We start from the raw sequence: 144179 nt of genomic DNA, 5'->3' as shown, positions 1-144179 counted from the left end.
CTCAGTAGACAAGAGTTTGAGCAAGATCTGGAAGTTGGTGATGGACAGGGAAGCCTAGCATGCTGCAGTCCATGGGGTCACAAAGAGTCAGACACAACTAAGCTACTGAACTGAACTGACCCCCCAACTTATAAAAATACTCCTAGACCACAAAGCAATGTATAATCTTATTAACCAGTAATTACAGTATAGCCTGTACTCAGAGAGGAGTATAAAAAAATGCTAATGAAGCATAGAAAAAAGACATCTAGTCCAGCCAGGTATTGAGAAGGGAGAATATCAAAGAAAATTCATAAGAAAGTGATGCCTGAGGTAAGACCTGAAACATGTAGAACTGTCTCTGATACAAGTGTCCAGGAAGTAGAGAGGTGAGTCAATGGTGGCAAGAGATAAATAGATGCATTCAATTAATAAGTTAAATGTGTATGTCACTTATGCTAACAGCTCATTGACCAGAGGCATATTAATACATCTTTTGTCACATGAATGTTATTGACTGGAGATGTTTCAACTTTCACTTACATAATAACTCGCCAGCCATAGGTATTTGTGTCTGCAAAAAAAAAAAAAAAAAAAAAAAACCCAGTCAATAAGGTATTAAGGCGGTAGGGGGAAGAAGGAGAGAGTGAGATGTATCCAGAGAGTAATATGGAAACTTACATTACCATATGTAAAATAGATAGCCAATGGAAATTTGTTGTATGACTCAGGGAACTCAAACAGGGACTCTGCCACAACCTAGAGGGGTGGGATGGGGAAGGAGATGGGAAGGAGTTTCAAGAGGGAGGGGACATATGTATATCTATGGCTGATTCGTGTTGATGTTTGGCAGAAACCAACAAAATTTTGTAAAGCAATTATCCTTCAACTAAAAAGTAAATACATTTTTAAAAATAATAATGTATTAAAACTTCTACACAAGTCAGGTACAGCTAGTATAGATCATTATCATATAAAAATGGTAGTGTATTCCATATATCTGGGAGGAGAAATACTTGCTGTCTCTTCTCTGTTGATGGTAGAAGGCACCCAATCATCACACAGATGGAAACCTCTTTAAGGGGGCTCTGTCCAAACTTTCTCAAATGGCTTAAACCTTTGTTATTCAGGATGCCTTTTCTCATACCAAAGCTTATAAACAAAGGAAAATATGAATGACTTTAGCAACAGCAACAAAATGCCTAAGACCTTTATGATATTTTGAGAGTTAGTTTTAACCTATTCAGATACACTTTGGAGAATTATGAACTACGTGGGTATAGGTCATGTAATGTGAAAAATATCTATAGTTTTGGTCATATGAAGATTAGAATTTCAGGTAGAATTAGGAACATTTGTTGCATTTGTTGGTTTTCTCTTTGCAATGACTCTCTAATAAATACAAATGTGCAGTCATATTGAAAGTGAAAAGTGAAAATGAAGTCTCTAAGTCATGTCCATCTCTTTGCGACCCCATGGACTGTAACCTGCAAGTCTCCTCTGTCCATGGGATTCTCCAGGCAAGAATACTGGAGTGGGTTGCCATTTCCTTCTCCAGGGGCTCTTCTGACCCAGAGACTAAACCACGTCTCCCGCATTGCAGGCAGACTCTTTACCGTCTGAGCCACCAGGGAATATCCAAGTCATATTGGTAGCTATAAATAAAGTAAGGAAACAAAGATGATTTTGTATTTCAGTTGATGATATTAATTCTGTTTTGAGTAAATCTGAAAATTTGAAATACACACTGTTCATCACTTCCTTCCTATTTTTCCCCCATTTCAGTAGATGGTCCTCTTTCCACCTACTTGTTCAATCTAAAAACCTGGAAGTGATACCTGTTTCTTTCCTTTTCTTCCCCTCCTTTCCCTATGCCCTCATTCCCCATCTCACCCCCACAAATGGCAGTGCACATATTTACACATACAGCTATAGTTACTTCTTTATCTGCACTGTCACCTCTCCCGTGGACTGTTATAATAACTGCCTCTCTGCTTTACTCTTTGACTTTCCTTTCCTTCCAATTCAGTTTCCGTACTGTAGGTTGTATCTTTTAAATACATGCATTATCTCACATCACTTCTTGGCTGAACTCTTTCTGAGGCTTTCTATTGCATGGATAATAAAATCCAGTCATTTTACCATCGTCAAAAAGTCCCAAATAATCTGGTTCAGTTCAGTACAGTTGCTCAGTCGTGTCCGACTCTTTGCGACCCCATGAATCGGAGCATGCCAGGCCTCCCTGTCCATCACCAACTCCCGGAGTTCACTCAGATTCATGTCCATTGAGTCAGTGATGCCATCCAGCCATCTCATCCTCTGTCGTCCCCTTCTCCTCCTGCCCCCAATCCCTCCCAGCATCAAAGTCTTTTCCAATGAGTCAACTCTTCACATGAGGTGGCCAAAGTACTGGAGTTTCAGCTTTAGCATCATTCCATGCATACTTTTACAATTACTTTCTCACTTGCCCACTGTAGTCAGTTCATGTGCCTGCTTTCAGCAACTTGAAACTGCAAATTTTTCTAGTCTTAATATATGTAGTTTCCTTTGCCTGGGAAGTTCGTCCATCTCTGCATGGCTGACTTCTTATTCTTTATGTCTAAGCTTCCATGTCACCTCTTGAGTCCTTGCTGACAACTCTATCTCCTGGCTCCTGTTCATCTCTATCACAAAGGCTTTTGTTTCTTTCGTAACTTGTCACATTTTGTAACTACTCATTTCATGTTGATGTGTTATCTATTTAGCTCTGACTTAGTACTGTAAGATCTATGAGGGCAGAGGCTATATTTGTTTAATTCATCATTGCATACTGTGATAACGGATTTGGTACAATCTTGCTGAGTGTGTAAGTGGATGAAGCAGTTGATGAATGGACCTGTATCCTTTGCTTGGCCTGTACTGATAATAGAAACGATGGAATAAAATATCTATTAAGTTAATCTATCATCCATGCCTGTATGGATAAGAGTTTGAATAGCAACAAATATCTTGAATAAAGGGAAGTAGCATAACACTTTTAGTGCTAATCTCTAGGAGGTTTGGATATTATTTTTAGCGCGGGGATTTTAAGTGAAAAAATAAAAGAATAAAGGATAGAAAAGAAGAGAAATAAAATGTCATGCTCTTCTTTCAATTATGTAAACCAAATACTTTAATTTGGAACAAACTAACAACAAAGATAGAGTTGGCAGAGATGTTCCAGATAGTTTAGGTATCAAATGAATTGTTCAGAAATGGTGACATAGATGTTTTAATTTTAGCTCTCATGTTTACTGCCTTACAGCCTGAAAAATAAGTACTTCAACATGCCTATCCTTTAGGGGGACAGAGAAGAATTGTAACACAAGGGAAACTAAAGAAAATATCATGTATTTAGAGCTTCTGAAATGAAAAAATCTATGTAGCTAAATAAAAATAGTGGACCAAGCTACAAATTTTCAGAGGTTGGCATGACTAAGAATAAAACATCTATGCAGAACAATTACCCCTCTTGGACAATTGAACTCCTTAAAGAAATGAAAGTGATGCCCTCAGAAAAAAATTGTCACAATGCTAAAGCTTATAAATCTAGAAACTCATTTAGGTTGCTGAAGAATATACAGACAAGATAAAAAATATGTGCTCAGCACCAAACAGCTTTTAGTGCATCATGTTTGAACTAAAACTAGTCTAGTTTTGAAGAATTTATGTCTAGTTATTTTAAATAATTGATCTCACCTTGAGTCTTTTCAAGTTTTCCCTTCTTTGCTGAATTTCTCTTTAACACTATACCATATTTAAGATTTTTCCAAAATGTGGGTTCTAATCAACGGTCTAGAAGGCCATGGAGAATCCCGACTAACACAGACATGCAGGACCTTAAGGTCCACCACAGGCTTAAGGCAAAGAGATTATTTCTAGATCCGCCTACCGTTAGGAATGAAACTGGTAGAAAGAAGCCAGAAAAGGCTGATGGTAGGTGAAGAGGGGCTCTTCCATTCAAGTAGATCTCATTCTACCTGAATGAGATCAAACAGGGGCTGACACCTGAAGTTATGCAAACTCTGCTGTGTCATTGAGGACAATTTGAAAAACACAGAGGGGCAACAGCATCTGGAATACTTGGAGGTTTTTCTGGTGACACGTGCAGGTAGCATCATTCTGAAGTCAGCAAGAGCTAGTCTGTCCAGTTTTTCTCAGCTGAAAGAAAGAAAAAGAACATATATTGGCCTTACTATAGGCCATCTGGGCTTCCCTAGTGGGACAGTGATAAAGAATCCACCTACAACACAGGAGACATGGGTTCGATCCCAAGTCATGTTCAACTCATAACACATTGAGTCAGACATGACTGAAGCGACCGAGCACAGCACAGCATAACACATAGGCCATCTATAGGCACTTTGATTCTATTTCATCTTATCCCTGCTTATTGTTCATGTTTTCATAACAAGAAATCATGAAACGGAAGCTCAGAAAAATTGACACTTACAGCTCACAGACTTAGTCATCAGAGTTAAGAATTAAACTTGGGTCTTTTTCCAACAATGGTGTTCTTTCTACAATTCTGTAAGGCTAGGGGCAGTTTTTCTGAGTATATAAAAAATTGATTAAAGCTTTGAGGACAGATTCATACTAATAAAATTCATGGGGGACTGATTTACTTTAAGAGTTCTAATTGATAAATACACAATGAGATATAAAACGGATAAGAAAGACTAGAGTGCTTGAATCAAAAATTCAGTGCATTCTCTCACGGAATTGGAAGCAAGTATATATTTGCTGGAAAGCAAAATTAAACTCAAAATATTGCTGGGACAGTATAAGTAAGAAATAAAGGACTGGAATGTTCGTCTTTAGTATGAAATGCCTCTTTTAAGAGAGATGGAGACAGTCCTCCTCCCTAGTTTAGAACTGGGATTGCTATCAGTGATGTCCCTTGGCCATTATTCACTATCCAACGGGCAGTGCTGAGAACGGACTACCACTGCCATATTACATACTATACACATCCACATGAAAATGTTTGTTTCAAAATCTTTTACATTCATTCATTCAAGATATATTGTGCATCTCTAACGGTCGGACTGTTTTAGGCACTCCAAATTTAATAATATAGAAATAAAAAGAGTTACAATCCTTGCCTTTGATGGAAGGAGTATTAAAGTAGTTCTCAGGCAGTTTTTATCTTGTAACATTCACGAGTGTTTCTATAGCTCTTCTTTACTCACTGGCCACTGAACTTTTGAAGAGTTACTGCATCTCTGAAGAAGCCTTGTAAGCCAGAGGCACAGTCGCGTTTATTCTACTCATATACCAAATGTCATCCATTTTGTGTGCTATCTACTCCTGGGAGATCGCTAGCTTGGTTCTCAACTACCTTTAATGCTTAGACCTTTCAGAGACTCTGTCTCTACAGTGATTAATATCAATGAAAATGCTTCTATAAATTCACACCAGGTCATCTGGGGATTTCATATGGCATTATTATCCTCATCTCTAAGAGGACTCCATGCCCTTGATTCTGTCTTATTTACTTTTTATTCTAGGACGGAGTTACATAAAATACCAGGAGAAATAAGTGGGCTGGTGGTTAAAAATGGAAACTCTTATGATTATACAAGAATTTTGGTTCAAATGCTACTTGTAAAAGAATTTATTCTAAGTATGAAAACAGCCTTTTTTCTCTGCTCCCTAACCCCTGCCAAAGTAAAATCTACAAAACCAATCTGTAATATAATAGAAAGATTTTGCTTCTACTAGTGATTAGGTAGATTTCATACATAGGTTTAAATCGAACAGCTTTCACCTTGAAGCAGTTTTCACTCAAGGCTGAATGGTGGGCAGCAATGCCTCCGTCTTGTCCTGGGGAATGGGTTACATGCTGCCTCTCATTAACTTCCTATGTGAAAGCTCTGTTATTACAGGGGAGCACAGGGGTCGAGTGTGTGGCATCCTCAGGCAGCCTGCAGGTTTTACGCCCCAGCTTGGCAGGTATGGCGCTTCCCAAGTGGCTCAGACCGTAAAGAATCCATCTGCAATACAGAAGACCTGTGTTTGATCCCAGGGTCAGGAAGATCCCCTGGAGAAGGGAATGGCTACCCACACCCATATACTTGCCTGGAGCATTCCATGGATAGAGGAGCCTGGCAGGCTAGTCCATGGGGGTCACAAAAAGTCAAACATGACTGAGCGACTAACATGGCAGTTACTAGCTGGAAGATCACCAGTAAGTTATTTAACCCCTCTATGCGTCAGTTGCTTTGTTGATATAAAATAAGGGGTCGTCATCCATTCAGGCTGCTGTGAAAGGAAACTACAGATTGGATAACTTCTGTAACAAAGACTTTTATTTCTCACAGTTCTGGAAGCTAGAAAGTCTAAGATCAAGGTGCCAACAGATTTTATACTTGGTGAGAGCCTATTTCCTGTCTCATAGAGAGCTGTTTTCTTGTCGTGTCCTTATTTGGAGGAAGCTCTCTTGGAGGAGCTCTCTTGCCGTCTGATTTAGGGTGCTTATCACACTCATGACCTAATCACCTTCCAGTCCTCACCTCCAAATACCATCCCACTGGGGATTAGGTTTCAGCATACGAGTTGGGGGGCATTGTGTATTGTGCGTTAGTATGTATTGTGCATTAGTGTATTGCATGAGAATAATAACACATATCTCATGGGATTTTTACAAAGGTGAAGGGAGTTATTACTCCTAAAATCCTTAGTGCCTGGCAAAGAAGATGCTCTCAATAAATGTCAGGTTGCTACACAGCAGTGGCTGACGCAGTAACATATTCAGTAGTTCTCGTCTCTCTTCTTTCTAACTTTCCTTTCCCTCCCTCTTGCTTCCCTGTGATGAAACCTTACACATGCACCATTGCCTGAGGTTTGCCTTCTGGATGCTGTGCAGGATGACCTCTAAAATTCCTTAACAATATGAAGATCACATGCAGTGATGCGAAGAGTGGACTCGCAATCAGAGGACCTAGTTTTCTGTCCTGGTTTTAACCATGATATCTGTGTGACCTTGGGTTAGCCATTTAACCTCCTCAAATGATGGCTTTCTTTTTAATAAATGGGGATTAAATGTACTTGATTCTGTGAAAAAGAGCTTCCTTCACCAAGTGATTGCAAGGGTTGACTGGAATGTTTATTTGAAAACAGTTTGAAACTGTGGTGCTATATAAATCTACTGTTGGGGTCAGTTCTTATCCATCTGTCTTACATTTGCCTAAGCAAGGACTTCTGTCCCAACCTACAAGGGGTGAGTATTGGGGGGACCTCTTTGAGCCCCTATTCTTCCACCCTGTAGGAAGCAGAATGACCCAGGTTTTCAGTGAGTAGAAGATACAGTTCCTGACTTCTAGGCATTTCCAGGGAATTAGAGAAGGTTCATGCTCATTTATTCTAGCCCTCCTCTTAATTTCCTATTACCATGTTACCATAAGCGTATCTATCCCTCCACATGTATAGGCTTATTATTTGTTATTCTATCCCTGTTCTACCAGTGACCAGGTACGATGGAGCCACCCTGCTAATTTTTTTGCAGCAGGTAAGAATACACAAGTGTACTTGATATCTTCCCTACAAGTTCAGCTGTCCTCACAGCCAGTCTAAATATGGGGAGTCAGGTCTTATTAGTCTAAGCTACATATACCACCACAGTCTACAGAAGCCATAAAGTCTAGTGCTACAGTCCATGGGGTAGCAAAGAGTCAGATACGACTGAATGACTAAGCACAGCACCCAACCACTAATGGAGCTGACAGTTTGTGAACTTATTCTCTGATTGCAATTTGGAAAGGAAGAGGGGTGTTTCTTCATGGCTCAACTATTCATTCAACTTCTAGCATATCTCTAACATGGGATCAACCCTGTCTTCAAATATTCACTACTCGTATCTTTTTACTGATGCTAAATCTTCACAAAGGAAGAGTAAATTGAGGAAAGTAAGTTTGCAATCACTTTCCTTTTGAAAATAAAACAAGAGAGAAAAAAAGTCTGTTTAGAGAGCTAGATGTAAAAACCTTTACCAAGAAACAGATCCTATCAGCATAGGACTATATTTAGATGGAAAGCCAGCTGGCCACAGTCCGACTGCATTTCCATGTTCTGTACAAAACTCAGCATACTCTGTTCCACAAAATATAGCACAAGCCATAGACACTGGTTATTTAATATATTTTGACTGCTCATTACAACAGTTTTAAAAATAATCAGGATGATCAGTGTACTTCAATGACTATTTGTAGGATAGAAGAAGCGCTAAATAGGACAGAAAAGAGTGAAACTGACATACCCCTGCTATCATCCCAAAGTTCAGAAAGACTGCTGTATTGTTTCCAGGCGTCAGTTGCAGTTCACAGTGTTACCTAGAATGATTACATATTCTGATGAATTTGTATTATTCCAAAAACGGAGCTGTAGCTCCCAAAGCTCCTGCCTTGAATAGTTCCATGTTAGCATAGGCCATAAGAAATATTTTGATTGATATTTGGGAGGTGGCTATGGAGCAGCAGCCATATTCTTTTATGCTGGGAGATTTGTGGGACCAAGCTCTTGCATATAATAACTTACCTATTGGCTCCCCTTGCAGGTTTGGGGCATGTAGCTAATCCAACTCCTGTAAGATCTTTACCATCTCTGACTTCTGAGCCAAGTGTATGTTTAGCTCCCATGGTACATCCAAGTCACTTAAGTTGGAGGCTTACAGTCAGTCAAAGGCCATGACAGTTTCTAATCTAACCTTGTGGGGTCTGTGTTTTCTTCTCTCTCTCCCTCGTCACAGTCATTTTCCCTTCTCACTGGCCTCAAACTCTAGTTTAGTTCAGTTCAGTCACTCAGTCATGTCCGACTCTTTGTTACACCATAAACTGCAGCACGCCAGGCCTCCCTGTCCATCACCAACTCCTGGAGTCTACCCAAACCCATGTCCATCGAGTCAGTGATGCCATCCAACCATCTTATCCTCTGTCATCCCCTTCTCCTGCCCTCAATCTTTCCCAGCATCAGGTCTTTTAAAATGAGTCAGCTTTTCCCATCAGGAGGCCAAAGTATCGGAGTTTCAGTTTCAGCATGAGTCCTTCCAATGAACACCCAAAACTGATCTCCTTTACAATGGACTGGCTGGATCTCCTTGCAGTCCAAGGGACTCTCAAGAGTCTTCAACAACACCACAATTCAAAATCATCAATTCTTTGGCACTCAGCTTTCTTTATAGTCCAACTCTCACATCCATACATGACCACTGGAAACACCATAGTCTTGACTAGATGGACCTTTGTTGGCAAAGTAATGTCTCTACTTTTCAATATGCCATCTAGGTAGGTCATAATTACATGGCTGCAATCACCATCTGCAGTGATTTTGGAGCCCCAAAAAATAAAGTCTGACACTGTTTCCACTGTTTCCCCTTCTATTTCCCATGAAGTGAAGGGACCGGATGCCATGATCTTCATTTTCTGAATGTTGAGTTCTGAATGCAGAATGCATTTCTGAATGCAGAGTTCCAAAGAATAGCAAGGAGAGATAAGAAAGCCTTCTTTAGCGATCAATGCAAAGAAATAGAGGAAAACAACAGAATGGGAAAGACTAGAGATCTCTTCAAAAAATTAGAGATACCAAGGGAACATTTCATGCTAAGATGGCCTCGATAAAGGACAGAAATGGTATGGACCTAACAGAAGCAGAAGATATTAAGAAGAAGTGGCAAGAATACACGGAAGAACTGTACAAAAAAGATCTTCACGACCCAGATAATCATGATGATGCGATCACTAATCTAGAGCCAGACATCTTGGAAAGTGAAGTAAAGGGGGCCTTAGAAATCATCACTACAAACAAAGCTAGTGGAGGTGATGGAATTCCAGTGGAGCTGTTTCAAATCCTGAAAGATGATGCTGTGAAAGTGCTGCATTCAATATGCCAGCAAATTTGGAAAACTCAGCAGTGGCCACAAGACTGGAAAAGGTCAGTTTTCATTCCAATCCCAAAGAAAGCCAATGCCAAAGAATGCTCAAACTACTGCACAATTGCACTCATCTCACATGCTAGTAAAGTAATGCTCAAAATTCTGCAAGCCAGGCTTCAGCAATACGTGAACCGTGAACTTCCTGATGTTCAAGCTGGTTTTAGAAAAGGCAGAGGAACCAGAGATCAAATTGCCAACATCTGCTGGATCATTGAAAAAGCAAGAGAGTTCCAGAAAAACATCTATTTCTGCTTTATTGACTATGCCAAAGCCTTTGACTGTGTGGATCACAATCAACTGTGGAAAATTCTGAAAGAGATGGGAATACCAGACCACCTGACCTGCCTGTTGAGAAATCTGTATGCAGGTCAGGAAGCAACAGTTAGAACTGGACATGGAACAACAGATTGGTTCCAAATAGGAAAAGGAGTACGTCAAGGCTGCATATTGTCACCCTGCTTATTTAACTTCTATGCAGAGTACATCATGAGAAACGCTGGACTGGAAGAAACACAAGCTGGAATCAAGATTGCCGGGAGAAATATCAGTAACCTCAGATATGCAGATGACACCACCCTTATGGCAGAAAGTGAAGAGGAACTAAAGAGTATCTTGATGAAAGTGAAAGAGGAGAGCGAAAAAGTTGGCTTAAAGCTCAACATTCAGAAAACAAAGATCATGGCATCCGGTCCCATCACTTCATGGGAAATAGATGGGGAAACAGTGGAAACAGTGTCAGACTTTATTTTTCTGGGCTCCAAAATCACAGCAGATGGTGACTGCAGCCATGCAATTAAAAGATGCTTACTCCTTGGAAGGAAAGTTATGACCAACCTGGATAGTATATTCAAAAGCAGAGACATTACTTTGCCAACTAAGGTCCATCTAGTCAAGGCTATGGTTTTTCCTGTGGCCATGTATGGATGTGAGAGTTGGACTGTGAAGAAGGCTGAGTGCCGAAGAATTGATGCTTTTGAACTGTGGTGTTGGAGAAGACTCTTGAGAGTCTCTTGGACTGCAAGGAGATCCAACAAGTCCATTCTGAAGGAGATCAACCCTGGGATTTCTTTGGAAAGAATGATGCTAAAGCTGAAACTCCAGTACTTTGGCCACCTCATGAGAAGAGTTGACTCATTGGAAAGGACTCTGATGCTGGGAGGGATTGGGGGCAGGAGGAGAAGGGGACGACAGAGGATGAGATGGCTAGATGGCATCACTGACTCGATGGACTTGAGTCTGAGTGAACTCCGGGAGTTGGTGATGGACAGGGAGGCCTGGCGTGCTGCGATTCATGGGCTTGCAAAGAATTGGACATGACTGAGCGACTGAGCTGAACTGAACTGAGTTGAACTGATGGGACCGGATGCCATGATCTTCGTTTTCTGAATGTTGAGATTTAAGCCAACTTTTTCACTCTCCTCTTTCACTTTCATCAAGAGGCTTTTTAGTTCCTTTTCATTTTCTGCCATAAGAGTGGTGTCATCTGCATATCTGAGGTTATTGATGTTTCTCCTGGCAATCTTGATTCCAGCTTGTGCTTCATCCAGCCCAGCGTTTCTCATGATGTACTCTGCATATAAGTTAACTAAGCAGGGTGACAATATACAGCCTTGACATACTCCTTTTCCTATTTGGAACCAGTCTGTTGTTATGTGTCCAGTTCTAACTGTTGCTTCCTGACCTGCATACAGGTTTCTCAAGAGGCAGGTCAGGTGATCTGGTATTTCCATCAGTTTCAGAGTTTTCCACGGTTTATTGTGATCCACACAGTCAAAGGCTTGAGCAGAAATAGATGTTTTTCTGGAACTCTCTTGCTTTTTTGATGATTCAGGAGATGTTGGCAATTTGGTCTCTGGTTCCTCTGCCTTTTCTAAAACCAGCTTGAACATCAGGAAGTTCACGGTTCACGTATTGCTGAAGCCTGGCTTGGAGAATTTTGAGCATTACTTTACTAGCATGTGAGATGAGTGCAATTGTGTGGTAGTTTGAGCTTTCTTTGGCATTGCCTTTTTTTGGAATTGGAATGAAAAATGAAAACTGACCTTTTCCAGTCTTGTGGCCACTGCTGAGTTTTCCAAATTTGCTGGCATATTGAGTGCAGCACTTTCACAGCATCATCTTTCAGGATTTGAAATAGCTCAACTAGAATTTGACCTTACATAACTATTTAACAAGGTTCCAGAAATATGTAAGGTTAAATGGTTTTAATAAATTCCAAGCTGTTTTCTCTGATTGAACCTTGACTGATACAGATGTTGGTACTAGAATTGCTTCCATAGGAACAGAACCTTACAGGTAGTTTCTCTGGATTGGTTTTGCATTATCTGGGATTGATTTGATTTGATTTGAAGTCATTGGGGTTTCCCTGATAGTTCATTTGGTAAAGAATCCTCCTGCAATGCAGGAGACCCTGGTTCAATTCCTGGGTCAGGAAGATCCACTGAAGAAGGGATAGGCTATCCACTCCAGTATTCTTGGGCTTCCCTTGTGGCTCAGGTAGTAAAGAATCTGTCTGCAATGCGGGAGACCTAGGTTCAATCCCTGGGTTGGGAAGATCCCCTGGATTAGGAAATGGCAACCCACTCCAGTATTCTTGCCTGGAGAATCCCAAGGACTGAGGAGTCTGGTGAGCTAAAGTCCATGGGGTTGCAAAGAGTCAGACATGACTGAGCAATAAAGAAATAGGGCCACTTACTCTCACCTCAGTTTCCAGACTTTTTTTTTTTTTCCTTTACTGACATCCAGTCTGTTACATATAAAGAAAAACAGAAACTTTGCGGGAGATTTAAAAACAAACTGCACAGCATGAGCCACTGGTGGGAGAATTAAAAAATTGAAAAGCACCTGTAAAATCCTGCTGCCATTACCCATCAGAGGTCTCCTCCAAACTCAGAATTTGATAGCAATGGTCAAATTCAACCTTTTCCAAACCAGAGGCTATCAATGTTGATAATTGTGTCTATAAAGCGAGATGTGTTTAATACATTTTTAGGAATTAAAATAGAAACAGTAAGTTAATTAAAAACATAATTGCAATATGAATTAACTGTATTGGACGTACTAGACTTTTCTGCCATTGCAGACATGCACAGAAGCTTCAATTTTCTTGCTTTGTGCATTTCAATAACTCAAATCAAATGTGCTGTTTCAGCAAAGGGCCACTAGTAACAATTGTCTCCTCCTAACTATATATTTTGGAAGTTAAATATAGCACAATTCTCTCTGATCTACAGCCCACACAATCACACACATGGACCATATAAAAGGCTTTTGTGCCCTGGGCATCACTTACACTTGGACTTGTCACATGACCCATTCTCTTAATCGTCAGAGAAATCAACTGAAAATGTCTTTGTATTTTTTGCTAATAAATCTTATTGTTTTATGACTCAGAAAAATTTCAATGGCTTCTATTAAAAATAAGAAACCAGGAAGAGCTTCACCCAGGACTGAAAACAGGAAGGGATCGGATGCATTAAACATAAAATCATGAGGTGTTTTCACAGCTTGTGCGAACATTCCATGTCATTTACCCATTAATGGAAGGACTGATGATGGGCAGGGAGCAGGGTCTTCAGCCACAGGCGGGCTCATTCTTCCCCAGCTCCTCATTATTGCTGCCACCACTCTGGCCCAGGTCCTCATTACCTCTCACCTAGACTGCAGGAAGAGCCCTTTAACTGGTTTCCTCCAGTTTTCTCCTTCTGGACCTGTGCCTTCAAAGATTTATTTTCCTTAAGCACTTAGCTGAACATGTCACCACTGTGCTGACCATGTCACCTCTCTGCTCAGTAGCCCCACTACTTATCAGATTAAACCCCAGCTCCCCCATCTAAGTACCTTCCTCTTCTAGAATCCTCTCTCACTCCTCACTTAACTCTCCCCCAAATATCCACCAGACTCAATCTTCTTCCCATTCATTGAACAGAAAAATCCCCATCGCTTTCTTGCCTCTGTAACTCTATTTCTTCCATATGTATCATTTTCCTTTTTTGATTTGTGCCAATTTTACGCCATTTTTGTGAAAGAAAAAAAAAATGCCACCAGCCATGCAAAATCTCTCTCAACAGAAACCTTTTTCATTAAGATTTTTTTTTCTGACCACTACCTTCCCCTTCTTGAGCTGGAAGAGATCTTCTGTTTGTGCATTCTTCATGATATTTATTTTATTCTGTTTTGTATTATAGGCATTTGTTCCTTTAGAACAATCTGTCCCAGATTCTTTATTCCATGCTCCCCCAGGGAAAAAGATCCCCCCAAATTAATGTTTTGGGGATTTCACAAGATATGAGTTACCATGACTGAAGTACACATTTACAAAACAAATAAGTGAGGGAGTGTCCTGTAATCCAAGCTTGAGATATTGTGTGAACTTACAAACAGCAGAAATTTACAAAGATGCCTTTTTCCTAAAGCTGGGAAATAATGATATCAATAAACCTTATTTTTAAACAAAAAGAAAATAAATTATCATGATTAATAAAGAAGTAAAAGTAATTATAGTACTGATTATGCTTAATAAAATTCTAATAGCCCTGACAGACTCTCTCCACTAGTTGATAATCATAGCCCTAGCAGATTATGCTGGAAATACATGCAAAAGCTAAGCATAGTACTTGTCATATGATAGGTGTACAATAAAGATTAGCTGTTTTATAATTATTGAGTAGCTCCTTGTGAGCAGGACTGTCAACTCTTGCAATATTCATAACCAGTTGGTTCTTTAAATAATACAATTTTTACTTCACAGCAAATTTAATATTGTATTTTCTCAATAATGGTTATGGTAACAATCACTTCACATTTTCTATGACACAACTTATGCACCTGAACAAAAAATGAAATAATGGCCCAGAGAAGACAATGTATGTTACTGAGTAAGTGGTAAGTTGACTGCACCTTTCAGGGCATCACTGTGTGTTCAGGATTGGATTGTTTTCACATTGAAAGAGATACACGAGATACTTTGATCAATAGTTCAGCAAATCAGGTGAATAACCACTTCAGAACTTTAAATTGTTCAACTGTAAACCCCAATGTGTCATCTTTTTTTTTAATGTAAAATTATTTATTTTAATTGGATGTCAATTACTTTACAATATTGTATTGGTTTTGCCATACATCAACATGAATTCGCCACAGGTATACACGTGTTCGCCATCCTGAACCCCTCTCCCTCCTCCCTCCCCATCCCATCCCTCTGGGTCTTCCCAGTGCACCAGCTCCAAGCATCCAGTATCATGCATCGAACCTGGACTGGCAATTCATTTCATTTATGATATTATACATGTTTCAATGCCATTCTCCCAAATCATCCCACCCTCTCCCTCTCCCTCTGAGTCCAAAAGACTGTTCTATACATCTGTGTCTCTTTTGCTGTCTTGCATATAGGGTTATCATTACCATCTTTCTAAATTCCATATATATGCATTAGTATACTGTATTGGTGTTTTTCTTTCTGGCTTACTTCACTCTGTATAATCGGCTCCAGTTTCATCCACCTCATCAGAACTGATTCAAATGTATTCTTTTTAATGGCTGAGTAATACTCCATTGTGTATACGTACCACAGCTTTCTTATCCATTCATCTGCTGATGGACATCTAGGTTGTTTCCATGTCCTGGCTATTATAAACAGTGCTGCGATGAACATTGGGGTACACGTGTCTCTTTCAATTCTGGTTTCCTCAGTGTGTATGCCCAGCAGTAGGATTGCTGGGTCATAAGGCAGTTCTATTTCCAGTTTTTTAAGGAATCTCCACACTGTTCTCCATAGTGGCTGTACTAGTTTGCATTCCCACCAACAGTGTAGAGGGTTCCCTTTTCTCTACACCCTCTCCAGCATTTATTGCTTGTATAGGAAACGTCGTATGATTCAAATGACTTGTTGAGTTCACGCAAGAGAAAAGACTTCAATGTTTCTAACTCAGTGACATTAAATGGGGGTTATGTAACAAAATTACTAATTAATGATGTCAAACACCCACTTTAAATTAGTGAAAAATCATCTATGGTAAAATATTTATGAACCTTGAATCACCAAAAATGAGACTTTTCTGAAGTTTTTCAGTTATAATTATTAGGAAATGAGGCTCATAAATTGAGTCAGCATCTAAAGATAAAGTTGAAGACTCAATTCAAACACCCATGTTTAGAAAACATTACAAGCACTTCCTTGTCAGACGCCTTAGAAGGATACAACCAAGAAAAGCACTGTCACATCATATAATGTCATTAAAGACTGATGAAATTATCATCAAGCAGTGCAGAAAACATTGCACTGTTCCTTAACATTAATCTTATTGTCTGTTATTAACAAAAACAAACTGCATTCTACAAAAAATGAGGCAGCCCATCCATGAATATTTTTTAAGTTAATGCAGGTATTGATATGGCTATAGCACTGGATAAAGAACTAAGGAGTTCATTGTAACACATTAACTTGGTTTTGAATCTTACAAAAAAAAAAGAATGAGGCCTTGATATAATTTTTCACTCTTTTATCTTTAAATTGTAACATATTTTTCATTAACTTAAGACTTTTAAGCTAATTCCCAAGAAGTTTCCCAGGCATTTACCAGTGTCATCTGTATTTATGCTTGGCCCACATAACTACAGATGGTGGGTGATGTTTTTCTGACAACAGGCTGAGGTCGAAATAAAGAGTCCCCATCTTATCTGCTAATGGAGGAGACAGTCCAAAGGTACCCACCTGATCTTTAGTTAGAAAGACCTAGCCTGAGGTCTGCATGATGAAGGGTTGCTTCCAAGGGGAGCAGACCCATGAGCTGATGCCTCAGTTATGCGGAGGTGCTGGGGGAGCAGAAGCAGTGACGAATACCTTTAGACTGTCTCCTGGAGCTAAAAGATGTCAGCCATGATTTGCCATGACCAGCTACAGAATTCTCCCTTGCATTGTAGGAATATTTGCAGTCACTCCAGCAGCCTCACCTGAGATTGGTGCAGAGCTCCCTGAGGAGAGGAGGCAGGACAGTTCTTGCTCACAGGACAATTGATATTCCCAGGTTCTATTTTAAGATATGATAACATCAGCATATTAGTTTGAGAAAGCTCCTTTCTAACTGCAAGGCTAGTACCTGGTGGTTGCAGAGGGTAGGAGACAACACGGTGTGACCACATAGTAAAACTGCAGAGGACCGCGAACACTTTAAGCAGAATAGGTTCACTGAGGTTAGAAGAATAAGAACATTTGTCAAGAAAAAAAAAGATGAACAAAAGAGATAAGTTTTGGGTAAAGAAAGGTACAAGATGTTCCATAGTGTGAAACCATAAATAGATAGGAAATGAGAGCCTGCAGGTACGTGAAGTGAGAGTTGGGTCCCCTGACAATGGACTCCAGAGAGGAGAGGAAACTAGAGTCTGCAAGAACCAGGTAAAAAGTGGGGCATGCATCTGTTAACCAAATCACAGGATGGCATGCCCCAGTGCGATTGATTGCAGTGTCTTAGAGAAGCCTCAGAATTATCTCACTCCCTTCTAGCACATGACTTTATCTTTGTTTGCAGGACAAATAAACCCACTTATATGGCTTCCCTTCTGCTTTTCAGAAGAACACTTACCAGTAAATTTTCTTTGATGTTTGCAATTTGCCTCCGAAACATAAGTACGCCTTCTCACTACTAGACTTATCTCACCAATAACTTTTTTTCTGATTTAAAAAAGCCAGTGGTTCCTTACATTATACTCTGTAAGATTTTCCCAGTCTCTGTTGAGTTGTGAGATATTGCTTTGCCATTATGCATCAGCTAATTGGCAGAGCAGGTACGATTTCTAGCATGAAACTTAGGTAAGCCTCTGGAGGGAAGCGTTTTGCTTCATGATTTGGCTGCCAGCTCCCTTGAGATCTTTTTTCTGATTTTGGTTATGCTATGTTATCTTGCTCCATAAGTGTTTGAAAACAGGATTGAAATCTGACAGGTGGGAAGATAAATCGTGTCTGACATGTCTTTCCAATGAGCACTGGAGGCATTTTAAGAAAATTGAGCTGGATGCTCTTACGTATTCTCTCTCTATGACTAACCATGATAATGACAACAAACAAAAGGACTCGCTGTCCTGTAGGTACAAGCCAATATATTATAACAGCTAAAAAGTACAGTTCCTTCTGTTATATAAAAACAAGGTATAATCAAGGCCTCCTGGTGTAGTCATCGCAGACACAGGTATTTTTAAAAGCTGGAAAACTAGGCAGGATAACCAACATCACATGGATTTTTTTCCCTCCCACTACTTTTTCTGTGGGTGGCAATCAGCAGTGGATATTATGTGGCAATTGACCTTTATATAAATGAATGAGCATTAGGCTAAAGCATCGATTGGTAAGAATTTTGCTTTCATTAAGCAGTAGGAATCATCCCTTTGCTATTTGGGTTAGAAGAGCTTGACGCAATTAGAGTTTTAATTAGAAACATGCTAGACTTAATTACCTGTTTGTCATCCTTATTTGATGTCAGTGGGAATGGTCTTACTTTTGATTCATAGTCTCTCATTCCATCTCCAACCTACCCCCTATGACCAGTTAAATTGGCTGGACTAAAACCTAGAAAATGTGAAAAATCACCCTAACAGTGGAGAAAGGCCATTGGAGGCTAAGAACAAAGGTAATTATGCTGTGGACTTCTCAACACCATCTCCTTTTGTGGGAGCATCTGTGGTGTCCTTTGTGGTCCCATGGTGAAGTGAAGTGAAGTCACTCAGTCGTGTCTGACTCTTTGAAATCCCATGAACTGCAGCCTTCCAGGCTCCTCCATCCATGGGATTTTCTAGGCAAAAGCACTGGAGTGGATTGCCATTTCCTTCTCCAGGGGATCTTCCCAACCCAGGAATCGAACCCAGGTCTCCCACATTGCAGGCAGATACTTTACCATCGGAAGCCCCAGGTCCCATGGTAGGTAGGTGATAAAACTGATTTGCACAAAGCAGACCCAGTTCTGTTCCTGCCATCGAGTTCCCAGTTGTAGTATGTTGCTTCCCAGCTGGCTCACTGCAGTCTGAATGATCATCTTCCCTCTCTTCCCTACCCAGGGCAGTGGATGATATAGCAGACAGGACAACCCTGGTGGAAGAAGCCTGGATGGCCTGTGACACAGTAAACTCCCAGAGATGTTCTTATTCATCTGTGCTTCCTCACCACACACACACACACACACACACACACAAACACAGACACACACACAAACACTTACAGGGCTTACTACATCAGTAAGCACATTGAAGATGCCTAATGCACAACCTAGATAGCATTTTCAAAAGCAGAGACATTACTTTGCCAACTAAGGTCCGTCTAGTCGAGGCTATGGTTTTTCCAGTGGTCATGTATGGATGTGAAAGTTGGACTGTGAAGAAAGCTGAGCGCTGAAGAATTGATGCTTTTGAACTGTGGTGTTGGAGAAGACTCTTGAGAGTCCCTTGGACTGCAAGGAGATCCAACCAGTCCATTCTGAAGGAGATCAACCCTGGGATTTCTTTGGAAGGAATGATGCTAAAGCTGAAGCTCCAGTACTTTGGCCACCTGATGCAAAGAGTTGACTCATTGGAAAAGACTGATGCTGGGAGGGATTGGGGGCAGGAGGAGCAGGGGACGACAGAGGACGAGATGGCTGGATGGCATCACCGACTCGATGGACTTGAGTTTCGGTGAATTCCAGGAGTTGGTGATGGACAGGGAGGCCTGGCCGTGCTGCGGTTCATGGGGTCGAAAAGAGTCAGACACGACTGAGCGACTGAACTGAACTGCACTGAACTGAAATCATAGTTATAGATTGTCCAGTTGATGAGATGGGCCACAGAACGTCTTCCTGGGCCCCAACATCACCCAAACTAATGTGTTGTAACAAGGGAAACTTTGTAATAAAAAATGAAATGATTCGTGTTAAGGTGTTATTCTTGAAAAAGCCCTTTTTAAACTCCAAATGACTTTGAATGAAATAACCCCAAGTCATCAACATTCATTGCTAATGTTTACTGGGAGTTACTATGTGCCCCAAACACTTCACCAATATTCAAACCTCCACCCTATCCCTGTAAGATATTTGTTCTTATAACTGTTTCATAAATGAAGAAAACTACTACGTTGCACAAGCCCCCATGCTAGTAAATCTTAGCAGTCAAATTTCCAAGCTGGGATTCGTCACCTTACTTTATATTAGAGAATTCATTTATGACCTTGGTGTACAAGAGAAGGCTAAATTTTCTGAGGAAATGGGGCAGAGAACACATGTTAAGAGGGAAGAAGGAGAAACCCAAGACACGGAGAGCAGGCGAGAAAGGCCAGGGACATCTGGGGTACCTGCGGGAAGAAAGGGTAGGATGCAGGTAAAGGAAGACTTCTGAAACCAGCCCACATGCCTTGCACTTTAAAACTGCCTGATTATTCACAACAACCCCGATGTGGAAACAACCTAAGTCCATCATCTTCTTTATCCATCCATTTTCATACAGTGGAATATTATTCCACCAAGAAGAAGGAAACCCTGTCTTTTGTGACAACATGGATGAGCCTTGAGGCTTTATGCTAACGAAATATGTCAGACATAGAAAGACAAATATCATATTTTCTCACATCTCTCTAGAATCTGATAAAAGTTGAATAGATAGAGAAGATGGTTGCAGGGGCTGGTGGGGTGGGAGAAATGGGATGATGTTTGTCAAACAGTTCAAACTCCCAGCTATAAGATAAATAGAATCTGAGGATCCAGTGCATAGTCTAATGATTCTAATCAATAATACTGTATTATATTCTTGACGGTTGTTAAGAGAATAGATCTTTAGTGTTATCACCCAAATTATAATTATGTGAGGAGATCGTGGTGTTAACCAACTTTACTGTGATAATCATTCTGTAATATATGCATATATCTAATAACCACAATATACATCTTAAACTTATGTATGTCATATGTTAATAATATCTCAAAATTGAGAAAACAAAACAAAAATGCAAATTTTATCTCAAGTATTTCTCAATCCCCCCCAAACAACATCTGTCTGAGCTTCACCATGGACATCGCTTATTGCCAGCTTACTATGGTCAAGCAGACTCTTCTGAGGTGCAAAAGTCCTGTGTATTCATTTCCTACTACTACTACCGTAACAAATGCCTACAAATTTAATGGCTTGAAACAATACAGATTTACCATCTTATAGTTCTAGAGGTCGCAAGTACTAAAATCAAGGTGTTGGCAGGCTTGATTCTTCTTGTTTCTTCTTCCTTTAGCTGGCCTGTTCTAGCTTGGTAAGGATGCCTGCATTCCTTGGCTTATGGCCCCATCCTTCATCTTCAAAACCTACAACATAGCATCACCCGCTCTCCGCTTATGTCATAACACGGACTTTTTATGACTCTGAACCTTTTGTCTCCCTCTTATGAGGGCCCTTGTCATTACATTGAGCTTATGCAGATAACCTAGGTAGGAAGTAACCCATCTTAAGTTCCTTCTTCCAAGATCCTGAACTTGTTCATATCTGTAAAGTTCATTTTACTAGGGAACATTTACTAGGTTCTAAGGGTTAGAATGTGAACATCTTTGAGGCCTATCATAGTGAATAAAAATCTAAGGTGCTAGTTGGAAAAAAAACACAATGATTGGAAATCATCTGTGTTGTTGAGAATGTGGAGATATGAGAATTATCCTACACAACCCATAAGTAGTGATGGATAGAGAGGAAATATTATAATCAAAGTTTTAAAAACTTGTATTCCCTTTCAACCAACAATTTAAAAACACATTCCTCTGACTGTTCTGCCATTTTAGGTGCAGTCCCCATGGAAGGGAAGGAAGAGCAAGACCATTTTCCTCAATTTTCGCAGGAGGCACCCCATCATTGTTTTCCTTCACTTCTCTTGTGGCTTTTTGGCTTTGCTCCTCATCTTCTCTAAAAGGCAGTGGCATTCTCTGAAGTTCTGTTTGTGACTGTTCTTGCTCTCACCATGTATACCTAAAAATCTGTGGTTTGGGATAATGGCACTGGTGTGTAGTGGTCCAAATTTATTTGTCCCTTTTCTTCACTTTAAGCCATACAAGTTAGAGCCCCGTTATAACACTGTCCACAGAGTCCATGTGTACTAGTTAGACTATGTTTGGCTACAAGCAATAGGACACTGAAAGCTTCAACCAATCAGGATTTTATTACCCAAAGCAAGGAATCTGGGGTAGATTAATTTGGATAATAGCTCAGAGATACCATCTAGCCCAGATTCCTGTTGGCTGCTCCTCCTTCCTCAGCAAGTGGCCTTAGCCTTATGGTGGCTGGAGGACTACTGCACTTCTCAGCTTCCGAGTCCAGGTCTCAGGTGGGAGGGACATGAGCCAAAGGACAGAAGAGAGAAGCAGCTGGCCTGTCTCTTCTGTAATGTGTTCCCAAAGCTCTTCTCAGTGATTTCTGCCTTATTTTCACTGGCCAGAACTGGATCATATTGTCAGTTCAGATAGAAGAAAGCCTGGGTAGGTGGGTGTTTGGCTCTCTGGATTCTCATGTGGTAGTTAGTCAGTGAATCTCTTTCTATCTTTAAAATAAGTTTATTTGTATTATTTTTAAAGATTCAACATACAAGTGATATCATATGATGTTTGTCTTTCTCTCTGTCTTATTTCACTTAGTATGATAATCTTCAGGTCCATCCATATTACTGCAAATGGCATTATTTATTTTATTTTATATTATTATTAGGGCTATTGTACTGGTATAGATATACTCCTCTAATTTATGTAATTATAATTCTGACAAATTTCTAGATACTTTGGCAATCATCATGAAAAACTGATTTTTTTCTAGGCATCTTTGATGGAGGCAGGATGACCATCAGAGCAGCCTTTGGTCTAAGATAAATTTAGCTCCATTTCAGAAAAAGTTCTGGAGCACGCTGATGCAGATGCTGTGATTTGGATACCCACAGCCATTCACAGCCCACTCATCTTTCCTTTTTACCCTCTGTCATGAGAATCCAGGAGACCTGGGTTCAATTCCTGGGTCAACAGGATCCCCTGGAGCAGGAAATGGCAACCCACTCCAGTATTCTTGCCTGGAAAATCCCATGGACAGAGGAGCCTGGCATGCTACAGTCCATGGGGTTGCAAAAGAATTGGGCATGACTTAGTGGCTGAACAACAACAAGATAAGAAAAAAGAATTTGATGTATATATGTACATATATATACATGTATATGTGTATATATACATGTATATGTACACATATACATCTAATTCTTTTTTCTTATCTTATCATATATATATGTATGTACATATATATACACATATATATATGACATATATATATGGGGGAGAGAGAGAGAGAGGACTGAACCACAGTGCTGTACACCTGAAACTAACACAGCATTGTAAACTATAAGTTTTAAAAATTCATTTATACCATTATGCTATGTCTTGACACAACACAAAAATGAAATTTAAGGAGAGAAAGGTGTTTCAGAGATTATCCTGATGTACTCTCTTGCAGATGAGGAAACAGATTAGAATTTGGAGGGGGACATGATTTTCCCAGGGTCACCTCAGGGTGGGTAGCCAGAGCCCCTTCTCCTAGTCATGAGTCACCTGAGAATAAGCCCCACACACCAGTGTGGAGGACCCTGGGCTCCACATCTTATCCGGGAGTTGTACTAACTATGTGTTGCATGAACTCTGTCTTTCTTTTCTTTCATACCCAGAAAATAATTTCATGCAACTCCCACCATTTCAATCAAGACATATCCTATTTATATTTTCATCAATGCAAATTTTGTTTTAAGGGGGAAATTTCAAAGCTAGAAGTGAGGAAATTCCACTGTTAGTGACTCTCTTAATGATAGCTAAAATATACTCCATAGACTACATATCTACTTGCTAAAAATATAAATAGGAACATCTTGAGACTGTTTATTTTTAAATATTGAAGATGCTAATGTCTTCAGTGAACCACAAAATTAATACATCTAATTTTTCTAAGCAATGTTTCCATAGTTACTTTAGATTCAGGATCAATTTTGATGTTCTCATATGCTTAATTTTTTTTCACTCTAATAACTTTTATTATTGTTTTTTTAAATTAGATTCAGTACCTGTGTGATATGCCATCTAGCTTCCTGTCATTTATTAAACAGAATAATCATTGCAGTTCTCTGTTTTCTAAAAGAATGATCCAAGCCGTGTCAAAGTACTAATTTCTGCTTTGACGCATCCTTTTTTCTTTTTTTTTTAAGCAAACTGATTCAATAGTCATTCATTTAAAATATGGCTATAGTCACTGTCAAGAAAAAGAATTGAGACTGTATAAATCAGTAATCTGGGTTCCATTCCCACGTCTGCCAGTGTAGCTGTGACCTCAGTGGATGATGGTGGTAACTTCATATCATTGGTATTTCATCAGTAAATGAGATTAGCGGATAGATTGACTCAATTGTGCCCACAATCAGTGTTTCAAAGAGAATGATATGTGTCATCTTTTGATCTGGAACACGGTTCTCACGGTGTCCATCCCAGAAGCTGAACCTCTGAAGAATTAAGGGACAGTAGATTTATTACCGGAATTAGACCTTTCACGGGGATCCCCAGGTGGCGCTAGTGGTAAAGAACCTGCCTGCTAATGCAGGTGACGTGAGAGATGCAGGTTGGATCCCTGGGTCAGGAAGATTCCCTTGGAGAAGAGAATGACAACCCATTCTGGTATTCTTGCCTATAAAATCCCACGGACAGAGAAGTCTGGCGGCATACAGTCCGTGGGGTTGCAAAGAATCAGACATGACCGAGTGACTGAGTACACAGACCTTTCACAATTGTGGAGGGGGAGAGGGCACTGGGTAAGTAATGGTCTCAAAGGGAGGCAAAAGACGACAGAGTGCCTGACCTGTTTATTTGAAAGCCAAACACAGGCAGGCCCAGAAGAAGCCAGCAGAGGGGGAGCTGTTGGAGGAGTCGATGGGAGAAGTCGATGGGGCCGCAGCAAGAGTCTGGAGATAGACTTGGGCTGCAGGGTGAAAAGTTGGTCAACAGGGTGAAAAGTCAGGAAGGACAGTTGAAGAAGAAGCAGAAAAGAGTGAGTTGAAACTGGAACTGGCTGCCACCTCTGATCACAAAACATCCAGAGAGGGAGGCTGCTGCTAAAGCCTACCCCTCATATTTTATACCCAGTTCTCCTATGGCCAATTCTAACCTGGAACCATCAAACAATGGGAGTTCTAGGAAATACAGCTGCAGTTTAATTAAGCTGATAACAGAATGATTTAATACAAACCCAGCCCAATAAAGTGATGGGATTTTTGTTCTGATTCTCTCAACTATTTATTCAATCTTGCTATAGTCTACATGTTTTTATAATTAAGCTCAAATCCTTGGTGCAGAAAGTTAGGTAATGAACACTTTAAAGGAGTTTGGCTATGGAAACATCTGAGGATTTGGGGACCATGTGGACAATCTCAAAGTGAAGCTTTTGGTCTAGAATTAACCTGACTGCCTGCTCACACCAGCCCCTCCCTCCTCACAGATGCCCAGGCTGTGGGAGGAAAGAGTAGGAGGTTCTGCAGAAAAATGGGACACAGAGCCAGACGGGGAGAGGAGGCAGTGGAGGAAGTGGCAGGTGGGGATACAGGATTGAGAACGACGGAGAGGGAGTTCAGGAGCAGGGAATAGGAGGCAGAGGAATAGGAAGAGGCAGAGAAGAATGATGAACGCTGGAGAAACGACACTGAGTGTGCATCTGGCTGATTGTAAGATTTACCTTGGGAACTTCTGTTTTTCATTACAATGAAATAGTTTATATATCCCAAGGAATATGAGTCACAAATATTTTTTAAAAAATGATGCACGATACTACACTAAATGTCCACCACCCAGCTTAAAAAAAAGAATATTGTTCACAGTTGAAACTCCATGGGTACCCTCCTCAGGCTGCCTTTCTTGTCCTGGAAAAGAAGGTTCTATCCTCAACCTAGAGCCCAGAAATATGGACCTTTCAAAAACTGCAAAGGAGAGTAAATGATGTGACTGAAAGGGGAATGGGTGGGGTTTCATCGAACGCTTCTTTCTCAAAAATTGTCATGGGGTTTTTGTATAGTCTCACCAGAGTCCCCTGGGTGGGCTGGCAGGGGTCACTCTTCTCACTCTGACTCCAGTGTGTTACACTTCAATGCCTTTTGCGTTTTTCCCTCAGCAAAACTCAAGTCCTAGGGTTATTTATTCCACCTAAGCAAGCAGGGTAACCTTATTTGCAGATAGAAACTGTCTAGAAATTAGAGGCATTTGCTGAGATAGTTCTTGTATATAGAAACTCAGTATTTAATAGCCCCATTGAAGGCTGTTTCTTTGTTAATGATAAATTACCAGAACCTTCCTATAAAGAGGGATATTGTTCTGTTGCCCTTTCTGGGACTTCTAGATTAGTCTCTTTGGGTCTTTTTTAGCTTCTTAGGTCTTAAGCAGCCAATAAATAGAAGTCAGTCATAAGGAAGGGCTTTTCAGGTGTTTGAGGGGGAAGGTAAACCGCAGAGAGAAGAAAGGCAGAGGGAGCTGAGGCTGTGACTCCTTGAGGAAGGAACAGTATTATGCAATTTTCAATCCTTCCCTGTGTCTTACACTTTGTCTGGCACAGAACCCTTTGTTGAATTGTTGAGCTGAAATGAAACAGACTTAATTGGTCAGCAAAGCCTCCACAGCTTTCTTGTTTAACCATGCTTTTCGATCATCTACTTTGATTCCACACTATTTCTGAACTGCAAGTGGAGTTGAAATCCACAGAGAAATCTTCCCAGCATCACTGTGTCTGCCAACAGCAGTGATGACTCAGGAGTGGCTGCAGAGAGGGCCCATCATCCTTCAAGCCTCTGAAGATAATTGCCTCCAAAGGGTCAGAGTTGAGCCAGCATTTTCCACCCTATATCTTTATTCTGACAACCTGGGTACCTATATCTTTGTACCTAGGTTGTTAGAGTGCTCTGTAGTAAACTCCTAAGACTCAGTGGACACCGAGGAGAGTGGACCAACACCAGCTTGACTTGTAGGGAAACCACAAACTAAAAGCAGAATATTCTGAATTTGGGCCCCAAGTCTGCCGAGGTCAGTATGGTTATAGAGCCGCACCAGAATCACTGTGAATCGTAACTCTTCGTTGCAGGGAACAGGGCTGTGCCTTGTAGCATGTACAGCAGCATTTTTGACTTGCACCCAGTAGATGCCAGTAGTGCTGCTCCCACCCCCACCTCACCAAGTTGTGACAATCAAAAACACCTCTGCATGTATGCATGCTAAGTTGCTTCAGTCGTGTCCGACTCTCTGCATCCCTATGGACTGTATGTAGCCTGCCAGGCTCCTCTGTCCATGGCATTCTCCAGGCAAGAATACTGGACTGGGTTCCCATGCCCTCTTCCAGGGGATCTTCCCGACCCAGGGGTAGAACCCAGGTCTCTTATGTCTCCTGCATTGGCAGGCAGGCTCTTTACCACTAGCCCCACCTGGGAAGCCCAAAATAGCTCTAGACATTGTCAAATGTTCCCTGAGGGAAAATTCACCTCCAATTGAGAATGGCTGAGTATAGAATGTGTCTACAGCAGTTTTTCGCAAAACATTTTTCTAACCTATTTGTCTCAGAAACACCTGGTATGCTCATTAGAATACAGAGTCCCACAGACCATTCCAGAATCACTGGGACGGTAGCATTTGTATGTTTGATGAGTGTTCTAAGAAATTCTTATACAGATGAAATTTGTACTGTATGGTTTTCACTAGTATTTGAAATAGGGATTTGTTTTGATAATTCAATAATATGTGGCCTGTAAGTAAAACTGTCTTAATGAATTTCCTTTAAATACAGGATTTTGGTTAAGAAGACATTTCCACATCTCAAGGTCAGGGCTTGTTGAGATCCTAACTAATCCTTGCACAGTCCCTTAACATATTTTCTAAAATAAAATGCAGTGGTCTATCTGGCTCTAACATTCCATACTGCCACCAGGGAAGCCCCTTACTGCACTAGTCAACATCTATCCTGTTCTAGTTGGCCATCATAGCCTGCACATCCCCTACCACTAGATGCATGTATGTAAATTTGGGCAAGGAAATTCCCTGTTATTATGAAAGAAACTCTGTAAAACTTAGTCCCACTTAGTTTTAATGTTAGTGTTAGCCTAGTGCATGGAAGGATATAAAAACAGATCTTTAAATCTAGATGAGATGTTTTCTGAGCTTTGAACAAAACTTAAACTTTGGAGACTACACAGTCCCTGGAGATACTTCTGTGGAGACCACTTCAGTCCTGAACATTCTTTGATTCATGGAGGCTGGGTGCCGTGTGCCTGATTAACCTGGGGAAGGAGCTTATGTTATGAGGCTTGGATGTGGTGGTTACTGGGAATGTAGTATACAGACATTCTTCTGAGCACTGGAGGTTGAAAGCTGCCCACTAAGGTGTGGGAGACCTGAAAGCAGAACAAAAAGGCTCTAAAAGTTAACAGAGCCTGCCTTCCTTTTTTGCTTAAGGCTGACTCTGCCAATAACAACAGGTAACATTTGTGATGCGTTTACTGCATGTTTAATGGGTATCATCTCATTTAATCTCAACAGCCCTAGGAGGCAGGCACTCTTCTTATTTCCTAAGGCAGATGAGAAAACTCCAATTTAGAGGTGGAACCATGATCTGGATGCAGACCTCTCTTATCAAGTCAGCCCTCTCACTAGACACCAAAGAATTAGACTTGAAAAACACCCTGGAGGGAAGAGAGGTTCACAGGCTTCTGTGGACCCAGCAGCCACTCCAGTATATGAGCATGGCTTTAGATTTGGTTCACAACTGGGCTTCTATTGTATCTGCATCATATCTGCCTTCCAAGATTGCCGTGGGTGGTGGGATGAAGGGGCAGAGCAGTCCCAGGGCTGAGGTGGGGACTGGAGGAAGGCAGATGGGGTCAGCTGACCATCCCCCAGGGATGATCAGCAAGTCAGGCACCCCAGGGCCTATGGAACAGAAGGCAGTTCTCCCAGAGGCTGCAAACATGGGTTGGAGCTCTTCACACAATTCAGAGTCCTCCAATTGCTTTTCTTGTGCTCTTTCTGCTGGAGCCTTCATTTTGTGCGTTCTTTTCCCCTCTAAGACACCCTCTTTCATTTGAATTCACTCACTTGAAAAGGAAATGAGGATGATTCCAACTGATTTTTCTAGCTCTGCATCCCCACAGGGAAAGCTGTGTCTCTGGTTCTATGGAGACCCCAGAGGAGTCTGTGAGCCGCCAGTCACCCCTGGGGAGAGATAGGTGAGGGCTGAAAGGGAGTCAGCTGTCAGAGCGGAGTGTCTGAATAGAAGTGACTGCAGGCTTGGCTGTATTTAAAACGGGAGCCAGAGAGAACACGTGATGTTCTTATGAGACCACAGAATCTTAAACTCCATCAAGTGGATTAACATTAGAATTTATTTTTATTGGTATACTCTGTGCCTCCGTGATTCGGTTATCTTTTCTGTCCTTTGTGTTCATTTTCCCTTCTCACCTGATCTGAGAAACTGGTCTGGAAAACTGGTACCTCCAGAGGCAGGAATGTAAGACCTTGACAATGGGACTTTTCCAGTTACCAGCACAGCGTTACCTGGTTATCCTGCTGGGAGTCCCCCAAGTCCCATCTCCTCAAGTCGTGTAGGGAATGTCAGTTAGAACATAAAACTGAGATATATCTGTCTTCAGAACCTATTGTGCCCCTAAAGTAGGACATAGGGCTTTCTGGGTGGCTCAGTGGTAAAGAATCTGCCTGCCAGTGCAAGTGACACAGATGTGGATTTGATTCTTGGGTTAGGAAGATCCCCATGCAGAGACAGTGACAACCCACTCCAATATTCTTGCCTAGGAAATCCCATGGACAAGGCTAGAGTCCACGGGGTCGCTAAGGAGTCAGACGGGACTTAGTTACTAAACAACAAGACAAAAGTAGGACACACCCCAGGGAGGACCAGCACTGGCCAGAGGTCACAGACAGACCTGCCAGGAAGAGGGCCACCCAAAGTCTCCTTTTCTCTCTTCATCCTGTAAGCCACCTGCAAAATCCAAAATGCTGCGATTGAAGGCTTTTCTAGCACTTCCTTCAGGGTCTCTTGACACTTCAGGCTGGTGCACTTATGTTTATTATTGGGGAGGATTTAGCTCAAAATAAACCACTAATACCTGTTTTCCTTTGCAAAGTGCCAATTGATGGGAAGAGTAAGCTTTCATTCCAAGGTTCTTGTGTCCTGTGCTGTGTGAGCTCTTCACTTGAGCATCAGTCAAGTATATTCGTGCTTCCATGTTTGGGATGCAGACATGCCCATTACACAAGGAGAAAAATGCTTGAAGTCAGAGAGAAATATAGGAGGCAAAACCTGGCTTCCACATAGGAAGTGACTTGTTTTCTGCGCACACACACACACACACACACACACACACACACACACGCAAGTGAAAGTGGAAACCTTAGTTTCCATTCATCCAGGAAAGAGCAGCCACTACCAGGAACCCAGACACTGGAGCTTGTGTTCATAAAACAACATGCTTTTAAAGAATCATATCAATCTTGTTTATTGCAAAGGCTTTGCTCAGGGAGTGTCCACTCTGAATAGGCACTTCAAAGATAAAGTGCTCCCTCTAAGAGAACTGAGCTAATTACATGCATATCTAATTCAAGTGATTTCTTTTATCGTGATGACAGAAGACTTTGAAATCAGTTTGAGATTCTATGGGGATTTTCCATAATGTGAGCACAAAAACATCACAGAGAAGCAGGCCTAGTCACTGTTTCCCAACACTGGCAGTGTTTCATTGTCCTCCCCATGCTCCTTATATTGGAAGCATTGAAAGACAAAAGAGAGTCTCTTAATCGTTGGGTTTCCAATTTTGGAGGAAGGAGCAGGGACTCAGTATGGAATTCATTTTGTATGGCCCTATTTTCATATTTGGAGATATCCACTGTATCTGAATTATGGAATACAGTAGAAAAATTTAAAAGTTTCAATATATGCCACCTAGGAGATCGCTTTTTGTTTTGGTTTTTGTTTCCAGTTTTGTTTTTTTTTTATTGTTGCTGTTGCTGCTATGTTTTAGCTAGTTCTTTGGTATCACATTACTTTTTAAAAATTTTTTATTGTAGTTGATTTACAGTGTTGTTAGTTTCAGGTATACAGCAAAGATAATCAGTTATATGTACACATATATCCTCTCTTTTTTAGATTCTTTCTCCATGTAGTCCATTACAGGGTATTGGGCAGAGTTCCCTGTGCTATACAGTAGCTTCTTATTAGTTATCTATTGTATATATAGTAGTGTGTATATGCCAATCCCAATCTTCCAATTTAAGAGCTCTCTGTTTAAAACTGTGCCGTTCTGCTGGACTAAAGTTTTCCTTCGATTTTATTGCAGAGTGGCCTCTGAGCATCTGGTGTGTAAAGACTCTCTTCCTATTTTTTTTTTAAATTTTTATTTTTACTTTATTTTACTTTATAATACTGTATTGGTTTTGCCATACATTGACATGAGTGCTCGGCGTCACTAGACTTTGTCTCCTCAGCCACCAGGCATGAGGTATGGAAACTTCTGAGCTTAGTGGAGGTACCGCTCGTTAGAGGACAGTCTAGGAGTCCCGGTGCACACAGCAGTGAGACCCACAAAGTGACTCAGTGTTAATGGTTCCCTCTCTGTCCTCATCCTTTCTCCCCTCTGCCCCCCACCCCCTGCAGCTTTCCCTGACTCCTATCTCAGAGATGATGCAAACAGGTTTCTAGGAGGGCAGTGCATCATTCTGTGGTATCATTGACATCCTTTGGCCAAAGAAAAAGATGGGGCCAATTTTGTGCATGATCAGGATGGAAGATGCTTCCATGGCATGATTTTTTTTTTTTAAAGCCTAAGAGAACTATCATTTTAAAATTTATCAGTCTAATGGGTTAATCGTATATTTTAGAAGACATGCAGGATGCAAAGAACTTGAAGAAAGGCGGCAGGGATACTGACACCATTAATTCAAGGGACCAAGAATCTATAATTTTGCTCCAGTCCATCTTTCAGAAAAGACTTTCTTCCACCTTTGAATCCCCCTAGGTGTAAGAGAGTCTGCTTGATTTCATTGTTCTGGAAACTCTTTCTAGGAAAATCTTGATAACTGATATAATATTTATGACTTCTGATGAAGGCAGGAAAGATCAGAGACTTTTTCTCATGGACAATTCACTCTTGATTCTTTTTAATTTTAACAAAATTCAGAAACTTTAATTCACTGTCTGTTGGGCTTAATTGATATCTCTGTTTTAAAGAATATATAAAGTTATACTTAATATTTATTTTCTTTTCCTTTTAGGGAGTTATACTAGACCTACTCAATCTATTTCCATGTATTATATATGTATACATTCCAAATATTATATATTTCCATAATGATATATTATGTATGTTTAAAGTTATCATGAAAATATGGATGCAAATACCAGGAACTTATTTAGTCAGCAAAAACTCGTTGGATCGAAAAGCCTGGTAACATGGAAAAAAAGGACTGAGTAGTTTCAGAACACTTTTGTTTGTAATTCACTTATCTGAATACAGATCAGTAATAATACTTGGAAGTGGTGAACTGGTTTTCTAATAACAGCAATGAGAAATTTATGACTGAGACTTAATATTTCAGGATTACCCTGCCCTTCCAACTATTGGAGACCAGCCAGTGCTACAGTGAAAACATAAATATTACAGTTGCCATGGAAACCAAGATCACCTAGGAGATGATTAATACCCATAGGGCTAACAGTGGAGGCTGCAATCACATCATTTCTGGCCAAATTAATCATGATCAAACAAAGAGCAACAAACACTTTCATAAAGGCACATAAGCCCAAATCCACTTTTCCAGACCACTTAAGTATTATTGAAATGGAGCAAGACCCTATGGTCCTTGTCCCCTGTGTCCTCTACTTGCCTTTTGTCTGTGGAAAAACTTTAGTCAAAGAATAAGTTTAATCAGAGAAGTGAGAAAATGCAGAAACAAAGAAAAACAGTCCAACAGACTAAATAATAATCATTTAATCATTAAGCATAGTCAAGGACCTTTAGTTCCTTCTCAAGGGCTTTAGACAATATTCTGAGCTAATCCTGCCAGCCGTGTTATACATACTGAAACCTCTATCCGGTAGAAGTTAACCGCATGATGCCCAGACTGTAGCTATGACATAAGCTGCCACAATTCTGAGATTTGACCTCAAGAATATGGGAACAAACTGATCCTAGAACTGAAAAGTAACCATACCTAAAACAGTCAGGATGATGCTGATCAGACCACTGAAGAACAACTTCAAGATGACTGTCAGAGTTAACTGTTCTGTTTCTAGACATAATCCCTCCACCCCCACAACCAACTGCCTAGAAAAGCTCTTGCCCCCTGATTTCTAGGGTGGCATAGAGGGTTGATCTTTTGACAGGCGTCTGTCCTTTCTCCCCCACCCTCAGTTGCCAGCATCCAAAATAAAGCAAACTTCCCTTTCCACTAACCTAAAGTGACAAGCAGCTGGACCCCACTTTTGATTACATTATCAAATTTTATTCTCTATAAATAAAGAAGTCTCCTGGTAAACAATTATATTTCCATCGACTGAACAACTATTTTCTAGTTCAAATGTAGGAGGTATTAAATGGTGCAGAAAAGGAAGTCCACCTCATAAAGGAAATCTCTCAAATTTATTTTTCCTATTATTGTTTTCCTTTTACTATGAAACCTCATCTTTTGAGAATCAGGTGAATTTAAATTATTATGATCCTTGAGGTTTTAAAATTTTCTGACTTTTCCAGAGGTTGCCCTGCTTGAGAGAACTTTACCAGAACCATCAAATACATGATGATGTTATCGAGAAAGTTTATTATTGAAATTATGTTCTTGCCTAGAGAATCCCAGGGATGGGGGAGCCTGGTGGGCTGCAGTCTATGGGGTTGCACAGAGTCGGACACGACTGAAGCGACTTAGTACTAGTAGTAGTAGTAACAGTAATGCTCAAAATTCGCCAAGCCTGGCTTCAGCAATACGTGAACTGTGAACTTCCACACGTTCAAGCTGCTTTTAGAAAAGGCAGAGGAACCAGAGATCAAATTGCCAACATCCGCTGGATCATGGAAAAAGCAAGAGATTTCCAGAAAAACATCTATTTCTGCTTTATTGACTGGCAAAGACTTTCACTGTGTGGATCACAAGAAACTGTGGAAAATTCTGAAAGAGATGGGAATACTAGACCACCTGACCTGCCTCTTGAGAAATCTATATGCAAGTCAGGAAGCAACAGTTAGAGCTAGACATGGAACAACAGACTGGTTCCAAATAGGAAAAGGAGTGCATAAAGGCTGTATATTGTCACCCTGCATATTTAACTTCTATGCAGAGTACTTCATGAGAAATGCTGGGCTGGATGAAGCACAAGCTGGAATCAAGATTGCCTGGAGAAATATCAATCACCTCAGATATGCAGATGACACCACACTTATGGCAGAAAGCAAAGAAGAACTAAAGAGCCTCTTGATGAAAGTGAAAGAGGAAAGTGAAAAAGTTGACTTAAAGCTGAACATTCAGAAAACTAAGATCATGGCATCCGGTCCCATCACTTCATGGCAGATAGATGGGGAAACAGTTGAAACAGTAGCTGACTTTACTTTGGGGGGGCTCCAAAATCACTGCAGATGGGGACTGCAGCCATGAAATTAAAAGACGCTTAATCTTTGGAAGGAAAGTTATGACCAACCTAGATAGCATATTAAAAAGCAGAGACATTACTTTGCCAACAAAAGCCCATCTAGTCAAAGCTATGGCTTTTCCAGTGGTCATGTATGGATGTGAAAGTTGGACTATAAAGAAAGCTGAGTGCCTAACAATTGATGCTTTTGAACTATGGTGTTGGAGAAGACTCTTGAGAGTCCCCTGGACTGCAAGGAGATCCAATCCTAAAGGAAAATCAGTCCTGGGTGTTCATTGGAAGAACCAACGCTTAAGCTGAAACTCCAATACTTTGGCCACCTGATGGGAAGTGACTCATTGGAAAAGACCCTGATGCTGGGAAAGATTGAAGGCAGGAGGAGAAGGGGGTGACAGACGACGAGATGGTTGGATGGCATCACTGACTCAATGGAAGTGAGTTTGAGTGAACTCCGGGAGTTGGTGATGGACAGGGAGGCCTGACGTGCTGCAGTCCATGGGATCACGTCAAACACAACTGAGCGACTGAACGGAACTAAACGGAAATAAACAAATTCTTAACAGAATGTTGAGACAACAAAAAAAATCTTTGTCATTTGGCATCACTGGTTGAAGATTAGAATGTCCTAACTTTAGAAGACAATCAGATCATTATCAGTACTGTTTCAGTCACATATTCCTCTCAGAAATTTAAATATCAGAAGGAGAAATAATAACAGAAATAGTTGTGCTTTTCAGGTAAAGAAGGCTACATTAGCAAAATAGTATTAAAATTGATAATGTCAAAGATGACTATTGAGATGCCTGTAATTTACTTTATAGTACTTTCTCCTGGACAAAGTGATATTATTATAGGTATACTAATAGTGGTAAGTAACATGGCTTCTGTAGAAGATATTCTGATCAATCACAGGGTTTAATTCAGTGAAGATTTTTTCTTAATCCCTACACAATCCAATTTTAACAGTTTACTTCATCTTAATATCACTATTCTGGGTAAAACTCAGTTTTTTCCCTGTCTATGTAAGGAAAAACTGAATTCTTCCCTACAGTGTTTCTCTCCCCTGTGGATTGACCTTTATGACTTAACAGAACACTTTGCTCCTGATCACCAAATATGTGGAGGTTTTCCCCACACCAATAATTCTCTGCAACAACAGCCAAGTGTACTTACAGTTTAACGTAATTCTGAGCCTATCTACCTGGATATGATGTCAGACACCACAGATAATGTCTCAGTCTTACAAGACCTCCCTCACCTTCCCCATACACACTTTGGATGCCTGTGTTTCTAACCAACCAGCTGTAGGTCAGAAGTTCCAAAGACTCCCCTGGGGCTCGACTAATTTGCTAAAAAAAGCCCGCAGAACTCAGGGAAACACTCAAGCTTACTAGTTTTTGTAAAGAAATGATAAAAGACACAGATGAACGGCCAGATGAAGTGATACATAGGAAGAGGTCTGGGAAGGTCTTGAGTGCAGGAGTTTCTGTCTTCCTGGAGTCAGGGTGTGTCCCTTGGTGCAGATGTGTTCAACCAACCTGGAAGCTCTGAATGCCCCACTATGGGAATTTTATAGAGGTTTCTTCATGCAGCCCTGATCAGTTATTACCTCCATTTTCACCTCCTTCTTTCCTCTCTGGAAAATGAGGATTGGGGTTGAAAATTCCAAGCTTCTGATCATGACTTGATCTTTCTGGTGACCAGTCCCCACCCAGGAGTCACCCAGGAATCCACCCAGAGTTGCATCATTAGAACAAAAGATGCTCCTAGTGTTCTTATCACTTAGGAAATCATAACACTTGAAGGAGCCCTGTGTCAGGAATGAGGTCAAGTCAAAGAGAAATATTAGACTAAGAGATGTTCTTAGTGCTCTTATCACTTAGGAAATGATAAGGGTTTCAGGAGCTTGCTGCCAGGAACTGGGAGTAGAGATCATTACCTATATTTCTTGTTATTGCAATTCACAAAAAAGCATCCATGCATTTCATGTGCCTCCTTAAGGGGATCCAAAAAAAACCCCTCACTCCTGACAACCCATGCGCAGGACATATGGGGCAGAGAAACTTGTCAAATAACGCCAGAGGGATGTAGTCAGCTAAATCTAGAATGTGGAAAACAATATGGGACAAATAGTTTATTTCCTTCAATAAAGAAATTGCAAGAGGGGAAAAAAAGGAGAAATCTAAAGATTAAAGGAAACTTAAAAGACACCATTCACTTGTAAGGTGTGGATCTTGTTTGGATCTTGATATGAGGAAATTGACAGAAAAAAAAACTATGAAACAACTGGCAAAATTTTAAAATCAAGTGAGCATTTGATAATATTAAGACATTCCTGTTACACTTTTGGGTATGATAATGATGTTATCAGATTAAAAAGAAAGAAGATTCCTTTAGGGATAAATGCTGAAACATTTACAGAAGAATTGGTGTATCTAGGTTCTGCTCCAAGGTAGTGTAGAGGTAGGGGTAGTTACGGTAAGACCTTTGCCTTTTTGATTTTTCAATCTCTAGCAACAACAGCGACTTTGTTAACTAGTATTATGATATCAGAAAGGAGCTTCCATTGTTAAAATCAGTGACTTTCTAAAAGCAAAATGGCTGTGAAAGATGAGCTCTTATTTACGAAATCTGTGATATTCAAGACAAGGAGATTGGCTGAAACATTTTGGAGTTTCTCCTACACTTTTATGAACAGGTTCTAAAGACTTGAGATATCTTTTATCTCATTCTTCATCTTTTACTCATAGGGATGGTGCCTGAGAATTTTATTTTTAAACATCCAAGATATTGATTCAGAAGATTCTAGCAGCATCTGTTCTTTTACTGAATTGTAACTGCAGATGAATGATTCTGAAAGCATAGTTCATGGGCTTCCCAGGTGTTCCAGGAGTTAAGAGTTCACCCTGCAATGCAGGGGACACACGTGTTCAACCCCTGGTCTAGAAAGATCCTACATGCCATGTAGCAAATAAGCCTGTGAGCCACAACTTCTGAGGCCTTGCAACTGCAATGCAAGGAGCAGTGTAGAATCTGTGCTCTGCAGTAAGAGACGTCATTGTAATGAGAAGCCTGTGCACAAGACAATGAAGAGTAGCCTCTTCTCACTGCAACTGTGAAGACTCACCACAGCCAAACAACAAAAATACATAAATAATAAATACACAAACCTTTTTTTAGGAAAAAAAAAAAAAGTACCGTTTGGGGACTTCTGGGGGCTCTACAGACTGGAAAGAGGACCATGAGGTCAAAATTATTTCCCTGATAATAAGGTTCTGTTTGCTTTTCTCATTCTCATTCTTTGATGAGTATGCAGTAGAGTTTTCCAGAAACTCCACATATGAAAGCATCATTGCTCTGACAACTAGAGATGTCTTTATATTTATTTAAGTTTTCAGTTTTATCTTCCAATGCAACAAATAACCACAGATATAAGACACATAAACAAAATCTCTCTGGAGTCCAATAAATTTAGAGAATGTAAAGAATTCTTGAACCCCAAAAGTTTGGGAACCCCTTCTTTAGATAACCATGTCTGCCTTGAGTGAAATTGTCATGGAGGATATTGAGGGGGTTCAGAACATGCTACCCCAAAATATGGCACCTTAGTGTTAAAAATATCTTAAGATGGAGAAATTTGAGAAAATGGCAGAAACAGGTAGGTCACTGTGATATTCCCCACTCATATTATTTTCCCTGAAAGCAAGAGATAAATGTCCCATGTGAAATACATCCTCCTTGTTTCTGGAGGAAGGGGGAAAGATAGGGAATACAGAGCTGAGAAAGCTGAATAAGCAAGCTTGTTACTTTATCATTTTCTGGTGATGGTGGTGAAGTCGCTCAGTCGTGTCCAACTCTTTGCGACCCCGTGGACTGTAACCTACTAGGCTTCTCTGTCCATGGGATTCTCCAGGCAAGAATACTGGAGTGGATTGCCATTTCCTTCTCCAGGGGATCTTCCCGACCCAGGGATCAAACCCAGGATCGAATCCGGGTCTCCCGCATTGGAGGCAGACGCTTTAACCTCTAAGCCACCAGGGAAGTCCAGTCCAAACCCTTTTGTCGTGTCAGTTTTTCACACAATCACTGTTTCTTTGTCTAATAGGCTATGAAAGCTTCCTGCTCTGATCAGTTCTTCGGGTGTCTTCATTTTCTGGTGAAGGTTCCCATGCATATATAAAAATATATTAAAATGTCTGTGCTTTTCTCCTGCTTGTCTGCCTTTGTCAGTTTAATTGCAGACCCAACCAAGGACTCTCAGAAGGTGGAGGGACACTTTTTCTCTGCTATGGTGTAACAGGAGCATATACATTTTGGAAAAAATTTGAACTTTATCTAACTTACAGAACAGTTTTTCCTCTTATTTGCTAATTAATATCTATCTTATCACACAACTCAGTAAGAGACTTACCTTCATTATAACCTGGTAGTAAGAAAGAGACTAGTTATTCTGACCTGTAGCTGTTGGTGAGAACTTCATGGTTATTTGTGTCCATACTGGCTTAGATCTGCTATGTAGCAATAATGAAAACCATAAAGCTAATGCTCAGGAGACTTGGAATAGAGACTTAGGAAGTTGGAAGAGAAAATAAGGTGAAAGGATGAGAAGACAGAATGGAGTCCAACCTCAAGAAGAGAGGAGGGGGAGTTGGGGGAGGGGCAGTTCTAGGTCCTAGAGGAAATGCAGAGGCTGTTCTAGGTCCTAGAAGTAGCACGTATTCTGGGACTTCAGCTCTTTCATTCCCAGGAATTCCTGGAAAAGTTCTCTGGTAGCTAGCCGGCCTGGCTTTTCTTTCTTGAGAAAGAAGTTTCCAGAAGAAGAATAGAGCCTGCAGAAGTATTATTTTCCCCCGCCCCAACTTCTTGCAAAGACTGGGATAATTCAACTGTAGAACCAAGACATTTATCCTACAGTTAGAGATTAAAAGGTTAAAAATCAAAGTGTCCTCAATTATTAATAGTTAAATAGCATGAATTGTCATTTCAGATCTTCTCCTCTTAGAAGCTGAGTCTGGAGGAAGTTGTTCCAAAGAGCCATGTGTGGAGATAGGAAGAGGAAAGTCACAAAGGCTGAACTGCAAACAGGCATATACTACAAATTTCCCAGGATCCTCTTGGGTTGGGTCAAGTATCCCTCCTTGCCTGGCTTCTTTTTCAAGTGTAGTTAAGACGATGCATTCCTCTGCTTCTCAAGTTTTGAGAATATTTTGCTTTAGAGTAAGGGACTTAAAAAAAAATAATCTTAAAAGTTCTGAGAAGATCTGTCACTGAGAAAGAAAGAAACAGAGTATACTCAGATCCATTTAAGCATAGGTGACATGACAATAATTTTTCAGTTTCTGGATCATCTCAGAAACAGTCTTTTCAAAACTGTTTGCATTTGGTCTTCCTGGTCTCATCCAGCCTTCACTCTGGGTCCATTGTTTCCACCTCCTCAGCCTTCATGCATCCACAGGGGGTTCTGTGCATCTGCAGGGCCAGAGCAGGCATCCAGAGTGGATGGTTAGTGTCCAGAGCAAGGTATGAGCTAAAGGTCACAGTGCAGTGGCTATTCCTGTGCAGCAAAGAGGTACTTGGTTATTTGAGCTTGTAAAGTCCTTGAAGGTCAGGCCATGTTTTGTTTTGCTTTGTTTCCATAGTACTTATCACAATGCCTGGTGCCCAGTGGGCTCTCTAAAAGTGATTTTTGCTGTGGCTATCTGAGGATAGGATCATGGGAGATATTTCACTTTCTAAGTTATACAGTTTCTTCTTTGGGGGATATTTGTGTTTTTTTACAGTAATGACTGCAGATTATTTCCAAACCAGTAATGTCATGCAAATAATTTTAGATGTATGAATAATAATTGAAGAAAGTCTTGAAAGCAAAGGTGAAGCAGTAGCTTGTGGTGCTTAAAGCTAAGGGAAAAACCCTAGACACTGTTGAGAGATTAAATAGACAGAAACTGAAAGTGGCAGGAAGAGTAAGAGAGGGAGATATGGAAGACAGAGCTCTGGTCGGAATCAGCATCCATTGTAAAATGAGAGATAAATTCAAGTTATGCCTTGTGGGGCAGGAAAGGAAGAGAGCATGCCACAAGAGTAAACCATAAACACGTAACTCAGGCTCTGAAATGAAGAAGTGGCTCAACGGTTCCCCAGGCATGCCATCTGATGTTGGGCAGGGACAGATATCTGAAGGAATAGCATTCTAGAAAAAAAGGCACACACTGTGGAAAACCTTGAAACAGGCAAATGCCTGTTGTGTTCAATGATCAGGAAGGAAAATGAATGGGTGTAGCTGAGCAAGGCAGGTAGTAATAGATGAAGATTGGAGGCATTTAACAAAGGGCAGGCTATGTAGGTCCTGCCAGGGTTGAAAAGCCACTGCAGGGCATGAGGAGACAGGTGACAGTTCATTCAGCTGCCACAGTGAGAGTAGACTACACTGAAGGATGGAAGTAGGAAGACTAGTTACGTGAGTATTTCAGATTTCCAGGTGAAATATTATGATGAATTGAAACAGTGGAGGTGGGTATGAAATGTCAGGATTATAGATATATTTTGAAAGCAGAGCCAATAGCGTTTGCTGAAACATTGGATGTGGGGAAACCAGAGTCAGTGAAGGTGGTAAGGTTGTGAGTCCAGGCAATTGGAATGATGGAGTCACCAACAACTGAGAAGGAGAAGACTACAGATAGATCAGGTTTAGAGAGAAAAACAGGAGTTCGGTTCTGATATGTTAAATTTAAAAGTTGGCTTAAAGCTCAACATTCAGAAAACGAAGATCATGGCATCTGGTCCCATCACTTCATGGGAAATAGATGGGGAAACAGTGGAAACAGTGTCAGACTTTATTTTTTTGGGCTCCAAAATCACTGCAGATGGTGACTGCAGCCATGAAATTAAAAGATGCTTACTCCTTGGAAGAAAAGTTGTGACCAACCTAGATAGTATATTCAAAAGCAGAGACATTACTTTGCTGACTAAGGTCCGTCTAGTCAAGGCTATGGTTTTTCCTGTGGTCATGTATGGATGTGAGAGTTGGACTGTGAAGAAGCCTGAGAGCCGAAGAATTGCTGCTTTTGAACTGTGGTGTTGGAGAAGACTCTTGAGAGTCCCTTGGACTGCAAGGGGATCCAACCAGTCCATTCTGAAGGAGATCAGCCCTGGGATTTCTTTGGAAGGAATGATGTAAAGCTGAAACTCCAGTACTTTGGCCACCTCATGCAAAGAGTTGACTCATTGGAAAAGATTCTGATGCTGGGAGGGATTGGGGGCAGGAGGAGAAGGGGACGACCCAGGATGAGATGGCTGGATGGCATCATGGACTCGATGGACGTGAGTCTGAGTGAACTCCAGGAGATGGTGATGGACAGGGAGGCCTGGCGTGCTGTGATTCATGGGGTCGCAAAGAGTCGGACACGACTGAGCGACTGAACTGAACTGAGTAGGTATCCAAGTGGAAAAGGGAGACTTTAGGAGTCATGGACATGAGATATTGTAAAGTAAAATAAATTAAAAATAAAAATTAAAAAAAAAAAAGCTGTCTGATCACTAAGTAAGTGAGCATAGATCCAGAAGAGAGAAGAACCAGAGACAGCCCTAGGGCAGTCCAGTGTTAGTGAAGAAAGGGAAAGACCAGCTATGGAGATTGAGAAGAAGGAGCTAATGAAGCAGGAAAAAAAAATCAAGATATGGTGTCCAAGGACCCAAAGATGAGGGAGAGAAAAACAAACAAGTAAAGCTAGCAAGTTAATAATATGATGACTGAGAATAGATACTTCCCCATTTTCCTTGCTATTACCTTGATCTAGGTCCCAAGGTCTTTCTCTCCTTGCTTCCAATATTTCCCAAACCTCTCTGCATATCACCACTAAGCATATATTCCTAGGAAACCTTCCTCAGTGTATTTCTCTTATTCTTAGGAGGTCTTATCATGAGTCTAGAAACCAGTTCCTTGGCCTGGCTTTTGAAGTTACTGTGAATGTGAACTCTGTTCCTTTGCAATTTACCTTCTGTTCTCTTCAGTTCAAACTCAGTATTTCAGACAGGCCATGTGTCTTGCAGGCTTTACTTCTTCCTGGTTCTAAGTCTTAACTGTGGCTGCTATTTTCCTCTAAATGATTTTTCTTGAGATAGTTCCTTGTTTTATACAAATCCTTCAAAGTCTACCTCAAGCTGTTTCTTCCAGAGAGCATTACCTTCTCTTTGATATTCTTTCAAGGTGTTAAGGATAATGCAGTTCTCATAATTGGTTCCCAAGGCCATCAACAGTATCCCAATAATGCAATATAAAATACTTGCATGCATGCATGCTAAGTCACTTTAGTAGTGTCCAACTGTTTGCAAAACTATGGACTATAGCCCACCCGGCTCCAGGGAATTTTCCAGGAAAGAAAACTGGAGTGGTTTTTCATGCCCTCCTCCAGAGGATCTTCCCAACCCAGGGATCAAACCCATGTCTCTTTACGTTACCTGTGTTGGCAGGTGGGTTCTTTACCACTAGCACCACCAGGGAAGCCCATGAAATACTTGAGATTTTTTAAAAGTCAGTTTCCTTAACTTTTTAATAAAATGAGTAACATCTGGATTTTTTCTCACATAACTTGGAAGAGGGATATTTTCATCTTAAATTTCAATTTTCCCACGCTTCTGGTATTTGCTGTTAGCTCACAGGTATAAAATCTCATTAAGAGCAAGTTTCTATTTCAGGTTTATATCTATGAAATGAAGATAATTTGCATGTTGAGGTAATGCTGGAATTTCTGGGAGACTCGAGAATGAGGAAGATGTACCATACCAATCACAAGACCTTGGTAAAGGGATTATAACCTGTGGCTCTCTAGAAACACTAACTGCAAATGATCATTTTGACATATAAACTCATGAAACTGAATTATTATGTATACCAGGGAACTGCTCCATTTGATCAAATGGAAATAACTGCTTTATTTCAAATAGAGGTTGGGCATTAAAATTAAAAAGCAAGTATATGGCAGACAGATAATAAAAAGTTAATTTTCAAAAAGGCCATTGACCAGCTCTGCAGGTACTGAATTGCTTTTGCATTTCTAAAATAGCTTTTCTATGTTCTTTGTTTTTGGAAAGATAACCTAGCTTTTGAAATTACTTTCCTTATTCATCCTAGGATTAAAGGACCAAGAGTTCCACTGGATTAATTCCTTCTTCACTTCTAGCAACTGGTTTACAGGCCAGTTCATGCTTTATTTTCCAGTAAATATTGAAACTTAAAATTTAATTTAAAGTTAAATTAAAAGTTAACATTTTATAATCACTCAGGTATGTTCTCCCTTTCTTATCATAGGGTCTTTTGGGAACTGACCCTTAAGTGTAGGACATTGAAATATAACCTTTATTTTTCACCCATGAAAAAAAATTTAAATTAATTCTATCAGTGTCCGCTGGGAGTCTAATAAGTACCAACACTGTGCAAGACTCTGAGGCATCTTGATGAATAAAGTCTGAAGTCTAGAAAATTAGAAATATTGAGAAAAGAGTCTACAAAGAATATGTTAAAATCAGTTCCAGAATTTCCCAAACTTTCGCATATATGAATAATTCAATGACATACCTGAATTGGCAATAACTTTTATTCTGATCAAGAGTCAACTCTTGGTAGACTGTGGCAACAAGAGTGAAAGAACAAAAATAACAAATATAAAATACATATTTTGAGATAATCCCATTTTTTCAGATATTCTCTCTTTGCTTCTACTGTGAACCCATGGCAGTGTTACTATTCTGTTGCAGAATGGTCAGTATTCAATGTTACCTCTCCTTTAAGCTGTAGTCCAGAGAGAACATAGCCATAACACTATGGTAACAAAAGTAAATAATAAAATATGCAGATGTATTTTAAAAGTTGAAAGAGAGGAATGTGAATAATCCACAGATTAAACACTAAATAAATACTTGAGAGTAGGCTATGCTTGTTGATGGCATCACTGACTCGATGGACATGAGTTTGAGCAAGCTCTGGGAGTTGGTGACAGACAGGGAAGCTGGCATGTTGCAGTCCATGGGGTTGCAAAGAGTCAGACACGACTGAGCAACTGAATGACTGACTCAGGCTATACTTGTAGGACTAGGCCCTTTTGGTATAATTTTATAAACACATAATTATTTTGTGTCAGAATTTCTTAGCGCATGTCATTGCCAGACCTCTAGAGTAAGAAAAGAATGGTTTATATGAAATTTATTTTGGAAGCTGCTGCATATTTTGTTAGCCAATATAAAATACAAGGTAGTATTCACATGCCAAAGTGAATATATTTCACTTAGATTAGTTCATAATTTTTTTCCTATCTGTCAAATGATAATGAGCATGCTACACTGTAAGGACAATTATTTATAGCCTATATTGAATATGATCTAGGTTCTAAATGTTCTCCATATTTTTTGCTCATATATATTTTATTTGACCCTCTTAATGCCCTGAAACAGTAAGAAACTATAATAGTGAACTCATAAAATGTAAGAGCCTTTGAAAGATATTTCCCTAACTCTTCAACTAACTGGCTGTAAAGTCAATATGACGTCTCAAGATATTAACATTATAACTGATAACAGAAGGTAACACATTGGGAGTTCAGAAATGCTTTAAGGAAAAATATATACTTAATGAACACAGAAAATATCTGAGTGCAGAAAGAAGTGATTTGGTTTTTAGAATAATAATCTCTGAACATCTTCTAGTTATTGATGACTGATTAGTTGACAACTTCAAATTAATGATTAATTCACAAGCCCTGAGGGTGACTGATTCAAATGAGCTCTATAAAAAACATTATTAATGTGTACTAAAATGTATTTAAAATCAACTAAGAATATTTTCTCACTGCTTCAGTGATTAAAAATTATAAGCTTTCTTTTATTCCAAAATAAAGTATAAATGGAATGCCTTTTGCTGGGCATGGGTTTCTAATAAGCAGAAAAAACATATGGCATTTTCTCCTCTCCCCCAAGTCCCATACTTCTTCCTGCCCTCCTCCTTATCTTCCTGTCTTTCCTCTAGTACATGTGGTTTATTGAATATGGATGCAAATGACTCATTTTAGTTCCATAGATCTTGTTCAAAGATAATATAATGTCTCAGAAGGGCTTAATGGCATAATTTTCATGGCAGAGTTACAAAGTTAATAAATCAAACACAGGAAGTCAAACTATAAAATAGGTATTGAAAATTCTCATTCCAAACACTGTGCTTTCTCTAATGTTAGTCTCTAGTATATCAACACACTCCCAACCACCCCACACACACTTCTAAGATGTAATGGAAAGTTCAAACTATAGATTCTGGCTGAAATTTTAACCAGTCCTAATAAACCCAAAATCTATTCATCAGATTTTGAATGTATGTTTTAAAAAAAAATCTTTATTTTTAATTGGAGGATAATCACTTTACAGTTTTGTGTTGGTTTCTGTCACACAAAAATGTGAATCAGCCTTAAGTATATATATATATATATATCCCCTCCCTCTTGAGCCTCTTTTCCACCCCACCATCCGACCCCTCTAGGTCATCACAAAGCACCAAGCTGAGCTCCCTGTGTTATACAGCAACTTCCACTAGCTGTCTATTTTATACCTGGTAATGTGTATATTTCAAAACTACTCTCAATTCATCTCTCTCTCTCCTTCTCCAGCTGTGTCTACAAGTCCATTCTCTACATCTGCATCTCTATTCGTGCCCTGCACACAGGTTCATCAGTACCATTTTTCTAGATTCCCTATATGCGCATTAATATATGATATTTGTTTTTTCTCTTTCTGACTTACTTTATTCTGTATGACAGGCTCTAGGTTTGCCTCTGTGTGTGTGTGTGTGTGTGTGTGTGTGTGTGTGTGTGGGTTAGTTGCTCAGTTGTGTCTGGCTCTTTGTAACCCCATGGACTGTAGCTCCCCAGGCTCCTCTGTCCATGGAATTCTCTAGGCGAGACTACTAGAATGGGTTGCCATTCTATTCTCCAGGGGACCTTCCCACCCCAGGGATTGCACCTGGGTCTCCTGGATTACAGGCAGATTCTTTACCAACTGAACCACCAGGGAAGCTCTATATATGTTCACTAATATGCTCATCAATATGTGATACTTGGTTTTCTCTTTTTCTGACTTACGTCATCCCATGTAACAAGCTCTAGGTTTGCCTACCTCAGTTCAACTAATCTTTTTTAAAAGCTGGATTTGATTTTAATTGACATTGATACTGGGAATCAGTAGTCCTGGATTCAAGTCTTGATGCTGCCGTGAACTTGAGTATTCCACTGTGCATTAACTCTTATGTTCTTATTGTTTCTTGATTTTAGATTTGTATGTTTCTATTAGCAAGTATTTTATCTTTTGTACCACAAATACTGTGACCTTGCCTAGATTATAAACCATTACACTGCTAACAAAATCTCTACATTTAATTTGTAGAGAATACATGCTCCTGGAGAGTCTATAGTGAAGTGAAAGCCACTCAGTCGTGTCTGACTCTTTGAGACCCCAAGGACTATAGAGTCCATGAAATTCTCTAAGCCAGAATACTGGAGTGGGTAGCCTTTCCCTTCTCCAGGGGATCTTGCCAACCCAGGGATCAAATCAAGGTCTCCTGAATTGCAGGCAGATTCTTTACCAGCTGAACCACAAGGGAAGCCCAAGAGTACTGGAGTGGGTAGCCTATCCCTTCCCCAGTGGATCTTCCTGACCCAGGAATTGAACTGGAGTCTCCTGCATTGCAGGCAGATTCTTCACCAACTGAGCTATCAGGGGAGCCCTTGGAGAATCTATATTACTTGGTAATGAGAAAGAAATAGAAAATTAATAAAATCTCAAACTACTAAAGAGTGAATTAATAGGGGAAGAGACAAAAATAAAAGTAATTTTCTCAAGCATTTGTGGTATAAAACAATTACTGAGTCAACCAGTAGTAGAGAGAACCAAAAAAAGAGAATCAATGAATTTTAAGATTATGGAAAAAGCCAATCTGAGGTGAGAATGACAAGATACTATGTACAGAGGTTTCCTATATCTTCTTTATGGCTTATTTTCTCTTTTCTTATACTATCTTTTATATATATATATATATATATATATATATATATATATATGCATATATATATATTTTACATACAGGTTTACTAAATTTGTGTTTCAAGAATATGAATTGACCTATTAACACATGAAGGTTGAGTGACCAGATTCTGTCATGTTAATGAGCCCTATTCTTGGGCAGGTTTGACTTTTATTGCTAAAAAAAAAAAAAAAAAGTTTTAATTGAAATACAATTCATTGAAAAACCTGGCTTAAGACTCAACATTCAGAAAACTAAGATCATGGCATCTGGCCCCATCACTTCAGGGCAAATAGATGGGGAAACAATGGAAACAATGAAAGACTTTATTTTGGGGGCTCCAAAATCACTGCAGATGGTGATTGCAGCCATGAAATTAAAAGACACTTGCTCCTTGGAAGAAAAGCTTTGACCAACCTAGACAGCATATTAAAAAGCAGAGACATTACTTTCCCAGCAAAGGTCCATCTAGTGAAAGGTATGGTTTTTCCCATAGTCATGTGTGTATGTGCAAGTTGGACTATAAAGAAAGCTGAGTGCTGAAGAATTGATGCTTTTGAACTGTGTTGTTGGAGAAGACTCTTGAGAGTCTCTTGGACTGCAAGGAGATCCAACCTGTCCATCCTAAAGGAGATCAGTCCTGAGTTTTCATTGGAAGGACTGAAACTCCAATACTTTGGCCACTTGATGTGAAGAACTGACTCACTGGAAAAGACCCTGATGCTGGGAAAGATTGAAGGCAGGAGGGGATGACAGAGGATGAGATGGTTGGACGGCATCACTGACTCAATGGACACAAGTTTGAACAAGCTCCGGGAGTTGGTGATGGACAGGGAAGCCCGGCATGCTGCAGTCCATGCGGTCTCAAAGAGTCGGACATGACTGAGTGACTGGACTGAACTGAACTGAACTGAACATTTCATTTACAATATTGTGTTAGTTTCAGGTATACAGCAAAGTGACTCAAATATATGTATGTATATATTTCAGATTCTTTTCCATTATAGGTTATTATAATATTCTGAAGATAGTTCCCAGTGTTATACAGTAGGTTCTTGTTGTTTATTTTATATATAGTAGTGTGTATCTTTTAGTCCTAAACTCCTAGTCTATCCCCTCTTCACCTTTGGTAACCATAAGTTTGCTTTCTATGTCTGTGAGTCTGTTTCTCTTTTGTAAATAAATTCATTAAATAGATTTCACAAATAAGTGATATCACATAACATTTGTCTTTCTCTGTCTGACTTACTTCATTTAGTACAATATTCTCCAGATTTATCCATGTTGCCATAAATGGCAATATTTCATTCTTTGATTTTTAAATTATTATATCAAGATGACATTAAGATTTGATAAAAGACGCTTCAAATAAGTGAGCCTTTAAGCCTGTGCCATGATCCTGGGATAAAGAGTACATAGAGAGAAACCAACTGAATTATTTCAGTTTGAATTCAGATCACAAAGGACTAAAATCATCAAGTGGGGATCTAATATCAAGTTTATGTGCCTTATAATTGACACAATGTCTTAAACAGAATTGCATATAAGGTGGGTGAAGGGGAACAGGGCAATTCATTGAAAGTATGAGACAGAGTAATCTATGTATGGTTTTTATGGTTCCTACTTAGGGAACTAGTGATTAAGACCTCTGAACAAGCTAAATACCATAGAAGTTGAATATATTCCACTGGACAGGTCAATGTTTTAATATTTAAAACACTATAAAATTTTGGCAAACTGGTGGATCTTTTTAAGAATCTATTTTACTTTTTTTTAGTTTTTCATGGTGTGTTCCCATAAGGATTAAAAAGGATTACATTTGCACTGCTAAAACAAGTAGCTAAAAACTCATCTTCATCTAGCAAATTGTTAAATTCTGGCATAATATCCATCCTGAAACAAAGTTTCAGTAAAATGTTTTTCTTTTTACTGATTTCTACTGACTACCGCTGTTTCCTCTAAAATTATGTAGATGGAAACACTAATTTGAGCCTGAAAGCTTTTATAATTGATGGTTGCTCCTAAGCAACTATTCTATTTTTTGTTATGTATCAAAATCAGTCATTCCTGCTTCAAGAAAACTCTACCAGTTTTGTTTAAATGATTACACTTACATTATCAGTATTGACTTAAACCTAAAATTGATCATACATTGATCACATATGCTTTGGGCCACCTGCCATCACCTGGTATGAGTCTGCTTATGACCCTGCTTATGAGTCTGCTAGAAGAAGGAAATTGCAGTGCACTCCAGTATCCTTGCCTGGGAAATCCTATGGACAGAGGACACTGGAAGGCTACAGTCTATAAGGTTGCAAAGAATCGGACAGAACTTAGGGATCGAGCACACACACATCTGCTAACTAGCTAGTGCACACACAATCAGTGGGTTAAAAGAACAGATATGTATTCTCTTACTATGCCTGAGGCCAGAAGTCCAAAGTCATTTTTACTGGGCTAAAGTCAAGGCCAACCAGGAGGGCTGGTTCCTAGAGAGGCACTGAGGGCTGAATCCATCTCCTTGCATTTAGCAGCTCCTAGAGTTTCTTTCCTTGCATTTTTTGGCTCGTGGCTCCTCCCTCCACCTTTAAAGCCCAGTCTTAGCATCTTCTGTTCTCTGGCTGCTTTGGTCACCTCAGCTTCTCCTCTGCCTCCTCCTTACAAAGACCTTTTCATTACACTGGTCGCACCTGAATAATCCAGGATAACTTCCCCTGCTTTAAGATCCTTAATTTAGAGTTGTAAGTCCATTTTGCTATATGGGACATGGACATGTTTCAAGGCCTTTTATTCACCCTACCACTGGGGCATAGGGTGGGGGCAGCATGAAGGTTGAAAAGCTCTTAGGTGATACTTTCAGGCAGTAATAGTTTATATTTGTTGAATGTTCACTATGGGTCCATTCAAGCACCATCCTGGATTCTCTCTGAGCATTGAACCATTTAATATATGACAATGGATCTTTATCCCATGGCGCCAAAAACCCTGGATGTTTAAAGTTAGAAAGTACTTTATAGTTTATGTTCTTACTCATCTCCACTACCATTTGAGGAACAAAGTCTTGAAATTAATTAGTTGAAATTGTATTTATCAAGATGGAGAGATTAAGTGACTTATTCAAAGGTACACAGCAGGGGTGACAAAGCCATTGGGGGCATACTGTGTTCTTGTCACCTACTCCAGGCTAAGAACACTCAGCTTTCCTGCTTCTTAAGGGCACATCTCAGTTGATGGGCACACCCCCCAAATTCATATGTTTAGTCCTAATCCCCTGTACATCAGAATGTAACCGTATTTGGAGACAGAGCCTTTTAAAATGTAATTAAGGTGAAATAAGGTCTTGAGGGTAGGGCCTGAATCCAACATGACTGGTATGGTCGTAAGAAGGCAGAGACACACTAGAGACGCACAGTGAAAGGGTGGCCTTCTGTAAGCCAAGGAGACAGGCCAAACACCTTGATCTTAGACCTCAGGTTTGTGAGAAAATAAAGCTCTATTTTTTAAGCCACTCAATCTGTGCTTTTTTGTATGGCGGCCTGAGCAAACTAATATAACCCAGATAGGCCACAGGCCTTAGAACCTTTGTAAGCTGGAGGCAGATAGTTCATGGCCCAGATTTGCTAGAAGAAGACATGGGTTTACTAGAAGAAGACATGGAGTTTATGAGTAATCTGCAGTATTTGTAAAAGACTAAGGGAAATGTTCAAAATATAATCTGACTAAAATTCCAGTTTCATTGATTCGGGGTGGAATGACATCAAGTCAATATGGCAACATCAGCTACTTCACATTTATCAAAAGCTTTACTTGGCAATATGCATTTTTGATTTAATTTAAAATAAGAAAATTATTCATTGTTTAATAAATTGATTTGTTTGGAAGTAAAAACTCAGGCTTTTTGATGGAGAGGAGGTTGAACGGAAATCACTGCTTGAGCTCCCAATTCCTTTTTTTAAGTCTTCCAAGACCCACGCTGCTTAATCCTCTTCAAATTGCTAGAGCTCTTTCAGGGGTGAGCTGAGCAAATTATATTGCTTTAGTCATTTGTCCCATCAGGGGTGTTGTGAGCCATTGTTTTCAAATCTAGGAGTATCACTGATATTCGCTGGATGCTATGTATCTGGTTATTTTCCTGAAAGTCAGAGAAATTTTAAGTGAAAATGATCCTCAGTGTTTCAGTCAGAGTTCTCTAGAGAAACCAAACCAATAAGAGATTAGATAGATATTAACAGATATATATTTTTAGATATATATACATATATTTATTATGAAGGATTACCTCTGGAGCCAAGAATTCCCACTATCTGCCAGCTGCCTGTAAGCTAGAGAGGCCTAGGAAAGCAGGTGGTAGTTCTAGCCCAACCCAAAGCCCTAAAAACCAAGGAGCCTTTGGTTTAAGCCAATGGTATAAGTCCCAGTCTGAGTTCCCAGGAGCACTGATTTCTTAGGGCAGCAGAAAATGGTGCCCCAGCTCAAGTACAGACAGGGAATTCATCCTTCCTCTGCCTTTTTGTCCTATTCAGGCCTTCAGTGGATTAGATTATATCCATCTGCATTGGTAAGGGCAATTTACTTGGTCTACCAATTGAAACGGTAGTCTATTTGGGAGACACCTTAATAGACACACTTAGAAATCTGAACATCCTTTAGTCTAGCTAACTTGACACATAAAATTAAGCATCACATCCAAATAACAAAATATCAAAATACCTTAATTCAATAGGTGGATGGGCCTAGCTCATTAATCTAAATAAAATAAAAATTTTGTTAATGAAAATAAAGAAGCCACAGTACCCAGTGCAGATGTTAGGGTATCAAGCGCCTTCAGGAGAAGGTATCTGAAAGTTTGAAAAACAGTACTTTAAGCAGAAATGTATTTCATTCAAAAATAATAGCATATGTATGAAGAGCACACACTTAATATTAAGACTGGAGGTTTATTAAATGCTTTATCATAAAATATTAAGCCCACACTATTACAATACACAGGCTTGATGTTCTAACAATTAACACTGTGCTTCAATCCAGGGAAGTTCATGATGCCAATACAAGATGGGATTGTGGGGAATTACAAATACAGAGATATCTTCCTTTTCCTCTTCTACAGCTGCAATACTGATGTTCAGAAATGTTTACACATTGAGAAAAGCTTGTAAAATTTCCTGAGTGTTCCATTAAACAATTCTTTAAAATTCGGTTACCCTAATGGAAACCATGAAAATTTCCTGGTGGAAAATCTATTGTAATATTTATTATCTTCAATAACTGAGAACCATAATCCTAAATATTTATTATACCATAAGAAAGTCTTTGGAATTATCATAAGGCTTTCTAGAACAAGATAAATTTCAAGGCAATGTACCAAGGACTAAATTTTATTCAACCACCAACTTAGTGATATGCAAAGATAAAAGAAATGTCAAGGTTAGCTGATTTTCTTCCAAATAACAGGAACTAAGAAATATTAGGGGAAAACAAGGATGTAGGAATGAGTGGATATTAGATGAGGAGAGAGATGGCTAGGGAAAGGTACTGAGACTAGTTAGCATTTACTAGCATATATTTTCATTCATTTAGTCAACATTTTCTTCATATATATAATTATTTCAAGAGAGCACTTCTAAACACTAAATTGGTTCATTCATTTTTCAAGTCAGTTGCAAAGAAATTTCATTCCAGAATATCTAAAGTTAAAGCTAAGAGCATTTTGATACTTACCCCTAAGAATATCTGGCATTCTCAGCCATAGCTCTTGAATACATGGTTTCTTAATAAAATATCACTAAAATAGAACTGATGTTGAAAAAATACAGCCTACCTAAAGCTCAGGGCACTAGTCACAACCAACTTTACCAATTCATATCAGTTACTCACACAGAACTAAACAAGTTCAACCAATTCAATTATTTAGCTTGAACAGAAGCCAGATATTTTGCCTTTTAAAAATTTAACCAATCCTAAAGCAATTTTTCAGAAAATGACACCTAAGATTTGCATTGAATTTATACTTCCAGTTCACACTTTGGTACCCTGGCTTTTCTAAATTGGACACTTTGCTCTATGCGTGATCATCGAGATGGAAGAATATGATCATCGATGAAAGAACTTTAAAGTAAAAAAAAAAGGAACTTTAATTTGGATGGAAGTATTTTGTATTCATATTAATAAAAGAGACCATGCTTTTGGAAAAAATAAAAATCACACGTAGTATACAGAGTATTGCAATCATAAGTAATCCAAACATATAACCATCTCCATTACACAGTTAAGCAGCCAGGTCTAATATACTACAAACCATTTGATTAAAAAGGTTGGTAACCAAAATTTTAACAAGGAAATACCAGTGAAAATAGGTTTAAAATATATATATCCTTGTAAAATAAGATATGTTTTCCACATTAAAACCTTGTTTCAGAAGTTCCCCGCTTCAAGTTGTTACTCAAAAACTCATCATGTTCAAAACTCAAATTATTGTGAGATCTTGAGATCATAAGAAGCTTCTCCTTATTAGTAAAGTCCTTCTTGATTGCAGCTTGGGGCACAAGCAACCTCTCCATTGGGTCCTCTTTGTTCTCTAGTTTCATATATCCTTTGCTGTTGCTTCGATCCAACCGAGGCCAGCTTGGATGTTTTCGTTGTTCTGCCTGAACGGTTAATGTGGAGTGACCCCGCTCTAAGTCTAAGGATTTGGAGTGTGATGAGAGCAAATGCAAGGATGTGTTGGAACCAAACTGTCTTCTAGCAGCCCCAGGAGACAAGAGCTGTCCAGCTCCAGGTCCAAGGGCCACAGAGGACTTGTACTGACTTGACAATGACTCCCCAACGGAATTATTCCTTGGGAGCATCAGACTGACTGGCTGGAAGGGCTGACTGGGATTGGGCAAAGGGACCATAAGGGAGTCCATTGACAAATTCCTTGACCTACTTTTGAGGTTATCAGCATCCTCAGTGATGTTATCTATACTGGGCTCATCAATCACACAATTATTAAGTTTGATCACCGGTAATGTAAAAGCGCTGATGGACGATGACACAATTGACTTGGTTTCACATTTCTTAGGGCCACTGGTTTTATCATCAGTTGTCTTGGAAGGAGGCGGATAGAGGCCACAAACAGAGGCAGGGCTGTCAGAGAGCAAAGGCGGCACAAGATGCCCAAAACTCTTGCTTTCATTCACCACAAGCTCATCCTCCTCAACAGAGCTGTCCATCCGAAAACTGCTCCTGAAACCTGAAAAAGAAGCAATGGTATTTGCTGCCAGTCTCGAAGCACAGGAGCTCCCATTCTGCTTCACTTCCGTTTCTCCCATTAAACCAGTGTAGATGCCATTCATGTGTTTTTGCTCCTTGATTCTCAGAGTGTGGATGTCGATGACTGTGGAATAGATGTCCCTCATGTGTATGATTTTGGTTTCTTTGTCACGGTTCTCGTGAAGAATGGCATTAGCACAAATGAAAATGAAAATGCCAATCCCCATTGTGAAAGGGCCAAGCATTTTCATTTTATCAGAATGCAAATGTTGCTCAAAGAAGCGAACCACTACACCGCCTTGGTTCCGGATGACCTGAGTTTCGTTTGTTGACAAAGTCGTCTCAGTATCGATAAAATGTTCTTTTTGAGGCCAATATCCAAGGACTGCCATTGCAATTCCTACAATAGAGATAAGGACTCCTAAAATGAGGAAAAAACCAGATGGGGAATAAAGCCGGATTTTGCCTCGAACGACCACAACATCGGCCCGAGGTCGAGGCCTGACTGGTTTCTTCTCCTGGGCAGCAGGCGACGGGCTAAGGTTGACATGATGCTGTGATCTGGCAGAGTCTTGCCTTTTCAAGGCGGCCAGGCCAGTTATCACTCCACCAGTTGCTATCATAGCTCAGTCTTTTATTCTGGAAAGAAGAGAAAAAGATGATAAATCTATGTTCTGAGGTACGCTCATCATTTCAGCAAGTGTTTCTATATTTTTGTTGTTGCTGTCTCATGTAACGCAATGGGGCAGAAGAATGTCTTTTTAATCAACATAATTTGGGTAGAAGTTTTGTTTATCAGCTAATATAAAATTCTAGAGATTTCCTTTTTTGGCTGAATTAGTGTTTCTATTATTAAGGAAATGTGAGCTCAAGGTCCATTTTCCTTAAGTAACTTTATCAGTTAAAATTATATTTCATTGCTTAAAATTATAAAACGGTTTCCTGGTCACAAGATATACATATTCTCTCTTTTTTTCTCTCTTACACACACACACACACACACACACCATCCTTCATTATCTATTATTTTAAAGAAATGGAAACATCCAGAACACCTAATAGGCCCCAAACAAACCTTAGGTTTACAAATAGAATACATTCCATCAGCTCACAGTTCTAAGACTACTCTTGCAAAAGTCACCCATGAACTCTCAACTATCAAATTTAATTTCTCCTGCTCAATCCTCATCTTCCTGACTTCTCTGTTTCCATGATATTACCCGAGCCCTCCTTTCTTGAAACTCGCTCTTGTCCAGCTTTTTTTATGATACTATGTCTTCATGGCTCTTTCCTGACCTCACTGACTATTTCGATTTGGGCTTATTTTTCCTCACCTAAAAATAGACAAGCTTCCCCCAAGTGTCCTGTCCATGACCATCTTCTCTTTATGCTCTCCCTTGGCATTCATATTCTCTCCTACATCGTTCACTATTTCCTTAATGCTAATGAGTCCCAAGTCTGTATTTTGAACTGTAGCCTGAGTTTTAGTTTCACATTTCCAACTCCTCATTGGGGAACATATTTATGCACAATCATGCTTCTCCAGCAAAGTTGAGCTCCCCCTCCATCCCATACCACACAGGGGTGGACTCACCTTCTACCCTACCAATTGAAGTCTGACTTTTTCAATGGCCTCAGTTCTTGTGCTTGACTCTTCATAGTTATCTTTAAGTCCTCCTTTTCTTATGCCTCTTGTCTTCTAATCAGGTTCTAAGTCCTAAAAATTTTCACTATAGAATGTCTCTGAATTCTGCTCCTTCATTCCAATCCCGTTCTTCCCTGCTTAGTGCTATTCTTATTAACACTTACTAATTAAAAGATGCTTACTCCTTGGAAGAAAAGTTATGACCAACCTAGATAGCATATTCAAAAGCAGAGACATTACTTTGCCGACTAAGGTCCGTCTAGTCAAGGCTATGGTTTTCCCAGTGGTCATGTATGGATGTGAGAGTTGCACTGTGAAGAAGGCTGAGTGTCAAAGAATTAATGCTTTTGAACTGTGGTGTTGGAGAAGACTCTTGAGAGTCCCTTGGACTGCAAGGAGATCCAACCAGTCCATTCTGAAGGAGATCAGCCCTGGGATTTCTTTGGAAGGAATGATGTAAAGCTGAAACTCCAGTACTTTGGCCATCTCATGCGAAGAGTTGACTCATTGGAAAAGACTTTGATGCTGGGAGGGATTGGGGGCAGGAGGAAAAGGGGACGACAGAGGATGAGATGGCTAGATGGCATCACTGACTCGATGGATGTGAGTCTGAGTGCTCCGGGAGTTGGTGATGTACAGGGAGGCCTGGCGTGCTGTGATTCATGGGGTCGCAAAGAGTTGGACACGACTGAGCGACTGAACTGAACTGAACTGAACTGAGCGACTGAACTGAACTGAAATGAACTGAGACTATTATAATAACCTCCCAACTGGTCTTCCAAACTCCATTTCTCTTCCTCCACAATCAAGCTTAGATTAATTATCTAAAAATATGGTTCTGACGTTGTTTAAAGAGTGGAAGAATAAGTAAAATATTTCTCACTACTCACCAAAGTTTTAATCTGGGTTTTCAAACCCATGGAATTTAGCTTCATCTCCAATTACTCTCTTTCAGTTATGTAAAACTAAAACCAAACCATACTGCCTATACTCCATACAATGCTTCTGAGACTTCATTAATAATGTTTCATCTGTCTGTCTAGATCCTTCTTTACCTCTTTCACATATTTCACATATTATCCTCTGGCTAATCTATAAAGCTAATATTCCATTTCTTTATAAAGCCTCCTCTGGCTAAGCAAATCCCACATGAGTTCATGCCTCAGAGCATTTTAGCAAATTTTCTATGGCACTCGCCATATTACAGTGTCTTAGTTCTTCCACTACTTGTGGTCAAATATCAAGTTTAACTCTCATTTTTGTTACCAGGAATATTTGATATAATACCTTACACATAGTTAGTGTCAAGAAATATTTGCTAAAATGCTCAGTATGGGAATAATACTTCTCCTGAGATTTCTGTATGACCACAGGATTACTGTACTAACTTTTCTAGTTTAAAATTTGAACAAATGCAATGCCAAAACAAAAAGCAACATTTTGTGAGTTGGTAAAATATTTGTTATTACGTATAATGAATAGTTCTCAAGCTGCCAAATCTGGCTAGTAGAAAGCAGAGAATATTTTAAGACCCGCAAGGTCTCTGGCAAATTTCTACAAGAGTTTCTTCACGGTATCAAATTCTGTCTTGTGAAATCAAGCTCTCCTTTTGGATTTCTATTTATGATTTCTGAATTGTGTTTAAATAACGTGGTGGTGGATGGTACCCACAGTTTTAGTTAGCTGAACAAGCTGGTGAATAAATCCAGCCTTCATTGGAATTATAGCTTGGATTAAAATAGTTGAATGTTGGAAGAACAAACCATGATCTAACCCACAGCTCTAGCCTACGAAGTTTATCAAAGTATGCACACTACAGTTGAGGACATGCACAAAACCTTGGGTAAAACAAAGCTGTGTCCATCTATGTTTTCTTGAACCAAATACCAGTTCGAGTGTTTGAAAAAAAATGCTTAGATTAGATAGCAGCCATCTAACTCAGTTATTTCCATTTAGGAGGATAAGGATTTAGTCTGAAATCTTTCTGAATAGAATGAAAACAAGGGCAAAAGGCTTGCATCTGGTATAAAAACAACCATGGTGAATTCCCACTCCATATACATTCTGAGTCCTCCCCAAATTGTTAAAACATTTTCTCCTTATGATGCAATTTTCTATTCCTAAAGTTGACAAAGAAAAAGGGGATGGAAGAGAAAAAAAATATTTTGAGAAATACAGATGAGGAGAGGAAGCTGGAAAAGAGCAGTGAGGGACTGGGTTCTTTTAGGAAGAAGCAAAACTGGTTAGACAGGACAGGGAGAGAAAGCACAGGCTGAATAACAGTGTGACTGAGAGGAGGAAAGACACCTGGAGGGGTACAGAAATTAAGTCTAGAGTGAGGGGAAAATAAAAGCTCACACAGTTTCTTCAGCCAGACCACCCTGACCAGCCAGCCAGAGGCACCAAGACATCCAAGGGTTAGCAAGTTCAGGTTGGATGTCAATGTACTCCCTCAATTCCATTCAAAACGATTCAACACTAAATGAGCTTCTTTCAGGATTCAGAGCCCCAAACTGATCCTAAAGGAAAAGCAAAAATGCACACACTCAGTCACTGCTTCAAAGAGCTTGAAAGCTAATGAAGGGGCTGGTATATCTACATACAACAGAATGTGGTAATCCCTAGAATAAAAATTTCAATCAGGTAGGACTTTTACAGCAGGCTTCATACAGATGACAGCATTCTAACATTCATCAGAGTGATAACAGCAAGTGAAAGGCATTTCAGAGAAGGTCAAGAAAGAAAGAAAGACTGGGGAACATAGCTCTGGCTGGCCTTAGCACGCAGCACCAAGGGAGGGAATGAAAACAAGGGCAAAAGGCTTGCATCTGGTTTAAAAGCAACCACGGTGAATTCCCACTCCATATACATTTCAAGTCGTCCCCAACTTGTTAAAACATTTTCTCCTTATGATGCCATTTTCTATTCCTAAAGTTGATAGAGGAAAAGGGGGGTGGGGCGGGGCTGGCCTAGAGAGATGGAGGGCCAGGTCTTGAAAGGCAGCAATAGTCATTCCCAAATGCTTGAATGCTAGACTCATGCTTGTGGAGTTAGAGGAAGATGCAAAACACATTTGTGGTCATCTAGGGAAAATTAATCTCAACTTGTACACGAGGAGTTGATATTGGAAAAATCACAGTTCAGTTCAGTTCAGTTCAGTTCATTTCCGTCGTTCAGTCGTGTCCGACTCTGCGACCCCATGGACTGCAACATGACAGGCCTCCCTGTCCATCACCAACTCCCGGAGTTTACTCAAACTCATGTCCATCAAGTCAGTGATGCCATCCAACCATCTCATCCTCTGTCGTCCCCTTCTCCTCCTGCCTTTCATCTTTCCCAGCACCAGGGTCTTTTCAAATGAGTCAACTCTTCACATCAGGTGGCCAAAGTATTGGAGTTTCAGCTTTAGCATCAGTCCTAACAATGAACACCCAGGACTGATTTCCTTTAGGATGAACTGGTTTGATTTCCTTGCAGTCCAAGGGACTCTCAAGAATCTTCTCCAGCACCACAGTTCAAAAGCACCAATTCTTCGGCGTTTAGCTTTCCTTATAGTCTAGCTCTCACATCCATACGTGACTACTGGAAAAACCATAGAAACCTAGGGAAACTATAAAATCTAGAAGCAGTGAATACACAGGCCTCAGCAGTGTCAAACGGCACTGTCAACTTGATCCAAAGTATTCAGTATACACAAAATAGCCTAAGTCTACTTGTTTATTTATTCTGCAAAGCCACATCTCCTCCATTCTACATTTTACCACTTTTTTTTTTTTTTTTGGCTGGAGGTGAAGGGATGAGAGAATAGGGATCCTGTAAACTACAGTCTTCTTACCATAACAAATCATAGCATCCTTCTAGGTTTTAATAATAATAATAGTAATAATAGCTAACACACTGGTCACAGTCAGGCGCCATTCTAAGTGTTTTGGTATAAGAACATATTTATTATCACAGCACTTCTGGAAGTAGACACAATCATTATGATATCTATTTTACAGATGAGAAAACTAAGGCTCAGGGAGTCTAGGTAAGTGGCCTAAGGTTGCACAGCTCAGAGGTGGCTACAAAGCCTGTGCTCTTATAGAATTTGAGATAACATGGGCCTCCACATTTGCTTTCACTTGAGGTCTTCTTTACCTGCCCATTTTTCTTACTTTGGTTCCTGTTTCTATCAGAACACCAGACCCTAAAGAATGTTTTGTACCTTTAGAACAGTGATTGCATGCTCAGTTGCTCAGTTGTGTCCTCTTTGCAGTCCCATGGACAGCCCACCAGGCTCCTCTGTCCATGGAATTTTCCAGGCAAGAATACTGGAATGGGTTGCCATAGCCTTCTCCAGGGGATCTTCCCAATCCAGGGATGGAACTGCATCTCCTGCATTGGCAGGAGTCTTTACCACTATGCCACCTAGGAAGCCTCCTTTAGAACGGTGACTATGAACCAGCTGACTTCCATTTCCATTTTTATTGGGAATAGATGAGAGTGAAGGTGTGTCCTTGGGTGAGCATTGACCTCTCACATCTGTCTAGATCCCTTTCAGCCTATGATGGAGTAAACTCAGAACAAACCAATCACCACCCCAACTCTCCTCCTTTCTCTACCATCCTAGAGAGAATAGGGCTGGGACTTTTCTCAAAGATCCAAGTGAAGAAGCTTTCTACACTGAATTTCACTTTGTTAACCTGGGCACAGAGGTTTTTTTTTTTATCCATCTCTCTGGATCCAAGGCTTCACCCAAACCTCTGAAACTTGAATTACACCCTGTGATATTCCACTAGAGACTTCCTCCTAGGTGGGCATTTTTAATTTATATAAATATTCATTCAAGTAACAAGTAAAAACTGGTATCTGGTACTATAGTAGATATAGGTCTCAAAATATGCATCCTGGCCTGAAGGATATAGCAGCTATTTTTTTTAGTCGGTCATACAACTAGTTATAAATAAGTCTAGGAAGAGAGTCAGCTACACTCGGTGCTTCCATATTCTCCCAAGAGATATGATTTTGTGAAATGACAAGCTGACAGATATTCTTCTGTAAATAACCCAAAACAACAACAACAAAATTAGTTTGGGTTAACTTTTAACTTTTAGAAAGGCAATGCCAAAGAATGCTCAAACTACCGCACAATTGCACTCATCTCACACGCTAGTAAAGTAATGCTCAAAATTCTCCAAGCCAGGCTCCAGCAATACATGAACTGTGAACTTCCTGATGTTCAAGCTGGTTTTAGAAAAGGCAGAGGAACCAGAGATCAAATTGCCGACATCCGCTGGATCATGGAAAAAGCAAGAGAGTTCCAGAAAAACATCTATTTCTGCTTTATTGACTGTGCCAAAGCCTTTGACTGTGTGGATCACAATAAACTGTGGAAAATTCTGAGAGAGATGGGAATACCAGACCACCTGACCTGTCTCTTGAGCAATCTGTATGCAGGTCAGGAAGCAACAGTTAGAACTGGATATGGAACAGACTGGTTCCAAATAGGAAAAGGAGTACGTCAAGGCTGCATATTGTCACCCTGCTTATTTAATTTATATGCAGAGTACATCATGAGAAATGTTGGGCGGGAAGAAGCACAAGCTGGAATCAAGATTGCCAGAAGAAATATCAATAACCTCAGATATGCAGATGACACCACCCTTATGGCAGAAAGTGAAGAGGAACTAAAAAGCCTCTTGATGAAAGTGAAGAAGGACAATTAAAATAAATAAATTTATATTTTAAAAAAAGCAAAGGAGGAGAATGAAAAAGTTAGCTTAAAGCTCAACATTCAGAAAACTAAGATCATTGACCCATTACTTTATGGCAAATAGATGGGGAAACAGTGGAAACAGTGTTAGACTTTATTTTGGGGGGCTCCTAAATCACTGCAGATGGTGATTGCAGCCATGAAATTAAAAGACGCTTACTCCTTGAAGGGAAAGTTATGACCAACCTAGATGGCATATTAAAAAGCAGAGACATTACTTTGCCAACAAAGGTCTGTCTAGTCAAGGCTATGGTTTTTCCAGTAGTCATGCATGGACATTAGAACTGGACGATGAAGAAAGCTGAGCACCGAAGAATTGATGCTTTTGAACTGTGGTGCTGGAGAAGACTCTTGAGACTCCCTTGGACTACAAGAAGATCCAACCAGTCCATCCTAAAGGAGATCAGTCCTGGGTGTTCATTGGAAGGACTGATGTTGAAGCTGAAACTCCAATACTTTGGCCACCCGATGCTCAGGGTTGACTCACTGGAAAAGACCCTAATGCTGGGGAGGATTGTGGGTAGGAGAAGAAGGGGACGACAGAGGATGAGATGACCGGATGGGATCACTGACTCGATGGACATGGGTTTGGATAGACTCCGGGAGTTGGTGATGGACAGGGAGGCCTGGCGTGCTGTGATTCATGGGGTCTCAAAGAGTCGGACATGACTGAGCGACTGAACTGAACTCAACTGTTAGCTATATATCAATTATCCTATTTTTCATTTTCAGTGTTCATAAATCAGTTACAGTTTTGCTAGCAAAACTGCTAGCTATTAGATCAGCAGCTTTAACTTCACACAACATGCTTGCTTCTTCACTGTGCAAAGCAGGATGCTATTGGGGCATCTCCAGGCCTTTGTGATCAAACCCATTCATTGAAGATCTCAGAAATCATCAGTAGGAATTCAACTTATTGGCTACCTTTCTTGCTAGAGATGTAGACTCTTGCATTGTTTCAGGGACTCCATTACCATCTACTCATCACCTTGAGCTCATATCCCCTCTGTACCATTTTTATTCTACACATCTCAGTCAAAAGCTCTTTCTCCTTGACAAAGAAGATTTCTGCCTGTGTGTTACATATCAACACTATACCATCTCATCTAACCATCAGGTTTATCCTCTCCTATTCTTGCTCTGATTGTAATTCTAAAAACCTTATTTCTGTTGTCCTTTACTCTTTTTTTTAACAAGTTTAAGCACATCCCAGATTTGCTTTTCATAGCCCTAAATCTGGTTTTTAATATTTACACCCTCATGGAAGTTTATTCCTGTATACTTAAGTCTTCTGTTGACCATACTGACCTACTATTTTGACCACACATGAGTCTACTATCCACCAGATGTGATTCTAGATGCATTCATATCCTTATATCTGAGGTAATGGTAAGTAACTACATTTGGAGAGTTAAAAGCTTTAGAAGACTCTGAATCTGGACATTCCTTCTAGCCAACTAAGAACCAAGAATGTTGTTTAAGATCCAACAATGAAGTAGCAGAAAATAAGACTGGAATTCAAGTTTTCCGACTCCAAGTCCAATGTTCATTCTTGGTTAGACACCCTTTTTTTCTATTATTTTTCATGCTATCTTCCAAGGCCTCACACAGTGCCTAGAATGTAATTAGTGCTCAGCAAGTTTATCTGTTGACTGTGAACTGCCTTGATGAAAGCTTAAATACAACTGAAATATGCTAGGTACTAGGGATTCAAAGATAATAACACTCAGTCCCTGATTTCAAAGAGTATGGAGTCCAGTGGGAACTCAAAGTATACATTTAAACTTGAATGAATGAAAAGCTCTGATGGAGTTATAACAGAATGCTCTTCCATACTATGTGGAGGAATCAGGGAGGCTTCCAAGAAGCAGCAGCAGGTCATGGACACCTGGTGCATCAGTAGGAGTTTGCCACACAGATTCGAAGTCATCATTATTTCTCACTGTTTCACAAGGGTTCTTGCTCCATGGTTTTTCTTCATCTTCTCAGCTGAAGTCTGCCTATTATTTTAAATATACTTGATATCGCCTTACTTTTTTGTTTGAATTTTTATTCTTATCTCAAGGTTTAACAAGTTGCCAGACGGTGAGGCTATCTGCCAAAGGGAAGTAAAAATTAATCTATGCCTTCAGGACCAAACAAAAGCATTATATAAAAACCCCATGTGGTATCCACAAATGTGACAGATGGAAATATTTTCTGTTCAAGCTAGAACAGTTTTAGGACTTTCTTCCCTGTAGAGACATTTGAAACTTTTTCAGAAGAGTATTTCTAATCTACATACTTCCCAGAGTTGAAAGAGAAAATGCCTATGGGTGACTGATAGCTCAATCATATTAAAATTTTAAAAATAAGGATAGAATAGAAATCATTTTTTAATGTGTAGCATAATGGTTTTGCACATGGGCCTTGAAATCAGAAAGACAAGACTTCACATCCTTGCTTCATCACTTGATAGCCATGAAACTTTGGACGTGTTGTTTTAAACTTTGGTTATGTTGGCTCCTCCATGTGTAAAATGACAAAACCTGTCCTGAATAGAGAGGATCCAGTAGCGATCCCATGGACTGTAGCCCACCAGGCTCCTCTGTCCATGGGTTTCTCTTGCCTGGAGAACCCCATGGACAGAGAAGCCTGGTGGGCTACAGTCCATGGGGTTGCTAAGAGTCGGACACAACTGAGCAACTTCACTTTCATGCATTGGAGAAGGAAATGGCAACCCACTCCAGTATTCTTGCCTGGAGGGTCCCAGGGACGGGGGAGCCTGTTGGGCTGCCATCTACGCGGTCGCACAGAGTCAGACACGACTGATGCGACTTAGCAGCAGCAGCAGCAGTACACTAGTGGCAGAAGACTGAGGGAACTTGAATCCCTGCATATCGCTTAACAACTATCCTTGAAAAACTGGTTCATCGTCTTGGAGCCTCAGTTTCCTTGCCTGTAAAATGAGGATAATACCAATAGGGTTACATCAGTGACAGCATCTGTGTCTGACTTTAATATCTTCTTAGGGATAAAGCTGTTTTATACACACACACACACACACACACACACACACACACTTATACATGCATAGGCTTCCCTGGTGGCTCAGATGGTAAAAAATCTGTCTGCAATGCAGGAGACCTGGCTTTGATCCCTGGGTTGGGAAGATCCCCTGGAGGAGAGCATGGCAACCTACTCCAGTATTCTTGCCTGGAGAATTCCCATGGACAGAGGAGCCTGGCAGGCTACAGTTCATTGGGTTACAAAGAGTTGGACATGGCTGAGTGACTAAGCACAGCATATATATATATATTTATATATTTATACATATTTATATATATATATATAAACTGTCCACTATAGTGTTGGTTAAAATAACTTCTCAATAAACAGTAGCTATTATTATTAATTCATTGTTCAATATTATTAACCCTTTCATTGCTCAGATAGGCAAACTAAAAACATATTTTAATATATTGAGTTAAATAATTAGTGATGGGTCACTGTACATGGGAAGGAAATTATGACTGCAAGTTTGTTCTGGGATTTACAGTCAAAAACTATCTGAGCGGAGTCTGTGTATTTTAGTGGCAGAAGCATTAATAATTTGGTAGTTTCAAGAAGAGTTGAGTGTATATAAGAGAGAGACAGGTGGGAAATGTACTACCAAAAGAATAAAGCATGATTTCCTTTTTCAGTCCATTCTATTTGTTGAGATTTAGATACGTCTGTGTCAAAAAATATTAGCAATAATAAAAACAAAGTAGACAAACCCAAACCAGTTCATCTGATATTTTTACTTATTTTAATGATGTAATTAAATCAAATGCCTGAGTAATCTGATTAAGTCTGCAAGCACCATTCTGTTCCCACTGGGACACCTGAACATAAACAGATTGAAAATGAAGAATATGGGTTGGGAATATGAGAACTAGGGAAGATATTGATAGAAAGTGAAAATTTAAGAAATGTGAATTTTGTGACAAGTTTAAGCTATGATTTTATGTACATTCTGAAGACCTTTGCTGGTCTTCCCTGGAGAGAATGGTTTCTTTATACTTAGTATAGTTCAACTTCCACATGAATGCTGGAACTAAGGGGATATACAGAATTTTTTATAACTATCAACAGAATACCCACATAAAATGTCACTTTATGTTCAAGTACCTTCTAAATATACAGAAAATGCTAAGAATGTAGAATGCACTTGAAAATCTATATATATTCTTTGCTACTCATGCATCCAAAACCTGTCGGCCTGACGAACTATAAAATATGGGCTTAAACCAATTATGAGCTGTATAACAATGACATGGAACAATTTTCTCCAAGAGCTACAAGCCAGGAAGCCCACAGAACACAACAATCTTCAGGGGGCCAAATAGCCCCATAATGAGCTGTTAGGTAAAACCCTGCAGAGAGCCAGTGAGAGACATTTTCTGCAGGAATTGAAGATATCAGAACTTATTTTCCCCAAAGTAGAAATATACTTCTCACCTTGGACCCCAGTTCTTCAAATCTGAATATGTTTTTGTAAGGATTGTAATGACCCATGTTCACTGCATTTCCTGGCAGGATGTGGACTTGGAATTGGTGTAAAGAAGCTAAAGAAATCACAGACTTACTAAGGTGCAGGAAATTAGCTGAGATACTCCTGGAAAAAGAGCTGAAGTATCTAAATCACGAACTGGACCTTTTATATGGATTCCTCCTCTGCAGGAGAACATATCTGGTAACTTCACTTACAGGGAGCATGACCATGTTTTTGAAGACAGTTTTGGAAAATGAGACTCTAAGTAGTAGAAATGTCCTTTCCAGTGATTTTAAATGCCGGGAAAATCCAAACACAGGCTGATATTCCTATAAGATGAGGGGGAAAGCTAGAGTGCACTGCTGCTGCTGCTGCTGCTGCTGCTAAGTCGCTTCAGTTGTGTCCGACTCTGTGTGACCCCAGAGAAGGCAGCCCACCACGCTCCCCTGTCCCTGGGATTCTCTAGGCAAGAGCACTGGAGTGGGTTGCCATTTCCTTCTCCAATGCATGAAAGCAAAAAGTGAAAGTGAAGTCGCTCAGTCATGTCTGACTCCTAGGGACCAGCCTCCTCCACCCATGGGATTTTCCAGGCAAAAGCGCACTAAGAAGCTTCAATTCCAGCTGCTCCACCTTGAAGCCAGTGTCTTGTATACATCTATCAGCTTTGCATGTGACACAGCTGTGCCAATACCATTAATAAGGCAAAAGGTCTTACCTTCTTCTCTACTGTAAAGAAGGAACATCTTTCACTAGAGCAAAAACACCATTTAAACTAGAGGTGAGCCATGTCATCCTTCAGGCTTCCCAGGTGGCGCTAGTGGTAAAGAATGCACCTGCCAAGACAGGAGACAAAAGAGACGCGGGTTTGATCCCTGGGTTGGGAAGATCCCCTGGAGGAGGGCACGGCAACCCACTTCAGTATTCTTGCCTGGAGAATCCCACAGACAGAGGAGCCTGGAAGGCTGCAGTGTATGGGGTCACAGAGTCAGACACACACATGTCATCTTTTTAATCCTCAGTAACAAGATAGTACATCAAATTTCAGTAGCTCTAAGCTATGTAGCATTTCTAAAATCCTAGAAAAACACTAGGAAATAGTTCAAAGTCCATCATTCCCTCTAGAGAACTTACTTATTTTTCCCATAAGTAAAATCTGAGCAGGAATGCTTTTCAGGCAAGATGGAAAGTGGTATGAAGAGAGGCCTTGTGAGGGATGGCAAGATCAAACTCCTCTTGACACACACACACAAAGCAATCTATAAAGCCTGGAAATACAAAAGTCCTTCAGCATTTAGAGGATATGTCATCAGGAAGGGTTAATTTTGAATTCTTACTGAATTTGCTTCTGTGACTTGATCCCTAATCTAGCCACTTTTGTTATTGTAGGCATACATCATGGCCTGCCTCAGGGAGATAGCCTGACCCTGCCCACCAGTGAAGGATTGTCTGGAAGTGAAACTAACACATCCCCCTGCCTGAGGTTTGCTGCTCTACGAGCTATCTGCAAGAAGTAAATGTTTTTTTTTGTTTGTTTGTTTCATCACCTCCTGCCCCGTCTCTGATCCCTAAAAGAACCATCCAAGCCTCAACAAGTGGTTCTTTTGAGGCTCTAGGCTGCCATCTTCTCTGACAGCCGGCTCCCAAATAAAGTCCCTTTGTCTCAATACCTTGTCTCAGATGTATTGGCCTATCCTGCGGTGAGCAGAGCAAGACATTTCCCAGAGGTCCTTTAGACAAAAGCTGCTAATGGTTATGTGTGTGTCAGTTGCTGAGTTGTGTCTGACTCTTTGCGGCCCCATGAACTGTGTAGCCAGCCAGGCTCTTCTGTGCATGGGATTCTCCAGGCAAGAATACTGGAGTGGATTGCTGTTCCCTTCTCCAGGGGATCTTTCCAATCCATGGATCAAACCCACGTCTCCCACATTGTGGACAGATTCTTTACCATCTGAGCTTACCAGGGAAGCCTCTGCTAATGGTAAATGTATTTAAAGAAAAAAAAAAAAAAACAGAAGGCAGTGGGGATGCATGTAACTATTTCTATTTTCGTTTTCTTCCCTCTCTTCTCCTACTTGTACAGGTTGGTGGCAGGCAGCAAGGGGAATTGGGGAAAACAGATTTTGAAGCTTCCAGCTTCAAAAAGTACTCGGTGCCCAATCTGTCTTTCTCTCATCTTCTTTATTTGGTAACTACTTGTGCTCAAGGTATTATAAAAACCCCACAGTACAAAGTAAAGAGGAAATCTCTCCCACTCCTGGTTTCTCTAGTTCCCCTTCCCAGAGGTAAGCCCAGTGTTGGATTTCTCATACCACTTTCCATAGAAGGGGGAGAATTTTTTCTCATTTGGCTTTTTAGAATTGATTTATACAAGCTGTTTATATACCAAAGAAATCAGCTCTCTGGTAGTGATATGCTGGCAACCATAGTTAATTTACACTTTTTATTTTTTTGATTGTATCGTTAAGCAAATAGAAAATATCATTATGTTGATTGATGGCCTCGAGGCAGGTGGTAGATGCCGCCCCACCCCAGGGCAAAGCAATTGGAGATTGATTCCCTGTAGAGGAAACTCCAAGGTGAGAATAGCAAGACATTAAGGGAGGTGGCTGGGCTTTGCCCATACCATGTATTTCTCATTCTCAAGTCAGAAGACCTCCCTGACCACACATGCTCCTTGTTGGTCAAACAGTTGTGATGTCAAGAGATGCATGCACACACAAGGGAGGATCCTGAGATATACCAAATATGGACAGAGCTGTGCTGTGCTCAGTCACAGTCATGTCTGACTCTGTGACCCCATGGACTGCAGCCCGCCAGGCTCCTCGGCCCATGGGAATCCTCCAGGCAAGAGTACTGGAGTGGGTTACCTGCCCTCCTCCAGGAGATCTTCCCAACCCAGGGATTGAACCCAGGTCTCCCGTGTTGCAGGTGGATTCTTTATCAACTGAGCCACCAAGGAAGCCCAGATATAGGCTGTGAACCAGGCAAACCAAAATGACTGGCCAAAGAAAAGTCAGAAGGAATGTCCCATATAAGTGATTTAAACTACCACAAGGGGACATCTCTCCCTCTCTCTGTGTGTGAGTTCACCTATGTGCTGTGTGTCTATCCACAGGTACTATCCTCTCTTTTCCTCCTAATAAATACTTGCTTCACTACTTTCCTACCTTGTGGAAATTCTTTTCTGAAGGGCCAGGGCCCTTGTCACTGACCACTGGTCTAGTGGCTAGGATCTGGTGCTCTCTCCATTGCAACCCAATCTCTGCCTGGAAAGCTAAGCTCCAGTTCAAGCCATGGCAGGTCAAGGCCACCCGAGATCAGCCTCATATAATCATTAGAAAGAACTTCAAGAGTAGATTATATTTCAAAAATTTCCCATGTTTTCTTGCAATAATTCTTTGTTCCAATTCTCTTCCATTTTAATTTTCTAATATATCTGGAATTTCTTTCTGTGTAAGAACTGAGATAAAGATCTACTTTGTTGAACAAGTAACAAATCTCTCCTTCCTTGGTTTAAAATGCTGCTTCTATCACATATTAACTTCATATATTTGTTCAGCTCAGTTCAGTCGCTCAGTCATGTCCAACTCTTTGCGACCCCATGAATCGCAACACACCAGGCCTCCCTGTCCATCACCATCTCCTGGAGTTCACTCAGACTCACGTCCATTGAGTCAGTGATGCCATCCAGCCATCTCATCCTCGGTCGTTCCCTTTTCCTCCTGCCCCCAATACCCCCCAGCATCAGAGTCTTTTCCAATGAGTCAACTCTTCGCATGAGGTGGCCAAAGTACTGAAGTTTCAGCTTTAGCATCATTCCTTCCAAAGAACACCCAGGGCTGATCTCCTTCAGAAGGGACTGGTTGGATCCCCTTGCAGTTCAAGGGACTCTCAAGAGTCTTCTCCAACACCACAGTTCAAAAGCATCAATTCTTAGGTGCTCAGCTTTCTTCACAGTCCAACTCTCACAATCATACAATACCACTGGAAAAACCATAGCCTTGACTAGATGGACCTTTGTTGGCAAAGTAATGTCTCTGCTTTTCAATATGCTATCTAGGTTGGTCATAACTTTTCTTCCAAGGAGTAAGCGTCTTTTAATTTCATGGCTGCAGTCACCATTTGCAGTGAGTTTGGAGCCCCCAAAAATAAAGTCTGACACTGTTTCCACTGTTTCTCCATCTATTTCCCATGAAGTGATGGGACCAGATGCCATGATCTTCGTTTTCTGAATGTTGAGCTTTAAGCCAACTTTTTCATTCTCTTCTTTCACTTTCATCAAGAGGCTCTTTAGTTCTTCTTCACTTTCTGCCATAAGGGTGGTGTCATCTGCATATCTGAGGTCATTGATATTTCTCCTGGCAATCTTGATTCCAGCTTGTGTTTCTTCCAGTCCAGCATTTCTCATGATGTACTCTGCATAGAAGTTAAATAAGCAGGGTGACAATATACAGCCTTGACATACTCCTTTTCCTATTTGAAACCAGTCTGTTGTTCCATGTTCAATTCTAACTATTGCTTCCTGACCTGCATACAGGTTTCTCAAGAGGCAGGTCAGGTGGTCTGGTATTCCCATCTCTTTCAGAATTTTCCACAGTTGATTGTGATCCAGACAGCCAAAGGCTTTGGCATAATCAAAATAGCAGAAATAGATGTTTTTCTGGAATTCTCTTTCTTTTTCGATGATCCAGTGGATGTTGGCAATCTGATCTCTGGTTCCTCTGCCTTTTTGAAAACCAGCTTGAACATTTGGAAGTTCACAGTTCACATATTGCTGTACTATATACCAAATCTCATGTGCATATGTGTCAATATTAAGACTTACCATTTTGTTCCATTAATTGGTCTGTTAATTTGCCAGAACCAAATTGATTTAATTAGAATTTGTATTAAAGCATATATTTGAACATCTGATAAGATTAGCCCATTCTCATTCTGCTTAGCCAAAAGTTTCTTGTCTATTGTTACGTATTTTATGTTGCCTATGAACTTATGAATTTGATTTTTAAAAATCTGGTTAATATTTTTATGGGATCATGCCAAAGGAAACTTGGCATTGTTATAACATTGAAGCATTTTATCTAAAAAGTTTTATGTCATAGTTTTTTTAAACATTGATCTTTCTTATTTTTTGTTACTTTTTATTTCTTGGGTATTTTGTAACTGGATTTGTTGTACATTGGTATGTTTTCTGTCAGTATCATTTCTATCTTCAGGTAGCTGTTTGGATGTAGGAAGTCTACTGATTTTTGTACATTAATTTTGAACTAAGCTACTTCTACTGAACTTGCTCACTTAGTAATAAAAAAGAAAAAACTTTCCAGTTCATTATCTTAGGTGTTCTAGAAATATAATTATATCATCCAGATATATTTTAGCTTCTCTTTTCCCAAGTTTAAATCTTCACTCAATCATTTCTGACTCTATGCAACCCCATGGACTGTAGCCCACCAGGCTCCTCTGTCCATAGAATTCTCTAAGCAAGAATACTAGAGGGTGTAACCATTCCCTTCTCCGAGGGTCTTCCCAACCCAGGGATTAAACCCAGGTCTCCTGCACTGCAGGTGGGCTCTTTACCATCCAAGCCACCAGGGAAGGCCAAGTTTAAACTTACAATTGCTATTACTTATCTATATCCCCTACCACCCAGAGAGCAAAGGCAAACAAGTAAACAACAGGATAAGTGGACATCCTTGCCTCTCTCTGGTCTACTGAATGAGAATAACCACTGTTTCACCATTGAAGAATTACCAATAGATACCCATTTTACGGAGAGTTTCTACCTAGAATTCCAGGAGACAAAATTAATGGATTCAGAGCTGCTGCTGGAGAAGAGAGACAGAGAAAATGGGCAAAAGGCAGAAAAGAAGGAAGAGGGAAAGGTGGGAAAAGTGGCAGAGGAGAAATGTACTGGGGGAGAAAACTATGGATTATTTTTGCAAACATTAACTATCTGAAGGCATAAACAACTCCGTATATTTCCTTAAAATCCTTATTTCTTTTCATTTCTTTTAAAAAAACATTCATACAAGGACTGGACTTGTCCTCCGAGGGCTGCTGGGATGACTGAATCTTCCACAAATCCTGGCTCTAAACAGATTAGCTAAAAAGAGAAAACTGAGAATAACGATAGACTACATGAAATGTCAGGAATATGAAAAAGACTGGAAAGAATGCTTAGCAGTAAAAATGATTCAAGAGAGACCTAACCTAAAATCAACGGGGCATAACACCGTGTTTCTAAAAACATTATACATGCACATTATGATTTTCTACAGGGGCAGGGCATTTTGGGATCATGCCTGAAATATTTTTAGCTTAACTATCTGTTATACTTTAGAATGGTTTGCTTTCTTGGTAGTTTCCTATGAGAGATAGCAATCCAAAAGAAAAATGGACAAAAGATGTTCATAGTCAATTCACAGAAGAAAAAATTCAAATGTCCAGTTAACAACGGAAAAGGGCAGCAGGATGGAGGAACTGGGAGAGTAGGATTGAGGTGTGTATTACACTGCTGCTGCTAAGTCGCCTCAGTCGTGTCCGACTCTATGTGACCCCATAGACGGCAGCCCATCAGGCTCCCCCATCCCTGGGATTCTCCAGGCAAGAACACTTCTCCAATGCATGAAAGTGAAAAGTGAAAGTGAAGTCACTCAGTCGTGTCTGACCCTCAGCGACCCCATGGACTCCAGGCTCTTCCGCCCATGGGATTTTCCAGGCAAGAGTACTGGAGTGGGGTGCCATCGCCTTCTCTGGGATATGACACTACTACTACTACTACTGCTAAGTCGCGTTAGTCCTGTCCGACTCTGTGCGACTCCACAGCAAGCAGAAAGCGGCTGTATAGCACAGAGAGCTCAGCTCAGTGCTCTGTGATGACCTAAAGGGATGGGATGGTGGGGATGGGTGGGAGGCTCAAGAGGGAGCAGATATATGTTTACACTGATTCACTTTGTTCTACAGCAGAAACTAACACAACACTGTAAAGCAATTATACTCCAATAAAAAAGGGGGGGATCTCAGTAGTAAGCAAAGAAATGCAAACAAAAGCTACTTCAGAAATAAAGTAGCTATTGATAAACATGGCGGGGAAAACAGGGATTAATTATGCCCATTACTGGTGAGGCGCTAGAAAACAAACTCTAACAAGCTGGCATGAGAGGACAAATTGGTATTTTTTTGAGGTTAATATGGCAATGACTTTCCAAAGTTTAAATGTTCATTTTCTTTGCCATGCCCCCCATTTCACTTCTAAGAAGACCTCCTTTAGGAAGACTTGCAGAAGCACATAGAAAATCATGCATTCAGTGCTACAATAATAGAAAATGCTTGGAAACAACTTAAGTCTCATCAACAGAGGACTGTGCTGCATCTGTTTAATAGAATATTATTCAGGTATTCAAAATGACTAATATGGACCAATAAGGAAAAACATTCACATCATATTTTTGAGATTTTATAACAACTGTAAGAGTAAGGTCCTATTCACATCAAACATACAGATATGTGTTTGGATATGCACTGAAGTGATGTAGGAAGCGGCATCACTGTTAACAAGGCTTATGCTTGAAGAGTGGGGTTGTGGAGAATATGAAACAGAGCACTCACTTTCTGCACGTCTAATTATTCACCTCTGCATGAAGCATGCATTGCTTTTATTTCATTTCCATTGTGGGACTCTAATGAAATATAGACCAACAACAACAAAAAAGATCCTGAAACTTGGAAAATAGAATAAAAGGTAGACCACTAGATCTTTGGGTAATTCAGTGGACTTGTTAATTTAAAAGTAGGTGTAATATAACTTTTGAGGCCAAAATGCAGAGCTTGAAAAAGTAGAAAATGGCTAAAATCACTAAACCAACTAAACCAGAAATTCAGGAATGAAAGGTTTACTTACAGTACATCACAATCTTGAAACACAGAAAACAATTCTACCTTTTCTGGCAACACCTGCATTTACTGGATACAAAGCAATATAAAGGATGAATTAAGAACCGATGTCTGTCTTGAAGAAATTTATAATCTAGAATATTCTCAAGGATAATGCTGTGTATTGTAAAGCAAATCTTTTATCAGGATTGATCAGCTATCTCTGTGCCTGGGTTATCCTAACTTATTCACACAACTCCCTTCTGGCTTTTGGAGGTGGTGTGGTTTGCTTCCTTTGCTCAAAGCTCAGTCCTTGCTCACAGCCTTCAGTTACTCTGACCTCTAGTTTTGATTCAGTTATGCAAATGAGCTCCTTACGGAGAAGTACTCTGAAACTTCAAAATTATTATTTTCATAAAGCATGCAGCCACCAAGGCTGGATGGAGATCTTTAGCTTCATTATGAGAGGGAAACTGCACTGGGGCTCCAGAAAGGGGTCTTGCACTTAACCTGAGTTACATTCATCTTCTCCTAAAGATGATGGAGCAAGAATAAACTTTATTTAATTTTCAAACTTTGCAATGAACTCTCTCTTCTGCCCCTTCCACTTACCTGTTTCATCCTTCATGTGCAGCACAGCTAATGTCTACGGAGACCCATGAATTATCCCGGTGCGTGGGTCTGACTTGGCAGGTCTTTATGGCAGGAGCTGCATGGAAACCATCCGTGCACTCAAGGGTTACCTCATACGTGCCTTTTCCATGCTTAATCTAATGTCTCAGACGGTAAAGAATCTGCCTGCAATGCAAGAGACCCGAGTTCCGTCCCTGGATCGGGAAGAACCCTGGGAGAAGGGAATGGCTACCTACTCTAGTATTCTTGCCTGGAGAATCCCATGAATGGAGGAGACTGGTGGGCTACAGTCCACAGGGTCTCAGAGATTCAGACATGACTGAGTAACTAGTTTATTAATATTTACATTTAATTTTTTCTTCAAGGCTTATTTAAGATGAGTTTATGCCAAGGTTGGGCTTTCTAATCAGTTCACTGGACTTCAATCTGAGTTTTAAAATGCATGCCTTCAAGGGAGGGAGGCTTCAGAGGGAGGGGACCTATATATATAATTATGACTGATTCGCCTTGTTGTTCACAGAAGCCAACATAACATTGTAAAGGAATTTTCCTCCAGATGAATGAATAAAATGCTTTCAATCTTGATTTTTTCATCAAAATCAAATACTAGTAGGATTATAGTGGTAAATTTTCATTTGTGTACCGAGTACACACACACACACATATATATATATATATTTTTTTTCTGTAGTTATAGGCTTATACCACAGATTTTATTTATAGCCTCTTGAAGTTCAGCCAAACATAGGTTGGCTTATTCTCGTATTGTCTCATTAAATTCTCAATAACTGTGAAAAGCTGTTATCAATATCCCCATCATACCAATGAACAAAGAGTCCAAGAACACATGTAATTTATATGTAACTTTTGATCCCTGGGTTGGGAAGATGTAAATGGCAACCCACTCCAGTATTCTTGCCTGGGAAATATGGACAGAGGAGCCTGGAAGGCTAGCGACCATGGGGTCACAAAGAATTGGACACAATTTAGCAACTCAACAACAACAACTACTATTTTGTAGGATCTCCAACTCCAGTTCTGACTACACATCTTCTGTAGCCATGACATCACTTCCTGAAGAACTGGTTGTATCTTTAAAACAAAAACAGTATAGAGAATTGATCACCCAGCTTATTCAGGATTCAGTATCCTTTGCTTTAAACCATTTATTTATAGGGTGTCTGGATTATTCTTTTTTTATTACTTTTTGAATGATAAAGAGGACTCTTCATCATGTCTTCTTAAAATCTGTGTAAGATAATGAAATCAAGTAATTAAGCAAATCAAATAACATTCCTAATTCTTCCAACTGAACACAGACTGTCCAGAGCTTCAGAGTAAATCTGACATCCTCTGTGCTCTTATCGGGCTGAGCGCCTAGAGCAGGAGGACAAGCAAGTACTGAAAAATGTTCTTGGCACGATGACGCAAGTATTTATGGGGTATGGAGAAGGTCAAAAGGAGATAATGACCTTGGGATGGGGGAGGAGAAGGAATGAGTAGGAGAGATTTCATAAAGAAGATGACCCTCAAGCTGTCTTAAAAGAAGGGAGGAGCAAAAGCAGACAGGCGGAGGAAACAGAAGGAAGATAAGCCGCAAGTGGACTCGCGTGAATTCAGACTGGCTGGAAGTTTAGACCCAAGAAGTGTCACTTTCTGTCAGCAATTCCCAAGCAGAACACAGGATTCAGTGGTAACATACTTAAGCTTTGCTTGTTGGAGACACTCGTTACCATCATAGCTCTCTGCTTGACCTGTGATCTCAGATAGTAATTCCTTCTTATAAAAGACTTGAGGACTATGTCCTGCTTAAAAAGTCATTTTAGGATTCATTCAGACTTAAATGGAATAAAGTTGACTAAACTAAACTCTGTGGACTTACTGAGATCAAAGTAAATGTTAGTTAAATGGTGACTTTTTAATACTGATGAATCCCAGAAAGAAGGGGAAAAGGTTTATCCTGAATCTTTTCCAAGAGAACTGCCAAGAAGTTCAAATGAGTCATCTGGAGACTCTGGGGGAAAGGATGCAACTTGAGAAGAAAAAATAAAAAATTTAAGATGAGAAAGGTATTAGTGTTTACTGAGTTTTTTTAGGAACTTAATACATATCATCATATTTAATCTTCAGAAAAACTCTGTGAGGGAGGAAAAACTGTACCATTTCACTGAGGCTCAGAGAGGGTAATTTGCTCAACAGCACACAGTGAAGAAGTAGAAAAGCAAGATTTCAAGTCCAGAGCTGTTTAGCTTGAAATCACGTGATTCCTCCTCCAAATGTACTGCTTGTTAACAGAAATAGAATTAGGGGAAGGAGGTCTACATGGAAAGGCTGAGAGAAAACAAGGAGATAAAGGGGAGAAAGAAGAATTTATGATCATGAATTTAGAATGTAGTGAGGAAAAATACGTTATTTCAAGAAAGAACAAAGTTTATCATTTAAAGAAAGAATACATTAAAGAATGAAATCATATGCATCTCTGAATTGAATGGCACAGTGGCATGCCCTCAATCACTTCCAAGTCTTGTGATGACAAAATGAGTTCAACTTCTAACCTTTATAAGAACTAGTTACATAAAAATTATCAAGATGGTATGTGAGAAGAAATCAAGTTCCTCAAAACAAAAAAACAAATACCGTATCACCCAATGTATAGATAAAATAAAGATCAAATATTCCCCAAAGAAAGTAACAGATGGCAACACTCAATCTATTTAGTTTCTTATGTATCTCATTACTTTGGGGCATAATTTTTGGTATTTCATCTTTTTATTGCTGCTGATTGGACTATCTATTTCCCAAACTGAAAATATAAAAAATTGACTCCTATTTACCCTAAACTCATAGATAATATTTTAACACCCAATCAATATAAAGACTTCACTTTTTACCTAAAGTATCAGATAAGAAGTATAAACTAAGGAAATATTAGCAAAAAGTTTTTTGCTAGTAATGTTTATACAAAAGTTTTTTCTCTCTTTCCAGAGGGTAATTTGGCAACATGGTTTTCTTTTGACTATATTAGCACAATGATTTGATCTACTAATTAGGATACATTCACATAAAAGGATATTATGAAGTAAGTTTTAAAAATGTATAAAATCATTTAATACAGGAAGAAATGTTCAATAAATATGCTAATTAATATAAAAAGAAAAATGTAGTAAGCTCTCATTTATTCAAAAAAATATATTTTATATACTACACACACACACAGGGCTGGAGAACGGACACCAAAATGTACACAGCTGTTCATAATCTACCGATTGAGGTACACAAATGCCCCACTTCTAACTAGAGATATACACAGAAGAAAAGATATGCATAAAGAAAATACCCAGATAAGCCATCTGGAAAAAGCTGACCTTATGGTCTCATTAAATGTAAGTTCTAGTTTACTCATTTATTAACAAACATTTCAAACAGAAGATCACTCAAAATCTAGACTTTCTTTTTTTTGAGAATTTTGTTTGTGTATTTATTTCTGACTGCTGGGTCTTCACTGCTGCACAGGTTTTCCACCAGTTGAGGCGAGCAGGGCTGCTCTCTGGCTGCAGTGTGAGGGCTTCTGACTGCAGTGGCATCTCTTGTTGCAGGGCTCTAGCGTGTGCAAGCTTCAGCAGGTGCAGCATGTGGGTTCTGCAGTTGTGGCTCCTGGGATCTAGAGAACAGGCTCAGTAGTAGGGCACATGGGCTTAGTTGCTCCACATCATGGGGAATCTTCCTGGGTCAGGGATTGAACCCATGTCTCCTGCATTGGCAGGTGGATTCTTTACCACTGAGCCACCAGGGAAGTCCCTGGACTTTCATTTCTTTAGGTTCACATGTGTCTTTATTCTTAAAAGTCAAATTACTCTGTTGTTTTGTCAAGATCAACTTAAGAGCTACAACCATGAATTTAAAGCTTGAAGCAGTCAACTAAATGACAAAACTCCTTGTGCAAAACTGCAGACACATTAATTTTATCTTTCACCAATAGACTGAAGTGATTCTTTTTTTTATGATTTCTGAAAGGCTGACCAGCTAATAAGCTAGATACCAGGAGTATGACAACAACAAAAATGATACATTTTTTAAATAATTAGTTAAAGGGCCCAAATGTTTGCTATAAGGAAACCATCCCTTTACTGACCAAATACAGCCTTCATATGAGCTGGGCAGGCAACTCCCTCAGATTTCTCTCTCTAGAAAGTCTTCTGGGATAAGACAGGTCACAAGAGTAATAATTCATAATCCATAACAATCAAAACAACATTTGGGTAGACACATAAAGTATCAGAAAGAGAAATAATGAGGAATATTCCAATAGATCAAAAGTAATACGAAAAAGCAAAACCAGTACCTGGAGAAAAACTAGCACTGGGAAATTTGGGGGCGGGATGGGGAAGGAGTCCTGGGGCAGTTCAGATGGAGTAGTGCGCTCAAAGTAGGGCAGCATTGGTGCAACTCATGAGCTTGTTAGAAATGCAGATTAGTGGGCCTACTGCGACCTACTGCATCAGGAACACTGAGGATGGGCCCAGCAATCTGTTTTCACAAGCCCTCTACGTGATGTGGATGCTACTGAAGTTTGAGAGCCGCTGAGAGGAAGGGATTTTCTTAACAGACCCAGTCTTTACACTGATCAAACAGTGGCAGAGGACTGCTGACTATTTCTTCTAAAACAGATGCTTTTTCAGGGGTGGAAGGAAGTGGGGAAGGGAATGTTGTTATTAGAGAAATATGGCTTGAGGCAACAGTGTGCAGCAGTGGTTAGAGGTTCAAGAGATCCCCTTTTTGTTTCCCTAATGGTCGCCACCAGCCATGAGGCCGAAAGAGATGAGAAAGGATAAAGCTAATTAGCATAGGATTTCAGGGGCCTGGCACTAAGAAAATGCCCCCTTGTTCTCTTGATGCCTAAAATAGTTTTAATTGGGAACAATACCTTTGTTGTACAGTCGTTCTGTTCTTCACTCACAGTTAATGAAGACCAAGTTCCAGATGCTTCGGGGCACTGGGGACCCAAGCCCAAGGATGACAGTCTTCACTGTAGAGAAGCTCACAGGCCAGAATAACACATTTAAGACTAAAGAGCCAACTAACACAAAAAGTCATTTGTGCTAAAATGTCACCAATCAACCATCCATCACAATGACTCAAAGACTGATTTCTTCCTGTTTAACGGAAATGACTGAAAAAATAGGCAAGAGAAAGGTCCCCTCTCAAGAAGAAAGGGAAATGAAGGAGGACTCTAAAACCTAAGAAGACCTATTTTTGCCTAAATAAATTTGACTATTATCTGACCTGCCTATCTTCAACTTGGAAGAAACGCTGAACCATAAGCAAGGCTTTGCAGCTTTGATTCAGCTTTAGATATCCACCATTTTAATACACATTACCTTTACAAGGAACGTGCAGAAAAAGGGTTGGACACTCAAAAATGATGAAGTTGGCTCCATAACATAAAAAGCATAATTTCAAATTTCTTTGTTATTTAGCAGTTTAAAAATAACAAATTTCCCAACTGGACAGAAAGAATAGCTGACTACTGTAACATCTAAGTCATCCAAGGCCTGATGCTGGGTTTGTCCAGCACACTGAGGCACTTCCTTCATGCCAGGTTATGAAGGAATGCGTAATGCTTCCTTATACAGCTCTATTTTTTTTTAGACACAGGGTTTATTTTAAAATTTTCATTTCAGTTCAGTTCAGTCACTCAGTCATGTCCGACTCTTAGTGACCCCATGAACTGCAGCACGCCAGGCCTCCCTGTCCATCACCATCTCCCGGAGTCCACTCAAACCCATGTCCATTGTGTTGATGATGCCATCCAACCATCTCATCCTCTGTCATCCCCTTCTCCTCCTGCCCTCAATCTTTCCCAGCATCAGGGTCTTTTCAAATGAGTCAGCTCTTCGCATCAGGTAGCCAAAGTATCGGAGTTTCAGCTTCAACATCAGTCCTTCCAATGAACACCCAGGACTGATTTCCTTTAGGATGGACTGGTTGGATCTCCTTGCAGTCCAAGGGACTCTCAAGAGTCTTCTCTAACACCACAGTGAAAAAGCATCAATTTTTCAGCGCTTAGCTATCATTATAGTCCAACTCTCACATCCATACATGACCGCAGGAAAAACCATAGCCTTGATTAGATGGACCTTTGTTGACAAAGTAATGTCTCTGCTTTAGAAAATGCTATCTAGGTTGGTCATAACGTTTCTTCCAAGGAGCAAGCGTTTTTTAATTTCATGGCTGCAGTCACCATCTGCAGTGAGTTTGGAGCCCAGAAAAATAAAGTCAGCCACTGTTTCCACTGTTTTCCCATCTATTTCCCATGAAGTGATGGGAACAGATGCCATGATCTTCGTTTTCTGAATGTTGAGCTTTAAGCCAACTTTTTCATTCTCTTCTTTCACTTTCATCAAGAGGCTCTTTAGTTCCTCTTCACTTTCTGCCATAAGGGTGGTGTCATCTGCATATCTGAGGCTACTAATATTTCTCCCAGCAATCTTGATTCCAGCTTGTGCTTCCACCAGCCCAGCATTTCTCATGATGTACTCTGCATATAAATTAAATAAGCAGGGTGACAATATACAGCCTTGACGTACTCCTTTTCCTACTTGGAACCAGTCTGTGGTTCCATGTCCAGTTCTAACTGTTGCTTCCTGACCTGCATACAGGTTTCTCAAGAGGCAGGTCAGGTGGTCTGGTATTCCCATTTCTTTCAGAATTTTCCACAGTTGATTGTGATCCACACAGTCAAAGGCTTTGGCATAGTCAATAAAGCCAAGGCTTTGGCATAGTCAATAAAGCAGGAATAGATGTTTTTCTGGAACTCTCTTGGATCATCATTTTTTGATGATCCAGCAGATGCTGGCAATTTAATCTCTGGTTCCTCTGCCTTATCCAAGTCTATGCCTCGACCAGTAACACTGAAGAAGCTGAAGTTGAACAGTTCTATGAGGACCTACAAGACCTTCTAGAAATAACATCCCCAAAAGATGTCCTTTACATTATAGGGGACTGGAATGCAAAAGTAGGAAGTCAAGAAACACCTGGAGTAATAGGCAAATTTGGCCTTGGGGTACAGAATGAAGCAGGGCAAAGGCTAATAGCGTTCTGCCAAGAGAATGCACTGGTCATAGCAAACACCCTCTTCCAACGACACAAAAGAAGACTCTGCACATGGACCTCACCAGATGGTCAACACCAAAATCAGATTGATTATATTCTTTGCAGCCAAAGATGGAGAAGCTCTACACAGTCAGCAAAAACAAGACTGGGAGCTGACTGTGGCTCAGATCATGAACTCCTTATTGTCAAATTCAGACTTAAATTGAAGAAAGTGGAGAAAACCACTAGACCATTCAGGTATGACCTAAATCAAATCCCTTATGACTATACAGTGGAAGTGAGAATTAGGTTTGAGGGACTAGATCTGATAGAGTGCCTGATGAACTATGGACGGAGGTTCATGAGATTGTACAGGAGACAGGAATCAAGACCATCCCCAAGAAAAAGGAATGCAAAAATGCAAAATGGCTGTCTGAGGAGGCTTTACAAATAGCTGTGAAAAGAAGGGAAGCAAAAAGCAAAGGAGAAAAGGAAAGATATACTCATTTGAATGCAGAGTTCCAAAGAACAGCAAGGAGAGATAAGAAAGCCTTCCTCACCAATCAATGCAAAGATATAGAGGAAAACAATAGAATGGGAAAGACTAGAGATCTCTTCAAGAAATTTAGAGATACCAGGGAACATTTCATGAAACGATGGGCTCAATAAAGGACAGAAATGGTAGGGACCTAACAGAAGCAGAAGATATTAAGAAGAGGTGGCAAGAATACACAGAAGAACTGTACAAAAAAGATCTTCACGACCTGGATAATCACGATGGTGTGGTCACTCACCTAGAGCCAGACATCCTGGAATGTGAAGTCAAGTGGGCCTTAGGAAACATCACTACGAACAAAGCTAGTGGAGGTGATGGAATTCCAGTTGAGCTATTTCAAATCTTGAAAGATGATGCTGTGAAAATACTGCACTCAACATGCCAGCAAATTTGGAAAACTCAGCAGTGGCCACAGGACTGGAAAAGGTCAGTTTTCATTCCAATTCCAAAGAAAGGCAATGTCAAAGAATGCTCAAGAATTTTTTTTTATTTAAGGGACACTAAAATAAAGTTCAAGTCATCATTATGAATAAAGTTTGTAATCAATGTACATCATAACAGTCCCTAGCATTCACTTAGTTCTTGTAAGGTACCAGGAATGAGCCTTAGTGCTTTGCGTTCACTAAATGAACCCTCGTGACAATCCTAATAAATCCAGGTGGTGATCATTAGAGCTGTTCACCAACAGCTCAGTTCTTTTTCCAGACCTATTGACCCACTGTTGGATTTCATTGTCCCAACTCCATAATGTTAAGCAAGAGAGATGAATTGCCATGGTCTGTCAAATGTAAGTGGAGACATATTTATGTCTTTTTCTGGCAAAAACCTTTAGGAATCAATCTGTGATTTGCTATGATCTCTTCCCCTTGGCCATGATGATTGACAACCTTCTAGATTAAAAAAGTCAATCACTCCAGGTTCTCATATAAGGATGATGTGAAACAGCTACTGGTCAACCCACAACTGACATGAGTGAATGAGAAATACATTTTGTTATTTTAAATCATTGAGATTTGGGGACTGTTTGTTATTGTACATGATCTATTCTGACTGATACAGATAGGTACTACTGTTATTCCAATGTTATACCCAGAGAAACTGAGGGTCAGATGAATTAAAAGATAACTTACTAAAACACACAGGGTTGGCGTCATTGGGAAATGTCTTTTTATTTAATACCTGATCCTTGGGCTTCCCTGGTGTTTCAGACAATAAAGAATTGGCCTACAATGCAGGAAACTCAGGTTTGATCCCTGGGATGGGAAGACTCCCTGGAGAAGGAAATGGCAAACCACTCTGGTATTCTTGCCCAGAGAATACCATGGACAGAAGAGGCTGGTGGGCCACAATCCATGGGGTCACAAAGAGTCAGACACAACTGAGTAACTAATACACACACACACAGAGGCTTCAAAACCCAAAGGAAATTCATTAGCTGATTTCTCAAAGATTTCTCCTCCTGGCTCCAGTTCATACTTTGCCAAGCTGATAAGTGATAATATCACATGGCTAATAGTTGCTGTTCTCCAGCATCACAATTCAAAAGCATCAATTCTTTGGCACTCAGCCTTCTTTATAGTCCAGCTCTCACATCCGTACATGACTACTGGAAAAACCATAGCTTTGATGTTATGGATCTTTGTTGGCAAAGTGAAGTCTCTGCTTTTTAATACATTGCCTAGGCTTGTCATAGCTTCAGAGTCCCTTAGACTGCAAGGAGATCAAACCAGTCAATCTTAAAGGAAATCAACCCTTAAAATTCATTGGAAGGACTAATGCTGAAGCTGAAGCTCCAATACTTTGGCCACCTGATGCTAAGAGCTGACTCATTGGAAAAGACCTTGATGCTGGGCAAGACTGAGGACAGGAGAAGGGGAAGATAGAGGATGAGATGGTTAGATGGCATCACCACAACTCATGACTCAATGGACATGAGTTTCAGCAAACTCCAGGAGATAGTGAACGACAGAGAAGCCTGGCATGCTGCAGTCCATGGGGTGGCAAAGAGTCGGACATGACTTAGCAACTAAATAACAACAACAAACAGTAGTTGTTCAGTTTTCTCTCACCTAAAGAGAGTAAGCACATTGCCCACTGTGGCTCAGTTGGTATTGACCAAAGGAAAGATACAAACCAGGATGTTTCTGACTAAAGCTTGTGATTTTAGCACAATGCTACACTGTTTTTATGGCTGTTTCCAGAAAGACCAAACGTTTCTGGTCTTTAATAGCTGTGATCTTGAGATAATAATTTAAGTAACAGCTTCAAGTTTTTACTTGTATGAACACTTACCTCTCTTCTTCATTGCTATCAGCTAGGTTGTTTAAAGGGTTTCTGAACTAAACATCAATAGAATTAGAAGTAGTAAATAATAAAACTTTATCTCTGAGACACTCCATTGTTTATGAATGGCTCTAAAAAATGGAGGCAATAACTTTATATTCAGCTCTTTTAGAAGAAAAGCTTTTTATTTCCATTATTAGAGAAGAAAACATTTCTAAAATATAGTATTTCTTTCCAGCCTCCTCAAACAATATTGAACATAATTTAATTTTCTCTTGATGACTCGGAGTTGTTTTGCTTTGTTTTGATTATGAATATCAACTATGACATGGTTTTGTGTGATTCTCTGAAATCCTTGTAAAAAGTCAAGGTTTTTCCTTACAAGCTTATGATCAAGAATGGAAAATGACTTTTTAAAAGCATAATCATGCCACTAGGTGAATATGGTTAGTGCTGCCATGCAGTCAATTTCCACAGAAGTCTGGAGGAGGGCGAGATGACTCTGCTGTCTGCTAACCTTGCCACAGGGAACAGTGGATTCCTACAACTTCTTTCCCTCTCCAGCTCCTGTCTGGGGCTTTGATTTTAGAAATGAAAAAGCCAAGAAATAGGTGTATTAATACTATGTGCAAAATAAGAGCAATCAAAGTTGGAACAAAGACTTTGAGAATACATATGCTTTGGGCTTTATGACATCTATTTGACTTGCTTCCTGACTTTTGGGGTGTGTGCCTATTTCTTCTTTTGCTGCATTCTAGATACATCTGCAAATTTCCAGTGAGTCTAAAGTTATTATGTAATCATCCTTCATATGTTTGAGAGTTGTTTAGATGACTAAACAGCTATAAGAAAATGCTTATGGGAACACAGTCTCTTCTAGATTTTACATTCCATGTGTATTCTCAAAAGGAATCCTTTTCACTTGTTCAGGGCTTACCAATATATTTAAGTTTCTTCACCTGAAAGATTCTTTCTATATGTACCCATACATTGCCAAGAACCCTAGTAGACATGACTGGTGATGATACTTGCACACAAACTTTTAAAAAGCACCACTCACCTGGGCTCAAATGTTCATTATTTGATTTTTTTGAATGTCAATTGTCACAATTCAACATCAAAAGTAAATATCTGAGTGATATTCATTATGCAGTCTTCCATTCATTCATCTTCATTCACCCTGTGAATGCTTCCTGTGCATTCACTATGTGTCAAGCACTCAGCTGGGGTAAGGAATAAAATGAACAACTCTAAGGAGTTGATCTTCACCTCCTTAGATTTGTCTGTTGAATGGAAAAGCTAGACTTTGAATAAGTAATTATGTATTATGTGTGTTAAGAAGGGAAAATGTAGGATGGCATGGAAGTGAATGTCAAGGTGGCCTATCTTAGTCTGAGAAGTATAAGGATCAGACTTCACACTGAGACAGTGTACAGAAGAGAGGGAAGAACAGCATGTTCTAAGATGCTGCAAGGGTTAAGTACCCGGTTCTCAAAGAAATGAACAGAAGCGGTGGCACTCTGGCAAAGGGATGAGTGAAAGGCAGTAGGGGCAAGATCACATGCAGTTTCACAGATTGCAAAGCTGTGAACTTTCCCTTAGGAGCCAGAGTGAATGGGCTTCACACGGAGACAGACTAGGATTATGCGTGCTCGGTTGTGTTTGACTGCGACCCCATGAACTGTGGCCCACCAGGCTCCTCTGTCTATGGGATTTTTCAAGCAAAGATACTGGAGTGGGAATGCTGGAGTGGGTTGCCATTTCCTCCTCCAGGGGGTCTTCCCAACCTAGGGATCAAACCTGAGTCTTAAGAGCATCTTCTGCACTGGTAGGCAGATTCTTTACCACTGAGCCTCCTGAGAAGTCCAGACTAGGATCAGATCTGCATTATTATAAGATTCCTGCTGCTATATGGAAAGGAGGTAAAAACAGTCTCAGAAGAACAGTTAAGAAGCCCGACAGCAATCAAGGTAAGAGATGATCATAATTTGAACCAAGGTGGCAGCTATGGGATCAATGAGTGGAAGAACTGAGAAGACAGTTTAAAAGGTAGAATAAACAGATCTTGGCATTAGAGTAGATGTGGAAGGTAAAGGAGACTAAATTGTCAAGACAATGCCCAGTGGCTGGCTTGAGCAATTAGATGTGGATGATGGCAACTTTGAGAGAAATAAGGAACAAATGAAACGAAGCTGTTGGAAAGTAAATTTAAGTTTTGAACATGTTATTGGATCTTACATTCCAAAAGACTTATTGTTAACTGACAGTGCACATACACACAGACATATACACATGATTATCAAAAGCTAAAAATTCAATCCATAAAATAAGCATGAAGCTTAATGACTATGAATCATAATAACGTTGCTTTCCTTAGTGAAATAGAATCTTGGCATTTTTACAATAGTCAAATACTAAATGATGAATGTGATTTTGGAACTAGTTTCTGTTCTCTTACAGTATTATTTATTTCATAACCGGAAAGAGAATCTCAGTAGCAATTAGTATGGAATAATTGCTAAGCTTAATTTACTATTAAGAAAACAACAACCCCAAAAAGCTTGATTCCAAAATAAGTGTCTTAATAAAAATCATTGTAATTATGACATTTAAAATGCAAAAAGAAAAAAGGCTGCAATGTCTACAAAATATTCAGTATATGAAACACTTTGAAGCCTTGGAAGAAAAGGGAATTCAGTGTATTATTGTTAACCAAATTATTTCCAGTTAATTTCCAAATGATTTGTTTTAATAAAGATGATAAATTTTCATTTCCTTACACACACACAGCACAGTAACTCATTGACACATCAGATTTCAGTTGTCCTTTTTAAGGGCACAATCTCAGACACCTTCCAAGAACTATCTTGTGGGCAATGGAAAGGAGACATCTAATGACACCTAAGTAGAGAAAAATAGATCTCATGAGCAGGAAAGGGGGGCACATTTATTATAAATATTTAGTAAACTACAAAAACAGGGTTCCAAGGAGTACCAATGTCCTTTCAAAAGTTAAGGATCTATTGTCTGATGGCGACTTTGATTCTCTTTTTTGCTAACTACTGACGTGTAGTTTTCTTTAAATTATAAAGAACTGACTTCTTCACCAAGTAATGATGCAATTCATTAATAATGAAGCTTGCTGTTGGTAAGTCAAGCACATAGAATTGAGAAGCACGTACTAAATGGTTCATCCCTTCAGCTTCCAGTTTTATCCTGTCCTCTCTACAGGGTGCACAATATTTGTTGTTCAGTCACTCAGTCATGTCCAGCTCTTTGCAACCCCATGGACTACAGCACACCAGGATTCTCTGTCCTTCATCATCTCCTGGAGTTTGCTCAAACTCATGTCCATTGAGTCAGTGATGCTATCCAAACATCTCATCCTCTGTCGTCCCCTTCTCCTCCTGCTTCAGTCTTTCCCAGCATCACAGCTTTTTCCAGTGAGTCAGTTCTTCGCATCAGGTGGCCAAAGTATTGGAGCTTCAGCTTCAGCATCAGTCCTTCCAATGAACACTCAAGATTGATTTCCTTTAGGATTGACTGGTTGGATCTCCTTGCTGTCCAAGAGACTCCCAAAAGTCTTCTCCAGCACCACAGTTTGTAGGTATAAATTTCTTGGTGCTGTCTTTATTGTCCAGCTCTCATATCCATACATAACTACTGCAAAAAACATAGCTTTGACTATATGGACCTTTGTAGGCAAAGTAGCACAATATACTTCCAGATAATATTTCTTGAATGAAGATGAAGTCTAAAGAACTGGACTTGGCCAAGTAATGCTACAAGTCACTTCTCTGTGCTCATGAGTCAGAATTCAAGAAAAACAATGCATGCACATGCTGGATTGTGCAATGTACACATAAGGAATTATTTTATGGTATTTATGAACACCATAAATACCATAAATTTAATAAAATATCACCATAAATTTAACACCACCATAATTTAACACCACCATAAATTTAATAAAAATTCACCATCTTTACTGAAATGAGTCTTGTGAAAATTAAACTAGTAATAATTTGGTAACAATAATACATTGAATTCTCTTTCCTTCTAAGGTTTCAAAGTGTTTCATATACTGAATATTTTATAGACACAGTTCCTTTTTTTCTTTTTTACATTTTAAATGTCATAATTATATTGACTTTTATTAAGATTTTTATTTTGGAAGCAGTTGGAAGCAACTTTAATGTTATTTTCTTAATAGCAAATTGAGTTTAACAATTATCTCATACTGTCACTGAAATTCTCCTTTGAGTACAAAATAAGTAATATGTAAGAGAACAGAAATTGGTCCCCAGATCATACTCATCAGTAAGCATTTGGCTCTAGTATAAAGATACAAAGGTTCTGTTTGGAACAAGGAAGTTAATGATATTTTAAGGAGATGATATTCAAAAGTTCTAAGGTAGCAATATTTGTTATGGTCTAGGAACAGAAAGAAGGCCAAGTGCTTGGGAATGAAGCACACAAGATGAAGCTAGAGAGATGAGCAGGTGTATATAAGAATTGTGGAATTTGTTTAGTGTGTTTAAGTAGGTTAGGAAGATGATCCAATGTACAGACATCACTTTGACAGCTGTGAGGATAATGAATCACAAGGTGACAAGAATGGAGTAAGAAGCATACCAGGTGAGAGATGGTGGTGGCTGGACTAGGCTTGAGACAGGAAGTGCTGAAAAAACAGAACAGACCGCGGAATACACTGATCTATTCTCCATAAGGGCATCCCTGGTAGCTCAGAGGGTAAAGCGTCTGCCTGCAATGCTGGAGACCCGGGTTCGATCCCTGGGTCAGGAAGATCGCCTGGAGAAGGAAATGGCAACCCACTCCAGTACTCTTGCCTAGAGAATCCCATGGAGGGAGGAGACTGGTAGGCTACAGTCCACGAGGTCGCAAAGAGTCGGACACGACTGAGCGACTTCACTTCACTTCACTTCACTTCATTCTCCATAAAAGAAAAGAAGAACCAAGAACATTTCCAGATTTCTGGCCAGGGTTGCATGGGGGTGGTTCAGCCATTCACTGAGATTGGAAAGAAGATTTGTGCTCAGAGGGCAGTATCAAGAGTCACAAGTTCAGATATGGACATATTGAGTTAGTCATTCCCTTCTCCAAGGGATCTTCCCGACCCAGGGTTTGAACCTGAGTCTGCTGTAGTGCAGGCAGATTCTTTATCTTGGAGTCACCAGGAAGCCCATGAGATGCCCGTGACACATCAAAAGGGAGATGTCACCTAGGCACTGGCTATAGGAGCATGAAGCATAGGGGATGCCTACTTGACATCTGCATTTTATGTCACAAGCATCTCAGGGCACAACTGAAACTGAAGGGTAGTTGAAAACAGAGGGAGTTTGAAGGTAGTTCTAGGGTCAAGATCTGGGTTGGAAATATAAATTCCATGTCCTAAGTATACATTCCATGTGTAAAACAGAAAATAACTTAGACCTTTTTGTCTAAAAGACCACAAATCTGATGAAATGCAAATGAGGAACTCACTGCTACTTGGGATTCTGAAATTTTCATCATGGGTTTGGGACACAAAATTCTCTGAAGACAACTTATTTCTAAGTAATTAATGCAAGTGTACATTTTGGAGAAGATAAGCTGTAAATGTGTCTGTTTCTCATTGATTGCAGACTTGATTAAACATCTGAGCTTTGCCTTATTAAAATATGTACCTTTACATTAAAAATAAATCTTTAAAAAACTGACACACTGACTCATGCAATAATTTCTTTTCAATTATATGTTCCAGAGTCTTGGTTAAAAAATATGACTGCAGACTTTCCAAGTTTGGTAAATTATTAGGTAACTTCTAAATCCACACTTTAAAATGTAATTGAGCTCCATTCCCCTTCATGAACAATTCATTTCTGAAGTCATTTGGTGGAGCTGAGCAAGGCAGAAATTCACACAGAAGTAGAGGAACCATGATAACCGAGAGTGGAGTACTGGATCCTGGTTAGGATGAGGACGATGTACATTCAGACGGGTGGCAGCTCCAGCCAAGGTGTCAAACTTTGAGTGGAGGAAAGAAGGCATCCCCATGGGAGGCAGGAGGGGCAAGTGTCCAGTTACAGAGTTTCAGAGCCCAAGGGAAGCAAAGAGTATTTCTACCTGGGGCTGTGACCCAGCACATGGTATCAGAGCCTGAGCAACATGATGTAGCACTCCCTGTGGGAGGGGGCAAGATGGTCTGATGTGGGTATTGAGATCTGGGCAACATGAGGAAGGAGAGTTATTGCACAGGAGCCCAGTGAAGAGAATCAGAGCACTGATAATGAAGAGGGTGTCCCCAAGAGATAGAGTGGGAGCAGCAATGATGAGAGATTATATACATACTAAGAGGGTCTGTGAGCAGCAGCCAACACCCTGATAGCAATGAGCATGCCTGTCATCCAGATCTTGGTTTCTAAGAATCAGGGCTTCTGGGAAAATGGCTAATTTCAGAACTAAGGCAAGGAAAATATAAGATGATCTCAAAACAACATGTGCTTTCCAGAAAGCAAGGAAATGCTCAAAGAATAATGGGGGTGTGTCAACAGAAAAGTCAGTTTGAATAAGCTACCACTAGCCAAATATGGGATAACTGAGCATCAGAATATATGATAGTAGAGATTATAGGGCTTCTCTGGTAGCCCAGCAGGTAAAGAATCAGCCTGCAATACAGGAGACCCTGGTTCGATTCCTGGGTCAGGAAGATCCCCTGAAGAAGAGATAGGCTACCCACTCCAGTATTTTTGGGCTTCCCTGGTGGCTCAGACAGTAATGTTTCTGCAATGAGGGAAATCTGGGTTCAATCCCTGAGTTTGGGAAGATCCCTTGGAGAAGGGCATGGCAACCCACTCCACTATTCTTGCCTGGAGAATCCCCATAGACAGAGGAGACTAGCAGGCTACATGTAGTCCATGGGGTCACAAAGAGTCAGACACGACTAAGCACAGCACAGCACAGAGGATTATAACCTATTAAACCAGGTGACCATAAAAATAAAAACTCACATATTTGTAAATTTAAAGATATTTGCATAAATTCAAAGTACCCCTCACAAACTACTTATTAACTAAAAATGAAGAACAGTGTGAAACTTTACAATGGCAGATACCCCTTTGTCAAGGGATCAAAGTGAGCATCATTATCACAAGATGAACTGAAATTGTACACTAAATGACACAATGAGAATACAGTGCCAGGAAGGGATCCAGAATAAGCCACTGTGGCATAAAAATGATTTTAAGCTAAAGCCATCTGAGTTCCTAAAATCCCTTCTCTGCCCAAAAGCAGAGCCTCTCAAAAGAACTAAAAAATTCAATTGTCATAAATCCCATCCCTGGGAACAACAATCTTCTCTTTCAGAATAAGAAGTTGGTATTACAACCAAACAGTCACAAAACTATTATATATCCCATCTATTCTCCTAAGGTCCGCTTATCTTTCAAAGAGTCATTTTTTCCTTCAGTGCTCTTTCTTTCTACTCCCCTTCTAGGAAGTTATTTGTTCTCCCAGAGGTGTCCCTCTGGCCCTCCCCATTCCCTACTAAGATGGCATAAAAGCTCCAAATCCTAACTTCCTCTTTGAGTCATATTTCTTTCTGAACTCCTATGCATACATGCATTAAATTCATTTTTCTTTCCTCTTCTAATCTGTCCTTTTTCAGTTTATTTCAAAGGCCTCCAAACACTGAACTAAAGATGGTAAAGAAGTTATTTTCCACCCCCAAAACTCCTTCTTTGATATTCCCACCAAACCTGAATCTAACAAAGAAGCATCAGAGAAACCCACACTAAAAGACATCCTACAATAACTGGCCTTTCAAGATCATGAAAGTCTGGGAAAGACTAAAGAAGCATTCCAGACTGAAAGAGATTAAAGAGACATGACTACTGAATCCAACACAAGATCCTGGACTGGATCCTTCACTGAGATAACTGGCCAAACTTGGGTAAAGCCTGAAAATTAGATGGTGGTAATGTACCAACGTGAAAGTTTTGAATTCAGTGGTTATAATGTAAGTTACATGGAAAATGTTTCTGTTTGTAAGAAATGCACATTAGAGTGCTTGAAGGTGAGGATATCATGCCAACGAGTTATTGAATATTTTCAAATGACTTAGGGAAAAATGTTCTTTGTACTATACTTGTAAAAATTCTGTAAGCATAAGATTAAAAAATAAATAAATAAACACTTCCAAAAATGGCACTGGTTTGCTTTATTGCCTTATCCACTTACCCCAACACGGTCCATTGCTGGTTTAAAACAAATCTCTAGTGTCAATGGGAGGTGCCATTTTGACTTTTCCAAAACTTCCACTTGACAAATGCAGCCTCCCAGCAGTAGCCAAGTCTACAATCCACTGTGGTTTTTCTAGAGCAACGCTGATAACCTATTCTTAATTGAATAAGAAGGTCATGCCCCCCCCCAAATTCAATCTTATCAGAATTAAGACATGATTTCATTAGCATTTCACTTGGGCTTTTGAAATAATCACTCCTGTCATGTTCATTGATTATAATTTAGCTTTGTTTAAGCAAGTAATGTGTCACATGAACAGAAGCAATATCTCAATTGTGCATGGGTCTTAATACTATAAAATTACATCAAATGAAATCCTTCTACCCGATAGACTTCCTAGTACTATCAAACAAATTCAAATAAATAGGAGATCTTTTGTCACATGGTTCATTTCACATTTAAGCAACTACTATGTGTTCTCATTAAATGAAAACTTACTAGAAAATGCCCACAATTACAGTTTTGTCATTAGGACTTAATACATATATATCTTTAATGTAAAAGTTAATGTTAAAGATATTTAATATTTTATCATTTCACATATTCTGAATCCATTTGAATTTCTCTCAGCCTTTTAGTTGTTACTTATTGAAGAGATCCTAATATAGAAAATGAGAGCAAAGCAGTACACCCAAAACCATGAGGTTGGTCTTCCATCCCTCCCTAAATCCTGGACCACACCAGGAATCCCCATTCACAGACAATTCACAGAAGAGCTCTGATCACAGGGACACTTGAAAGTCTGCCCAGGAGATTAAATAACACTCAATTCTACAACTTAAACAAATTCACTTTAGTTTCAAAAATCTTGATACTCAGCCTAGCATTTTATTTTAAATAAATATAGTGCATAGTTTTGCTGTTAGTCATATTATATAAACTGCAATATGACAGACCTTCTAAAAACAAAAAGGTTAATGCACATGCTTTTCTCATGTTTGAAGATCACAACCTCCTTCAAGAACATGATTCACTGTTTTTACTTAAAGTGACTTTTTATTAAAGAAACAGAGAGAAATTGCTCTTCATCCATAAGGCATAACATTCCAGAGAGAAACACTGCTGCAAAAATCACATGGTGATTTGCTGTAATTAATCCTGTCTTCCCAAACGCTAGGTCACAGGCTTTTAAGATGCTAAATTATCTTCCTCCTTTATCTAACCACCTGCTAGTCATGAGATATCAAAATACTTTATAAGAATGACAGTCAAGAAAAAAAAAAAATCCCCTCTGTCTGAAGCATTTCCTGTCCATCAACTCATTGAACTTGAGCCAATCCTGCCATGATGGGATGTGGGAAATACATTATTAAGTAGAACTAAGTAAGGCTGGCAGTTCTGCCCTAGTCCCCCAGAAGCCTGTCAGATCTCAAGTAGTTGTAATGATAAACTTGTGCAGAGAAGCTTGGCATGCCTGGGGGTCCAAACTGTCCTGAGATAATTTATTTAAGGTTACCTCTGACTTCATGAAACAGTGTATTTCATATAAAGAAAGCATGCTAGTTCAGAGGGTAAAAATGGAAACACCCACTTAAAGATACATACTAAAATTTAAAAATAGGTTTTTGAGGCATCGTATGTCATTTCATACTCTATGAAAGGCCGATGCCAAGACACAATTAGAACTGAAAGAGATTACTGGGAGAAACACCTGTGACAGATAAAGAGGGAGGGTTCGGGAAGAAAGAGAGGAACCCACAGACTACCATAAACCCTTGGCAACCATGAAAAGAAAGAGAAGGATTGAATAGGAGACTCATGTGTTCGGCTCTGAGAAAGGCTGCCAACTTCGCCTCAAGCATACTCACTAGAATGAGTCCCCTCTGGGCAGAACTGGCCTGGCCCCGGCCCCTTGCCACGCTCAGTCATCACCTCTGAAGCCCTGTGGGCATTCAGTGGCAAAGCAGAAGATATGGCACCTGCAGGCTGCTGGCCAACTATTAATATTCCCACAGAAGTTCCCTCCTGAAAGCAGGTCAGAACAGCAACCTCATCAATGGCTTCAGCGCAGAAACAATCAAACTAGCTAAACAGGACACATATACTTGCTACACAAGCCTTTCATGTCATTCCGCCACTTGGAAAGCCTTTCAGGGTTTTCTCATTTTGAACGTGATAATGTCGAAACTCCTCAGAAAAGCACGTATGTTGCTCTGGGTTCTGGACCCTGCTGTCTCTGGTCAACTCCATTCCCGCCTCCTCTCCATAAGCATCCCACCTATGCTCTAGTCAGGCATATTCACTCCTGCTCCCCACGTGCCACACGCCCATTTTGCTTCTCTGACTCTTCTCAGGCTCCTTTCTTTCCTGTGGTGTCTGGTTCCCCAGCCTCATCCAAACCGACAACACCTGACACATGCATACTGGACCATTCAGAGCCTAGGGTGAGAAATCAGGGAAAGTAGATAAAAAAGAAAAGTAAGAGGCTGTGATCAGAGGATGGAGAGTGGAGACTGGAGCAATGCTAGAACGAATCACAGGGTCTCAGAAGAGGTCTATCATAGACTTTCGCCAATCCCATGCAGAGTTGGAGAAAAATCCTTGATAAATATCCACCTGGGCAGAAAACCTGGAACCCTCTTTTTCATGTGTCCCTCTGCTAAGTTTCTACTCATCCTTCAAGAGTCCCACTGGGTCTGGAAGCCTGTGCAATCTGCTTTATCTAATCAGTCAGAGCTCCTGCCTGCCTCTCCATCGGACCATTACAGTACTGTACACATTGGAGCACTTTTTATCTTGTACTGAGAATACCGTTTCTTTTTGTTGTTGTTGTTCTATTGAAGCATAGTTGATCTATAATGTTGTGTTACATTTCTGCTGTACACAAAAGTGACTCAGTTATACATATATATATATAAATTCTTTTTCATATTCTCTTTTATTATGCTTTATGCTGTGCTGTGCTGTGCTTGCTTCAGTCAGGGGTGATGCTTTGCCACCCCGTGAACTGTAGCTCACCAGGCTCCTCTGCCCATGGGGATTCTCTAGGCAAGAATACTGCAGTGAGTTGCCATTTCCTCCTCCAGGGGATCTTCCCAACCCAGGGATCAAATCCAGGTCTCCCACAATGCAGGTGAATTCTTTACCAGCTGAGCTTCCAGGGAAGCCCACTGTTATGAATTATCACAGGATATTGAATATAGTTCCCTGTGCTATACAGTAAGACCTTGTTGCTTATTCATCCTACATATAATATTTTGCATCTGTTAATCTCAAATTTCTAATGCTTCCTTCCCTTACCCCATGGTCCATATCTACCTGCTTACTACCCTAAACTTCTCAACTACGTCTTATCAGGCTTTGTGTGCCTGCTCTTTGTAGTGGAAGATAGTTTTGTAACAACCCAGGTTTGATGAATGAAATAAATTTATCATGTATTAGAATACAGATGATATGCAAATAACCCATCAATACAGTGGCTATATAAAAATAAAAGGAATTTCATAAATCAGGTTTGAGATGTAGTCTCTTAAATCTGCTCCAAAAGAAAATTGTCATACAGTTTGTGAGAGTCAAGTTCTCTTTTCACATGAATCTTTATATACCTTTTCTGTTCTGTAAATGCCATTTGTAGGCTGATCTGCAATATAAATGACTTCTCTACTTTGATTTTCTTTTTCTCCTCTCGATTGGCAGCAACTTGAGGGCTATCTCTGCTATTCATCACTTGCTTGCAGCCCCATTGTGGGTGGCGGTTCAGTGGCTAAGTCTTGTCTGACTTCTACAGCCCCATGGACGGTAGCCTGTCAGGCTCCTCTGTCCATGGGATTTCCCAAGCAAGAATACTGGAGTGGGTTGCCATTTCTTTCTCCATGCAGCCCCATGATATTGACCAAACTGAATATCTTCATGTACATAGGTGTAAAGGTATAATCGATGTTAAATTATTGAGATAATTATTTGAATAGAGATATTAGTAATTTAGGCAACAAAGTTCTTGGTTTTGAATTACCTAGATCATTATTTTAATAATCTTTGCTAAACTTTGCAAATGCAGACAAAATATATGTCTTAAGCACAATAATCCTACTAGTAATTTCCTGGTTTAAGTGAGAAGAAGCTATTAATCCTGCTGCCAAACATCTGTGATATTTCAGAGTCTTGATAACTGTCACATTCCAAAGTGAACTGAATACCTGGATAGAAGACAATATTCCATTAGAATTTTTTCCAAGTTTACTTCTATCACTATTATTCAGGACGTACTTAAAATGGGTTTAAGCACTTTCTGATGCAAAGTTGTTTCTCCTCCTTCTCTTACCACCTCACCCACACTGTCTTAATATGAGACTTTAAGAGCATAATTATAATTTCAGGAGCCTTTTACATTATGTAAGGGAGTCTTTATGCCATCAATATGAAAATAAAAGGAATGCCTATTAAAATCAGGTACAGCACGCTCAAACCAAGAAAATCTGATTATACACTCTTGGAGGCTTACATTTAACATTAAGCAGAAAAAGAGGGGAAAAAAGAGCCTGTCATGAGCTTTGTCACAAAGATTAAAGAAAAATAAAAACGTGGAGAAGCCAACTATCAAGAGGTCAAATGAAACCTGGCTGGGAGGCCAAGACATAGAGACAATCAATGGGAACTACTCTAAGATTTTAGTCTTGAAGGAAAAGAGAAAGAACAGCAGTGAGAAATAGAGACACAATTAAGCAGAGGGTATTGCCTTTCTGTTCAAGACAGAAGAGTTTTCTTTCTGGCAACAAAACTGACAAAGTGAAACAAAAGAAGCAAAAGTCAGGGAATAAAAAGTGAGAAGTTACTTTGTTTGGAATTCAGGACATGCATCAGGTATAGCTCTACTGGTGGTCAAGTATGGGTGTGAGAGTTGGACAGTAATGAAGGCAGGGGGCTGAGGAATTGATGTTTTTGAACTGTGTTGCTGGAGAAGACTCTTGACGGTCCCTTTGAAAGCAGGGAGATCAAACCAGTGAATCCTAAAGGAAATCAACCCTGAATACTCTTTGGAAGGACTGATGCTAAAGCTGAAGCTCCAATATTTTGGCCACCTGATGTGAACAGTTGACTCATTGAAAAAGACCCTGATGCTGGGAAAGATTGAAGGCAGGAGAGGGTGACAGAGGATGAGATGGTTGGATGGCATCATCGATTCAACGGACATGAACTTGGGCAAACTCCAGAGGATGGTGAGGGACAGGGAAGCCTGGCATGCTGCAGTCCATGGGGTCATGAAGAGCCAGACACAACTTGGTGACTGAACAACAACATGATCAGGTATAGAGTCTCCAACAGCACACCTGGAAAATAGAAATCAGGTGAAAGAAAACTATGTGTTAATGTAGATTAATCTCACAAATGTGAGTGAAAAGCCTGGTTTCAGAAGATATTATTGTTGCATTTATATTTTTTAAAGACTCCATATTTTATTTAAGGACTTCTTGTAGAATATACTTGTTGTTGTTTAGTCTCTAAATTGTGTCTAACTCTTTTGCAACCCCATGGAATGTAGCCCACTAGGCTCCTCTGTCCATGGGGATTTCCCAGGCAAGAATACTGGAGTGGGTTGCCATTTCCTTCTCCAGTAGCATTTATATTAAATAGCATGTGAGATTATTACAAAAGATTTTTAAAGAGATATACATATGTGATTAAAGAAAAAGGGGAAAATAATATAAAATTTAGAATATTGTTTGGAGGAGATAAGGAAGAGTGATCAGAGCACATAACTGTTCAGAAGTATCAGAAAGGATCTAGTGTTAAGCTAAACTAATTGTGTTTGTTATACAATTATTCTTTACTCTGCACACACATTTTATATTTCTTGTTTATACATGTGGAATGTTGTCTATAGTTTTTAAAGTCAAATATAAAGACAGAAATTACTTGGTTATGTTATATGTTAATGAAAGGAGCCAAGGTGAACGTTAGAAGTGGAAGCTATGAAAAGAAAAGGATAACCGATGGAGGTGGACGTGGATCCCAGAAGCAAAATAGTTTATGAGTCCCTGAGATGGACAAATGAACCTTTCAAGGAAGGGTCAACTATTCCTAGAAGTCAGGGAACAGTAGAAGGATGAAAACATGAAAACCAAGCATGCAGTGGCTTGAAGCAGATGCGACTGCTGATTTTGCAAGTCAAAACCAGTCAAACATTGACAATTTCATGTCTGTTCAGTATTATTGTTCAATATGTGGAAAGGCTGTGGTACAGGGAGGTGGTAAGCATTGCAGGTTTGTCATCTGGACCAGGAAACAGGAGGTGAGGACACCTGAGGAGGATGGTATGAGCCAGCACGTGGAGAGTACAAGAGACTCCCAAGAGGACCTCGAGGCAGTGCTGAAAGCAAGCTCCAGGCTGCAAACCTCAACTGAGTAAGGGCAGCGACTTGGAAAGTTGCGGTGTTGTCTCCAGCAGCCCTGAGCAATCCAGTTGTCAGAGGTGAGTGACTGTTCACATGAATGTGAGTGCACATCCTTTCTCCCCCTTAGAATGACTCTCCTACCATGAGACAAAACCAGCTAATGGAAAGTAAATGGTATGAAGAAATCAAAACAAATTTCTGCCATAGTGGATTTAAGTGAGTAGAGCAATTCTTCAAAGTTTCTTTTATAAGAATGATTCACTGTAAAACCATAAAATGATCCATGCTTTTGCAGTTCAAATATAAGCTATCAAAGATTATACATTTTTATTTCAAAATTCAGTAATATAAAACATACATTTGCTTCTTCCAATAACACTAATCATATAAGTGATCACCAGTGTAAATTAGCAGGAAAAAAAATTCTTCAAATTAAAAAAAAAGAGAAGGCTGGGGAGGTTTGGAAGCAGTCATTGTGTAACGCTGGACTGGGAATCAGAAGACCTGGTTTCTAATACCTGTTCTGTCACTAACGAGCTGTGTGATCTTTGAAGCTTAAGTGAAAATGGTACATGTTAGAAGATATGAAACAAGGAAAAATTCTAAAACTCAAGAGCATGAACAGAAATCTCGAGTCGAATGGAAGCGGACTAAGAGAAGTGTCGCGCAGTTATGTGAGAGTGGTGACGAGCTCGAGAGTGATGAAAGTGTTGACAGTGACGAAGATCCTGACAGTGGCAAGGGGTCTGATCACATTAAGAAGCCAGAAAATGAAAGAGAGCTTAAATTAATTAATGTTGAAGGTGAAGGAAACAGTAGTAAGCATCTCATTAACAGTGACAATAGTTCAACATATGAAGAAGAAAAGAACAAAACTAAACATGGAAGTACTGACTTAGCAGATCATGAAAAGGGTTCAGGTCAAGAGGAGGGTGATCCCAGCAAACACACTGGACAAATAACAGAGGAGGATTTAGAAGAAGAACCCATCAAGCGAGGGAAGAGAAAAAGATCTCCTCTGTGATGAGTGACAGTGATGAGAGTGACGACAGTGACATCCTAGCTGGGAAAGTGGGGGTTAAACGTCCACGCAGAGTGGTCGAAGATGAATGTTCCTCAGTGGAGATGGAGCAAAACATTCCTGAAAAAACTTCAGCCACAAGGAAGCGAGAACAGCTGCAGAAACTGGAAGGACTCTCAAAACAGAGATCTCGTCAGAGACATAATAGTAGTAGAGATTTTGAGGACTCTGAAAAGAAATCCTCCCCCAGCAGTGATGAAAATGATGTTGAGGAGGAAGAGGAAGAAGACAATGATTATGAATTTGGTGAAGATGGAGATCGTTATATTATTGATGGCTTTGTAGCACAAGATGAGGAGGGTGATGAAGAGAATAAAAGCCAACGAGAACAATTGACTACATCACAACAGAGATCAATAAAACAGAATTCTCTTTGTTCTTTTAGTGACCACTATACTGACTTTGAAAGAGTTGTGAAGGCTCTTCTGATCAATGCTCTAGATGGATCTTTTCTGGGAACTTTATATGATGGCACCAGGCAGAAACCGTATGCACAAGATACGTTGACTTCTCTTTATTATTTGGATAACCGCTTTGTTCAGCCTCGTCTAGAGAATTTAGTCTCTAGAAGTCGTTGGAAACAGCAATACAAGGAGCGAGTAGAAAATTATTCTAGTGTAAGTATCCAACCAAAGAATCCTGAGAACTGTTCCTGCCAGGCTTGTGGGTTGCATCGCCACTGTAAATACTCAGTGCATTTATCAGGAAAGCTGTATAACACCAGGACCATGGAAACAGATGATTTCATGTCACATGATAAACAGAAATATGATCAACTTCAAGAATATCTCAGTTCTGCAGATTACTTTCAAGATGAGAAGTTTGACTGAATTTTAACACATTTCCTTCAGAGAAGATTTTGTAAATTCCTGTAAATGTGAAGATCACAAGTCTTGTTTCTCTGTATCATGTGACCCTATTTATATGTTTTATGTATAGCTTCATGGCAAAATATCTTGTGTGAAACATGTTCATCTTAATTTCCATGAAACAACACTGCAGTCTAATAAAACTTTTATCTACTGTAAAAAAAAAAAAAAGAGAGCACTATGTCTGGACACCATTTATCAAAATAATAACAATTATAAAGAAGATTTCACTACTCAACATAATCTAGAATTTGCTTGGTATGATACCTTCCTTGGTCATACATTCTGTCTGAACAAGGAGAAAGGAAATCTGTGATCTACTAATTATTGTGAACGTTCTGTTACATTTATCAGCAGAATTCAAATAAGTGATTAGTGATCACTAATGCAGTCACTAATGTCAGATATCTCTCAGCGTGGAGGGGATCATCAGTGTGAGGAATCGACAGATGTTCCATCCATGTGTTTTTTGCAAATGTTTTTACCTGGTGCAGCTGCACCTAGTGATAGAAAAAGAGATGCAAGCAAGGCGGCCAGTGACAGAAATAATATGAAATTAACCTATGGCAGATTTGGAAGGTGAAGGGTGCACTGATGGGTATTTATTTTTTTATACTTTCCTAAATTATATGATTTTTTTAAAGAGAAAAGATTGCTGGGAGAAATATCAATAACATCAAGTATGCAGATGACACCACCCTTATGGCAGAAAGTGAAGAAAGTGAAAGTGAAGAGCCTCTTGATGAAAGTGAAAGAGGAGAGTTAAAAAGTTGGCTTAAAACTCAACATTCAGAAAACTAAGAATATGGCATCCAGTCCCATCACTTCATGGCAAATAGATGGGGAAACAGTGACAGACTTTATTTTGGGGGCTCCAAAATCACTGCAGATGGTGACTGCAGCCATGAAATTAAAAGACACTTGCTCCTTGGAAGAAAAGCTATGACCAACCTAGACAGCATACTAAAAAGCAGAGACATTACTTTACCAACAAAGGTCTGTCTAGTGAAAGCTATGGTTTTTCCCGTAGTCATGTATGGATGTGAGAGTTGGACTATAAAGAATGCTAAGTGCTGAAGAATTGATGCTTTTGAACTGTGGTGTTAGAGAAGACTCTTGAGAGTCCCTTGGTCAGCAAGGAGATCCATCCTGTCAATCCTAATATTCATTGGAAGGACTGATGTTGAAGCTGAAACTCCAGTACTTTGGCCACATGATACAAAGAACTGACTCATTGGAAAAGACCCTGATGGTGGGAAAGATTGAAGGCGGGAGGAGAAGGGGATGACAGAGGATGAGATGGCTGGATGGCATCACCGACATGATGGTCATGAGTTTGAGTAGGCTTAAGGAGTTGGTTAAGGACATGAAAGCCTGGCATGCTGAAGTCCATGGGGTCACAAAGAGTCAGACATGACTGATTGACAGAACTGAACTGAACTTTCCTAAATTATATGATTTCTTAAAGAGAAAAGTTGAGTATTATATTCACAAAACCACCAACAACAACCACAAAAACAGCCCCCTCATTTCCTCTTGGAAAATTTGAATTTTTAAAACTTTTTTCACATCAATTTAGAATATTATTAATTTAAAAGAACTGGTAAAAATCCAAAATGTCTGAGGATTTTCTCAAGATTACAATAAAATTCTAAGCAAACAAAAATATATAAATAATGCAGCTAAAGACATCGAAACAACTTAAATGTCCATCAAGAAATGAATGGTTAAAGAAGATGTGGTGCATACATACAGTAGAAAACTCCTCAGCCATAAAACATAAAAAAATAATGACCTCTGCAGCAACATTTTCGGACCTAGAGGCTTATCATACTAAATGAAGTAAGACAGAAAGAAAAAGACAAATACCCTATGATATCACATATATGTAGTATCTAAACTTTTGCACAACTGAGCTTATTTACAAAATAGAAACAGACTCATAGACCTAGAAAACAGATTTGTGGTTTCCACTGGGGGATAGGAGAATGATGGAGTGGGAGCATGGGATTAGCAGATGAAAACCATTATATACAGAATGGATAAACAACAAGGTCCTACTACTTAGCACAAGGAAGTTAAATTCGATACCCTATTATCAATCATAGTGGAAAATATGAAAAAGAATACATATATGTATATGCAAAACTGAATCCCTTTGCTGTACAACTGAAACTAACACAACATTGTAAATCAACTATACTTCAAAAATAAATTTTTAAAATACATAAATAAAAAGTTGATACCAAAATTTTCCTTAAAATTTTTAATCTTCTATACTATGACCTGCCAATATCTGCAGAGCACCCACTGTGTGTAAGAAACTGTCAGTCCCACGTCCATAAATGTCAGACATGACATGACACTGAAGTCGCTCAGTTGTGTCCGACTCTTTGCGACCCCATGGACTGCAGCCTACCAGGCTCCTCCGTCCACGGAATTTTCCAGGCAAGAGTACTGGAGTGGGTTGCCATTTCCTTCTCCAGGAGATCTTCCTGACCCAGGGATCGAACCCAGATCTCCTGCATTGTAGGCAGATGCTTTACCGTCTGAGCCACCAGCAAGATCCTATAAATGTCAGAAATACTAATAAATATAAAGTCTAAGAGTAGAGAACATTTTTTTAAAGCTTTGTTTTCTTAAGCCCCCCCCCAAAATGTAAACTGTACTGATTTTTCACACAAGTTCATAACATATGTCTGATACTTTCATTTGAAAATGACTCTAACACCAAATGTCCTTTATCACTATTTTCATATTTAAATGTTAAGTGTTAAGTTTTAGCCACTAATGACACCATCATAAGTTTTACATCCCTGCCCTTTTAATAACTGCTGTCAAAAAAAAAAAAAAAAAAGACCACGTTGTTATGGCCTCTGGATTTTAACTACCATTATGTGCAGTATCTCCTTTAAATTCAATCACAGGACTTTCCTAGGTGTCCAGTGGTTAATACTCCAGGCTTCCAATGCAAGGGGTTCAAATTTCCTTTAAAGTTAATCACAGGACTTCCCTGGGCATCCAGTGGTTAATACTCCAGGTTTCCAATGCAGGGGGTTCGAATTTGAGCTCTGGTCAGGAAACTAAGACCCCACATGTTGTGCAGCACAGCCACAACAAATAAAATAAATAAAATAATGGACTGTAAGGTAAAGGTCACTAAAATTCAAGTTAGAAGATCAGTGCTTAAAAGAAAAAAAAAAATTCAATCAGACTCTGGATCAGAGTAGTAACCTTCTGTTATAACACAATCCAGTCAAAAAATGTGTGTGTGGTGAGTCTCTTCTAACATCATTACCAGAAAATCCTTTCCCATCTGACCAGTGAATTTAAAAGCAATTGTTCTGAACAGATACCGTGTTCATTAACTTTTTATTTAAAAAAAAAAATCACTTCGTAACATCAGGTTTCATAAGAGATTTGTAAAAATTACTTAATTAAGCATATAGGAGTCTCAGCCAGAACCTGAAATATTTTCTGAGCCACTTTCACTCAAATCAATTGTTTATTATAATCACTTCCTCTGAAAAAACAATTTGTGAGCTCTCTTCTTCCTGAGTATGCCTTCACAAATGCACTATTAATGTTTCAGATAGTATAATAGAACAGACTGTCCAGGGCAGGCAACAGGAGCTGCTTTTCCACAGCCTCCAAAATTACAGATTGATTTTGACACGTTTCAGCTGGCTGGCATTTCCACAAAGGGTTCCAACCACTTGGGAGAGGGGAAAACTACTGACATGACCCTTTTTTCAGGCAACTCAATCTAGGTGCAAGAATTATAGCCAGTCCATCGAGAATGGCTATACAGGTAGTCAGAATTGTTTTGGTGGGGAAAAGGTAAGGTTTTCCCTTTTTTTCCCCATCCTACACAGAAGGAACTCTGAAGATAAATTTGCTGTACCTAATACAATGTACTAAGTGACCAGTGCTTTCAAAACATTGAAGTATAGTGAAAATAACGCAAGACAAGGAGAGAAGACTGGTATTCTGGCATAGGTTCTAGCACTGGCCAGCTGGGTGGCCTTGGGTGAGTCACTAAGTGTTTTGGGGCTTTAACTTCCTTAGCAGGGAAATGAAGGCAATGGGGAACATGAATTTTCAAATCCTGACACACTTACAAGTTTAGGATTCTGTGGTTCACTCTTCACTAAAGGGTCATAAGACATTTGCAAGAAGACAAGTAAATCACACACGACACCCTATATTTGGACTTCCCTGGTGGTTCAGATGGTAAAGAATCTGCCTGCAATATGGGAGACCTGGGTTCGATTACTGGGTGGGGAAGATCTCCTGGAAAAGGGAATGGCTACCCACTTACTCCAGTATTTTTGTCTGGAGAATTCCAAGGACAGAGGAGCCTGGTGGGCTACAATCCATGGGATCACAAAGAGACCCAACTGAATGACTTTTAAAACCTTCTATTTACCCAGTACTATAGCTTCTATTCCAAAGAGAACTTCCAACATCCCATACCTACTGCAAGCTCCAGGATGTAAGCTCAGCCTTCACTCCAAAGCTCTGTGCGTACCATTTGACATCTTAACAAATGCATAAAAAATGCCAAAAAAATAAATTAGCAAGGGCGCTGTCAGCCAGACATGAAGTGAAAAGGATAATCTGTGCCAAAAAATGTCCTCCCTCATGTAAAGAAACTGGTAATTGGAAGTAAGAGGAATTCCCCACCTCCAGGAACAGACTGTGCAGGGGCGGGGCGCCCCTGCCAATATCCAAACCTTTGCCAGAAGCAGAGGCAGCGTGGGGAGAGAAGAAAGCTCTTCCACTCCCACTACTCCGACTATTTACAGGGAACCATTCCAACTTCTGGCAGGAAGCTGCTGGCAGAAGTAAGTATTCCCTTCTGTAGGAGTGGAAGGGATTTCAGTGTGACAGTTGTGCAACAGCAAAATCAGATCAAGTCTTGATAAAGGGTCTTTCTTGCACATCAGTTCAGCACTTCCCTTGAAACAGTCCCAGGCTTTAGACTCTAGACTGGGTAGAGGGCAAGGGTGGTGGCTCCTTCCACACAAAGCAGTCAAGAGCCAAATCTTCTGGGGTTGGTAAAAGGTTTCTGAGAAATGGACAAATATTGACTTCAAATGCTAACAACTAGCTTGAAAATACAGTTTATTGAATCCTGAAACACAACCAGGGATGTGATTCACTGCTATTTCACCTCAATGATGAAGTGGTGGATACATAACAGGAGTGGAAACTGTTTACATTACCCTAAGTGAAGGGCAGCATGTGATACTCAATCTGTCAATAAAAAGGAAGAGAAATCCTTCCCAAGAAGATGAGCTGACAATTCAAAAGATAAAACATGATTAGAGATTTTCCCAATGGAATATATAAAGGCACATATTTGAACAACAAAGAAATGCATTCCTTGACCGACCAGAACAACATGGTTCCTTCAAGGAAATCGTGGATTAAAATGGTTTATCGTTGCTGTTTAGTCGCTCAGTCATGTCCGACACTTTTGTGACCCCCATGGACTGTAGCTCTCCAGGTTCCTCTGTTCATGGGATTTCCCAGGCAAGACTACTGGAGTGAGTTGCCGTTTCTCTGAGGATCTTTCCGATTAGTGACAATAAATGATGCTTTGGCCATCTCCTTAGTGTTGAGAAAGCTGTATCCTATGCTCCCCCTCTTTACATGTCAGGTCTGAAAAATAATCTTCCTGAAAAAAGGACGTACTTTTACACACGCACACAGAGGTTGTGCTGAACATTCATATTTTTGATGCTGTTGTAATTATTAAAATCAAATCAGAAGAGTCCCCTTCCTCCCTGCAACCGGGCCCCTGTCAGATCAGGGATATTTCAGCTGCACTGAAGACTGTGTGGGCTTCCTTCCTTCTCCCCTCCGGAGCCTGAGACAGAACTCTAGCTCATCCCCGGCTATCTGATGATTTGAGGGGCCGGCAGGGTTGCTGGGGAGTGGGACTCCTCATGGAGGCTCACAAAGGAGGCACTGTTCCCTTGTTCTGCCTAAATTCCCAGCTTCCTGGGCAAACACTGCCTGGTCCTATCCTCAGCCAGCATTTCAAGTAGAGAGGATGAAGGTTTCCGAAGAAGCAGGGCTGCCTCTGAGCAACAGATGGAGTGGGCTCAGAAGCCTGGGACAGGTGCTCTTGCAGTCCAGGGGGTGTTCTCAAGGTTCCACCACACCGCCCTCCGGACTTGGGGACCACATATATTCATCCTGTAGAGTGTCTATTTCCAGGCACGTGCTGTGCTCTACCCGACCCCACTGTCTAGTCCGAGAATTTGAGAGCCTTGGGCAGCGTTGTGGGCAGAGACTGTTAGGAGGTAACATAAGTTGAGAGTAATCTTTTAGCAGAACAGTTTGAGTTAAAATAAAGGGATTGAAAAGGAGAGAAAAAAAAAAGGACATGCTTTTAGCAGCAAACTAGTCAAAAAAACACTTAGGTAGAAAATGATGAAACACTGGCATCTTTTGTGGCTCAGGCCATGTGAACCCAAGGCAGTCTGGTCCACTGAACTCGATCTTTGATCAGGCTCTTTATATGAAGCTGTTACTGGCACAGCAGGCTTGGAAATGATGTAAAACATCTGCCCACTCCACATGTGCCTTTGATGTTTGAGCTGGTCATTTCTGGCCCCCAGGCAATGACGTGACCCCATTTGTTGAAAAATTACTTCATCTCTGTTGCCATAACACTAGGTGTGTACCTTTTTAAATAGTACTCCATTGTAAGAAATGATTCACTTTTTTCTCTGGTGTTTCTCCCTCATGAGATCAAACTCCTTGAAAGCAGGGACAGTAAAAGAAGGTAGCATGTCTTAACCCCCAGGCCCCTAGGTATTCCTCCCTCTATTATCTACTACAAATGAGCTTTTTCCGTCAAGACTTCTAACTTGATCTCAGCTTTAAGATTCTATATCTACTGACCACTGTATTCTATCCATTAGAGATACCTACATGTTTTCTTCACTCTTAATTTTGCTGCTTAATTCTGTCAATTTATTCTGATTCAGTTTTATTCCTGCAGTTCTGTAGGGCTGCACTGGCTGACTCAGTCTTATGGAATTGTAGCTTTACAAATCCTACTGTGTGCCAAGAGATGAGCTACTCGCTACAGAAACCGAAATGAATGAGAAATCAAAATGAGTATAACATCAAAAATTCACAATTTAGGGAATTATGGGGATTTGACTGAAAGATGAATAGATATTAGTTTAACAAAGAAAAGAGGGAAAACAAGGAGGCGGGAACAGTTGCCAGAAAGGTATGAAAGTAGAGTGAATCTGGCATGTTGGAGTTTGAGTGCTAAAGCATGTTGGGATACCACCCATGGTGAGCCTAAAAGATAAGCAGGTCCCCGAGGGCCATCTACATCATGCTAGAGATTCTGACCTTCATTATAAAAGCAGTGAAAGACACTAGGAAGCAAGACAATGAATGGACAAGCTGGATATGAAACTGGAAGCCAAACGGCTGGTTTTAAGGGCAGCTGTAATAATCTAAGCAAGAAAGGATCAAGACCTTCATGGAAGCCATTGCACTTGAAATGGAAAAGAATGGACCGTACTGAAAAAAATGACAGGTGGGATTAACAAAAGGGATTCGCAGGGATTTGCTGGGTGGAAACAGGGAAATGGTGAGGGGAGGAGTAAGAGATGAGAATCATTCTGATTTCTCATTCATTTTGGTTTCTATAGTGAGTAGCTCATCTCTTGGCACATAATAGGATTTAATAACCACTTACAGTTGAGTAATGTAAACGTAAGTAAACATGGAAGGCATGTTTTTAGACAATAACAACACTTAGCATTTATTAAGCAGTTCAGGCAATATTTTCTAAGTGATTTACACGCATTACCTAATTTGATCTTCTCAAGAACCCTGGAAGACAAGTATCCATCTATCAGATGAGGATAATGGTGCAACAAAAGGAGAAGTCATCTGCACAAGGTCACTGAGTTATCAAGGAACAAAGGAAGACTCTGACTCCAGAGCCCTGCTCCAGTCCCTGGAATAAAGAATTCAGAAGGAAGTTGAAAACAGACAAGGAAGTAAGAGTATGAGTTCAACTGTACACACATGAGGTTTTTGTTTCAGGAGTTTGTGAAATATGCAAGAGAAGATACCTTAGTAGGGCTAGGATACATGATTCTGGAATTCATTGGGAGGTTCTTAGCTAGGAATTTAGGAATCTTCAGGGTATGGATGATATTTGGAACCTGGGGGTGGAAGATGCTATGAAGTTTTAAAAAAAAAAGGTGGAGAGAAAGAGGCACCTTTGATCTCTGCCTGAACCTTGAAGCCTAAAGTCTCAAGTAGCCAATGCCACTTTGAGTGAACACACTGAATAATTCTGTCAGCCATCAGGGAATGGGAAAAGGAAGCTTGAGAAAAAGGTGGCGGCACTAATGGTTTCAGAAACAAGACCTGAGGTTTTGGTGAGTCCTTGCCCTTTTGGTCCAGAAGAAAACAAAAAATCCATATAATGAACCAACTCCATTACTGTAACTGAGTAGTTCTTAAAGTGTCTTTTCCTTTTCTTTCCATATTCAGTGTACTTCTGTCTGGTGTGGGACCTGTCCTCTAGGGGTTGGTGGGGAGCGGGCACAGGCAAATTATTAATGATGATTACATACACATTGGGCTTCCCTGGTGGCTCAGCTGATAAAGAATTCACCTGCAATGCAGGAGATCTGGCTTCTATCCCTGGGTTGGGAAGATCCCCTGGCGAAGGAAATGGCTACCCACTCCAGTATTTTGGCCTGGAGAGTTCCATGGACTATATAGTCCATGGGGTCACAAAGAGTTAGACACAACTGAGCAAGTTTCACTTTCACACATTCGGGGCTGTTGTATGACTGTTGTATACAGTGATTTTTCAACTGTGGGCAATTTTGTCCTCAGAGGACAAAAAGGCAATGTCTGGAGATATTTTTTATTGTTCAACTTGGTCTGCTCTTAAGGCTGAAGTTACTGGCAAGAAGTGGCTCAGTGGTAAAGAGTCCATCTGCCAAGAAGGAGATGTAGAAGATGGGAGTTCAATCCTTGGGTCGGGAAGATCCCCTGGAGGAAGGAAGTGGTAACTCACCCCAGTATTTTTGACTGGAAACTCCCACGGACAAGAGGAGCCTTGGGGGCTACAGTCCAAGTGGTTGCAAAGAGTCAGACATGACTGAGCACAGCACAGAAGGAGAAGTAGAGACTACAGATGTGACTAAACATCCTACAATGCACAGGACAATCTGCCACAACAAAGGATTATCTGATTCAAACTATCAATAGTGAGAAGGCTGAGAAATCCTGCTGTAATGAGGGAGAGCAGACAAAGTCCAGGGCAGAGGAACAAAAACTCAAGGCTGCCTTGGAGGATCAAGCAACCTCAACATTGGAGCAGATTCCAAGAGAAGAAATTTGTCAGGAAATGAGTGGATATCTTATCTTAGTGCACCCATGTCCCTTGTTGAGCAGTATTCTTTTTTTTTTTCCTAACAGTCCCAATCCATTATCAGCATTTATTAAGCACTTCCTATATGCATGGACAGAGGAAGCTGGTGAGCTACAGTGGGTTGCAAAGAGTTGGAAATGACTGAGAGACTAACACATATGCAATGCACCCCCCCATGATATGGAGGAGAAATATTCATAAGAAAGATGGGTTCACACCCTTAAGGGTATAAAGAATACTAACTCTTAGCAAGCTTTTTCACATCCTTCATCATTTAAATCTCAGAGTAATTCCTGTGAAGCAGGTAGTATATGCTGCACTTTGTAAATTCAGAAATGGCTTACTGAGATTAAATGACATACTTCAGACCACACAGAAAGTGGTGGTGCTACTCCAAACATTGACACATCCTGATCCTCCTGCCCCTTCTGCTCTCTGCATGACAGCACCCTGCAGAATGTGGGTCACCTGACATGACAAAAGACACCTGTTATTTCACCAAAATGGGGCACAGAAAGTTTGCTCTATAGCTACAGTGAAGAGTTTCAGAGTGCTTCTTGGTTAAAACTAGATGACTGCGGGGGTAGGGGAAAGGATAAGTTAGGAGTTTGGAATTAACAAATACATATTGCTATACATAAAATGGGCTTTCCTGGTAGCTCAGCTGGTAAAGAATCTGCCTGCAATGCAGGAAACCCCAGTTTGATTCCTAGGTCAGGAAGATCTGCTGGAGAAGAGAGGAGCTTCCCACTCTAGTATTCTTGGGCTTCTCTGGTGGCTCAGTTGGTAAAGAAGCCACCTGCAATGTGGGAGAGCTGAATTCAATCCCTGGGTTGGGAAGATCCCCTGCAGAAGAGAAAGGCTACCCACTCCAGTATTCTGGCCTGGAGAATTCCATGGACTGTATAGTTCTTGAGTTCTCAAAGAGTCAGACAAGACTGAGTGACTTTCACTTTCACACATAAGATAGATAAACAACAAGGACCTGCTGTATGGCACAGGGAATTATACTCAACACCTTGTAATAAGCTATAATGAAAAAGAATCTGAAAAAGAATATATATATGTGTGTGTGTGTGTGTGTTACTGAATCACTTTACTGTACACCTAAAACTATAAAAACATTGTAAATCAACTATGAAAGAAAGTGAAAGTGAAAGCCAGTCAGTCGTGTCTGATTCTTTTTGACCCCATGGAATTTCTCCAGGCCAGAATTCTGGTATGGGTGGCCTTTCCCTTCTCCAGAGGATCTTTCCAACCCAGGGATCAAATCCAGGTCTCCCGCATTGCAGGCAGATTCTTTACCAGCTGAAATACCAGGGAAGTCCTTAAATCAACTATACTTTAATGTAAATCAACTATACGTTAATGAAAATAGAATAAAATCTTAAAAAAGAACACACTAGATAACTGAGAGGTATAAATAAGATCTCGTTTCTCCAAGATCCAAACAACTGAGATAAAAGAAATAAAATTATATGATTTATAATCATGTCTGTCAGGCTTGAAATCTTATAATCAAAGAAAATTAAATTATAGTCAAAAATAGTTTGAAGGCTGTTGGGCATTTAATGTTTTACACTTTTTTTGGAAACCGATAAAGCATTCGTAGCATTACCTGATGAACAACCAAGAACAAGTTCCTTCACTTTAATTGAATATTCTTAGGTAGAGAATTGTTACTTCAAGTGGTCCAGTGAGAATCAAAGGAGAAGGTATAAAAAAGTACCTAGCAAGGTACACAGAGTACATGCGAACAAATGTTAGACATTTTCCTTCACAGAAAGATGAAGTTCAAGTTCTAAAGTGATAATTACTTCATACAGCCCTTTATATTTGGAAAGGCCACCTTTCACAGGGGTCATTACAGTGAAGCTGGCTTGGTGAAATACAGTTCCTGCTCAAGTGTGCATCCTAAGTTGCTTCAGTCATGTCCAACTCTTTGTGATCCTATGGGCTGTACAGCCCGCCAGACTCCTCTGTCCATGGGGTTCTCCAGGCAAGAATTCTGGAGTGGGTCATCATACCCTCTTCCAGGGGATTTTCCTAACTCAGGAATCTAATGCGCATTTCTTGTCTCCTGCACTGGTAGGCAGGTTCTTTACCACTGCTGCTGCTGCTGCTGCTAAGTCGCTTCAGTTGTGTCTGACTCTGTGCGACCCCATAGACAGCCTCCTACCAGGCTCCTCTGTCCCTGGGAATCTCCAGGCAAGAACACTGGAGTGGGTTGTCATGTCCTTCTCCAGTGCATGAAAGTGAAAAGTGAAAGTGAAGTCGTTCAGTCGTGTCCGACTCTTAGAGACCCCATAGACGGCAGCCCACCAGGCTCCCCCTTCCCTGGGATTCTAGCACCACCTTAATCCTGTTCTTTGAGCTCACACCTCCCTCTTCCCCTAACGGTACAAACACTGACATATCTACTTCCCTCATCTTTATTCCCAGCACAGGCCTTCACTGCCCTTTTCAAAATCTACACTTAGCACTCTGAACAGCACACTTCAGTAGAACGTGCCCTGGGCTGGGAACCAGAAGACCCTTTGCCCATTTCTCAATCTGCTTCCTGCTTTCACAAATATTCCACTAATATCTTGCTATATGACCACGTCCTAATTCGAATTCTTTGTTCTCTGATACGTAAAAATTAGATGACTTTATTAGAAGATTTTCTATAATCTATAATCTATGCTAGACTATAGTAGGATTTTCATATTTTATTTATTTTTATATTCAAGATAAAATATTAGATGAATGATGAACAGTTTTTTTATAAGCATTTTTATCTTCTCCTTAAATATAATGATCAGTGTTAAAATTATTGCCATTCAGTGATATGCTGAATGACATGAGTTATATGGTTTTGTAAGCATATATACTTTTAATGGTTGATGTAGTTTACAGAAACTGAATGTGCAATTTATGCTTTCTGTAAGGATACTGAAATGCTTCCTGTTTTTAGTCTTAGTAATTTTAGTATTTATAATTGAGTGATGCAAATATTTTTTAGGTACTGAAATTATTTTAAAAATCAAATATGTGCTTACATATTTGATTTTTTGATAATTTTTGATAATTTTTATTTCAATAAATAAATAATTTTATTCATTTTATTTTAATTTTATTAATTATAATTAATTATTAATTGTTATTATTATTATTATAAATATCATTATTTGATATTTTAAACATAAAAATCAATTGTCTTTGTTTCTGGTAACAAGATTGAGAAAGCATGATTACCTAATCATGCCACTTACAAAAAAATTCATTAGTAGGAAAAATAGAAAAACTATATGAACTTAGATTATAGAGTGAAAACACACAAAATCAAAAATGCATGTCACGTCAACAGACTCTGCACTTATCTAGGCAATGAGTTGTCACACTCTGAAGACAGGTCCCATTTTCCCTGAGTACATATATAATACCTCTCTTGAGAATGCATTCTGGAGATAATTTAATTTAGGAAATATCCAGGTAGCTAATTTCCTAATACCATTATTTAAATGTATTTCCTTTTTAATTTTTTTTCTTAAGGAGGAGATATCTGATCCTTATATTTGAAAGCATTTAATATATACTTTCTCTTCTCCAGAATAACTCTAGTTCCTTTTGCCTTTTGCAACATCTTAATCAGGCCTGTGGCTCACCTAAACTTTGATTTCTCTCATATCCTTCTTCATTTGGACACCACTGAAGGGGACACAATAATCTCCATGGGCCATCCACGAGGGTACAGCCCAAGGTAGTTACTGTCATTTAAAGTTTCACTCTCCTCTGTGTGCCTCTCTCCCTTCCACTCCCATACTGCTCTCTGTGAAAACATCCACCTGTGAGAAAAAACTATTCAAGAAGCAGAAACTAAATTTTCAGTTCTCTAAGACACTGGCATACCTACTCCTCACATCTCTGTACTCTTTCCTACTTTCACAAAGGCAAACAGGATTTCTGAAACTTCCAAAGAGAAAATCCCCAGCAATTGGACAGGGCTCTGAGCTGCTCTAGTCAGAAAGTTTAACCTTGAATATTCCCAGGGCTTCCCGATGGCACTAGCAGTAAAGATCCTGCCTGCCATTGCAGGGGATGTGGGTTTGATCCTTGAGTAGGGAAGATCCCCTGGAGTAGGAAGTGGCAACCCACTTCAGTATTTATGCCTGGAGAATCCCCATGGACAGAGGAGCCTGGCAGGTTACAGTCCATTGGGTCACAAAGAGTTGGACACGACTGGCAAGACTTAGCATAGCACATTCCCAAGTCTGGCGGCCAAAGAGCCTCACATAACTGTTCCAGGAAAACGTAGTTAAGGGTATGGAAACTGTGTTATGATTTTGCTCTAGAATTCCCTCTACAGATTTGAGTCCGCTTGACTCAACCAATTGTAAACAAACTTGAAAAGTCACATGGTTGAATCTACTCAAAACACGCAGGGTCACCTACCCTTTTAAAACCCTTTACAAACAAACATCCCTTCTGATACAAAGGAATTATGGGCTTCTAATGCATTTTTATTATAAACACAATAGGTCTAGGGGACAGTTACAGATAGGTAACCCCCCCTTCTTTCTTTTCATGCATTTCAAAGTCTTGCACCACCAACTTCACCAAAGATACACTATCACAAGATAACAGAAAAGGATCATAAAGGTCAGATCTTCTTATGATTGATAACTAAAGGGCCCTCTTCTACCCACTGATTTTAACAGCATTAAAGGATTATCGATGAATGAGCTGTGCTGTGTGACTGCCTTCATCAGAAAGGAAAGGTTTCCGGTTTAGAAATAGGTCCTCCAGAAGGGAGTGCCTGGGAATCCTTCAGGGGAATCTATAAAAGGACTTGGCTTTCAACTACTGCTGATGGAGAAATAGAAATGCTGACTTTTGAGCATGGTTTTAAATTAACAAGACAAAATTTGCAAAGCAAATTTATTATAATAGGTTCCAAGGTCATATCTGCTGAGATTACATTTTTACTAGTTTATTTTCTCTTTCTCTTTTGGATGAGGGGGGCAGTGAAAAAGTATTTCAATGCCAATAACCTAGAGTAGCTTTTAAAGACCTGTGGTTTCCTTTCTGCCCTGAAATGTTGATGTTCAGAAGGGACAGAGATTGGGCACTGTTACATCTGTAGTGGGGCAGTAGAATTGGAATTCTCCGAGCCAGAGTACTGGGGTGGATAGCCATTACCTTCTCCAGGGGATCTTCCCATCCCAGGGATCAAACGCAGATCTCTCACATTGCAGCTGAATTCTTTACCAGCTGAGCTACCAGGGAAGCTTGATGAAGCTAGAAGGCTTTTCTAATCACTTTCCCAGATTCTCTCTACTGGTCTGAAAAGATCATCCATTCCCATGTGCCACTGTTTATGGCTGACAATACAAGATTTCCTTCAGCAGCTGTAAAAAGCAGACTGTAAATGTACACTATTAGGGCCATCATAGCTTGCTCGGACACACGGAATCTGGGTCCTGTGCAACTTTCAGCTCCGCCAAAACTTAGCCACTACCCTTTCAGCACAGAAGATTTCAAAACACCCAAGTGCCATGGATATCACACACCCTTCCTCTGAGCTTTGGTGAACAGGACAGGGTGGAACTCCTGTTTTACCTTATTAGAGATCATTTCAGGGATGGGAACCAAATCCCGCAGAAAACCCCAAATCTCTTTTAATACATTAGATACTGAAATACTTTCCCATACTTTATATATATTTTTTCCCAATGACTATACAGTCACTGTATAAACCCAGATATAAACACAAGCGAAACAAAAAGATAGGAGAATTCTAGATAATGTAAATTTAAAAGCCCTCTGCTCACAAATATATTAAGTTTTCCTTAGAATAGCAATAGGATTTCAGAAAAAGCAGAATTTCTTCCTCAATCGAAGGATAATTTTCTCAACTGTTTATTTTGCATTTCAAAGCATGACCAAAGGGCAACAGGCCACCTTTAAAAACTCATCTGAAAATTCTTGCAGTTTCTTTATAATAATGTGAGATTACATAGTGTTATGAGTTAGTTGATGCTCAGACTCTTAAAAGGTTTTCAAAAGGAAAAGGTTAGGCAAGATCAGTGGTTGCAAGGTTATAAACCTCTTTTAATCTCAAGCAGAACATAATATAATTTTAAAATTACAGAAGTGCAAAGAAATTAACTTTCCCTTTCAACACTGAGCTTCTAATTAAGGGTATTTTCTTCTGGGGAGGAATGAGGAACAATCCTGCTAAAAAAGCCTCCCCAACAAAACAATCTGTAAACTCGTTTATAGGGTAAGTGTTTTTCCAGAGTAGTGGTCTATCTTTATTGTGTGTTAAAAGTATTTATTGGAGAAACTTTGATTTGGCAAAATAAGACAACTGTTTTATATAATAAAACAAAAGAAACGGCCTGTCAAATCCCCAACAATAAACTGTTAGGAATTTAAAGGAACTCTGTTAGATCCTTGGAAGAATAAACAGGTTATAAAAACAATCATAAAAAGCCACTTTCAGGGTGACAACAGTCCACCAGGGCCCTGACTTCAGCCCACATTGTCGCTCACTCACCTCCAGGCACATGGTCCCAGTAGGGAGCCCTGGTCCCCATCAAACCCTGCAGTGGCTTAAGGCTAATGGAAATTCAAAGTTTTATCATGTGGTCTCTGTAACTGATAATTTCCTCAGAATGCATGCATGGAGCACAATGTTAACAAAGAAAATCCTATTTCTAGATAGACTTTTTTCTTCCATATTTATATTCAAAAGATTGTATTAAACCTGATTGATAGTCTTCCTGTGTTTCTCTCTACCACTGGATGAGATGGTAAGAAAGATACATCCTTTTACAAAAAAGATAATAAATGTACTTCAAATGTTAACCGTTGTAATATTAAAAGAAAAGCAAAAATAATGCCAAAGTGTCTGACACGGTGAAGCTTCTAAGAAGAGAAAAAAATTCCATCAGAACACTTTAGGGAATGGCTATCTGCCCTCTGACAAGTTAACAAGCACAATCTGATCATCACTTTAAAGGTTAAGCTTCATTTAAAAAATACCAAAGTGTCCAATGATACAGCTGAAAAATATGCTTTTCTTTCCCAAGACTGCAAAGAAATTGCAAAGTTTTAAACATCAGAAGAATCAATATTTCCTTTTTAATTAATTAAAAACTATAATTTAGAAATGCAGGTAACAGACCATCATGTGGTCTTTAGAAAGGTATGTTTATAAAAACTTAAGTAACAAGACCGATATTTATAGTAAAATAAAATCTTTCATAAATCATAAACTTATTTTATATATGTACTCATAAAAACAACTTATAATGTTGAGAAAGTAATAAAGAAATGATTTCTTCTTTTCCACATTTTTGAATAAATTATTCCTATTGAATTCTTTGAGTCCATTGGCCCTTAAAATTTTAATATTTGTCAGAATTATTAAAAAAAATTAAAATACATTAATAATCTTTGGTACTTATAATGACAGTATTCACACTTTTGGATATTCATTTTTATCTCTCTGCCAACAAAATGTGATTTACTGAAACACTAAAAATTAAAACTGAAGACATTTATTGGGTTTTGAACCTGACAGCTCATAATTTAATGATCAGTGTTTTCAGAGAAATCCAGGAAGTAATACCTAGATATACAGCTGAGTTATGAACTATGTTTGGGAAGCAGATTATCTGTCACGGCCAGGCATTCCAAGTGTTCAACTTTCAATTTTACTAAGATAGTTCATGGATATTTCAAAACATCAAAATGAAAACGGCCAAGAAAAGGACTGGTTATCTATTATCATTTAATACTCTCCATCTGGCTATGAGTTGGAATGCCAGGACGCCCAGACTTGCTGCCTCATACTGTTTCGTTCGACTCAGGACGCCACTGCTGACTTCTCAGCTATCAGGAAAAAGTCAGCCTCTAAGTCTAGGGTAGCTCTTCCTCTGAACTAGTTAACACTTTTGACTTGATAAGACCTGCCCATCAATCAAGGTGATATTATCCCACCTGATGCTACAGGCACCTCTGAATCCCTCAGAGCTTCTGTCTTAATTCAACTGAATTATACCATCCAAAAACTAGAGAGGAGGCTTAAACACAATGGATAGAATACCACACCTAGCCTTAAGGAGCTCATACAGTTCATCAGGTAAGAGGGTGCACTTCCAGTCTGGAGTCCCTGCGGGGCCAGAGCAGGTGCCAGGAGCCTGGCCACAGGAGAAACTTAATAGTAGGACCTTAGCAAAGTTAGGAGAGAAACTTCCCTGCCCAGTGTATCTACTTTGCCCCTGCCCCCAGAAGAGAGAGAGAAGCCTCTTGGGGATGGGAAGGAGGTGCTTCTACTGCTTTTTTTTTTTTTTTGTCTGAAGTATAGTTGACTTTCCTAAAGGAAATTAGCCCTGAATATTCATTGGAAGAACTGATGCTGAAGCTGAAGCTCCAATGCTTTGGCCACCTAATGCGAAGAGCCAACTCATTGGAAAAGACCCTGATGCTGGGAAAGATTGAAGGCAAAAGGAGAAGAGGTTGGCAGAGCATGAGATGGTTGGATAGCATCACCAATTCAACGGACATGAATTTGAGCAAATTCCAGGAGATAGTGAAGGACAGGGAAGCTTGGCATGCTGTAGTCCACTGGATCACAGAGTCAGACACTATTCAGCAACTAAACACAATAGTTGATTTACTATTTACTACTTACTATTACTACGTTACTACTTACTATTTACTAAAATGTTATAGTTTCAGAATTTCAGGTGTGCAGCACAGTAAAACAGTATTTTTATAGACTATGCTCCATTATAATTTATTAAAAGATAATGGCTATAATTCCTTGTGCTATACAGTATATCCTGGTGGCTGTTCTATGTCATACACAGTAGTTTGTTTTTATCTCTTCACTGCATACTCCGACTTATTTCAGGGCTGCAGCCCTTCTTGAGACCCCTGTCCACTGGTCTCCAAAATGCAACTGCTCAAGCCAGTATCCTTAGAGTTGAAGTGGTTCCCTTTTTTTCAGTAACATTGCTGGTGATAATACCACCAGTGGAAGAAAATAATTCCCCTCTCACTCTCCATTCAACTATTTTTGTGGTCCTGAGGGAGACATTCGGTCCACTTTTACGACTTATGCTCTTAGGTCTGCAACAGAGACAGCAGAGAAGTCACTCTTTGTGTATGAGTTTTAACTGCTGGCATGAGCAAAGCATCTCAAAGGTCCTGGAAAGTACAACTACTCTCCCTGGAAAGGCAGGGGAAGACCACAGAAGAGGTGCAGTCACAGTGGGTCTAGAATGAAAAGTGCTTCCCCCACCCCAAGAAAGAATTTCAGCTTAAGTAGCAGGCAGAGAAACAGCGGTTTCACACAGAGCATATGCGCAAACCGGGGCACAGTGGTGGGAGCCAGTGGAGAAAAAGGACAAGTAAAGGACTGGATTATCTATTGTCCTTGAATACTCCCCCTCTTATGGGCTTCCATAGGTGGCCCAGGGGAAGAATCTGCCCGCCAATGCAGCAGACGCAAGGGACATGGGTTTGATCCCTGGGTCAGGAACATCCCCTGGAGTCGGAAATGGTAAACCACTCTAGTATTCTTGCCTGGAGAATCCCATGGACACAGGAGCCTGGCAGGATATAGTCCATAGGGTCACAAAGGGTTGGACACAACTGAGCACGAGTTGATGAGACAGCACTCCCCCTCTGGCCTCATTCCAGAATGCTAGGAAGCCCAGACTGGCTGCATCATACTGTTTCCACTCCGTGCCTCACGCTCTGCCAGACCCTTTACCTATATCACCATTTATGATGCTAAGCAGAGTGAACTAGGGCTTAGCAAGCTTAAGTAACCTGAACAAAACCAGATGGCTCTTGGGGGCAAAGTTCAAATCCTCCAGTGACTATCAAATTATCCCTGGCAATGGGACTCTTTTTCAAACAAAATCTGATTTAAATCAACAGCCCAGATAATCAAAGATTGACTATATATTTTAAAATATCTTTGAACTGAACTTGAAGGGGAGCCACCTCAGCTACATAGCCAAGTGGTAGGGATTCTGGAATGAATGGAAGAGAGAGTGCAGATAAAAGAGGGCATCCCACTCAAATATGGGAACCAGACTATCAAAGGTTAACATTTAATTAGCAATTCCTCAAATCTCATTGCTGCTGCTGCTGCTGCTGCTGCTAAGTCACTTCAGTCATGTCCGACTCTGTGCAATCCCATGGACTGTAGCAAGCCAGGCTTCCCTGTTCATGACCAACTCGTGGAGTTTACTCAAACTCATGTCCATTGAGTCAGTGATGCCATCTAACCAGCTCATCCTCTGCCATTCCCTTTTCCTCCTGACTTCAATCTTTCCCAGCATCAGGGTCTTTTCAAATGAGTCAATTCTTTGCATCAAGTGGCCAGAGTATTGGAGTTTCAGCTTCAGGATCAGTCCTTCCAACGAATATTCAGAACTGATTTCCTTTAGGATGGACTGGTTAGATCTCCTTGTTGTCCAAGGGACTCTCAAGAGTCTTCTCCAACACCACAGTTCAAAAGCATCAATTCTTCAGCACTCAGCTTTCTTTATAGTCCAACTCTCACATCCATACAGGACTACTGGAAAAACCCTAGCTTTCACTAGATGGACCTTTGTTGGCAAAGGATGCATACCTGTGTGCTAAGTTGCTTCAGTGATGTCAGACTCTTTATGAACCTATGAACCATAGCCCACCAGGCTCCTCGGTCCATGGGATTCTCCAGGCAAGAATACTGGAGTGGGTTGCCATGCCCTCCTCCAGGGGATCTTCTCCACCCAGGGATCAAACTCGAGTCTCTCATGTCTTCTGCATTGGAAGGCAGATTCTTTACCACTAGCACCACCTGAAAAGCCCAGAAATAAAAGATAACCAAATAAACCTTTCTGGTCCTTACACTTAAATTTTAAAATGGTACTCTCTTTTCACAAACTGCTTTTTAAATGTGTACCTCCACAGGAAAAAAAAAGTCTGTCTCCCACTTTTCAGGAATAATATGCTGTAATGTGTGTCTAACATAGCACAAGACAGCTTAGGGACTGTCACTCAATTTAGTGCAGTCACACAGAAAAAAGTGGCTGACATTCCAAAGCACTGCACTTGCAGGGAAGCTACTGGAGTCCCCAGCACAGTATCCCATGGGCTGAGGGTTATTTTTCACTCAACTTCTGCACCAGACATAGTTATCCAAGGGGAGTCAACTTCCACAAATTCTTACAGAAGTCCTCTCTGAAGCTGAAATCAGCCCCACTTCCCTCCTCAAAGATTATCTTCAGCAATGGTTCACCCAAAGGCACAGATTTGGGGGAAAATTCTTTTTTTTTTTTTTTTTGGTTAAGAGCAAGCAAGAAGATGGATCATCAAATATAGCCAGCAAGTACCTAGTACTACTTCTTAGAACACACTGCTGTGAAGGCTTCATATAACTGACAGACACTTATGCCAAGACACCTAAAACCACTGGTAGGCTCACATTCTAAGCATTCAGGTAAGAAGACAAAGGTGCCCAAGGAGGTCTGGCGGATTCTCACTGATCCAGGGGATCCTGAGCAAACTCCCAAAACACTCAAAGTCCAGGAGAGTTTTTTATTATATATTTTTCAATCGTAGGTTAAGAAAGTGCTATGGACATAATACGGGCTTCCCTGGTGGCTCAGTAGTAAAGAATCCGCTTGCCAATGCAGGAGACATGAGTTCAATCCCTCTCGGTCAAAAGGATCCTCTGGAGAAGGAACTGGCAGCCCACTGTAGTATTCTTGCCTGGGAAATCCCATGGACAGAAGAGCCTGGTGGGCTACAGTCCATGGGGTGGCAAAAGAGTCGGACAGGACTTAGCGACTAAAACAACAATGGATATAATAAGCACTACTAAGTGCTTTTATAACCTCTTCTTATAAATAAGCTCATTCCTGAATCTTAAACAGTCTTTTAATATGATGAAACATATTTAAAAAAAGGAAAAGACTACATTAGAAGATTAGAGAAAATGTAAATGTAGTTAATCCCTTATAATCCGAAAATGCACACGCAGGATGGTTTTTTATTTTTGTACATTAGTTTCATGTACGACTAGTGACTTTCTACTGTGTCTTTTCCTGTAGGAAAATACAGGAACAAAGATATGATGCTCCCTCAGGGTCCACTGTCACATACAGGATGGGCTAAGCTCCCAAGGGGAGAGGTGAAAGGCAACCTCAATTAACAGGTGTCTTTTCTCTTCAGTTTTAATGAGCTAAAATGCATCTTAATAATAAGAGCCAGGGTGATCCTCTGAGTCTTTTGCTAGTTATCCAAGCAACTTGCTTTTACATGATATATTTTCCTTACATGATATATTGTCCCAGAAAAGAAAATAGCTTAAGCTTCTACTTGTGGTTTTAAAAATGCCTATCACATAGATAATATATTAAATATGATGTAGTAATGGTTTAAAATAAAGTTATAAAAGAAATGTCCTAGGGAATGTAATGTATAGCATGGTGACTTATAGTTAATAACATTGTATTGCATATTTGAAAGTTGCTGAAAAGTAGTCCTTAAAAATTCTCATCACAAGAAAAAAAAGTTGCAACTATGTGTTGTGATAGAGGCTAATTCAGTAAGACTTATTTTGGGGGGCTCCAAAATCACTGCAGCTGGTGACTGCAGCCATGAAATTAAAAGATGCTTACTCCTTGGAAGAAAAGTTATGACCAACCTAGATAGCATATTCAAAAGCAGAGACATTACTTTGCCAACTAAGGTCTGTCTAGTCAAGGCTATGGTTTTTCCAGTGGTTATGTATGGATGTGAGAGTTGCACTGTGAAGAAGGCTGAGCACCGAAGAATTGATGCTCTGAACTGTGGTGTTGGAGAAGACTCTTGAGAGTCCCTTGGACTGCAAGGAGATCCAACCAGTCCATTCTGAAGGAGATCAACCCTGGGATTTCTTTGGAGGGAATGATGCTAAAGCTGAAACTCCAGTACTTTGGCCACGTCATGTGAAGAGCTGACTCACTGAAAAGACTCTGATGCTGGGAGGGATGGGGGCAGGAGGAGAAGGGGACGACAGAGAATGAGATGGCTGGATGGCATCACCGACTCGATGGACGTGAGTCTGAGTGAACTCCAGCAGTTGGTGATGGACAGGGAGGCCTGGTGTGCTGCAATTCATGGGGTCGCAAAGAGTCGGACACGACTGAGCGACCGAACTGAACTGAACTGACTGGGGTAAGTATCTCATAATACATACATATATTAAATCACTGTGTAGTGGATTGGGGGCAGGAGGAGAAGGGGATGACCAAAGATGAGATGGCTGGATGGCATCACGGACTCGATGGACGTGAGTCTGAGTGAACTCCGGGAGATGGTGATGGACAGGGAGGCCTGGCGTGCTGCAGTTCATGGGGTTGCAGAGTTGGACACGACTGAGCGACTGAACTGAACTGAACTGATACATCAATTATATTTCAATTTGTTAAAAGTATATACGCAAATACTTTACAAAGTTCAAAGACTTATTAAATTGGAAGGCAGCGATGGAATTGATAGCAGAAATAGACGAGCAATGAACATAATGATGAAACTGACCTTCAGATAAGCTATTCTGTCCTTTTATTGTGAAGGTATGATTTAAGCATTTATTCTATTCTAACTTAGTATCAACAACTATGCCCATGGAATTAAAAAAAAAAAAAATCAGTAACTTCTAATCTCATCTCACCCAAAACTTACAGGCTACACTATGGTTGCACTGGCTCAGTAAGAAGCATGTGCAAACAAACTTTTTCACTAATATCATGTGACTTTCATCAATGACATCACACCCCTGGCTTTTCTCCTACTTCCAGGGCTGCTACTAATACCCCTTTAAGGTGGAAATCCCAAAGCATGCTCCTCAGCCACCTTCTTTGTTCAGTCTCTATTCTTTGCATGACTTTATTACCAACTACAGGCCAAAGACTCTCAAATGTATGTGCCCTTTCTAAATTTATCACCTAAGCTCCACACCCATCTGTCCAAACGCCTACTTGCCCTTTCCTCTGAGATATCTCACCTATAACTCAAATGTTATGTGTCCAAAACTGAACTCATGAATGGAACTTGGGAAAAGTCTTTCTCACCTACGCGAATGTTACCACCATCCCTGCTAAAATCTTGGAGCATCCTGGACCACAATTTCCCATGTGCTATCAGTTACCAAGTTCCACTGGTTCTGCCTTCCAAACCTCCCTTTTCTCTCTCCACTTCTCTCATCTCTGCCACCACCCAATCCAACACCCTGTTATCTCCTTTATGCATTCTTGCTTCCTCCAGCCCCTTCACCAGGAAACTCCTAGAATGATATCCAAATTCATTTGTCAGTCCTCTTTTTCTCAAAACTGGCTCTTTGGATTTCCATTTCCCTCAGGACACTACATGATGGCGCTGGCCCAGCTTACAACTTTCCCTTCCACCCTCTCTCCTAGGCTGACTTTGATCCCATAACACAACTTGCTCCCTGTTTCTCAAAAACAACCCAACTCTTTCCTTTCTCAACCTTCCTGCCTGGGTTTTTCTCTCTGGCAAGGATCTTCTCCAGACAAGCTCCTCTGGTCTCTGGTCCTATCTTAACAAGACATTTCTCAGGGAAACCTTCATTTCCCCTCTGACTCATGACCTTCTCTCCTAGTAGCCTATGTGTTTTCATGTTATGAACCACACTTACTATTTATGACTTATTATTATTATTATTTGCCTCTACCAGCTTCCTGTTCCCCCTATGAACACAGCTCGCTGTTCCCCCAGCATCACACATAGTCATGCCGAGAACACAGCAGTTGCTCAACGGGCATCTGTTGACCAAACGAATGCTGATGTTTAAGGAGACTTTCTGGGCATGCTTCAAGTCACTAACCCTGACAGTTCTGGTTCTTATTAGGTAGCTAATCTCAGGCCAGATTTCACATTGTTTCCCTTCCTTAACCCACGTGCATCACCCCTTTCCTCGAGAGTCAGGCCTGGATTTTAATCTTGTATCTGCATCAAATACTTAGTAAGTGAAATTTAGCGAAACTGGATGGGTTCTCCAGTCTTCAGATTTCTTACTGTATGAAAAAGTCTCCTCAGGGCACTGAATCTGTGAATGCATACTGTTTTCTATCCACAACAAAATTGTGCTCACACCCAAAGCAAGACATCCCCTTTGAAATTCTCTGGGTTATCCTTGCTTCAAAGTCTTTGTCAATGTCACTCTCCTTTGATCACATCACTTTCCAGAATCTTGAGTTGGAGTTCAGGCCCATCAGGCAGGGCCTACAGGAGAGGAATAGGCCTCCACTCACTGCATATTCCTTCCTGAAACTAGTTAATTCTATGAGGATTGGGCCTAACAAAGCTTCCAGGGTAGGTTAGGATCCTGGCAGGTGCTTCCTTGCTTCTCAGAGTAAAGTCCAGAGTTCCCTCAAGGTCCCAAGGCCCTCTATAAACTCTTGCATTGTTTTAATCACACCAGCCTCTTTGCTATTCAAACATTCCAAGCTTACTCCCACCTCTCCTGCTGCCTCCTCTGGCCTTTGCACTTCCTGCTCTCAGCCTGGAGCTCTCCTCCCACCCAGACATTCTAATGACTCCTTCCCTCCCTTTCAATCAGGTCTTTGCTCAAATTTCAGACTGATCCCTGAGGCTTTCTGTGTCTAGGCTATACTACCCTCCCCTCTACCCTCATCCCAGTGCTCTCTGTTCCTAAGCTGGGCTCCATTCTTCTTAATATTTGTCATTACAACTATACACACATTGGCTGCCTCCTCCAACTTGAATGTAGGGATCATAAAGAGAGGAACTTGGCTTTGTTTTCCATTATATAGCCAGTGTTTAAATGAGTAGATACTCAGAAAAAATAGTTATTGAAAGAATGAATGAGTGAATGAATGAACAAAGCAACGAATAAGTGATGCTCTGCTAGCAACCAAGAAGGCAGCAGAATCAAGAATCTGCCAATCTAAAGCTGCAGGAATATGTGGGGACTTCCCCTAGTGGTCCAGTGTTTAAGACTCTGTGCTTCCAATGCAGGGATATGGTTCAATCCCTGGTCAGGGAACTAAGATGCCATGTGCTGCACAGTGCAGTCAAAAAAAATAAAGCTGCAGGAGTATGTGAGGGTCAGGAGGAGCGGAGGCCATGAGGTAGATCCCAAGGCTTGTGAGCCACGGGGGCGGGTTTCACGGGGCCTGGTGTTGAAGTTAAGAGCATGTTGCAGTCAGTGCCAAATGAACGCTGAGTCACTGACAGCTGGGGAATCCCCACCGTAATCTCAGCAGAAATGAGAATCAGGACACAGGTGGCCCTGTTACCTACAGATGCAAGGCACATGCTGCCTTTTTCATCTTTGTCTTCTTTTCGTAATCTGTCTTTAAGAAAAACACTTAACCAAATTCTACACTGAAGACTTGTGTGAAGTAATGCACGGCTTCACTCACTACTCTCTCCTTTCCCCAAGCTTAGACTCAGGGACACCACCCAAAGATCATCTTTCAAAACTCTCCTCTTTGCTCTAAGTCCTGACCAAATTGCCCCCTGGACTGTGAGTTCCTTGTAAGAAGCCTGTTAACTCCCAGAACTGACCACAATGGACGGCACTTGGCACGCTCTCCATAAATGTCTGATGACTCAGAGAGGATATTTTGAACTCAATCTCCTGGAAGACACTGAGTTAAACATTCATTAACAAACATCACTAATGATATGCTATCAGCATCTATATTCCATTCTATGGGGGCTGGCAGAAGAGTTCTGAACAGAGGTTGGTTCAACAATTGGGAGATTCATAAAATAAATAAGGAATTTTCACATGTGCTAAATAGAGTGGGAAAAAACCAATTGATACTAGCAAAATCTTTATCTAATGTGTGGACTTTGCAGAGATTTCCACCTATACTGTGTGGTGAGAAGTATTTAAAGAAGATAATTATAGCTGTGTATTAGATATTTATATTCAATATTTCAACTGTTAATTTTGACTCTAATTGAAAATCATTAATATTCATAGTACAGTTAACATTTTATCTAATTTTTTTCCAAAGATATTATTTGGTCTTTTCATAAAAATACTGTGACTTCGATGTGATTCTATATCCTAGGATGATACTGTACTGACAGTATAGAAGATTCAATATAACTGATTCAGCAAATAGTAACTGAATGCATACCATACACAAGTCACTATGCTGTGCTGTGCTGTGCTTAGTTGCTCAGTCATGTCCGACTCTTTGTGACCCATGGACTATAGCTCGCCAGGTTCCCCTGTCCATGTGGATTCTCCAGGCAAGAATACTGGAGTGGGTTGCCATGCCATCCTCCAGGGGATCTTCCCAACCCAGGGACTGAACCAAGGTCTCCCTCATTGCAGGCAGATTCTTTACCATCTGAGACACCAGGGAAGGCCTAGAATACTGTAGTGGGTAACCTACCCCTTCTCCAGGGGATCTTCCTGACCCAGGAGTAGAACCAGGGTCTCCTGCATTGCAGGTGGCTTCTTTACCAGCTGGGCTACCAGGAAGCCCCACTATGCTAGGAACAGCTTTTTTTTTTAAAGCTTTACATAAGAACTTCCTGGCTGACTCATTAAGCTGTTTATATTCTATGGATAAATAAATATTTATATTTATATTAAAAACTTTTTGAAGAGACTCATTTGAAAAGACCTTGATGCTGGGAAAGATTGAGGGCAGGAGAAGACAGAACGACAGAGGATAAGATGGTTGGGTGGCATCACCGACTCAATGGACATGGGTTTGGGTAGACTCTGGAAGTTGGTGATGGATAGGGAGGCCTGGCGTGCTGTGGTTCATGGGGTCACAAAGAGTTGGACATGACTGAGCGACTGAACTGAATACCGTTTATGGAGGGTGATATACTGTTAAAGGTGGATATACTGTTTATGGAGGTGGTGCTAGTGATAGAGGCCTGCCAATGAGGGGACATAAGAGACATGGGTTCAGTCCCTGGGTCTAGAAGATCCCCTGGAGGAGGGCACAGCAATCTACTCCAGTATTCTTGCCTGGAGAATCCCATGGACAGAGGAGCTTGGCGGGCTATAGTCCATAGGGTCACAGTCAGACACTACTGAAGTGACTTAGCATGCACTCACACATATACATACTGTTTATGGAATGTTTTCAGCCACTTAATGATATAGGGCACACCTTGAACAGAACAACCCAAGAAGTTTCTAAGTGCGAAGGCCACTTTTGTTCCCGCTTCCAATACGATCATCACAGTGAGGAACTGCTTAACATTCTTAATCTCAACCCCTGTGATTAGGTTTTTAATTTCTGGCTGCACCCTGTGGTGTGTGGTACCTTAGCCCCTCAACAAGGGATCAAATATACATCCCCTCCATTGAAAAGCAAAGTCTTAACCACTTAGCCAGGAAACTCCCTCAACCCTATTTTTAATAAATGACCTCAAACATCATGCTCCAAAAGAAAAACTTCCTAATGGTTTCCCAGTGCCTTGAGAATAAAGTCTACTTCCCCTCCCCAATGTGCTTCCTCGGTGGCTCAGTGGTAAAGAATCCACCTGAAATGCAGGAGCTGCAGGAGACGTGGGTTCAATCCCTGAGTTGGGAAGATCTCCTGGAGAAGGGCATGGCAGCCCACTCCAGTATTCTTGCCTAGAGAATCCCATGGACAGAGGAACCTGGTGGGCCACAGTCCATAAGGTCCCAAAAAGTTGGACACAACTGGACACGACTGGACATGACTTAGCATGCATGCACACACCCCTCCCCAGTATGCAAGACTGGTCTTAATTCAAATGTCTCAAACACAGAGAAGTCTTTCCTACCCTTCGATCTACAAAAACCCAGGCACTCTATTCATTAGATTCCTTACTTTCCTCACAAGCACTTTCTACTCTCTGAAGCAGACCTGTCTTTCCCACTTAGATGTACACTCCACCACAACCTTTGTTTTGATGCCTACCATATCCCCAGTTACCAGCATGTAACATTTATTGAATCAGTTATTAATTAATGAACTTCCTACAGAGCTTGGGTACTTTGGGTACTACTTTTTGCAAGCTATGAGAACTTTTATATGTCTCATCAGAAAGCAACCAATAAATGTTTAGGTCATGATTTCCTCCCTGTTTTTCTACATTACCATGTATAAGATGACCTCACATTTGACAAAATGGGTCATAAATATGATTCAACAGCAACTGCTAAATGAATCTCACTAAATAATGATTTGGTGAACAAATGAATGAAAACAATTTTGCTCAAAATTATTGACTGAGATCCACAAAAGAAAATGGAATCATAACACTTTAATAATTTTCTCCTCCAACTTTTAGAAGAAAACCAAAAGTATTTTTATTGTAGTTGTAAATTATTTCTGCAGCAAAATAGCAGCTGTGGAAAAAACTGAAATTGGACCTCAAAAACCACCTCAAACTGACTACGGCGGTAAGTTCAATAGTTCCCTTGTAGTCTGAAGCAATGTTTTGGGCAACAAAACACCCCGTGGAGGTTTGAGTAAACTCCAAGTTCCTCCTTCTTGTGGAATAAAGCAAGGGTTATCACTCTGAAAATGAGATACTTTGATATGGTTGGCTAGTCTTTGGGAAAGGGAGTAAACCCAGAAGGTTCAAAATTCAGGCTCTTTGCTTGACTTGTTTGGGGGGGGGGATCAGTGACTAAGAGAGCAGAGGGCTTTGGGAGGGGGTATCTCTCAGGTGTCCACATGTTATATTAGGGCGCAGCCGACCTCACATTGTATCCACCAGCACAACCTGCTCCTGGGTCGCCTGCTCAGAGAACAGCGTGAATGAAATAGACACAGACCCATGCTCCCGGGGTGACAGCCCCTTCCAACAGTGTAGGAACCACAAGCACAATGATCCCAAATGTTCCAGGAGTCTAGGAGTCCAAGCACCCAACCGCCACACTACAGAGACAGAGTTGGCAGAGGATTTTGGCCAGAAAAGCGGGGCCTTTGTCCAGCATCACCTTCACTAGGAGGTGCTCCACACAAAGGTCGGAAGAGTGCCCTTACAAGATGTGCCTGCCTGTCACTGGCTTTAAGAAATCATTCACAAACTAATGTTCTCTCTGTCATGGGCCCCTATATGGATATTCAGGACCACTCTGTGAACAGTTTTTTTTAATGGAGTGACTCATCGCAACATCTGACCAATCACATTCTAAAAGAGAGGTCTTGGTAACAAAGGAACAAAATCAGCAATTGGCAAAACTGCTACTCACTTAAGAAAAAAATAAATAACCCCTCATGCAGACAGGTGAGAGGGGATTTCTGTGCACTGGCAATCGCAAGTTCACCTACTCTGAAAATTGGTTTGGCAGTAAGTACCAAAGGTCTTAAAGTATTCTTACTCTTTGACCCTGGAATTACCCTTCCATGGATCTTCCTTAAAGAAATACTCTGAAATATGAACAAAGATTTCATCAAAATGTCAGTTATAATACCAGATATTTGGAAACAGCCTAAAGGTCCAATTTTAAGGGAATAGTTAATAAATTATGGTAAATCATGCAATCAAATATTATACAACATTAATAAAGCTTTCCGAGAAGCTGGAAAATATTTAGGACATAAGGTTAAGCAAACAGAGTGCATTTAACTATGGAAAAACTTCATTAAAAATAAAGAAGAAGACAAATGCCAAAATGTTATGGGTACTTTTGGGTCATGGGATTATAGGCAAACTTCCTCCCTGATTTTTAAAAATACATAATGTATTTTCCAAAGTTTTCATTGGAAGCATGTATACTTTTATGATTAGAAATAATAACATCCTTCAGAAATGCTAAGTAACCCTGCTGCTGCTGCTGCTGCTAAGTTGCTTCAGTCGTGTCCGACTCTGTGCGACCCCATAGATGGCAGCCCACCAGGCTCCCCTACCCCTGGGATTTTCCAGGCAAGAACACTGGAGTGGGTTGCCATTTCCTTCTCCAGGGCATGAAAGTGAAAAGTGAAAGTGAAGTCTCTCAGTTGTGTCCGACTCTTCGTGACCCCATGGACTATAGCCTACCAGGCTCCTCTGTCCATGGGATTTTCCAGGCAAGGGCACTGGAGTGGGTTGCCATTGCCTTCTCCCTGTTAAGGCTTAGATATGGTCAATTACATCCTCTAACCCCGTTGAAGGCACACACACACACACACACACACACACACACACACACAAGCTGCTAAGTAGTCATACCAGTAGAATACAGATCTTTGACCCATTGGGATCATACCAATGTTAGATTGGTTAGGGTTACCTCTAATTTGTTAACGTGTCTGATCTTAAATTCCTGGGAATCCCAGGCTACACCTTCGTATCCATCCCTGTAGATGTGAAGCCCATAGATTAGTGCCACAAATCCACTGAGTTACATACGAATAAATCTCTCTAAGGGTAATAACTGGCATAGTTCATAAAGCACCCAGCCTTGTCTCATAATTACCAGACTGATCATTTTTAGTATGATTTAACAGTTCCTAACATAGAGGAGCCTTTAAACCTAAATGACCATAGCCTGCTGTTAACCATGTAGATCCTCTCCATAATTGTGGGAGTTTTCCTTTTAATAAGTAACCCTACTGTATCACAAATGCTTGCACGTGTATGTTCTCATTCTTGCACTGAGCTGATCTGATACTTGGTTTGCCAAGTGAGCCAAAAATGTGTGCCTCTTCTATGCCAAGATCAGCTTAGAGAGAGGATGGAGAATCTTTGAATTCATACTGCATTTCAACCCAAAGATGCTGATTCTCAAAACTGCAAACATGCCTCAGCAGTTGCCAACCTGTTCAGCACCTCTGTGATTAGCTCACTGTTTGCAGAAGAGCCTGCTTTTTCTCAGCACCACTTTCATCCCCAAAGCCCCCTGTTATTCTTTACCTATTCTCATATCTCTACCAGTTTTATTTCAATGCATCATAATCACTGATTCACATGTGGTTTTCTCATTAGATTATGAGATTCTTGAGATCCTTGTTATCTTGACATCCCTGGAATCTTACAGGGTACCTAGTAAATAGTGAGAACTTTATAAATGCTGTTAGCATTAAATACAATTTTACAGAATAGGAAGAAAATCACCTCAATAACCCCCCAAAGAAGTATTCACTAACAGGCTCCTATTGTAAATGGGTATCTTGGTCAGTGCATAAAATCAGATACACTGTGGAATGTAATTTCCAGTTTATGAAAGAGCACAAAAGTAGCACAGGCGTCTAGGAGCTGGCCCTGGGGCTCTCTTGTTGGATGGAAATGATTTCACAGAGCATCAATACCAGATAAGGCCACTCTGTGACCGTGATGGATCAGGACAAAAAGAAGGGCACTGTGGTATCCTGTCTGAACACAAAAACACAAATATCCAACCCCCTAAATGACCAGTAGTCTCCTAATCTGGCTAATGAATGTTTGCTGCGTCTTTGCCAATTATAGTGTTAGCCTCTCTAGTCTTGCTCCTTCTAGATAAGACTTATTAAGATATAAACTCATAAGATTATTTCTCCTTCAATGCAGAGCAAAGTCCTATTTCTTTAAATCACTTACAAAATCACTTCCAAATCACTTACAAGACAAAATCTTATAATCACTCATTTCTAACATTTACTGCAACGTTCCATGTTTTCCTGTAGTGTACACTTTCCCTCACTGTAACAAGTAGCAAACATAACCTGGTCAACTACAAGTCATTTCCCAGTGGTCTCTGGCTGCAGGATATTGAGAAGTTCCTGGTCATGCTACCTTGGGCTTCCCAGGTGGTTCAGTGGTAAAGAATCCACCTGCCAAACAGGAGACGTGCGTTCAATCCCTGGGTCAGAAAGATCCTCTGGAGAAGGAAATGACAACTCACTCCAGTATTCTTGTCTGGGGACTCCCATAGACAGAGGAACCTGGTGGGCTACAGTCCGTGGGGGTTGCAAAAGAGTCAGATACAACTTAGCGACTTAACAGCAGCAGCAGCATGCTACCTGAAAACCCCTTCTGTCACATACCCATCAGAACTTGCCTCCTCTAGGAAGCCTCCCTTGATCTGTCTTCCAGGCTCAGACAGTTCCATTCTTTTTAGTTTCCATAACATTTATGTTCAACTGCTCCTAATAAGTTTGTACTTCATAGTACTGGCTAGCACTGTGATCTTGATCACTGTCTGAAAGATCCCGTCAAGTCTAAAATCATACTATCCTATTGTGTTGCTTTAGCATTTTAAACATGATTGTCTTCCTCTCCAAATGAGCTATGGAGTCTCCAAAATATGTCTCAAATATTTCTTCTCAGGTACCTTCTCATTCCGCTTCTTCTTACCATATGTATACAGAGTTCACTGCACACGGCAAACACCTACATCCAGTCAAATTTACACAGTGACCAATTTGACCTTGAATTTGTTGGGAAATGATATATCACTCATATTTCATCAGTAAATAACTCTAAATATTTCATCATTTAGAGCATCTTCAAGATGGACATTAATAGCTGGAGTGTATTCTACATTCTTGTGACATTGAGTATGTGCTAATGCTCTTCCTCTATGTATCTATTTTTTATTTATCATATTTCTGGGAAAAGTACCTGCATATCTAAAGGTAAATTCAGGCCATGGCAGCTGGCAAAGGTCCCTTCTCTTCAACTGAAATCAGTAACTAAAATTAAGCCCTCCAAACATCTGACTTGCTGACGTATCTATCCTGCGTAATGATAGAGATCCTGCACTGAGGGGAAAAATCTACTAGGTTATTGAGTTTTCTGCCAACGCCAGATACAGTCCTGCTGGACAACTCTGTTCAGATGACCTGCTCTCAGCTCCCATTCAAATGTCTGAATGTTCAACTCACAATCTCCCTTTCCAATCATATGCCTTTGCTGACTTCCCCAGGTCTATGGCCCAGACTTGAAATTGACCTTGCCCTGCTGGAAGCAGGATGATTCCCTGAAGACTTAGGATGAGGTTGAGATACAGATAGATTTCGGTTTCCATGACAGCTCCTTCGACTTCCAGTCTGGCTCCAGGAGCTTAGGCAAGTAATTTAACCTCTCTAAGCCTTCATTTCCTGGCTCAACAACCAAAAAAAAAAAAAAAAAAAAGCCACAATACATCTCCTCCCAGCACTCTAATGAAGATTTGATGAGATTATGTATAGAAGGCACATGGCAGATGCTCTACAAATGTTAGCTCTTTTTTCCCCAATAGTGCCTGACGAACTAATAGAACTCCGTCTCCCTCTAAGGAGCTGCCCATGCTGTATTTGTATTGACTTCCATCACGAAGGATATTTAAACCGAGGCAGATGGCAGAGTTCCTGGCCTCAAATCAACAATCAAGCTCTAGTTGTTCTATTGATCTGCCCACCTGTTCAACTTCCTGAGCTGTTCCTACCCACGTTCCTCGCTGCACCCGAACCCCAAGCCAAGAATCTATGCCTGTGCCCTTCTTACTCAGGCCTTAAGTTTGCTACTGAACCCCAGTACTCTACCTCTTCACCCCAATAGCCTCCACTCCATCCCCTCTGTCTGACCTGTATTCCTGGCAGTCTGGATGCCCATCAGATGGTCCAGTTTGGCACTCATCCTTCACTTTGGCCTGATGTACTGGGTTTTTATCTTGACTTTGAAGACAGTGTTGCATAGTTTAAGCACAGGCTTTTGTTTCAGACTGCCAGGATTTGAATCCATTTAATGACCATATAACCCTGAGCAAGTCATTTACTTCCCTTACTTTCTGTTTTCTCACCTTAGAGGGCTTTTGTGAGTAATGGATATAAAGCATGTAAGATGGGACCTGGCACACTAGGTATGCCTTTGAGAAATGTCAGTGTTACACATATAAAGGCTTTGCCCCTAGGATGTGTGGTGGCTACAGGACGCCTCTTGATACAGCCCATTTGCTATGAACAAATGTACAACACACAGCCACTTCACCTACTGACCCAGCCTACCTTCTGGTCTTCTCCCTTCTGATTTGTTTTATCCTTCCAATGCTTCTGTCAACACAAGGCTCCTTGGTCCTCATCAGACCTTCATAAAGTTGCTCACACAAGCCAATATTTTAGCTTGGGACCAATCATCTTAGGCCTCCTAAGTGATAACCCTAATCTCTGCCCACTGCCTCCTCTCTGCCCAGTTCCCACAATCTCAACAAACCTGTTTAAACAATAGTTCTATGTTCATCTCTTTACTTCCTTGTTCAAACTGTCACTGTGTAACTAGATCTTGTAATGCCCAAAGTAGGGGGTCTCCAATCTCATGATCCTAGGATGACCAAGGCTTTTGAAAATAAAATCCTTAGGCTGAAAATAGGGCACAAAGGCGTTTCCTAAAAGCACATGGACATGGATAAATGGTGGATTCCTCACTCCGTGATCCTCTGGATCCTATTATGAAAGTCTAGACACGGAAAGAACTATTTCATCTCCTGACTTTGCCTTGGCTGGGAGAAAGGTCCCATTTCTGGAATTTGCATGGCCTTGGGCATCTGAGTTGCCTCTACACACAAAGTTCACATCATTGTCCAGGAGGCTATCCCCAAAAAGGAGGGAGCAATCCTCCCCAGTAATAGAGATGCTGCTTTTGATTGGCAGCCTCATAAGTTTGGGGGATCTATATGATCTTGACAGAACTGTCCATCGTGGTGCCCCTCCCAGTCCTTTGCCCCACCCCACCACCAGCACCACATACAAACAGGGTGGGGCACTCCATCCAGTCCAAGACTATTTCAGCAGAACTCTTGGTTGGACATGGAGACTGAGTCAATGACCACCAAGCACACCCAATCAGAGATCTTTTAGAAGACTTCCATAAATGGGACCTGGAAGAGACAGGTCTTCTCTTCTTATGGATCAAAAGCCCAGGAATGCAGGTTTGGAACTACCAGTGCTCACCTTTCTCAGCACATGGAACACATGGAAAGGGGCCTCAGAATGAAGCTGATTCAGAAAGAAGAGAAGCTGAGAAGCAGGGAGAGAGAGAGGGTGTGTGTTCCAGCCATGAGGCTCTGTGTTCCAGCCGTGACTAAAGCAAAGTTCACCTTTGGACTTTCCAGTCACATGAGCCAATAAATATACTTTGTTTTTTTCCTTTTGCTTAACAGTTAAATGTAGGTTCCTCGTGTGCATAAGCAGATGAATCCTGATAACTCTCTTCTGCAGGAACCCAGCGTAAAGGGGAGGGGACTTGACCCCCATTAGTGTGCTTAATGTCTGGAGCAGAGTGACAAGGACACTGTAGAAAGGAACTTCCACATCTTCACACTTTGTTCACACTCCATGAATTTTGTGTAATTTCACGTCTGGTGACAAAATTTCCAAAGAATAACTTGCTACTGGAGCATATTCCATTGATTAATAGTACAATGGCCCAAGAATGCCCATCTTTATATGAGAATTTTCTTTTCCCAATTGCACTCAATGTTTTTGGAAGAGTCTTATCCATATGGCAACCCACTCCAGTATTCTTGCCTGGAGAATCCCATGGATGGAGGAGGTTGGTGTGCTACAGTCCACGGGTCGCAAAGAGTCAGACACGACTGAGCGACTTCACTTTCACTATCCATGACTATAATACTCAAATCACCAGAATTCCTGCTGGGGATGGGGAGGGGAATGAGATGAGGAGGAAGCCCTGAACAGGAATAATCAAAGTAAAGATTAACAATCAGAATTTCAGATGTTTCAGGTCTTAATATCACAATTGGAGATTCTTAGCTTCCAGTATGGGCTTCCCCAGTGGCTCAACAGTAAAGAATCTGCTTGCAGTGGGGGAGATGTGGTTTCGATCCCTGGGCGGGGCAAATCCCCTGGAGCAACACACTCCAGTATACTTGCCTGGTGAATTCCATGGCCAGAGGAGCCGGGCAGGCTACAGTTCATGGGATCACAAAGAATCAGACACAATTGAAGCAACTTAGCACGCATACATCTTCCAGAATATAACCCAAACTTTTTCTCATACATTTGAAACTCTACTAAAATCTGATGCCACCCTTATCTCTGTCTCCTATTTACACAAGGTTTCCAAAGTGTGTTCTAGCTTCTCTTGTCTCTACACATCCTGCAAAAAAGCAATGGAGCATATTGGCACAAACATGCTCTGTGAAATAAGTCCTGGTTTCATCACCTTTCTACTTGAATAACCTCTTGGAAATGTAAAGAAAATCAACTGCCATTATTTGTGAAAATTCATTGAAAACCATCAAGGACTAAGTGAATGTTGCTAATTCATTATTTTGTTATGTATTTGAACTTGCAGAATCAGTGATGGGCCAGATGTCCGGTCTCCTTGACCTCCTACTATCATGGGCATTACTCTTTCCCAGTCTCCAGTGCAATCTCCAGCCTGTCTTCCCCCAACCCAAACTCTGCTCACCACACCACCCCCACCACATCTTGATTTCTCTTCATCATGCAGCATTCTACAAAGAGGATGAAAAGATCAAAGTCCAAAGTCCTTGGTCGGCCAACGAGAGCAGAGAGACTGAAAAGCCTAGAAAGGTATCCAAGGCCACAGAACCAGTATCTCAGCCAGGATATATCACAACTTGGGTTTTCCAGCTCCCCATTCAATGCTCTTGGAAATCCAGTGTGGACCAGACCCCTGATGCTGAAGGACCGTTGCAGATGCTCAGTGATCTGACACGTTTCCCAGTCCCCTCTCTGCCAGCCTGCAAACTCCCAGAAGGAGAGGCTAATTTGCCACCAATCAGCAAATCTAGCACCATGACAAGGGTTCATGGATGTTTTCTAAGTGGTTGGACACATATCAGATCTTAGCAGACAAAGCATATCTTAAATCCTGAAACAAATACCCTTGACAAAACTGCAAATCATATATCCCTTAATAAAATGAAGGGTCTATCTTACTGCAGATACATTTTTTCCATCTCCACACAAGTTCTTTTCCCAAACGTGCTTTGTTTGACTGAACTCATGCTGTCTCTCATTTAGCAAAAGTAACACGAAATGAAATTTATTTTAGAATTGCCTCCTCTTTTAGACTATACATTCTATATGATAAGTAATAGGTATAACCATGAAGACTTAATTTTATCTTCTACCAATTTTGTTGAAGAAACATAAAAAAGTGACATCTGTTCTTATCTTTGTTCTTATATATTTTCTTAAATTTCTGTTCCTTTATGCTGAGATTTATCATGGAAATAAGAAAATTTAAATAAATGGTTTGAATCCTCTCCCCCTATATGCTAGTAGTTATCTTTGTCCAATGAGCTGTTGTCAAAATGCTGAAGCTACAAAAGTTCAAGTATAGCAATCTAACTCTTGGAATGTTCAAAAGGGTCACTAGTAATTCCTCTAAATTGGAATAAAAAGAGCAGCCATCACACTTTACAGTGACCTTTCCTGAAGAATCCCTTCCAGAAAGCCTTTGGATATTACAGGTATTTCCCTGAACCTGACTCAGAAGCAACAGGTTAAATCTCTCTGTGTCAGCTGCCTGCAAACCGCATACAGGTGCTCCCCACACAACTCTCTTTCACTGAAAGCTTCCCCAGCCTAGGATACAGAGCTAATTATAACCAAGGTTACAAATTATAGTTAAATCATCTCACAATAATGAGCTGTATAGTAAGACTTCATTAGGGAAAAATCGTTCCTAACACTTCAGAAGATATATTTTAAGAGTTAAAAAAATCTCAAACATTAATTTACTTAAGAGAAACATTATTTTCTGTTAAGGACAACTCCTTCGCTTAAGCTGTCTGAGAAGCATGAAGCTAAAGTGTTTTATGCTTTAGTGGATGCTTCTGTATAGGGAAAAAGTAGTAGAAAAATAAAGCAAGGTTTGAGAAGTTTTGAAGTTCAGCCTACTTTTCACAAAATGGTGATATAGTCCGGTATTGGTGGCCAAATAACAAACTGAAGGTCATTTTACATGTTTCTGTAAAGCAAGACACGACAAGCCAGAAAAGTTAATAGCTTTCACAGAGCTGTTAATTTTGTTCATAATTTTGTAGTTCTTCATAAAGAACTACAAAAAGTGTACCTTAGAACTTGGTTTGACAGCAAAACCTAAAGAGTTCAATATTCTTACTGACAAATAAGAACAGTTGTCAATTCTTTAAATGCTTTCTGTGTCCACAAGTACTTTTGAAGGTCTTTAGGAAAAAAAAAAAAAGGTAATAAACACTTAGGTCCAACATACATAGTCCAACACCAGGCTAAGGTGTACTTGATCTGACTTCAGTGAGTAAATTACATATATGGGAAGCATCTGACTTTCTGGCATTGCCTATGCCTGGTACTGAATAATGAATTATTCTGATTATATACGCCATTCACACGCACAGGCACATACTTCTCAGTGGAAAACTAGTGGCAGTAAATACCCACAGAGAGCCTGTACCTACAAAATGTGAAATGCTGGCTTGGGCGATTAATTAAAGCAAAAGAATGATTAATGGAGAAAATCTTGCAAACGCTCAGCCCTTTCTCTTAAGGACAGATTATATACAGAGAAGAATAGCGCTCAATTTGGCAAATAATCGCTTCGCCTCTCCATTTTGGCTATGAAGATCCTACCACATACAGATTTTGCTTTAGGAAACCCTGACCACACTTTGCTCTTGCCAAGGACTCCTATAAATTAACACTGTGGACGTCTTTACAGAGAATGCCGACTCTGGAACGGAGACAAAGGAGGGTGTAGCTTGGAGAAACCCAGCCAGGCGCTCCAAGGCTCCGGGGTCCTGGGAGGCTGCCCCTACACCGCTCCTCTTGCGCTCCGGGGACTGGGGAGTCCAGAACTGATGGCGGGTTTGGTTTATTCTCCAAACTTCAGGAGACAGTGTTTATCCTAACTCTGGGGGCCGAGGCGGGGCGGGGAGGGAGAGAGTGGGGAAGCAGCGCCCCGTTTCAACCGCACCGATTGCCCACCCACCTTCCCAACCCTGGCAGCATTCTTTCCTTCCCCCCTCACCTGTCCCGAGCGCGGGGCCTCGGGGGTCCAGTCGCCTCTCACGGCTCTCACTCCCGGAGTGGGTGGGACGTCGGGCGCCTCCCGAGCAGAGCGCAGGAGGCAGCGGGGTTGGGGGCGTCAGCAGAAACCTCCGCAGCCTTGGGCGGCCGCGGTCTCCCTCCCCATCCCGGCGGGGCTCGGGCAGCGGACTCGGCGCGGCCACCGCGGGCGGATGAGTCAGGCGAGGGGGCGGGCGGCGAGCTCTGCCGGAGGGCCGAAGTGGGTGGGGGCGGCGGCCTCTGGGCTGGGGGCGCGCCGCTGGCTGTGCCCGCCGCGGGTCGCCCGGCCGCCGGCCGCAGCCATAAGGCTCACGGAGTCCGAGCGCTCCTGCCCTCGGTGGTCACCCGGCGCGGTGCGCCGGGCAGCGGACAGGGACTCTCAGTCGCACAAGACAAAAGACTCACGGGGGCTGAGAGGAGAAAAGTTTTCAGCAGTGCTCAGATCCCCACTGAACAGATCCCCACCGAACCTCACGCTCCAGTCGCAGAAAGAGGAGTCTGGGGGCGGCGCGTAGGGTGCCGGGCGGGCTTCCAGGAGCGTGGCCACGCGATCGCGACCCGGGTGCGAGCGAGTCTCCCGCTGCCCACGACCGGTAGGAACTCCCCAGGCCCTGCCGCCCCCACTCTCGCCGCCAGCCTCCTCCTTGAGGATGCAGACAAAACCCAATCCCCCTCTCCCGGACTCCCAGCCCCCAGGAGGCGTACCCTGGCCTCAAAGTTGCCCTTGCTGTGCAGGGATCACCGCAGACAAAACCTATCGTTGGGAACAAAATACCCACTTTCTGGGGCTCTTCTCCCTGCTGGAAGCCCAGAGGGTGGAAAAGGACACACCCACCAGCCGGGCGCGCCTCTCACTGGAACCCCAAGATTCGGAGCCGGGGTCCCACCAGCCCCTGGACCAGTGGGGAAGCCCCGGCTGATTCCGGGTGTTCCTGGAGCCGACGCTGCAGGACTCTCGCTCCCCGCCCCTCGGACTCTCTCTTATCAGACGCTACCTAAGCTGGTCGGGGTCCCCCTGGCGGGCTGCGCGGGCGCTGCGCGAGCGGAACCAGACCCGGTGTCTACTATCAACGCGGCCCTGGAGCGCCCACCTGATCTAGGACCGAAAAGAGCCCCGCGAGAATGGCCCGATATGAGGGTCATGGGTAGGGCGGACGAGGGCGAACCGGATCTTTGAGAGCTTCGGTGATTAGTGCTTAGATTCAACTCTAAACGTCACAGCCAAGGAGGAGTATGGGTTAATTTTCCTTACCCTCAAACATCCAGTAAATGGGGACTATCCCCGATTCACAGAGGTTATCTGACGTGTGTGTGTGTGTGTGTGTGTGTGTGTGTGTGTGCGCGCGCGCGCACGCGCGCGCTCAGTCGTCCAGCTCTTTGTGATCCCATAGACTGTAGCCCACCAGGCTAGGTGGAATTTTCCAGGCAAGAATACTGACTTGGGTTGCCATTTCCTCCTGTAGAGGATCTTCTGATCCAGGGATCATACCTTGGTCTCCGTGTTGTCTGTATTGGCAGGCGGATTCTTTACCACTCTGCCACCTGGGAAGCTGCTAAAAGTTATACTAGGTACCTCCTATTTGGCAGAGACCGAACTGGTGATTGTATATATGCAGGTCAATTCAGTAAATAAAGTTTTATGTAAAACTCGGGATTACCAGATAGTCCACCCACGACCCTGCCATGTACAGAGCATACGATCCCCCAGCGCTGGGTGTAGGGGATACCTGTGGGTCTCCTGAATATATTTAAGCTGATGACTGGAAGACAAGTATGGCATTCTAGTGCAGTGAATTTGTGTCTTTCAATGTGCAGTCTGCTGATTTCATTTTCAACAAAAATTTGTTTCTGGATGTGGGAAATGTACGAGAAAGAGAAGAGAATTCCATGCAAAACTTTAACATTAAAAAAAGAATCTTGGATATCAGATTTGGCAATGAGGGGAGAGACTGCTGTAGAAATGGATTTCTTTGGTACGCTCTTCCTGTCTCGACTAGAAGAATTGGGAGATTTGACACTTTTAGTAAAAATTTCACAATCAAAATGTTAAAAACAAAACTAAACACTAAAGGGGTTGGAAGTTGGAAGGGGTAGAGAAATGAGTCACCCCTGTAAACCATCTGTAAGTTTTATTTCTGCCCCACCTGTCTCTATACTCTTTAATCCACAGCCACCTGCTCAACTTGCTTAGGTGTTCTCACACATTTCTGCAGCCATGCCATTAAAGGGCTGTGATTCCAAGGGGACTTCCTTTTAGTTGTAACCTCTTCAATTCATAACAAAGTATCTTGAAACTACATTTTTTTGTAGAGCTCCTGAGAGATATTTCCTAATTATGGCTTCCTAGGAAATGAAGAATGGGCACAAGTGATCAAGATCATCAAACATGACATCCTAAGACAAGCAGTGGTGCATTTAAAATGGTCATCTAACCATTTTACACTCTGAAAGACTGAACCTGCCTGAAAGATGAAGGCCTTGAAAGAGGCATAAGCACATTCTTTTGGTCATAAATACTGATGATTCATTTTTGAACTTAGATTTCAGTGATTCAACTTAAAATAACTACATAAGATCACCAAAGGAGAATTATTTACATTTCCATTTAAAAGAATTACTATCAGTTCCAGAAAAAACAAGGATAAAATATTCTACAGAGGATTGTTTGTAATTCAGTAGACCAAGCAAGTTCCAAGATAAATTCTTGGCATTCTCATAAATTCTTCCTTGGCATTGAGTGCCCAAGACAAACTCAGGTAAATTATTTAATCTCTACTAATGGGCAGTATCTCTCCATGTGGAAAAAGAGCAGTCAAAATGCCATGCCTGTAATGGGTTTTGAATTTAGCTCCATATCCTCCTTTGAGGTAATGGATGGCACCTCTCACCATCAAAGTGCGCTGCACTTCACACATAATATTTTTTGCAGTGTCCGTCTGAGATGCG

At 40.5% G+C, this 144179-nt stretch overlaps 1 protein-coding gene and 1 pseudogene across 1 annotated transcript; one reads left to right on the top strand and one right to left on the bottom strand.

The window, feature by feature from the left end:
- Window positions 1-54058: 54058 nt before the first annotated feature.
- On the bottom strand, window positions 54059-141210 carry TMEM200A (transmembrane protein 200A). Its single transcript, XM_068984824.1, has 2 exons — window positions 141196-141210; window positions 54059-55550 (listed from the first exon to the last, which is right to left on the bottom strand). Exon 2 carries the CDS (start codon window positions 55532-55534, stop codon window positions 54059-54061), a length of 1476 nt encoding a protein of 491 aa, XP_068840925.1. The 5' UTR covers window positions 55535-55550; window positions 141196-141210.
- Window positions 100459-101804, top strand: LOC138089981 (coiled-coil domain-containing protein 82 pseudogene; annotated as a pseudogene).
- Window positions 141211-144179: the final 2969 nt, after the last annotated feature.

This window comes from Capricornis sumatraensis, chromosome 13, assembly GCF_032405125.1.
Source record: "Capricornis sumatraensis isolate serow.1 chromosome 13, serow.2, whole genome shotgun sequence".
Classification (NCBI taxonomy): Eukaryota; Metazoa; Chordata; class Mammalia; order Artiodactyla; family Bovidae; genus Capricornis; species Capricornis sumatraensis.
This window is presented reverse-complemented; position numbering and strand designations above follow the sequence as displayed.

Coding starts and splice junctions, on each gene's coding strand:
- TMEM200A (XM_068984824.1), bottom strand. CDS start 55,534: ATGATAGCAACTGGTGGAGTGATAACTGGCCTGGCCGCCTTGAAAAGG.